Source organism: Ochotona curzoniae, unplaced genomic scaffold (assembly GCF_017591425.1).
Source record: "Ochotona curzoniae isolate NIBS_2020 unplaced genomic scaffold, NIBS_Ocur_1.0 contig_2210, whole genome shotgun sequence".
Lineage (NCBI taxonomy): Eukaryota > Metazoa > Chordata > Mammalia > Lagomorpha > Ochotonidae > Ochotona > Ochotona curzoniae.
In genome coordinates this window covers 24,461,181-24,605,359 of record NW_024465369.1, presented here as the reverse complement: position 1 = coordinate 24,605,359, position 144,179 = coordinate 24,461,181, and the positions used below count along the sequence as shown (strand labels likewise).

Here is a 144,179-nt window from a genome sequence, read left to right as displayed (position 1 = left end):
CAAGAGAAAAATGTCTGAAGCTACATATTTCACTGAAACTAGTGTGATGGAAACATGTTCACTTTTAAGCGAGCATTCAGCACCCTTGTTGACTCGTCAAAATTATCAGTTTCCTGTTAAATGCTTAACCAACTATGCTAAAAGTACAGTATCAGATGCCTGATCCTGATAAACAATCCTCCATTACTACCAAACTCAGGAGTGAGAAACCCAGTCAGTAAAATTCTTTCCTATAATGACAATTCATTACCTATAATGGCAGTAAGCACAAGGCTCACCTTGTTGGTAAGCCCAAAATGTGTATACTAGACATGAAAAATATTATCAAGTTGTTATCGGATTCAGCCAATCTCCAGACTCTGCAATCATGAATTAAATTTTCGATCACATCATTTCTGCCTTTTAAGATTCTTGTGATTATATTAGTCCCAAATGGACAAGCCTTGGATTTAAACTTTAAGATTCTTTTACCAATCAAGATAACATATTCACATGTTCCATAGATTAAGATGTGGACATTTTAAGGAGGCCACTATTCTGCCTGTCACAGGCTAATGACACAACCACAAAGAAAGTAGCATTTTACATTCCCTTACAATTCAACTGTATGCATGAAACATGTCATATAGATAAAAAATAATAAATCTTAAATTGTTTTCAGTGATTATATTTCAGTGCTATTGTTGGCATTATAATTTCGAGACTTTTGTGAGCATGTGATAAGAAAAACACAAAAAGTTCTACCACTGAGGTAAGGGAAAAGTAATTTTCATCATGAGAGAAAGGAATTCAGAGTTAAAGTTGACTATAGTTAGATAAAACTCAAGTCTTAAATTGGAACTCAAAGTATTAGCAAAAATCTAAGAGGCAAGCATATAGTTTTTATAATTTTGTAATGTTTATAACTCTATTGTATGTAGTGTGTGTTTGTATCTGTGTGTGTGTGTTGTGTGTCAATTTCCTGAACACAGTTCCCTAAAAGGACCACTCCAGTGGCAATGAGTAATTCTAGCACTCAAACTGCAATTTCTAATTTCTAATTTTACTACACTGAAATAAAGCTCACTGGAGAAAACATAAGGGGTGGGAGACAAAATCTGGATTAAAAATTAGGATCTAAGATGAGGCCAAAAGATCTTCTTAATAATAAAAACAGAATACTATCGAAGACCAGGGACTCATATAAAAAGAAGTCAACATTTACACTGACTAGCCCTTTACAGACCAAAAATGAAACACTTTGATAATAATAACTATAACATGGAAACAATGAACATATTTGAAATCCACAAGTTCACAATAACAAAAGAAAATTACTCATTGATTATGTTTGGAAAATATTGAGGATGCAACTCATAATTTTGACTATTAGCAAATAAAGCAAGAGGATTAATTTACCTTGTTATAAACAAACAAATATTTTAGATAATAAATGAAGAAACTACAGAATTTTGATATCTCATTTTTCAAAATCTAATGAATTAATGGTTCTTGACAATATTATTCTATCTGGTAAAGGGAGACCCAAGAAATGTCTCTTTTGGCCAACAAGGAAAAACAATCGGGCCCAGCATCAATGGCTCAGCAGCTAAATTCTTGCCTTGCACATGCTGGGATCCCATATAAGTGCCAGTTCATGTGCTGGCTATTCCATTTCCCACCCAGCTCCCTGTTTGTGGTGTGAGAAAACAGAGGAGGACTGCCCAAAGCCTTGGGACCCTACACCTGCACAGGAGACCCAGAGGAGGAAGCTCCTGGCTCCTGGCTTCAGATCAATTCAGCTCTGCTCTTTGCAGCCACTTGGGTAGTGAACCAGCAGAGAGATTTTCCTCTCTGTCTCTCCTTCTCTCTGTAAATCTTTCCAATAAAAAATAAGTAAGCCTTTTTTTTTAAAAAAAAAAAAAAAAAAGGAGAAACAACCATATATTGTAGAAGTACGCAGTATCATCTGTAAATTAATCTGCAAGGGCATGCATTTGGACCAACAGATAGGACATCTGCCTCCCATATCCAACTGCTTGGGTTCAAGTCCCTGCTGCGCTGCTAATTTCAGCTTGCAGTTAATGTCAACACTAAGAGGCAGCAGGAGATGACTCAAATAGTTGGGTCCCTGACACCCATGTTGGAGGTTGAAGACTTGAAACGAATAGAGGAAGGAAAGGGCAACATGTACCGAAGATATGAGTATATAATTATTTCCTTTTGCAGTTGTTTACAATTCTTTTTTATTATATGAGAATGATTGTCATACAATCTCCAAAATAAGCACTGCCACACAGAATTAAAATATCTTTACAAATGGAATGCAGAAACAACAACCCCGTGTGCCGGAAAATCACAAAGTTTCAAGCAGCACCTTTGTTGTTAGACTTTTTAAAAATGTTTACATCCTTGAAAGGCAGAGCCAAAGGGAGAGAAAAGGTGATTCCACCTGCTGATTCGCCCCTCCAATGCTGACAACAGCCAGGACTGGATCAGGCTAAAACCAGAAGCCAAAGGCACCAAAGGGTCTACCACATCAGTTAAAGAGAGTCAAGTGCCTGAACCATCATTTGTTGTCTGCCTGGGAGTAATCTGATTGGAAGCAGAGGCAGGATTTGATTGCAGACAGTTTGATATAGGATGCAGGGGTCCTAAACAGTGGTTTAATACACTGTGCCACAACACCCACCTTTGTTTTCAGTTTATCATACTAATCCTCAAACTACATTCGTCTTCAAGATCAGTAAAGAAACATGCATTTCAGAGGGTGGTCAAGGAACTGGAACCTTGAACAGTGAAAGAAGCTACAGTAAATACAGAATACTCAAAACTGTCTTTCTAATTTCTAACCTTGTACTAAAGTTACCTCAAGTAAATGTGAACTAGGGTATCTGCAGCTTTTCTGATACAATGTCTAGACAAAAGTCACCCTTGCATCCTTGGAGTTTCTGCAACACTGCTTTAATTTTATAAAAGGGATACGATGGTATAATTTTTAAAAAAAGCAATGAGATAATTCTTTTGTGTTTCTTACATGCATAAGAGGTAAGCAGCTAAGACTCAACACAAGGATATGAGTGGGAAGTTTGTGACCCATGAAGTTAATACTGCAGGAAGCTTGAATGAAAAGTTGAAAGGCTTTATGAGTAGGCTAGACTAGATAGATAGTGAGGCAATTAGAATCATTCATTGCTGCCAAGGCATCAGGCCAACATGAATTACAACCCAAACTGAATGAGGCAGAATAGAAAATAGAAAAGCCTTTAATGAAAATGTTGGAGAACTCACAAGGGATGGGGAAAGTGCCAAATAACTGGAAGATGGCTAAGTAAACTAAAAGGTCTATTCTCCCATCAATGCATAAGGGATTTACAAGTTTAACTCTCACTGCTGTTAATAGGAATTCTATGTGTGATCCAAGGGTTTATTCATGGAGAAAATGCATCTATTAGTGTCTCGATTGGCCTCTCTTGAGCCAACACTGACAAATGCTCCAAACTGTGTGGTAGTTCGGTGACAGGACTAGCAGGGGCTAGAATGAAAACCACCAGCTTAGTTTTATCTTGTAATTCTCAGATAGTAGAAGATTCATTACCAGCAAATAGTAAAACATATTCTGTGCAATCTTTCACGGAGCTTAATTTGAAAACATTTGGAAATTAACTTCCTGCAAGTTAAAGAAAAAGAAAAAAGGGTAGAGATCCACATTCAATTGGAAAGACTGTCTCTGGAAAACAAAAGTATGATTTTCTACCTGAAAATAATCATTTTTCTAGCTTATTTAGTAATAACAGTATTTCTCCTACTATATCCAGACGTTATATTTTGCAAAAGATTCAACTTAGTTATCATACTACTCTATGAGGTAAGCAGCATTCTCCCTATTTTACAGAGAAATTAAAACACTAAAAAATTTACCCACATTACTCAGTTTGGAAGGGCAAATTGCAATCTAAGTTTGTCTTGCTCAAAAGGCTGCATTTTCTGAACATCTCACTGCCACTTACTTCAAACTAGCAACCACAGTCCTCACAGGTCATTTTGGCAAAAATATAATTCATGTCCAAATACAGTGTGCATTTTCAAGATCAGTGGACCTCCTTATAAGTTTATATTTGCATGCTTTCAGATACAGAAAAATTGTGCTAATAGTAGCCTGTCCCAAAAGAAAAAAAAAATCCATAGTATTTTTCTTTATAAATGGCTGAACTGCTATGTCTAATCTAAGAACTTTCAATAAGCAAACAATTATTTGATTATATTATGTGCCAGAGTCTATTCCAGGCTCAGTATGAAGGAAAATACAGTCCTTGCTTTCAAGATCAGTTAAGTCCAGTAGGAGAGTTAGAAATAAGCAACTCATTAAATTACAGTCTGCTCCATGATATAGAAAAGGTATATACAAAGTGATGTGGGAGCACATTATTCCATTTGCAAATTATTGGCTTCTCAATAGTATTAAGAATATGTGTTGCTCTAATTCACTATTTTTGTAACACATTCTACTAGAAAAGTTTAACAAATCTCTACTGAAGACTCAACAGTATTTTTTCATCTGAGTGTTACATCTCCAAATCCCTTTAAAATATGTAAAAAGCAAGCATCGTGGTACCAAAATTGCTGATGGAGAAATCATGCCTTAATAAAATTAAATTAACTCAGAGGTTGCTTCCCTGTGCCAAAACTTTTTACTCAATATAAAATTCTTTTTCTACAAAAATTTACTTAATCTGTAGTAATGTAGGCTTTTTAACAAGCTCTCAAATTAGTTGAATTCCTTAACAACCAGTTTGAAGAAGTTCCATCAAATAGACTGAACAACTTTACTTCCACCAAACAGCAAAACAATTTCTGAAAATGAACGGTAGCTGCTGGATATTGCTTTCATTTGAGTTAATTAAAAGTATTTGATCCACTACAGTGCAACTCAGTGTAAGATCTTTAAAAGAAAAAGAATCGATTAATCCATGCAAGTTTCAGATAACACCTAATCTAAATGCCAGAACTTGTGGCCAGATTTAATCAAACACTGTCTATTATTTATTGATCTATTCTCCAAAAAAAAAAAAGTATTTTTTGCTTTTACTTCTTCTACAAAGGTACTTGAATATTGGAAAAGCTGTCAAAACCAGCATCAATTCCCGTTTTATAATGTACTGAAATTTTTTTAGACCATCAGGTAAAAATAGACTATGAGTAATTTGTGTTACTCGGAATGCCAAATAACAGACCTGACAATGCAGGTTCTTTGGGGAAGGGGACTGATCAATCTTTAATTCTTGTTTTGTTAAGACCAGATTGCTGGGTATGATAAATACGAATGAAGAGAATTCCACAGACTTTCATAGCTTTGTGCTTCTACACAGCCTCTTCTCACTGGATCACCAGCAATACGATGGCTAGCCTTCTGAATAAGCAGAGCAGAACATTATCTGTGTGACTTTGCAGATACCAGAAAGCCTGCAAGCTAGAACTCTGTTCTATCCACTTGTTGATTCTGAAGAAAGAATTTCACCCTTCTAACTCCATCATTTGCAATCATTACCATTATATGGGGACATTTCTTATAAACACTAATGCCCTAGCTTCAGACCCAAAGATTTTATTTTGACCTGGACATCCTTTGTTTTTGTTTGTTTGAGGCATAATAAGTGACACTAATAAACAACCATGTTTAACAATCTCAAAAGCTATTCAAGTAAATTTAAAGACACAGGAAAAAGCAAGAGGATGTGAAGTGGCTGAGGACAAGAGAAGCGATCTCTACAATAGAGTCAGAGAGGCTTGAGGAGTCAAGACCAAAAGTTAGAGTTTTGTCTTTGGCAGACAAAGTAAACTTACAACTTGTTCAGAGAAAGAGGATTGGATGCAGAGAGGGATTCCTACTAGAGGAAAAAAAACATAAAGATTTCATGTCCACTTTATTGTACAACACAAACACAGAAAAGAGCTGTAGATTTTGTCTCACAGGTGAGCTCAATGAGTTTTTCTATACTAAGATATGAAATAAGCTATTAAAATAATTACTAATAAAGAAATATTCATTCCCTTTTTAGCTGCCTTTGTTGAAAACAAAAACACAAAACAAGAACTTATTTATAAAACAGTTTAACAACTAGGATGGGAAAATTTTTCTCAATTTGTACTTCAATATATTTAATTGAAACTCAAACCACAAAGTAAAAAATTCTAAAATTCTAATATTAATTGTCTTTTTATACTGTCCTATCTGTTTCCCTCTGTATAGAAATTCCTTGTTTTTAAGAGAGGTAGCTTTCCATTTTGAGATTAATAGTACTATAAAGCCATAAAGTAGATTTCAGTTTTGGAACAAAAACAGTTTCACAGAAACTTTAAGCTCAATGATTTAGGCTTACCATGTATTCTATAGACACATCTTAGCTAGTCTTGTTTGAAAAAAAATAACTCAAAATTCTTCAATTTACCCATCTCTTTCAGAGGTTCAAACAATTATTATTAATAGTCAAACTTGGACCAGGTCAATTCTCATGAATATAACAGGTTTATCATTGAGTCTACAAACAGTGCCTCTCTAAAAATGTGCAATGTTATTAACAAAAATGCTTTTTGTGATTTAAAATAATTATTTTATCAAATACATGTTATTTCTTTTGTGCAAAGAAACTGTCTAACAAAAATATCCTTAAGGGGCAGGTATAGTGGCACAGTTTGTTAAGTGGCAACTTGCAATACCAGGATCTCATTCAGAGTTACAGTTCAAAAGTCGCAGCTACTCCACCTCTGGTCCAGCTTCTTGCTAACACACTTGGAAAAGTAGCAGAAGGTGGTTCAAGAACATAAGTCCCTGCTACCCATGTGGGAGACCAGAATGGAATCACTGGTTCATGATTTCAACTTCCCTTAAACTCAATTGTTGCCATCACTTGGGGAGTCAACTGGTAAACTTTATTTGTCTCTCAAATAAATCTTTTTTAAAGTAGCACTAAGTTACTGATGATTCTGAACAAAAGGTGAAACTATTTCACTGTTTATAAAACAAGGTTGCGTAGTCTAGTAGGAGAAGAAGAAAGGAGGAAAGGAAGGAAGGAAAATATTTTTCAAATAGCTAATGCCTTTGCTACTAAAAGTTATTAATCTGAAATTAAGTTGTCAAATACAAGTCCTGGCTCAACTACTATTTACTTCTTAGTATGTCCTTTAGCAAGCTAGTTAATTTCTCTATACTTCAGCTGAACTGTAAAAATAGAAATAACAATAATACAGATCTCATGAAAAAACTGAGGATTAAATTAATAAATATAAATTTTTAAAAGTTGGGACAGTCTCATAAATAACAGACAGTATTTTTAATGAGATTATCACAATATTTTATATATTTCCCCCCTAAAAATCAACTTTTTCCAGAGTTGCCATAGTATCTAAGATACTACTTTCACTTGTTTTATTATTAATTTGAATATTAGTTGATTTTTGTGTAGTGGGTTTGAATTTCAAAACTATTTCATGACAAAGTAAACCCAAGAGAAATGGTTAGAGGTAGAGGCTAGACGCAGAAACAGATTTTAGAAAAATCAAAGTGCTACAAGGAATACTAACAATTCATCTCCATTTCATCCCTCTATTCAACCTCCAATCCCACCATTTCATGTCTATATCACCATTTTATACTTACATCATCAACCCCAAATCTTTAAATATCTCAATAAAAGTAAATCTTATATCTTTCTAACAACAATCTGACGTAACAGTGTAGTGAAGAGAGCATGGTTAGACAGGCAACTCCAGAGTTACATGCTTGTTCTATCATTTATTAGTTGCATAACCATGGAAGGTTGACATAATTTAAATATTCCATGCTCCTACCTCATTGTCTGAAAGTAAATTTGATGTTCATCTTATGGAATTAGATAGAAGGTTATATTTGTTAAAGTGTTAGCAGCAGTGAAGCTCAACATAATAACCAAAGATAAAGGTATACATATGTAATTTTTTCAAAATTATAATATGCCAACAGTAAGATTTGCATCCTATGGGAACAAAATGACAAGGAAAGTCAATTGGAGAAGCATTATAAGTGCTTTTTTGAGTGATAAAGGAGATCGCTTCTTGGCCTTTTGGATAACATCAAGTGTTGAATGAATAAGGAGGATCTGGCCCTCCACTTCCAATCCAGTTTGAGCCTAAGGTCCAGGATAGCAGCAAAGAATGACCCCGATGACCCAAGGCTTTGGGCTCCTGCACTCACATGAGAGACTGAGAAGGAGTTCCGGGCTCCCAGCTTCAGATCAGCCCAAGTCTGGCTGTTATAGCCACTTTTGGGAGTGAACCAGCTGATGCAGGCTATTTCTCCTAGTCTCTCTTCTCTGTAACTCTGATTTTCCAATTAAAATAAATTTTAATCTTAAAAACCTTTTAAAATTGAAAAAGAAATTAATAACATGATTCACTTATAGAAACGTATTTCATAAACCATTGTACTTTGGTTTCTAAATCTAATAGACAAAAATGTGCTTTTTTACTTTTGAGTTCAATTTAAAGATTTTGCGATAATCCCTAAATATTCTAAAGCCAACATCTGCTATTTTCTAACTAAATTCCTTTATTATATTCATAGATGGGTAGATGCTAATTAATAGATAGTGGTGGTCCATAAAATCTTACAAAGCTTCTTAGATTATTATCAGCTAAGAGAGAGTGCACTAAAATGAAACTAAACAAAGAATTATTTGTTTGGTTCTCTTGTGTGCAAATTCCTGATATTTATTCCAGTGAGACCAATAAACGCAATGAAATAAAAAGGACAGAAGGCCAAAGTGTCATAAATGCTGTTAAAACATTCGATAAAAGCTATCCACCTGAGGTTCATTGCAGCATCTTAGAAAAATGATCTTACCGTATTTAGTCACAAGTTATAGTAAGTCAAATACTCTGGAAAAGATGTGATACTGTTAGGCAATAACAGAAGGAGCCACATTTCTTATTGCTACCTATGTGGCCCACAGTGTTAGCAGGAAACCAGGCTTGATGCACATGATAAAATATTTGGAAGCTGCTCTGATTATCCTATCCTAATTAGCAGGATGTCTGGTAAAAAAAAATCAGCAAACAACACAATCCCTCAGCTTGGTACTAAAAACTAAATCTTAAATCCCCATAATATTTTTAAAACAAACAAACTAGGACATGAATTTTTTTCCTGGATTCATCTTTTTCAAAATTCCCAAGATCCTTTCAGTCAATACATAAGATAGGGCACATATTGTCAAGGATAAGTTGTTAAAGTGAATATGAAATGTGCTTCTCAAAATATCGTTTACACATTTACCAGATGGTAAAATAAACATGTAAATTGTTATCAAGTATACACCAAGCTTGTATTAAAATTTTACACACTGCAGAAAGGGTGTAAAAATTATCACATATTGTATTACTTGCTCACTTAATAGTTTATTAGCATTTCATAAATATTTTCTTTAAGAAAATATTATTTAAATAGTCAGAGGATTCATATGCTGCTGATTAGAACTAAATAACTGATAAACATTAGAAAATACAAAATAACCAATTATATTACCCGCTCATTAATTGAAGATAAGGAACATTTAAAATCATATTTAAAAACATGAGTTTAAAACATTGCAGGGTAGAAAGCGAACATAGTTAACATTAACAACTAACACAATCATTTAAAGTCCTAAATATTAAGAAGAAATAGAAAAATGAAATTTTTATTAACCTATCTTTTCAATACTGTATCAGTTTTATGCTTCATAGACAATGGTATTGAACATCAAGATAAGACATTGTGGCTCTTCCAATCTTTATATTGGTTCAGTCACAAGATATTTTTGAAGCTGATTTATGTTTATTTTAAAGACAGAGTGAAAAAGAAGAGATATTCCAGTTGCTGCGATATCATCAAAGTAGCCACAACATCTGGCCCTCGATGAGGCTAAAGCCAGGAGCCCCAAACGCCCATCCAGATCTTCCATCAGGTGATAAGGATCAAGTAATCAGCAATAATCTGCTGGCATCCCAGGGTGCACATTAGCCAGAAGCTGACCTGGGAGTTGGAATCTGATCCCAAACACTTCCAAATGGGATGCAGGCTCACAAGTGGAGGCTTAGCCCTAAGGTGCCACAATTCCTGTTCCCCTACTCAACCTTTTTAATGCACAGAGCTTACATAGTAGTTTCATTTATCACTTTAATCATCACTCCCCAGCTGTCTGGCCAGATCTATCTGTAGTATGATCATAAAAGAACGGTATCACAATAACAGAATAATTAAGGCAGACTATCTTAAGGAATTCTACTGCACTTAGAAGCAATGAGCCTATAACCAAGACTAATCAGAAACACATGGTTATTTCAAAACAACAACAGAATGTTATCACAAAATTTAATGAATCCTTTTTTAACTTTTCCACCTGAATGATTATTTTGGTTTAGAGATCCAGGACTCAGGAACAGCATCCAGTGCAACAATAAAATTTCTTGAATTTTCATATATTAAAAGACATTCATAGAGATTCAATGAATCATAAGAAGAGGGTTCTTTAAAGTTCTTAATTTATTACTATTCTTGCCAGTTCAGGAAAAATCAATAAAGAATACTTTTAAAGTACAGTTAAGATCTGTGTGCCTCAACTAAGAAACTTGGAATGTAAAACATTGGGCCTTGTAAAACATTGGGCCTTTAAAATTTCACATACCAAATTCAGGATTCCCCAGACAGAGTATGGATTAATCCAGTGAGTAACACTGTAGTTTTCTTCTAGCACTTTCTTAAAAGCAAGGACACCAAACACATCTTGAACAGTGTTTGTCCTGCACTATGTCCCCAATAAGAAAAAATTGTTAATGGCATCTCATGCATTGGTGGAACTGAGGGAGAGGCCCAAAAAATAAAAGTACAGGGCCTCACCCACTCTGAATAGAAAGTTCCTCATTTCCATGTTTGATATGTCTATGTAACAGACACTGAATTTTGAAAGAATTCTATTGCTAAATCTTTTTAAAGTCTGAAGATCATTATCTTCCTTGGAAACAGTCATCAGAAAATTCAGGACCTTCTGTTGGTGAGTCTTTCTTTTGAACATCTCTTAAATATGAACTAGCCTCTGTTCCCTTAAGTCCATGCACCATTAAAACAATATGTAAAATATGTGAAGACAGGGAAGAGCATGGTGGCTTGCCAAGCTAATGCTCCACCTGCAGCTCTACAATCCCATATGGGCACCCGTCATGTTCCTGCTGCTCCAGTTCTGACCCAACTTTCTGCTTATTGCCTTGGAAAGCAGCAGAGGATGGGCCAAGGCCTTCGGTCCCTGCACCCACAGGGAGACCTGGAGGAGGCTCCTGGCTCCCGGCTTCAGAGTGACTCAGCTATGGCCATTGCAACCATTTAGGGAGTGAACCAGTGGGTGGAAAATATCTCTATCTCTTCTCTTCTTTCCCTATAACTCTGTCTTTCCAATAAAAAGAACTAAATCTTTTTTTTTAAATAAATGAAGACAAAAAGAATTGATACCTACAAGTTTAAAAATTGATCATTTTTATTAAAAGCCAAAGGTATAAGTTACAATCAAGTTTAGGTAATAGTTTGCTTACAATCTGAAAAGTAAAAGAGAAATAAGTATAAACAAAATTCTACTCTATGATACCACTTGATTTTGGTAGTTAAAAGCTCTATCAAAGTCTTTGAATAAATAATGTATCATTCCTTTTGCTTGTAAATTTATAGTTTGGTTTTATAGTGAAGAGCAATCTTATGTCTTGTAATAGCTTTTTGGCTAGAACAGTAATAGAAACTGTGTAGCATTCCCCCAATATCCAATGCTGTCATACAAATTATTTAATACAGAGAATAAGTGTTCATTTTTACTAATAAAAATGAAATAATGTAAAGTCCACATTAGATATTCAAAATTTTCAACTTGCTTTAAAATGAAAATATAATTCTCCCAATCCTTAAGTAAAATTAACAATCTAGAAAGGCATGTCACATATTTCCTACAAGTTTTCCTTTATAACATCCCATCCCATCGCAGTATTACACATCCCCCAGTTACATGTTCTCTAGATTCTAGATACCTTCCTATTTTAGATGCCAATTTCTAATTTTATCAGAGTGATCAAATTTTTAATTATGTCAAGACTGACATAGTTGGAACTAGTAAGAGGGTAAGGAAACAAATTTTCATATACTTATGGAGTAACTATAAATTGATACAGCCCATAGCCCAGAAATTCCACTTTTAGGAATTCATCCTATAGATATCTATCACAAGTATACAGAGATAAATGTACAATGTAGCACTTATACAATAACAAAAATCTCAGCAAAACTACAAATAAAGAATGGGTTGAATTACGTATGGTTTATCCATATAATTTAATGCTGAAAATGTTAGAAAGAATGAGATCAATGTGTACTGAGTTAAAAATACAGCCTAAACATAGTAAGTGAGTAATACAAGTTGCATCACAGTACACACAGCTCCTTCTAACAGAATTCACAGCAGGTCAATAAATCTCATCAAAAGTGATTACTTCCAGTTGATCAGAGGCAAATCTGTGTTCATCTAACATCCAAGGTATTCCATTGTATGATGGCACATAGATATTATAATCTTGCCACATTCTATTTCCAAAGCATCAAAATTAACTGTTTCTCAAACAGGTCTTTATTTCCCTACCTCCTAGAGTTTGCTTATGACTTTTTTTCTTTCCAGAATGCCTTTCTATCCTGGATTTCTTCAAGTCCGAATTCAATAGTATCACATCCATAAATCCTTCCATGATTCCCATAACCATGCATAATCATACCCAGCCTATACTCCCAAAGAACTCTCCCTGTGCTTACCTTCTAGAATTCACCACTCAACACTTTTGCTTTCCTAATGTCTCTTCACAAACCACAAAGATTTCATATTGAATTCATTCTACAACCTCCGAAGGATGTTATATAATGCCTCAGCCAGTCTGCAATCAACAAAATCACCTTCTTAAACCTAAATAATCAAATCCATGTAGACAGTTCTTACTATATCAGTTTATCTTAGGTTAAAGAATCCACAATCTATTCTTTTTCCATGATGAGAAACTACTTTTCATTTCTTCAGTTTGTAAGGAAATCCATCTAAGCTACAACAGCCCTGAACAGAGACAGGAAAATGCAATGTCCCACTGTTATGACTCTTCCCCTGAACTGGCAATCCACAGGAAAGAAGAGTGGTTAGACAATCAAAGCTATATGGGAGGCTTTATAACTAATGGCACAGAAATCAACTTGCTAGGGACATATTTCCTAGGGTTTCTATAATATGAATTATTGCAATTGTGCTTTCAGCTGGTTAAAAAAAAAAGCAAACCAAAACTAAAACCTTTAATTTAAAGTTAATTATAGTTTAACATTCCAAAAAGAGCAAGGCTAAATAAACCCATTATTTCAAAGATTTCATTTTAGAAATATTTGTATCCGAGCCCAATATGGTAGCCTAGCAGCTAAAGTCTTCACCTTGCACATGCCGGGATCCCATTTGGGCACCATGTCTAATCCTGGCAGCCCCGCTTCCCATCCAGCTCCCTGCTTGTGGCCTAAGAAAGAAGTCAAGGATGGCCCAAAGTCTTGGAACCCTGCACCACATGGGAGACTCAGAAGAAGTTCCTGGCTCCTGTTTTCAGATAGGCTCAGCTCCAACCATTGCAGTGACTTGGAGAGTGAATTATTGGACAGAAGATTTTTTTCTCTGATTCTCCCTCTCTATGTCTGCCTTTCCAATAAAAATAAATCTTTCAGGACAAAAAGAAATATCTGTATCTTCCTTCTTGCAAAATTTGCTTTTGCTTATGAACAAATTTTATTTTTATCACAGGCTTTGTTTTTTTGTTAGTCAGCAAAAAAATAAGAAGTATAGTTAATCAAAGGATTGACAAATGAAAGCAAATGAATCTAAATTCTAAATACATATAATTTAGAAATAGGAAATGTCTGGATAATAACAAATTGAATGATTTTTAGAAATATCCTAATTTAAAAAATAATTATACAAATACAAATTGAGATTCTCAAAAATTCTAACACAATATTCCTTCTCTTAAACAATTTAATACAGTATGACTCCAGTAATGAAACCTACTTTCAGCAAATATATAAAACCCAAAACAGGGAATAAGCCAAAAAACTGCGTATTTGTTCTGTGATCCTTTTACCATTTTTCAATCTGGGAACACTTCTAAATTTAGGAGTAAGCTATAATAAGCCATGGTCATATGACTGCCTAGTTTCTTGAACATTAATAAATACTTAATTCCAGCACAGATGAAATACTGCATTTGGAGAGGTGGTAGTAGGAAGTGTAAGAAATAACTTTAACTTTTAACTTGTCTTTTTGCTAGTTCTTTTTTATTTTTAAATCCCAGAACCTGCAGACTTCTAAAGATCACACAAGCTGAATTACTTGTGCATAACAAAAACTACAATTTTTTACTTAGCAAATCCCAAAATATATTTAATCAAATTTTCTCCTTATAATCCCTTGTTTAGAATCTTACAGCTGTTGAATTCCCATATACTAAGTTACATTTCTTAGCAAATAAACAGATTTCATCCTACCGTCTACTTATGGCATAACGTTTCCATACAGAAATATTATGTAAACAGAAGGACAATCGATTAACTTATTGCTCCTAGCAATAACAATAGCAAATAATCATTTCCCATGCTTCCAGTGTATCCTAAATCTATATAAAACAAAAACACAATGTTTCTATCATATTTCTATTACAATATACTGAATACAACAATTTCTAAAATATGTAAATTAATTTATGACTCAGTTTGCTGGGTGATGTTCATATCATGACTTAAGTGGGTGCAACCACATAAAAATGAATGACTTGGGAGGGTGCCATAGACTATGAAGCTATTTGAGTAAGTAAAGCTGCTTGCATCTGGCCTATACTGAGGGGAAAAAAATTTTCCATCTGACATATTCAGAGGTAATCCCATCTAAATGAATTAAAATATGGCACATGGTTGGCATTACTTATACTGACGTCCACCCCTTACGCTATGTATTTGTTCCATGGATTAGGACTATTCCAGATACTTTGGAAACATTTCTCTGGAGAATGACATCAGATGACAAATGTGCAATACTTCCAGATGACCTTCCAAGTTTAATCTATTCCCAAATCAAAGCTACCTTGCAGATGACTGTAGAGTTTCCAGAAACAGTACTAATAATGTTTTATCATGATACAGAAGTACAGAGAGTAAGACAATAGTGTACTTCAGGTCATTTTTCTCTTACAGCCAAGTAAGTTAGTTATCTGTTCTAAAGAGTGACCATATTGTCACACAGTTTAAAAATACAAAAATGGGCAAGCGTTGTAGTACAGTGAAGAAAGCCGCCACCCTTGGTATTGGCATCCCAGGTCCTGGCCTGGCAGCCTCACTTTCAATCCAGCTACCAGTTAATGTGCTTGGGAAAGCCTCAGAGGATGCCTCAAGTATTTGAGCCCCTGCCACTCACAAGGGAGACTTTGATGAAAACCTGGCTTAATACTGATCATTGCTGCCATATGGGGAGTGTACCTATAGATGAAAGATATGTCTCATCCATCTTTCTTTCTCATTCTCTGTAGCTCTGACTTCCAAAGTCAAGAAATCTTTTAAAAATGAGGGGATGGGCACAATGTGGTGGTTAAGTCCCTTGGAACACCTACATCCCTTATTTGAGTCCCAGGTCCTCTGTTTCTGATCCAGCTTCCTGCTGATGAGCATCCTAGGATGCAGCAGGTGCTATCTCAGACATGCGGTTACCAAAAACCCATCTCAGAAGCTGGATAGATTTCAGGTTCCACTTCTTGCCATAGCTTTCAATTCTGGCTTTTGCGGGCCTTTGAGGAATGAACCAGCAAATGGAAGATCTCTCCATCTGTCTCTATAATTCAAAACCAAACGAGTTTTTAAAATTTATAATTAATTGGGCCCGGCACGGTGGCGCAAGTGGTTAAGGTCCTCGCCTTGCACGCCCAGGATCCCATATGGGCGCTGGTTCTATCCCGGCAGCCCCAATTCCCATCCAGCTCCCTGCCTGTGGCCTGGGAAAGCAGTTGAGGACGGCCCAAAGCTTTGGGACCCTGCACCCGCGTGGGAGACCCAGAAGAGGCTCCTGGCTTCAGATCGGCATAGTATCGGCCGTTGCGGCTCACTTGGGGAGTGAATCATCGGACGGAAGATCTTCCTCTCTGTCTCTCCTCTCTGTATATCCGCCTTTCCAATAAAAAAAATAATAAAAATAAATCTTTTTAAAAATTTATAACTAATTTTAAAATAATTATCTTAAAATAATTTTGCTTATCTTTAGGTATTGTAATGATCATAGTCCCTAGGCATAAAGTTGTAATGCCCAAATATAACTTGCCATCCTTAGTAGCTGATAAACTTGAAAAAACACACACATAAAAGCTTTTTTCTTCTATAACAAAAACAAAAACAAAAATTTAAATAAGCAAATTTTTAAAATAGAGTTGTTCTGAGACTGGTGTGATGGCTCAATTGGGTAATCCTCCACCTGTAGAATATCCCATATAGGCATTGGGTTTTGTTCTGACTGCTCCACTTCCCATCCAGCAACTTGCTTATGGTTTGGGAAAGCAGAGGAGGATGGTCCAAAGCTTTGGGATTGGATAAAGCTCTTGGCCCCCAGCTTCAGATTGGCTCAACTCAAGCCATTGTGGTCATTTGGGGAATAAACCAACAACTGAGGGATATTTGTCTCTTCTCTCTATAAATCTGCTTTTTGGATAAAATAAATCTTTTGTAAAAACAGAGTTGTTCTCAGCTTACAGAACATTGTATCACCTAGGAATCATTACAAAGTGCTGATACATAGATCCCACCACACAATATTCATATATTGATTGTTTTGGTATGACATGTGAATCTAAGCATCCAAATTTTTAGAAGTCCACTAATAATCTAATGTGAGGCCACTAACTTTGAAGATATGAAAAGCTGCTGCCATGCTCATCTTTCCATCTTGTTTAGTCTTACTGTCAGGAAAGAGAAGGAGGCAGCTCAAACTAAGAAATGAACTTGCAATATGGATCTTTTTTCCCCAAGATTGGAAATTATCATCATCTTTAGTAAATCAACATACTTGAAGTAAGTTGTACCTTTATGAGATAGAGGATATATGAGATAGAGAAAGAGAAAAATCAGGTATACCTTAATGATTTAAAAAAAAAGCACAGATGTGCATATCAAAATGGAGAGAATATTATAAAGGATGGCCTTCCCTTCTTTACAGCCAATAACACTTTATGGCCTACACTCAAGTTGAATTATTAGATAAGAAGCAATTCAGACTATTTTGTTTACACATACATTCTACCATTCTAGAAAAGCTATACTAAAGCAAATTTTTAAATATAAAGAGAAAGCCAGGATATCCTGGGATAATCAAACCATGACAACATTTTTCAAGCTTCAAATCATTGTCTACTAGTCAATAATGAAATCAAATTTAGCCAGCATCGTGGCATAGTACGTAAAGCTGCCTCCTGAGGCAGTGGCATCCCAAACAAGTGTCAGTTCAAGTCCCAACTGCTCTATTTACAATCCAGCTACCTGTTAATAGCCTGAGAAAGCAGTAGAGTAAAAGATAACCCAAGTGTCTGGACCCCCATGTGAGAGCCACAGAAAAAGTTCCCACCTCCTGTCTTTGACTTGGCTCAGCCCTAGCCAGTAAGGCTATTCGGGGAGTGAATCAGCAGACAGAAGACCAATCTCTCTTTTTCTTCTCTCTTAAATTTACGAAGTAGTAACTGCTTAAATGTAAAATTCTTTTTTTATTATTATTATTATTATTTCATTGGAAAGGCGGATATACAGAGAGGAGAGACAGAGAGGAAGATCTTCCGTCCGATGATTCACTCCCCAAGTGAGCCGCAACGGCTGATACTATGCCCATCCAAAGCCAGGAGCCTCTTCTGGGTCTCCCACGTGGGTGCAGGGTCCCAAAGCTTTGGGCCGTCCTCGACTGCTTTCCCAGGCAGGGAGCTGGAAGGGAAGTGGGGCTGCCGGGATTAGAACCGGCGCCCATATGGGATCCTGGGCGTGCAAGGCGAGGACCTTAACCACTTGCGCCACAAGGCCGGGCCCAAAATGTAAAATTCTTAAATTTAAATTTACTAGATCTTCCTTTTCAGTGAAACAAAATAACTATGAGTATATCAGATTGCTAAAGGTAAATATTATGTGTGTATTTATTACTGTGTTTAAAGAAAATTTGAAAGCCATTGCTTTAGAGCTCATTCTACCTAACTCAAAACATTTTAATCCAAACTGCATAGAAGTGAGAAGCCCACAGAAAACAGTTATTTAAAGTTGAATAATATGTAAAGGATTTAGATAATCTCACTTTACAAATGAATATAGGAAAATCATGGAACAAAGCATGTTATATCCACTGTATTTTCTACTACATGATAGCAGTGAAGACTCCTTTGAGACTTACACATTCAAAACAAATTTAATATAGGTATCTCCCCTGATCTAAATTTCCATCGTACCAACTACAAATCTTCAGTCATATTATGTGAACACTTTTTGATATGGCGGCACTGTTATCAACTTCTTATTCAAATGGAAATTACATAGTGTGAAAATTAAATAAATGTAAATTTAAAGACCAAAGATCCTCACACTACAGAAAATTAACTTCACAGGTAAGAGATTGTGAGGGCCCAGCTGCGTGGCCTAGTGGCTAAAGTCCTCGCCTTGAACACCCTGGGATCCCATATGGGTGACGGTTCTAATCCCGGCAGCTCCACTTCCCATCCAGCTCCCTGCTTCTGGCCTGGGAAAGCAGTTGAGGACGGCCCAAGGCCTTGGGACCCTGCGCCCATGTGGGATACCTGGAAGAAGCTCCTGGATCCTGGCTTCAGATCAGCATAGCATCAGCCGTTGCGCTCACTTGGGGAGTGAATCATCAGACAGAAGATCTTCCTCTCTGTCTCTCCTCCTCTCTGTATATCTGACTTTCCAATAAATAAATAAATAAGTCCAATTGTATAAGATCCTACTCACGACAGAATCTAGGACAGCCAAATGAAAGGAATATCAAAAGCCCTATCACTTTGCTTTATGTTCTTGCTCTCTGGAGTCATCATGCTGTTACACATGCTTATATTTTGAAAGATGACTCTACAGCAAAAAGAATTGAAAATTAACATTTTAAATGTGTACAAGATTTAAATTTTAAACTCAGAAACAGAGTTTCCTAAAGTAGTAATGCAAGTAAAATTGTTTCTCCTGATCTACAAATACTGAACCTCCTAAGTTTTGTTTTGTTCTTTATTGTTTGTGTGACAATGTAAAGAAATAGTAGTGTGTTCAGTTAATAAGATACAATCTGTACATGTACAGCCATGAAAGCCCTTCCTTCCTAGTGTGTTGATATGTAGGCTTATATGGCAATGTTCCTAATAGGTTCAATGAATATCAACCAAGAAAAAAACTTTTTAGAACCACATTTTAATTTTCCAATGTGTTACATTCAGTTAAAGGGTAATGAGCTGATATCAGAAGGCTTTAAAAAAGGACTTATAGGACCCCGTAGCCTAGTGGCTTAAATCCTCGTCTTGCATCCACTGGGATTCCATATGGACACTGGTTCATATCCCAGTTGCTCCACTTCCCATCTAGCTCCCTGCTTGCTATCTGGGAAGTTGATAGAAGAAGGCCTAAGGCCTTGAGATCCTGCTCCTGCATGGGAGACCTCGAAGAAACTCCTGGCTCTTGGCTTGGGATTGGCTCAGCTTTGGCCATTGCAACCACTTGGGAAGTGAACCAACAAATGGAAGATCTCTCTCTCCTTCTTTTTGTATATCTGCCTTTCCAATCAAAATAAAGCTTTAAGAAAAAAAGAAAGGACAAATAAAAAAATATAAAATGTCAATTGAAATCTTAATTTACAACAAAAAAGATATCATCATAGGTAAAATGTGTTGAGTAATGAGTTAAAAAGAAGACCAAATCTTGATTTTCTTTCTCCCACCCTACTCTTGTGCAACATGTCTCACAAGGTTTCTTAGGAAAGATATATGAGGGACCAATTCTGTGAAAAGTAAACCCTAAAGGAACCTACTTTAAAAAAAAGAAGAAGAAGAAGAAGAAGAAGAAAGAAAGAATGAACAACCAAGCAGAGAACGCCATGAAAAAATGACTGGGAGAAGGAAGGGAAAAGTGAAGACATTGCAGAATGTGTTTTTGAATCACCCAAACAGCTAATTATTATTTGAAATAGTGAAAAGAATAAAGATTAGTCTGTTAGGCCATTATATTTGGCTCAAAGTACACTAGTGGACCTGGTAAGAAAGGCTGTAATATCCCTGGCAAATGAGGAAACTGAACTGAAAAGGATCAAAGAAGGCATTTGAAAGATGGGTCCTAAGTACAAGAGGGAGCAAGTAAAACTGCAATGCCTTGTACACCTAAGAATGTTACATGTGTAGAAGAACACAGAAATACCCCAAAGATGCAAAAATATTATCCTTTTACAAATATAAAAGAATCAATAGAAAAGTGAAGATCAAGAGATAAAGGGAGTATAAAAGTGTACAGGTGGGAGAAAGCACAAGATTAAAACACAAGGTAGGGAAATTCACATTTTTTTTAAATGCATGTTTACCACCCCCCAGACTTTACAATAGCTTTTGGAAAAAATATGAATGTACTGATTTGATATAAACAAATGAAGTAATTAGGCATAGATTTCAAAAAGAATCAGGTTCAGAGTGGTAATATAAGCAAAAAAAGAAAAAAGTAGATTGAAAGAATTATTGGCAAGAGAGTCAACAAGGGCAACATCAGTGTCAGAAACAGAGCAGAGTTGGAGGAGGAAAGAACAAATTTGTTGAGGGGGAAGTCCGTATGCTTCTTTGACTTTCTACAAAGCAGAATGTGAGCATAAATTAAGAGAGTAATTCCCAAAGGTGAATGAGCTCCAAGAATTAGTGAGAACAGTCATTCTTTTAAAAATAGAAAATTAAGACAAAAGTAGAAAATAAGATTTTATTTGAATGAAATATATAGCTTTCAATAGTAAGTAAACTGTGAAAAGACAGTTCCTCATTGCAGCTTGTTTTGTCAAAAGTAGGTACTGAATGGTAAATATTGCTGTTATTTGGTAAAATGATAACTACGTTGTGATTTTTTTTCAATCGAAGAACACATGAGCTTATAAAAATATTTGTCACCTTTAAAACACTTTTAGTCAGAAACAATGCTTTGGCTTTCAGCAGTTTCCCAACAGAGCAGCCATCAGAACAGAAATTTGTACGGTAACTGAAAGGTTCTCACAAAATGTACAGTTGCAGGTGACCTAAACTGCATCTGTAGAATGTGGAGATATGTTTCATTCATTGAACTTCAAAGACAATAAAGGAAATGTACGATGGTATAATTTTGCAACTACAAATATTAACCTAATTATAATTCTACAAAATTACCTACAGACAATGCTGCATAGGAGTGATTTTTTTATTTCATATTTTATTTATAAAGAAAATGCTATCTCCTAAGGTACAGGTAGACAACAATAAACTAGAGCTCTAAAAAGAATAACCTTTTGTTGATAGAAGATGGCAAATGTTTGAATGTTCATTGGTGTATACACCACTATTTGAAGAGGATATTTAAAACACACACAAATAAAACACACATATGTGAAATAGAGGTGCCTTCTATCAGCTTTCAAAGACAGACTTACATGTGCCTACAAATGGCAGCCCAGCAGGCAGTGACATCAGACCTAGAAATGATGTGGCCTGTATAGTGTGTGGTAAAGTGCAGTGCTCTACTTGTTTGCAATGGTTTTATTTTTCGACTAGTTTTTTATCACACTTGGCATGAACAAGGGAACATGTGCTTTGCTAAATTTGAACTTTTAAGATGAAACTGAATTAACTGAGAACCAAAAAATTGCTTCTGAATTTTCCCAAGATTGAAAAATGCCTTCTCTTCTGTACTAGGAATGGTAAAATAAATGACAAATACATCCTGAAAGTTTCAATGTAAGCTAGAAAGGCCCTGTGTTTTGAAAACAACATTGTTGACTTTTTTTTAGGCACCTGAAAAAAGATTGTGATGAGAAAGCTTTTCCCATACAGTACTCTTTTGCTCATACAATAGTTTTGTTAACATGAAGAAATGTACTAAATATGTATATAAATTAATTCTAAACATCAAATATAATAGAAACAATATTTTTCAACCAGAAAGTTTAATTGATTTGCCATTTCTTAAAACTTAGTATGCTACCAAAACATGCAGCCAACTCTTGTCCCAAAATTTAATCATCCCTTTTTTAGTTTTTCTCAAAGGTTGGAACTAAATAACTATACTGGCTAAAATGAAGAGAGCAAGTCAGTAGAGATTCTCCCCCCTCCCTTTTTCCTCATTAAAGGTGTGCCAGGACACCTGATTATGAATGCTTTGTACATAAAATGAGTATCCTGACACGTATTTTTAAAGAGTTGAAGCCCACTATAATTTTGATACATAATTCAAGATGTAAATTGTAGGATATGTTTATAAGGACTCTAGTGATAAGCAATAGGTCAAACAACCTGAAAGAATCAGCTTGTGGTACAAGCTTCATTGCATTAATAATGTCACAGTTAGTATGTTTATTAAATTAAATATTATCAGCAAGGGTCTTCTAAATGCCATGTCCCTAATACTAGATTACATATTTATTTCAGAGTTGGCATGGTTAGAGGGGGAGCCATCACTAGACAGTCTATTAATCCATGTGAGGTTTTCTCATTGCTTTAATGGAACTATTCAAATCAAGATTTTCACGCCATGCCTTGAACACCGCTGCAAACCATACTGTGGGTGTAAAATACATGCAAGGCGAACATAATCAGCTCAGATGAGACCAGTGACTTGTACACCATCAAGTTTACTTTATTGTAAAAGCAGTGGGGTTTTCTTTCAAGTGAATATACTCCTAAATGTGTGGCAACCTAACACACAAGCTGAAGACAGAAATCTGGAAGACACAAATCTCAAAGCAATTGAGTTAAACCCAGTATAATGTGATGTCTAATGTGTCTATCTCCTATGAGAGGCTCATTCTTTGTTTTTGCAAAACAAATCTTTAGTCCGAAATTAAGTATTGCATTCACATAGTAAAGTCAATAAGCCACAGGAATTAAAATTGCTTAAGGGGGAAAAAAAACTTATTACCCAGTTATTAAACTAAAATATTCCTATTTCAAATATCAAAACTCTCGCAACCGCCAACATACCAGAGTAAATGTTATGCCTATTTATACCTGTCAATCTAAAAATAACTGCTGCTATTTTTTTTTTTCAGGAGACTCTAGACAGGCTTTTTTAAATGCAGGATTGTGGGTTCTACTCTTTCCTAACTCACCGCCAGGTGCCTACCTGATAAAGTAACTCACATACCCAAATCAAGTACTGGATCTGAGGACAGGCTAAAGCTTTCTGAAATCATTCATGAACACTTCCACATTGTCCAAATATCCCTATAGAGTCTTAAATTCCTCTGAACTATAAATGGCCTCTAGTCAAATAAAGATTAATTCATAACATGTATCCTCAACAGAAAGAACATCCTTTAAGGCCTCAATACTTAAAAAGGTAAAAAACAATATGACCAGAAACAGAAGTGAACACTTTCAGCGGTGAGATTTATCACAAAACATAATTGCCAGAGGTAAGGAGACTCAGAAAGTTCTCTTCCTAACCTAAGTACCTCATGTTAAAAGCTCAGTCTATGTTAAAAAAAAGACAGAAACAACCTGGTTTGGGGGGTGGGGAGGGAGAAGCTGTTCGGTCCAGCTCTTTGCTTGTCCTAAATGGGAATCAGCTGCCTGCCGGGAGGGCCCTTGGGGAGAGCCGCCCCCGAGCCGCGGCCCCGGCTCAGGTCTAGGCCGCCGGGCCTCTTCCGAGGGAGCGGCTGTGGAGGTGAGGTGTCACTCTAGACACGCCAGCCCGAGTCGGGGTCCTCTGGGCAAGAACGCCAGACCTAGGCCGAGGCCGGGACAGCTGCGGCGTGGCAGTTCTCAAGGCCGGCGGCGGAGAGCCTCGCGCGGCCCAGGCTCTACCGCACCCCCGGCGCAGGGCCACCTGCGGCATGCAGCCCTGGAACCCAGCAGCACCCGGCCTGCCCCCCGCCTCGGTCCGCACCGAGGCCCACAGGAAGGTTAGGGATCGAGCGGGCACAGTGGCACCTGCAGACTGCGGAACCAAATCCCCTAAAACTGTGTTAAAATGGCGCAGGCTGCAGATGGCGGCGAGGCTTGAACCATAATAAAGTGCTAGCCGCTAGGCTCGCCTTCGTTTTTCTTCCCTTCTCCTCCTTGAAAACTCTGAAAAGCTGAGCTTCCAGGGAAGATTCGTCGTCCTTCCCAGTCCCTCGTCCTGGTCCCCACCCTTACGAAGAGAAAAGACGGCTGGAAGTCTAACCCAGAACCAGAGCCTTCACTCCCAGAGGGCCTCCCCAGCCCAAGCCCTAATTCCCTCTGAGCCGCAGCAGCTTCGCAAACAGTGTCACTTCTCCCCAGACACCCAAGACTTCTTGGAAACCAGGAGGAACGGATCAGGCTTTAACGGGACGAGAAAATACACTGGCTCCGAGAGGAGCGCGTGGCTGCAAATTTACCTCACGCTGACTCAGTCCACACAGCAGATGGTGGCAGAACTGCAAGGGAATCGACCTCCCGATTTTTTTTTTTTAAGTACTTCCTAATATCAGCTCAAGCGCGTCTTTCAGTACAAGTCACTACGTTCCTGTGAAATCTATCCTCGGCGCCTAGGCGCTTCGTTGACGCACGTGACACCGACTTCCTAGCCCACAGAGACTTGCGCCCGGGAGGCAGCGGGCCGGCCGGGCGCGTCGGGCTCGGGTTGCCGAGCCCCGGGTGGGAGAGCCGAGCGCCCCCGAGCGCCCCCGAGCGCCCCCCGCCCGGCCCCCGCGGCCTCGGGCCTGGCCCTCGGGGTCGCGCGCTCCCGCGCCCTCGCCCCAGCGGCCCCACGTGCGCCTGCCCCGCCTGGGCATGGGCTCCGGGCTGGCAGAGCACGGGCCCGCACGAATCGGGTGGGAGGTTTCAGGAACGCGCCCTTCCACCTGGCTGGCTACGCCAGATCCATGTTTTGTACTTTTTCCCACCTCTTGTTTAGTTCTTAGGTGTGGGGAGGTAGAAAGAAACACAAAGGAAGATCAGTCATGGCTTTCCTGTGTGGCAGACAAAACTCCACGGAACGCCGTCTAGTGGCGGAATTGCGAGGCAAGTCAGTTTTATGCTCCCTGGAATCTTCGTTCTGAATTGGGATTTAGAAGCCTCCACATCCGTCCAACTGCAGAGGGGATACCGGACGATCTCTCAGTAAAGGTAAATTTAGATTCCATAACCTGAGAGTGGCCTAGTTAAGCCAGAAGGTTGAGCCATCTTCCGCCTCTTATCCCGGATCACCTCTTTGAAAACAAAAGTATAGAAACAGCTTTTCAAGGAGATGAGGGCAGAGCTCTGCAGACGCCTGCACGGAGGCATGACGACCTTAGTCTGTACTCCAAGGGACTGGGATCCGGCCTGGGAAGGACTGGCCCGGATGCCCCACTCAGGAGATCTCCCTAAAGCAAGTTTTAAGCTCAACGGCTTAAAACACTATTTCCGTGAGCTTGTACCTACAGCTTCTTTTCTACCTCACCTGTACCGGATCGCCTGAAATCATCCACTCAAGAAATGTAGTCCGTTCTGTGTTTGAATTTACAGATTCACCACTCTCCTCCAATGCCTGCTATGTATGACCAGAATTTACACCATCTGCGGTCAACAACCTGTTTTAACATGCATTTTAATTACCCCCTCTTCTCCTCCCATGCCCCCCACATTACTTTGTGAAATTTCAAGAAATTCTTAACTCCTTACTTAGAGCCCCCCTCCTTTTCCCCATGAGCATCATTTCCAACTTCAAAGAGCAACAGATCAATACACGGAAAGTGTCTTTTTTTTTTCTGAAAAAGAAAAAATGAGCATAAAAAGTGAAACTTCACCCCCAGGGAACTAATAAGGAGAAAACATGATGCTATTAAGTAAATTTAACAGGGAAGCAAGAGATGGCTCCCATTAAACAGACCACCCCAAGTCAGGGTACGAGGGAGGAGGTTTCCTTAACCCTCAAAAATAACCATCTATAATAATTAAATTTTCAAACTGTAAACTGCTTTCAAACACCATAGTTAGCGTTTTACCAGGTTTATTTTACTTGTTATACACAGACAATACAAACGAGCAAAAAACAAAACGTCTCTCAATGGAGTGTGTACTTGTATAAATTATTCAGTTCACAGACAAAAACGAAACAAATATAAAAATCACAACATTAGATTTACAGAAGAGCCAAAATATACACACGTTTAGACCCTGAATTCCTATTAGGAAAAAAATCCCCCCATGGATTGGAATCTAGATTGAATATTGTGTATGATGCATATTTCACATTAATTTTAAAATACAAAAAAGTATAGGTTTGCTACACAACATTAGAAATCCTACTAATCTATTTCCAGGGGGATTAATGCTCCTTATTAAATATAACAAGACTTAGAGGGGAGGAATCAGTCTTACTTGCATCAATGCCAGTGTTACCCCAAGGAAGTCAAATTTCAGCTGTTTCTAGGTGGTGGGGGAAAAATCATTTTCAAAACTAAAATGCAGTAAAATATACAACTCACACAATTTATCTTCACTAGACTACACTATAGTTACCAACAATTCAGTCATCTATATCATTAATAGAGTATTCATTACAAAGATTTACAGCATATAAAGGTGGAAGGGGGACTGAAAAGATATTCAGAAACAGTTTGTCAGCATATTTGGCACCTGCACAGACCAGTAATGGATTTGGCACTTTGGGGAAAAACAAATAAGGCAAAATAATATTGCTGATGTCTAGCTATTCTATTGAGAGGGTTGGGGAGGGAGGCATACAACTCCAGTTAACTTCGCTTTGCAGGCATCATGCCACTTAATCGACTTGCCTAAGAACAGACACCTATCCTGTACAGGTGTTTGTATGGATTCTCCTTGGCTATTTGTGCACATTAGAGCACATAGTAATTTATTTCATGCAACAAATTGAGGAGAATTGAGAACCGCATCACTATCAAGTATTTTGTGTTTCCAGACCTTCTTAAAATATTGTTAATTTATCTCACCAGAAAAGAGAGAGAGAGGAGAGAGAAAGAATGAGGAGAGAAAAGGAAAAGTGAAGAGAGGGAAAAAAGAAAAGGTTAAGCATGAACTGGTTTTGTGCCTTGACGATGAGAAAAACTAGCCATTCGTTACAATAAATTAACACTATGTACAATCATATCACAGGCTTTGTTCCACTGAAATTATTAACATCCCTACCATCCATCCATCCATCCATCCACTCGGGGATAAGAAAGGACGCGCTGGGTGGGTCCAGGTTCTAGAGTCAACGTCCTCTGGTTATAGGGGAGGCCGAGGCTTGGCGGGTCCTTATCGCTGCTGCCTGCCAGGACTGCCCAGGTCTCCTAAAGGTGAAGAGTTTCAAGACAAGAAAGAGACGAAAGTGGGGAGGGAGAGGTGGGCTGTGAGGGGCATAAATTCACAGAAGGACAGGCAGATAGGAAACCCGACGGTGTTTACTGTAAAGTTGGAGGTCGGTGCGCTAATTGAAGAGACTGCTGTGCAAAGGAAGGGGTTAAAATCACACTGGGAGACCAGCGCTTATTTGCTGCAGACGGTCGTCAAAGGTCAAAGAAAACTCTGGGGGAGCGCAAGGTGGGACCTGGGTGGGGAGGAGGAGGCTGGGGAAGAGCCGAGTGCAAGGGGCTGGCTGGACATGGGGAAAGAGGGTTGGGGTGTCCAGGCCACGGCGGGGCGAGTGGCCCGGGTGAGCTGGAGCGGCCTAGCTGTGCGAATAGAAGCCGTAGTAGCCACCTATGTCCTTGGCGCAGTTCTTCTCGCAGTCCCGCTGGGCCAGCACCTCGCTCTTGAGCGGGGATGAGCTCTCGGACACCGGCGTGTCGGCGGGCGAGATTCGCCTCCTCTTGGCCTGCTCGTAAATCCCCGAGTCGCTCGAGTCGATGGACTTGATGGAGGAGGGCGTCTCGATCCAGCTAGAGTCGGACAGGTCCTTGGGTTTGGCGTCCTCGGCCGCGCCGGGCGGCAGCGGCGAGCGCTCGGCGGCCAGGCCCTCGGCCTCCTCGCCCAGGTAGGGGTTGGCGCCGGCCATGCGGGCGGCGGCCGCGGCGCTGTTTGGCCAGCAGGGCAGCACCGAGCCCGACTTGGCACCGCAGTACTGCGGGGGGCTGCGCGCGCCCCAGCCCGACGGGTCGGCGTAGTAGCCTAGCGGGCGGCCGGTGCAGCCCGCGGCCTGTAGCGGCAGCGCCTTCACGCCCGCCGCGGCGTACGAGAGCAGTGTGGCCGCGTTGCCTGCGAAGTCCGTGGCCGTGTCGTAGGCCGAGGCCGCGAAGTCCAGCCGGTTGTTGGCCGGCGTCACAAACCAGCGCTGTGGCGACGGCGCGCCCGGGTCCTCGGCCTGCTGAGGCGACAGCAGCCCGTTGGTGTGCGGCACGCTGCGGTCCGTGCCCGGCCCGGGGCCCGCGCCTGCACCCGGGTGGAAGCGGGCCTTGGCGTAGTTGCTCACAAACTGGTCTTGGAGGAAAGAGCCGGCCATGGCGTAGCGAGCACCGGGCACGATCTGTGAGCGAGGCGAGTCGTTGGGCGAAGGGGTCAGGCGGTCCATGTCACAGCCTGTGTAGATCCTGCGGGAGTCAGGGGAAGAGAGAGAGAGAGAACCGGAGGTGGCGGGAGGTCCCTTCGGGCTGCAGAAGGGAAGGCTGCCTGCACTCTTTGCCCGCCCCGCACCCTCCATTTACAAGTGCTGGTGACCAACACAGAGAAGCTCAAAAGGTCATGGACTCTTGTCTTTCCTTAACAGAAGTCCAGAAACTACAAAGAGACTTCTCCGTGCAGGCCCTGAGCAGCCTACAGGCACCGAGAGGAAGGCTCCCCTCTTCCCGAGCACCTGCAGCTCTGCTGGGCACCTAGCAAGGGGCACAGTAGGGGACTCATTCCCCCTCTCCAGCAAGAGTGCACTCCAAGGACCCACCGGGCCTGTCCTCCCTGGTGACTTTCTGAGTGGAATTTCTAAACAAGCTACCCGCTCCACCCTTTTTTTCCCCCAGATCTCCTGAGTCCATTTGATTATTCAGGTGATTTCTCTCCTCCTTTTTCTAAAGTGTTTAATAATGCCCTAGAGAAAAACCGCGTGTGGTGGTGGGGAAGCCAGGCAGGCATCCAGGTAATAATCATCATAGGGAGGCCTTCATCAGTCTTCTGAGATCCCCCAGGATGGCTGCTGGAGGCCTCAGGGTCTCAGGGTCTGCTGAGTGTCTCCCCTCCTCCCGAGTGACCTTTTAACTACTCACCTCCCCCCAACACGCACAATTTAAGCAAACAAGAAGACACACAGTTATCCATAAGATTCTAGCATAGTACAAAAAGGTTCTTTACTTAACCTTTGTTGCCCAACCTTTGACCCATTACTGAGAAAAAGAAAAGCAACTTTGGGGCAAACTCTTATAGTACAGAAATAGAGGAAGCAAGCTCCCCCAGGCAAGGCAGCAATAATAACACTTGCCAGTACTGAGCTTTGTATGTGCCAGGCCCTGCTGGCTCTAGGACTGCACAAAGAGTAACTTCCTGAACTCACAACAATCCTTTGAGCTAACCACTATTAGTATCCCACTTCATGGATGAGAAAGCCAAGGCAAAAGATGATAGGTCACTGACAGGGACTGCGTTGCTGGGAATTATCTTGCCTAACATAATCATATTAACACTAGGCCCTGGGCCTGGAAAATCCCTCTAGAAATGAGAGGGAACCAGGGATTGGATGAAGACTGGTAGAAGTGGTTTTCTCATACACATGCACACATGCCTCCGTTTTTATTTAGCTCACACATAAATGTTTTAAATTTTTACTGAAACAGGCAGTTTTGAGGAAGAAACTCAGTCTTATCAGATCTTAATCCCTTGGCAGGGGAGGAACCCGTAGTAAGTGGCCTAGCAGCATTGAGGAACCCCCCTGAACTCTTAAGCCTTCCCCCTAGTTCTCCAAAATTAAGCTATGCCCAAATAACTAACAGAAAAAGGGAAAGGAGAGAGTGACTTCAACCACTCTGCTCTTCCATATCATAAAAATGGAAGTTGTCTTCCTGTACAGGTAAAGAAGCTTCCCATGAAAACTGGTGAGGAGTCAAAGGGAAATGGCTTTTCCAAGGGAAGGCAGCCAGAAAGGAAGGGACATGTCAGAGCTGTGGCTCCACGGGCCCATTCTGCTTGCTTCCCTCCTGCAATTTAATTCCAGTTTCAGACAAACGGAAAGAGGCAGGAAGGGAACATAGCTAGCAAGGTACAAATACCTCTTCTGTTTACCACCACATTATCTCAAAAAGAAAAAAAAAAAGCAATCTACAAAAGATACAGTTTAGATGCCCATCCAGGTCCAAATCCTCTGGGGATTGTTGAATTGATTTGTGTAAAATAAATACCTTTGAACAGATGTTCACAACAGAATTAAAAGCCCAAAATCTATAGGACTCTTCTCCAACATCCCTGGTCTCTTGGGCTACACACTTTCCACTGTGTGGGGTCCATCATTGCAGACTGTGAAAATTAGAGTAGCCAAGTTTTTACTCTGGAGAATCACATTGGTGAACTCCGCCTTCTTTGTACTACTTTTGATGGGCACCTAGGATGGTCAGAGGCGATATCAATGACTGTCTCTTCAGTTTGTCATAGACTATCAAGAGGGAAGGTTATTATTTGACTGGAGGTTGAATAGGGGCAGCTAGTGTGTTTCTCCACCTGTTTGGTCCAATCTTACTTAAAGGCAGTTTTAACTTCCTAGCTCTATCCCAGGCACTCACTGGACACCATGAAATTCAGGAGGTATGTACCCTCCCCTTTTATGGGCAAAAAAAGTGAGGCAACCCCCACAGTGCAGATCTAAATTTTGCTGTAAAGCATCATCTCAAATCATAGGCACTAGGACTGACCCCTGAAAGAGGAAACCAGAAGCAGCCCAGAAAGCATTCAGTTCACACCTACTGTTACCCTGGAGGAACAGCCTTTCGCTAGAAAAGAAGACCAAGGCAGGGAGATCTGAAGAGGGAACCATCACATTAAATGAAAACACATATAGAAACCAAAGACAAAGGGGTATGTTTTTCTTCTCAAGCATATAAATAACACAGCAAAGGCATCTTTCCCAAAGCCTGACATGTCTGCAACAGCGGTTCTGCTGATGAACTCGCCTGCAGTGGGGGCACACTTCTATTCAATCTGTAGTAAACTTGCAGAGGAAATGCTATTACACAAAACTTGGAAATGGGTAAATAAAAGTCACATATGCCAAGATGACTGTAACAACTGCCAGAACCGCATGCACTTTCAGGCAGAATTGCCCGTTTCAGACACAGACAATCTGAGCTGAGCATCTGCAGCGCCACATACAACACCCGCACCAGGAACTAGGGCAACCTCCCTAACCAGCCAGCCAGCCAGCCAACCAGCCAGCCAGCCAGCCCCAGAGGCTCAGCCAACAACTCTGTAAGTCACAGGAAATCTAAAAATAGGTGGAGGAAACCTTTGACCAAAACCACACAAGTACCAAGCCACAAGGTCATCTGAGGGGGTGAGGGTGGGATAGACAAAATAAAGGGAAGACCTCTGAAACAGCTCTGTCTTCACATATTTCAGTTTCCAAAAGCCTTGTACATACATGACAATCCACCTTTGACCTAAAGCCCAGTGTGACAACTGTTGGAGAAGAAACATGCAAAGTTACTTACGTGTCATAGTTATCCCGAAATCCTTTTGCAAAGGGATTGTGATCTATTTTCAATTGTGTAATCTGGAAAAGAGAAAAAAGGGATGATTGTGATTCCCCACTTAAAATGGGAAGATAGGGTGTATGAGAATACATTATCTGTCACTTTTCTACAGGGTCTTAAGTCCTACAATTTCATTAAATAGTCAAGTTACTCTTGTTGGAAATTTTGAGAGAATGGATTGAAAGAGAAAAAGTAAAAAATAAAAAGAAACACGTTTTAAAACTAATAGTACTTTAAAAGATTTATTCTAATTAATTAGCTACCCAAGTGCTTTAAATTGTTCAACTATTTCTAAAATTCTTGTTATTACACACAAGGCATTTAGACAAACCTCTTTAGAGGGAACTTGAATCCATCACATTTTTAAAAAAATATTTTAAGTGCTTCAGCACATTTTTAAAAACGTGGATGTTTCTGATTCACAACCCGAGGAATTAATTGCACAATTGCATACTAAAACTAAGTTTGATTTAAAATAAAAATAGTGCTTTAGCCCTTGATATTCATTTAAATAAGAATATAAGCACAGAAAGTGCTATCACACCTAGAAGGCAAATGAGCCACTGAAACGAGGTTTTCAGTAAACATGCAAGTACTGCAGAGGTGCAAGTGTGAGAAAACTCATCCCTAGCTTCCGGTCGTTTGATTTACTGCAGTTTCATATATATGAACACGGTTTTTTTTTCTTTTGAGTCCCCAAGAACAATGACATTTGTTTATTTCAATGATCAAAAATGAAGAGGCTTTTTTCCTTTTGCAAAAATTGAGATGCCAAAACTTGTCAACAATACAACACAGAGATCTACTTGTTTTCTAAAGGAAAGAGGGACTTGAGAGAGACGGAGAGAAATCAGACCTATCTCTCTCTCGTTTCTAGGTTGAGAAATTAAAACTCCCGAAAGACGCCCCAGAAATCCCAGCCACCTCAAAGGTTGCCCGAATGACCTGCGACAGAGACAAATACGTATTTTCCCACCAGTGGGGTGTTCTGGGAAGGTGCTTCGCAGTCGCTTTGCCCACTGACGAAAACGCACAGCAGAGCCAGCTGTTGCTGACCACAGTGCTGCCAGCGCCAGGACCTTGAATTTCGGGGCGGCGAGTGCGGGAGAGCTGTGGGTACGGCCCCTCCGCGCGCCCAGCCCTAAGGCCTGCTTACATCGGTGTTCTGGTAGGCGGTGACGGCGATGAACTGAGTCTCCGGGAAAGTGAAGGTCTGAACGCGTCCGGGCTGGCTGGAGTCTTCCGTGCCGTCCTCGTTGACTTCCACCACATGTAGGCGGGGCTGGTACTTGTGCAAGGACTGTAAAACCACCATCTGTCCCGCAGAGAAAAAGGGGAGCGCCGGGCGAGGTGTTAATGCGGGTGCAGTGCTCCAGGCGCGGGAGCTTCGCGCCGCGGGCCGCCCAGCTAGGCGGCTGCCCGTCGCTCCAGCTACCTGCCCGCCGCGCTCGGCCCTCCAGCGGCTGCCCGACTGGAGCAGACTGACCCTCGCACTGACCCTCGAGAAAAGCGGAACCTGACCGCCAGTAGGCAGGGCTCTTCTCCCAGTGCCCGGTTTAGGAGAAATATAATCCCCCCTCAACCTTTGCAGCTCCTGCAGGTTTCTTTATCAAAATCAGTCAGTACTTAGAGTTGGACAGATTGCGAACTCCGAAATCTGGACGGAGTAGAGGGCCAGGAGAACAATTTTATACACGGAATGTAACTTCGGAAGGTGGGAATGCAGGTTTGGGGAGAGGACGTCTTTTTTGCTTGAAGCAAACATGAATCCAATTTTGCACGCTGCTTTTAACTAGCGAACTGGATGCCAGAGAGACCGGGCAGGGGGCGGGAAGAGAGAGAAACCCGAACCACTGACCTGCCCATTGTTGTTTGAAGCTCCTTTGTTATTCGTTAGTTTTAATTTTCCAAAAGAGATCTCTTGGCGCATCCAGTGAGCCCCAGTGTTGGGGGAATCCGGGTGCATATAAACCCGATTTCCTAGAGCAAGAAATAGGTGTTTTACATATGCCCCAGGGCACTGCCCAGTCCCAACCGCTAACTGTGTAGGTCACACACACACACACACACACACACACACACACACACACACACACACACACCTCTTGCTCCACTGTGAAGCCATTAACTGGGCTGTTTAGGCCATACGTTCTTCTATTAACTAGGGATGATTAAAATAGCTTTTGCATAGCCCTCCCCCTTCTAGCCTCTCAGTCTGTCCCCCTCATTTCCTTTTAGAAGTCACTGGCCTATCTCTCCTCCCTTTTCTTTCTTTCTTTCTTTCTTTCTTTTTTTTTTAAAGCCGCTCGAGCCAGTCCACAAAGGCTTTAATTAATCATTCTCACCTAAATAAGTGTCAAAAAAACGTGTTAATTGGAAGGACTTGCCTTGCACATTGGTGTCCGCTTTGCCGCAAGGAACCCATTTGCCTCCTTGAAACCTCCAGTGATTGGGATCCGCCAAAATCACATCCACAAAAATATTGTAATGAGCCGTGGGATCCAGACCAGAAATGTTAAAACTTAAAAAAGGAAACATGCGCCTATTTAAATCAAGGGAGGGAAGAAAGAAAACAAGGGGTGGGGGAAAAGAAACGTAAATGTTAAAAGATTAAATGCGAGAAAGCGGGGCGCCAGATAGCAAAGCAAAACTTGTTCTCACGCGTAGACCAGCGAAGGCTCGTCGGGTTGGAAGAGGGGTGGTGGGAGAGGAAAAGAGGTAGGGCCGGACGCGGAAAGCGCAACGAGTGAGCTGGAGAGGGGAATCGGCAGGTATCACTGCTCAGGTGGAGAGCGGGGCAGGCTAGCCGCGTCTCCACCTGTCCGCTCTGGCGGGCGTTGAAGCGTCCCTCCCTTCGCCCGGCCGCTGGCCCGGGGCTCTGCCTCTCTCTCTCTCCCTCTTGCTCTCTCTCGCGCGCCTTCCTCCGGCCACTGACCGGCACTCCGTGTTCCTTGAGCGGGGGTCCCCACCACCACCAATATCACTGCGATAGCTATCCATTCCACGTCCCCCTCTTCCAAAACCAGCCAACTCTAGGGCGCACCACAGTATCTTCCACTCCTTTCCCAACCCCGGAAAAATCATTCAGAACCTGGGCGCGCTTTCTCCCCGGCAGCGCCTGGAACGGCGGCATCCAAGAATGTAGCATTACCTTCCCTGTTTGGTGATGATCATCTCCGTTTGGTGCCGGTGAAATTTCAGCCAGAGGGGCCTGTTGCACAGGTACACCTGCGCTTTGCCCGGCACCAGCCCCGGCTGCGTGGAGGAGAATTGGTAGAACGGGGCTCCTTGGTAGGAGTGGCCGTACTGCTGTGGGTAGGGGTAGCCAGCCGTGGGGTAGCCCTGCGGTGAGGAGTTGGACAGGAGGCTGTTGTAGGCTCCGTTGGTGATGACCGGGTGATGGGCCATGTAGCGGCTGGGGCTGCCGATGGAGAAGGCGGGGTGCGCCGGTCCGTGCTGGCCGGGGTACGGGAACATGGCACTGGGAGCAGTGGCCGCAGACTGTGGCTGGCTGGACTGAGAGAGGAGGTAGCGATCTGCAGCAGAGCCATCGAAACTGTGACGAAGCTCAGAGACCCCGTCCAAGACAGGAGAGAGTTTACTTCTCTGGACGTCCCCTGGTGAGTCCTTGGAGTCAGGAAAATTGTCTGTATCTGACTGATTCGTCATCCCCCTGGTAATTTTTTTCAAAGGTGAACTTCTCTCCAGGTTGTCAGTGGTCGAGATAATGGGATGATCGTGCAAGACAAGCTCGGATCCGCCTGAATGTGGGTAGCTGCTGCTCACATTGAGAAATTTCTTGGAGAGCATGATAGAGGGAGAAAGGCAGTGCTCCAGCTGCATTGCTCTAGAACCTGAACACTCGCCCTCCCGTCCCTGGGTTTTAAAGTCCTATTTATCATAAACTAGAAATCCACAGACCCCCTCACTAGAGAGAAAGCACTTCAACCAGCAAATGCTTCTCAAAGGTTTGATTTACTTTTTTTTTTCTTCCCTGGGAGAAGAGATTGGCCAATTGACACTATGCAGCAATCAGAAAAGGCTCACTTTTGATCTCGCTGCTTGTGCAGCCGATGAAACGGCTCCTGCCATTGGTTAACTGCTGACAGTAATTTAATTAGATAGACATTAATTAGGATAATCACCTGGCTCCTGGTCGCGACGATCATGGCAAATTGAAGGGGATGATTTTATTGTTGACTGGGGGTTGGGGGGTGAGGTGGGGTAGGGAATGTGTGTTGGTTGACGTGAGCACTGTTATGTCACCTTTAAGCTTGATGACCACTGCTTTTAGGAAAACTCAAAGATGTGCAGTTTACTAAACATTTCCTACCTTCTCCCCCCACCGCAACTCCCCCCCACTTTGCGCTCCGTCGCCGCCCCCTCCCAGACCCTTTGGAGCGGAGGGGCGGAGGAGGGAATTCGACGGTGCGAGGAGACTTTTCGGATCAGAATGAGCCAAATATTCAGTTGAATGTAGCGATTTCAAGTGCAAAGTATACAAAGCGCGAGCCGGTGGCCTCTTCTCGCCCTGTAAAAGTTCCAAAGTCTGTCTTTTCCAGTTAATACGGAAGCACACAACACCTGAGCAGGGCTTGGCGCGCGGGTCCTGTGTGTGCTCAGCGCCCCACCCCCACCCTCAACCCCGCACCTTTGGAACTACATGCATAAATAAAGCACCGCCAGCGAGAGCCAGCCGCGGCGGGGAGCCTGAGCCCTGGGGTGGGGACAAGCAACCCACCCCAACCCAGCACCCACCTCGGGAAGGTACGGTTTCTTGGTTGAGCATGGGAGCAGTGACAATCTATGATCCCCTTTTTAAGTTTTGAAATAATCATAAGCTCTCTGATAGAAATGCCTTAATGTTTTTGCCGTGGCGTTTATCGGTTCTTTACTAAATATTTTATCAGCTAACTTGGTTGCAGATTATCTGAAGGGCATCTAAGGGGGAACGTGGGGGGACGGGGTCCCCCAGGCGCCATACACCTTTTGCTGTGTCCCACTGCACTTCCTTCTCTCTAAGAGGTACTGGCTTTGAGACAGGTTCTGGTCCGGGAAGGAGAAGGCTCCGTCCCTGAGCACAGGGGTTCGCCCGCAGTGCTGGCTGAGCTGGGCAGAGTGGAACGTGGTGGGTGTCAGGGCTGCGATCTGAGTGAAGGCTCCTGTGTGTGTGTGTGTGTGTGTGTGTGTGTGTGTGCGCGCGCGCGCGTGCGTGTGTGTGGTGTTTATATAATCTGGAGAGGAGAAAATGAATCCGTGCCAGTAATTTTTTAAGAAGGAAAAAATCTAAGGAGGAATAGAGAAAAAAACCAATTTTAAGAGGATGTTGGCACAAATAAATAGCACGAGGCCCAAAGCGACTCCAAGGAGTAGGCAGAAGAGATGTCCCCAGTACCGTCAACACGAGAGCCCAGCCATTGGCCTTGGACCAGAAAGCCAGGAGCAGCAGCAGCAGCGGCGTATCTGCCCAGAGTTGCTTCCTGCGGCTGGACTCATTACTCCAACCTCACTCGCGGTTGAAGGATCAGGCGAAGGGGTTAAGGGAAGGGGACGCAGCGCCAAGTCTCTACGCCCCCTTAGCCCCCACCCGAGAGCTGCGCTGACCCCAGGGCACATCTTGCAACGTGGGCTGTAGCTCCAGTGTAGTATCTACCTCTTTCTGGTCTGGGGCAGCTCCGCACCACCACCCTCGAACCCCAAGAGTGACACCGGTGCCGGGCTTGGGCGGAGAGGGGTTAACTGACAGAGTGGTGGCTGTGGAGCATCGCGCAGTGGGCCCTGCGCAGTCAGAGTTGTGCCCAGACTGCGCCACCGCCCCCGTCCCCAAGGCAGGCTGGGTGCCTTGGCTGTAGAGGGCACCAGCTGTGGCCTCCAGCAGGGCTTGCAAGCAAGACGCGTCGCGGCGCGGGCGGCCCTGGGCTGGACAAGTTGATGACCAGATGTCCTACACACAAGTCGAAATCATTTTGTAAGAGGAATTAAGCCAGACCCATTTCCCCCCCTTTCAAAAGCAAACCTCAGCTCCTAGCCAAGAGGCTTCATGAACAAATGTCTTAGCTATTGAGGCTTAGGGTGAGGGAAAAGGGAGTAGCTATGACACCAATTGATACTAGGTTTTCTGGCCTTCACTTGGCTTGTGCCCTATTTTGCATTTTTTTTGTTGTTGTTTTCTTCTTTCTTATCGTTAACTTCAGTCCTTCGGATTCTCTAGAAGGGAGTAGCTTCCTTTAGTTCCGTCAGTGGCCAGCCTTAATACTACCTGGGCTTTTGGAAGGCTTGTCACTTCTGACACCTCAGCCTCGCTTCTTAAAACAAATGAAAAATGCTAAAATGAAGCATTAAGGTGTTAACAGATGGAAGAGACACAACATACCTTCCTGTGTTTTAAAGCTACTGAATTAGGGGATAAATGTGCCCTCTAATCTACTTTGGATAATTACTAAATTCAGCGATGCCTGCACGTAGGTCATGTCTTGGATTTGGACAAAAGGATTTCCTTGAGCTCACACTGACAGTATACCACACTTCCGTAGAACAGGATTTTTCAGACTTTACATTCTGAACCACACCAGGATCTTTACGAGTCAGTTGGTCTTTGTTGGAGTTTGGACGTTGTTCTGTTGGTCCAGGCAGATCACACTTGAATAGTGAGTGTTCATTGCCCCATACCAGTCTGCTTTCATAGTAGGGACCAGCTGGAATTCTGGTTCCAGAGGTGTTTTAGGTATGTATGGTGGATGGGTAAAGATATTCACAAAAGAGTATCTGTGCATGCACACACGAGTACTAAGGAGCTTACTGAAGTGTGATAAACCAAGTTACTTCAAGGTTTAACTGGGCTTTGACCACCATGCTGTTGCTAAAATAGTTGTACCCCAAGACAAAAGTGTTCACTGAATTACTTTTAAGGCATCCTGATTTTGATCAACTCTTAACAAGATGTAGGCTTTGGTAGGATACATTTTGACAATGTTCTAACACTGGAAACATCTCAAACATGAGCAAAATGGGAAGAAGTGGCTAAGATATCCATAAACAAGTGATTTAGTAAAAGCAAAAGGCACTGTTTAACCCCTTACAGTCATTGTCCTTACTCAAGACTGATTTTTCAGGGCACTGAGTGAAAGAAAAAGACTTATCTGAATAGTGCAAATAGTTCTTCTTTTGAGGATACTATCTATCTATCCTCCTAAGTAATTCCAATCAACAATATCTGCAAGATTGTAAACTTTTACCATTATAGGCCAAAAGCCTGATTTAGGCAATCTTACATTTTAATTTTAAATGGTTAGATATAATCCCAATGACTTAAATTGGTACATATTACATGTCCTACATAATACAGTATTACGATATCTAAAAAGGGAAAGAAGTAAAAAATGCTCAAAATACCTTTTATTCTCAAAAAAAAAAAAAAAAACCACTGAAACATACTGAGAATTTAAGTCATTTCCACTTTGTTTCTGGATATTTCATTAGGCAATCAGTTGAGGCCAGACTCATTCAAGTAGGACAGTAAGTTAGCCTACTAAAGCACTCATGATAATTCTAACAGATCAAGTCTAAATTATATGCCCCCAAGTAAAACCATCCTTTAATTAAGTTTTAGTTTTCTCAGGTTTTTTAAGGGCATTTTTAGAGAGAAGTATATGCAGATTAGAATTACACCTTTGCCATATTCCTAGGTATATCTAGGATTGTGCTGTAGCATGGGTATTAACAATGGCATAGTTACCTTTGGATATAAGGTTAGAAGTAGGCTGTAGGTTGGGGGGGAAAAAGTCATCTTTAAAAATTGCCATTACTCAATTTGTTTTTGTTTTTTTACCTAACAGATGACTGGGTAATTTCTAAACTCATTTTGAAAAGATGAGAGCAAATAGTTAACATAGGTGTTCACTCATAAGCTCATACTAAACACACACTATGGTTATTCTCCTCATTTTGCCTTGAAGGCATTTTGTAACTTTTGTGACTTAGAGGTAACTCAGGTGAAATTTGTAACAGCCAATATTGGATAGTCTCAAAAAGCTGATAGAATATACTCTTAAACAAGATAAAGTCTCAACTAAAAACCACAACCATTTTCTTGTCCATTGTACTCCTTAGAAATCCTGAAAGTACAGTATTTTTAACAAGATAGTGAATATTCAATAGTAGCTTCTGAGATGATTTAATGTCAGCCTTTTTTCTGGATTAGTCACTAAAGAGGTAGTTATTTACAAATGCTAACCATTGTATATTTGTGAAGTTTTGTTATCACATTCATGTTTTATCTGTGATTTTTTTTAAACATAAACATATCTGTGTGAGATTTCCCACACACTGTCAAATGATAGTCTGTCCATTCTCCCCAGTGCCAGAAAGACCTCAGGAGACATAGATTGTAAATGCATTTTATTTTGTAAGCAACAATCAAAATATATTTGTGCTACTGATTTCTTCAAATATTAAATGGGATCTTAACAAAATGTGTCCACTTTGATGTCTTCTTATACAACTTTGGAATTTGCAAAGACCCTGACTAAAGAAACAGAAGTAATTGCACAACCAAGACGGAAGGTGTTATGCCATTGCAAATGATGCCAGATGTCATACAGTTAACCAAATACACCTTCAGAGGTCCCTTGATTTTGAGCATTAGGAACAACAGAGGAATATACACTGAAACTATCACTAGTAGCTTTTGGTGTTGCTTTATTTGAATACGACAGTATCCAACATAGCTGCCAAACACTGGACAATATTTGAAGTCATAAGTACATCCACATGTTCTTCCAAATGACGTTTGGGGTCCTAAAAGAAAAAACAGAGAAAGAACGTTATTGGTAAATTAAAAAAATATTTATATATATTTATATATATATTAAGGTTGAATGAATTCAGCTAAATTTGAAAACTTTAAAAGATGCATTACATATATAATAAAAAGCTTTGAAAAATTATTTTCTTCAGTATTGCCAAACTACCCAAGACTCCTAACTTTAAACCAGAGTTTATCACTGAAATTATTTCTAGCTGAGCTTTTCTAACCTATCATTTCAATATGCTGATTTCTTTCAAGAATTCAGAAATACATCATACTACAAATAATTTCAAGGGATTTTGGATACAATATTATTTTATTTTGTAAAGCAAGCCTTAGAGCATTTTAGGTAAAAGAAACAGAAATTACAACAGAGAAGACAGTAGTTTGATTTTACTACTGACAGCTTTGCTTTTGTCACAAAATAGGCCAAATCAATGGAGCGCTCATTATTACATTTACAAAAAGAATTCTGATGACTACTAAACTTTGCCAGTTATACATTTTTCAGTTTCACTTTTAATTCTAGTCCCGTTATCTGCTGGTAAAATCTACATCAAGAAACTACAGGCCTCGAAAAAGCATTTATTCAAGAAATAGTTACTGAACTCTCTATAGGGTAAGGTTCCAAAGAGGTGACAAAATATTATATATTGTATTTAAATAAGTAGTGGAAAAGGACATGAAGGATGATATCATAAGATGAGAAAATAAGACGAACTATATTTCATTTTGTGTTCTGAAGGAAATATTTGATTTTAAATTATAATATTCAAAATGTAGCAAGAATTAATAGCCTCATTTATGATATGTAATAAATCCAGACCTTTGCCCCTACCATTCCAATGCTTTTCTAGTGAAATGGTAACTCGTTTATCAGTTCTCTACATTACTTCTTGTGGCAGCTGGGTGATTCTTAAGAGATTTCCCATCCAAGAATGGTCCTGGCCCAAACCTACATAGCTTGTGAGATGTGATGGGATCAGAGCATATGGTAGGATGGCTGAAAGCAAAGACAGCTTAGTGTCTTGCATCTGAAATATCAAGATTCTGCCAACATCAGCAATATGATAACCATGTTCCATGAAATGAAAAAAATGTAATCAACATTCTTTAAAAAACAGTCTAATTAATCTGTAGATTCCTTTAATTGGTTGATGTGTTATACCCCCTAGATAATAGATTAAAATATATTTTTCATCTCAGAATAGTACAGTAGCAAATGCTACCCTTTCTCTTCACTTAGTATAGCCAAATAGACCTCTAGGCATTCTCAGGTACATTTTCTACAAATATATAAAGTGCATAATTTTTAAAAACTGCTGCATATGAAATACATTTACCATTTTGTTATCTGATCTATACTAAAAACAGTATTTGAAAAATTAACTCACGATTCTGCAAGTGGCCTAATTTATTTCTAGTAAACTATTTTCACTAAAGATCAGATCTCATAGGTATAATTAAATTTGTGATATACTTCTTTATAGAAGGCAAACAGAATTTGACCTTTAAAATTAATATCACATTTACATGACAGAAGAAAAATATAGTGAATATACAGGAAAAGAAATCATATGGCCCTAAAATAATTTTAATTCTACAAGAGCATACAATTATGCAGCTGCATAACCTATCACAGTATACCTCACCTGCTTGCCAACATTCTTTATTGCCAGCTGTTCAGGTGTCATCTTATCTTCTTCTTCTACAGCCTGTGAATGAAACACACAAAGGACAAAGTTTCAAATTCTGAATTTACTTTCTGCACTGCAGAATAAACATTAAAAAAAATGGTGATCATAATTTTCATTCAGAGAACCTTTTATATTCACAGAACTGATCAAACAAGTAGTTTTACCTATCTTCAGAATAACATTCACAGTTATAAAAGCTGATGACATCATTCTGAGAGAACAGAGGTATGTAAAAAATGTTGAAAATATTGAACCAGATCAATGGATGATAGTGTTAACCAACTGAGAACAGATGTGATAAAAGCACCCCAGAGTAACACGCTAATTGTACTGTAGTATTAACTAGTTTATTCTGACTTGAACTACCCCAATTTCTCATTTCTTTGTGTCCAATTTTTTCCCTCTGCCAATACCACCAGTGTTATTCAGTACTCATTTAACTATCAGCAATTCCAAGGATGAAGAGCTGCTAACTTATGGATCCACTAAGCTAATTACAAGTTGATCTTGTTTCTCTAAATCTCTAAAAGTAATGCATGTAGCCAGGGGGAAAAATCTCACTACTTTAAATGGCACATCTTTAAAAGCCAAGAGGAAACAAGAGTAATTTTAAATGTTCAATGTCAAAATAATTAAAAACCAAATTAAACCAAGGTTATATCAAATAAAACAATGCGTACAAATCACTTCTACTACTTTAAAAATTAGCTTCAAATTCTTCAGGTACATGATCCTAAACTTTCTGGTGTAGTAATTCTGAAATAATTTCAACATTTAGACTACCTACAACCACTAACCTTTTCTCCAAAACTGGCACTGACACAAAATCTCTTTATTGAGAATTACGTTTTAGGATCCTTTCTTTAGCAATTTGTTTATGACCTGAAGCCAGGGCTCTATTTGATGAATGTCTAATCTATGATTCACTCATAACATTTAATAAAGGAAAAACAGTAACGTAAAGATCATCAGTCTCAGGAAATGTCACCACAGAATTTACCACAGAGGTAGTTAAAACAAGGGGGTGGGGAGGAGATAAAAGGCAAGAAATCAAAATCCCAGGGAGGGTTTGATTTGGATACTCAAAACTTAATAATTTCACAGCTGCCAAATTTCTCCATGTGTGAACAATGAACATGTAGGAAATGCAATCATCAGACATTTCCCATAAACTGGGAAGTTTGGCTGCATTTCACACCTTCTTAATAGTTTTGTAAACAGAGAACTTGAAAATGAGCAAAGATGGCAAGTGTCTAATTTTATAAATGGACAAACTATCTGGAGAATTTTCTCCAGTAAAACCTGCCTAAAGTGAAAAAATGGTAAGTATTGTATCTACTGATTATTAGAAAATATTGATTTGTAACACATCATTAGAAAATAATTTGTGACAAATAAACCTAGAAGAAGGAAAAACACAAATCAGTAATTCTCCAAATCTAGAATTCCCTAGACAGAGAATATGTTCATTTTCAGAGTCAGATGTCACTCTTCTATTCTTGGTTAGTTATAAAAGTATTTTCTAACTGGGAAATTGTTTCTCTTTCTATTAGATGTTTTACATAAATGGAAACAAGACAACACACTAAGAGCCCGTCTTTCTGAACTACTGTTACAAACTGATAACTATATCAACTTAACAGCATATTAAATGAATGAAACAATTCACATAAGTTTTTACTCCCTATTAACAGTATTAATAGAACGATACTAATTGTTCTATGCACTTGCCAACAACACTACTTACTAGAGTATTGGAAGGAGGCAAGAGTTTGGAATTTGGCTCAAAATACCAATTCATATTCAAAATTGTTATTACGGAGTTATTTTGGATTACTGCAAATATCAAAGATGACAGATCTAAAGATGAAGGTCAAGAAGCATTTAAAGCACTAATCTTATTTGAAAGGCTAAATAAATAGGATGTAGAAAGCTCTAGTTCAAAATTTAAGAAATCTTTTATATCATTTAACCACTTTACCAATTAGTTTTTCCATTCCCAATAATTAAAAAAGAGAGAGTTCACAAACTCTTTGAGAAGTGCAGATGGTAAAAAGTACTCCCAGCCATAGATACCATCTGGGAAATGAGGAGCAGCTGTAGATTTAGGCATATACTAAGGTTGCAAACCCCCACGACAACAGAGTAAGCACATCTCTTCCATCCTAGGATAGACCAGAACCCTAAACATTTTCTGCATTTACCTTAGTTACCTATATCTGCTCTACCATCTGCACAAGACCAGTTTGTCTTCATTCACAGTTCTAACCTGGCTAGTCACCAAAAAAAATAAGAAATGGTAGTAGCAGAAACAAATGAAATTCAGGCACAGGCAGTGTCCTCACTAGGGAACTTCTGTGTTTATGGCAACTTCTGTGATTTGGCTTCAAATTTTGCTTTTGCTTTTGTGCTCTTCGGTTTACTCAACCAACAAAAAAAGCACTGAAAATGTTTGTGGCTATTCACACTAGAAACGTTTTTAACAGTTTATCAACAAAGTCCCCCAGATGGCTATCCCATCATGCACGGTCTGCACAGTTCTAAGAAATTCTTGGAATTTGGTCTATAATATGATCATAATCCCCTCAGACATACCCCTTGTTTAAAGAAGCTTTCAGTAAATCCATGAACCTCACTCGCTCTGTCTTTTTTATTTTCATTAGTCGCCAAGTATCTCAAATGGAAAATCTCTAACTCCAAGTCCAGTATTTCATTTATCCTTTAACAAACATGGATTAGAATCTTGGCACTTTAGTAACACTTTTTAAATGTTCTTGATTAGGTCAATTCCAATGGTCCCTGCTTTCCTGAAATTCCTGAACACATTCAGAACTACCCAATACTGTTTTCTTTTATTCTTTAACCTTTGCTTATGATATATCTTCTATTTTACTTGTTTCTTTTTTCACACTGACATGTGAACTTTGTTCAGTCTACATCATGCCACGATCCCATTTAAGCATATGCTTTCTAACACCATCAACACAGCATTTTTAAAAATATGAAATAAAGCACAAACTGCTAAAATGGTACATGCTAAAGCTTCACTTATAAGTTTCTATAAAACTAGTGGATTTCAAAACAACGCATTTGATTTTTAGATTTATTTTTTATATTAATTAAATGTAACTGAAAAAGTCATAGGCTATGTGGATAGAGGATTCACTTAAATAATGATTTTTATAAAACATACTTGAGACAATGACATTAGTAAACATAACACAACTAGAAAACAATATGAACAGGAATAAGACACTTGACTATAGAGAATCTGAAGTGACTTCTCTAATATCACTAAAACAAAATCATAAGCATTAACAGAAATGTATTACAAATATCTATTAACAGAATATTTACAACATCTCAATAAAATTAGGTACTATTTCTTTTAGATACCAAGATTATTCCAGCAATACTTCTATCATAAAAATAATTTTTCAAATTCTTCTTATTCTCAAAGATTTACACCTCGGCTTTATTTGCTTGTAAATCTCAAGGAAAAAAAAAATAACATGCACAAATAAAGTGACACAAATGTACCTAGACTATTGTGGATTGCCAAGGAAAACAGAAACAGTATAGGTAGAATTCACTGTTGAAGAACATAACATGTGATGCTTACTCAGTGTGGGAGAAGGGATGAATCCAAAGTTTCCAGCCAACACGATACCTAGGAAAATGTGTATGCCACTGACAATCGAACTGGCAGAGGGACCATTCTGAAGAAGTGGCAAGAAGGGCAGACATAACACAGCTGCCCATGACAGCACCATTTGAAGAGATAGGAAAATAGGAATAAATTTCAGTTGAGAGAAAGCAGAGATCTCAAAGTTGTTAGCATGGATAAACCATGAAAAACAGATCTTTTTCTAAAAGAGGCAAAATCTGTATCTTCAGACTGCAGTGGAGTGGTAGACACCAAAGAGCGAGAGCCAGAGGAATCACAGAAATAAAGGGAAGTGAGTTTTTGTTGTGGCACACCAAGTTAAGTAGCCGCTTGTGATACCAGCATGCAATAAGAGAGTGCCAGTTCAAGTCCCAATGTCTGTTCTGATCTAGCTCCTGGTTAATTGCTCCTAGGAAAGCAACAAAAGATTACACAAATGCCTTGGTTCCTGCCACCCACTTGGGAAATCCAGATAAAGTGTTTGGCACCCAGCTTTGGCCTGGTCTGGTGCTGGTCACTGTGGCCTTCTAGGGAGTCAACCAGTAGATGGAAGATCTCCCTTTCTCTTGTTCTCCCAGTCTCTGTAACTTTGACTTCCAAAATAAATATATCTTTATTATATATACATGCATAATTCAAAGCATTTCAGCACTCCAAATAGGTGCTAGTATTCATTAAGTTCTTACACCTCTATCCCCCTCTTGCTCAAATCCTTGGTAGCCACTGATCTGCTTTCTTCCTTTATATTTACTTAGCCTGGATAGTTTATATAAATTTCATCAAGCACTAGGACCTTTTATATCTGGCCTTTAAAAAAAAAGATTTATTTATTTTTATTGGAAAGGAAGGTCCCCCCCAAAAAAAAGATTTTATTAATTTTTATTGCAAAGTCAGATATACAGAGGAGAGACAGAGGAAGATCTTTGGTTTGTTGATTCATTCACTCCCCAAGCAGCCACAACTGCTGGAGCTGAGCCAATCTGAAGTCAGGAGTCAGAACCTCCTCTGGGTCTCCCATGCAGATTGTAGGGCCCCAAGGTTTTGGGCCATCCTTGACTGCTTTCACAGACCACAAGTAGGGAGTTAGAAGGGAAGTAGAGCAGCCAGGATTAGAACCGGTACCCTTATGGGATCCTGGGCATTCAAGGCCCACTAAGTTACAGCGCCAGGCCCTGGGAAGGCAGATTTTACAGAGAAGGAGACAGAGAAAAAGATCTTTTGTCCATTGTTTCACTCCCCAGGTGGTAGTAACAGCCAGAGATGAGCCAATCCGATGCCAGGAGCCAGGAGCTTCTTCTGGGTCTCGTATCTGGATGAAGGACCCCATGATTTCAACTATCCTCTACTGCTTTTCCAGGCCACAAGTGGGGAGTTGGATGGGAAGTACAGCAGCTGGGATAAAAATTGGCATTCATATAGAATCCCTATGCATGTAAGGTGTGGACTCCAGCCACTAAGCCATTGCATTGGGTCCATGTCTGGCCTTTAAAAAAAATTATCATAATGTTCCAGATCCACTCAAGTTGTAGCATGTTATCATTCCTTTTTATCGCTGAGTAATATTCCATTATGCACATGTCATGATTTGTTGATTCTTTCATTACCAATAAGACAACTGTCAAGAGTACTGTTATGAGCATTCATGTACAAAATTGTTCATAAATAATTGTTTACTTCTTTGGGAAATATATCTTGAAATGGAATTGCTAGTTAATATGGCAATTCAATGATTAACTTTTGGAGAAGCTACCAAACTCTTCAATGGTGGCTGCAGCATTTTTAATTCCATCAGCAATGTAGACAAGCTTCAATTTCCTCATGCCCTGAGCAACATTTGTTACTTTCAAGTATTATGATTACAGTCACCTTAGTAGGCATAAAATAGTATCTCACTGCAGGTGTGACTAGCATTTTCCTAATTAATGACAAATTATCTTCACTGAATTTTTTTTTTATGTGTTTGCAGGTGATCTGCTTTGACCTGCAAATATTTTCTCCTTTTTGGTAGTCTATCTTTCCTCTTTCTGTATTAATAGCTTCCTCGAAGGTATGTCCAATTTGTATTTGAGAAAGACCATTGTATGGTATAGAAAACAGATCGGAGAGGGAAAAGATCAGCAATGTTAGAAGATCAACTAACAGGAAAGATACTGGCTGAGGTTATGCAAAGAAGCCCATGAACTTAAGAATTTATTAGGATGGCTTACTGACTAGATGTGGAAGAAAGAGGAAGGTGTTGAGGATTATACTGATGACAACAAAAGTGGTTACAACATGTTATTCAATACCTAATTATGTATCACCTACTTCACAGGTACTATACACAATGCTTTATTTCAGTGATAAAACAATCAGATTCAGAGAAGATGACTTGACTCTATCCTTATGGGCAATAAATAATGAAATGTTGACTTAAAACCAGTCCTTCCTAGACCTCAAAATAATATTGGTGGCAGTCAGTAAGATCATCATTTTTGAATGGTACATCTTAAACAATAAATCTAAATTCATGATTAATTAAACGGCTTTAATCAAACACAGAACCTTAACAAAAACATCTCATTCTAAAAATAACAATTAAATCAAACAGGGGTATAAGTGAAGGTCCTAAGTATGTGTAATAGGCAATGTGTGGCATAGTATCTTCCCATACTTTTGTAGCATAATCTCCTGTTAGTGTGGTCCCTGAGCGGGATCAGTAAAGACTCAAGTAACCCATGCAGGAGACACAGTTTGGGCGGTCCTTCCCTTGGTCACTGTGGGAAGTAGACAAGAATTCTCACATTTGCATTTTCTCTCAGAGAATAAGTCGGTTTAAAGAATTATATGGATTTAACAACTACATCAAAACTACAACCTATTTATTGTTAATATGGCCCTGTATCCCAAATGCATCATTTGTAATGTAACTTGGCAACCTCTCCTTCAAGAAGTGGAAGTTGGGTTGCTATTGCGTAGCCAGCATCCCATATGTGCACTGGCTTGTATCCCAGCCACTCTATTTCCAATACAGCTCCTTACTAATCACTGAAAGATGGCCAAGTGTTTGAGCCTTTGCCACCCATGTGGGAGACCTGGGAAGTTCCTGCCTCCTGGCTTCCAACTGCTTCAGCCTGACCATGCAACAACCATTTGAAGAGTGAACCAGCAGACAGAAGATATTACTCTGTTTTTTCCTTCTCCCTTTCAAATAAAGACATTTAAAAAAAAAAAAGGCAAGAAAGCAGCAGGATATATTTTTGCTGTCCTTACATCTGAACTGGTCTTGTGACTGGTTTCAGAGGTGAGCCCTGTGTCATACAGGGCTCAGGAGGTCTAGTACTGTCACTATCAAATAGACCAGGGCTAACAGGCAAATATATGTGAGGGACTTCAACAAGCCTCAGATGAACACTTGGATATGGGAAAGAATCAGCCAAGATCAGAAGTCACCAACTTCAGCTTTACTAAGATCAGCAGAAGAGCCCATTAAACCTGCAAGCCTTTAAGAAAAAAAAATTAGCTTATTTTATGCCAAAAAAAAAAAAGAAATAAATAAAATAGGACTATGACCTCCAAAACTGCTGTATATCATTGTACTTTCCATTGGCAGTGCATTTTTCTAAAACATTTTTTCATTTAAAAACAAATTTTTACTTGTAATTTGAAATTCTGACTACTTAGGATTGAAATTTTTTCATTTTTATGTAATTTCTGTAATTTTATGTAATTTCTGTTCTTCTTCAGCGAATTTTCTTTTGCCCAAATTATATAATTTTTATCACCTACATAATTCTTGATTATGATAGTTCTAATAGTTTTGTAGTTTATTCTCTTGGATTTATCTTGACTGCAGACATTTTTTTTAAGAGATACATTTTTTGTTGTGAACAAATCAATAAATCTGGGCTAACAGAGCTGAAGATGCTGTTTTCCAGCAAAAAAATCAAGACTAATAATCAAGCAAAAGTTCGATGTAAACTTCAGATTTGAAAATGAATACCTAGGATTTTAATTATTTCCATCCTTCTTTCACTTTAGAACCTAACTGGCATCTAACATCAACCAATTAAAAAGAATACTATAAAGAACTAGTAGCATGGATCTTTTATATTTTAAGTGTTACTAAAAAAAAATCTACCATTTTCTTTCAATCACATAGGGAATTACATTCCCAAATTTGGACTCTCTCATATCACAGCTTACACATTGTTTTCATTTTATAACCAAATCTCACAAGTTTTTGGGTACTACAGAGATTTTTTAAAACTGTAAAATAAGAAAAAATTCTGTAGATGGGCAGCAGCAACCATAAATAAGTTATTTCCTGGCAGTGGTACCAATAGAAATTTACTTAAATGTGTAATGCTACACAGAAATGAAAACCATTCTTATGGTCTGTGGAACAATAAGTCATAGCTTTCCTACTTATAAAAGGTTAACTTGTAAATATGATAAGCCATTTCTTTCTCTATTTAATTTTCACAGCACAGAAACATATAATAGGAAGATAAAATTATTTTCCCTACAACCCAATACTGATAAAGATTTCTAGTTGAGAAACACTATATATATATATATATATATATATATTCTCACATAACCACCAGTACCAATTTTAATTATAACGTTAAAATTTGAGCTCTAGATCTTCCTATTAACTTAGTCCACGTTTCTAAATGCTTGTTTAAAAATGAACTTTCAGGGTATGTATTGAACATAGTGGTTAAGAAGCCCCTTGGAGACCAACATCCTTTAGCAAAGGGCCTGGGTCCAAGTCATATTCCAATTTTTAAAAATTATCTATTTTTTTTTAAAGATTTATTTATTTATTGGGGTGAGTCTCAGGACAGGGCATCTCATGCCTGGATCCTGGACAGCCGCCATGTGCACATGGTGAGCTGTTCCCTGGGCCTACTGGGTTCCGTGGGCTGCTTCCTTCGGGGTGAGTAGACCAAGGGGGGGGGTCTCCGGGACTGGGCAGGTCCAGGACCCACCCGCCGCCTTCATTGGGCAGTGAATGGGATTTGGGAGGGGCGCGACCTTGGGCCTGGGAATTTAAACCTCCAGCAGCCTCCCGGCAGCTGGTGGGTCTCAGGACGGGGCATCTCATGCCTGGATCCCAGACCACAGCTGCCATGCGCACGTGGTGAGCTGTTCCTGGCACCATTTGGTGCCAGGCTCCGCCTGCTGGCCGCCCGGCTGGGGAGCTCTGGAGATTTGGTTCTTTCAGTCGCTGCTTAATTAGCTCCAGGTTGAACCCATTGTGCTTCTTGGACTTGAAACAGGCAGTAACTCTTCCTTTGCAAAACTTGAAATCACTAATAATGCTGAGTACCAAATACCATGCAGAAGCTGTGGCTTGGGGCTTGTCCTGCAAAAGTAGCTCCAACAGGGCCCGGCACGGTGGCGCAAGTGGTTAAAGGTCCTCACCTTGCACGCCCGGGATCCCATATGGGCACCGGTTCTAATCCCGGCAGCCCCGCTTCCCTTCCAGCTCCCTGCCTGTGGCCTGGGAAAGCAGCCGAGGACGGCCCAAAGCTTTGGGAACCTGCACCCGCGTGGGAGACCCAGAAGAGGCTCCTGGCTTCGGATCGGCATAGTATCAGCCCGTTGCGCTCACTTGGGGAGTGAACCATCGGACGGAAGATCTTCCTCTCTGTCTCTCCTCTCTGTATATCTGCCTTTCCAATGAAAAAATAATAAAAATAAATCTTAAAAAAAAAAAAAAAAGTAGCTCCAACAGCTGGCTAATGTGTCAACTGGTAATGGAACAGAGTACATCAGGCACGACTGAGCAAACCTTAGCCCACAAGTAAAACCAGAAACCAGGAGGGAACAGAGGTCATGCCGAGCTAGGCTCTTGTACCTACTGGTCTGCGGGAGCCAGGGACGCGAAGCCACAGTGTCTAAGGCAGAGGTTGGGACAGGTGAGGAGCTGTGCCAAGCTGAGTCAGATCATCCACTGGCAGACAAAAGATCTATGGCTGGAAACAGACCCGGTTGGGGAGCTAAGCAGACAACCCCAGCTGGGTTGAGGTTCCCACCAAGAGGCGCGTGGCCTGGAAGGGGGGCTCCGCTCTGATCTGGAAACAGTTGTAGTCTCCCTTGGCACAAGTGTGGACTGGGATTGAATGCACCGAACCGGGCCGGACCCCAACACCACCTGGTGTCCTGGAGGACCAGGGCAGATGTGGGATGGACTAGGCAAGGTCTCAAAACCCTACTGAGCCATGTGTGAGCATACGTGGGTATGGACAAACCATGGCTGGGCTGGAACACCCAACAGCAAGAACCAGATTGGGTGGAAGGCCAGTCAAGAAAAGCCACAGTTCCTGCTATGACAGGAGGTGGACTGAGTAGGGTTGGCTCATGGACCCACTGGTAAGCGTGAAACCTGGCATTGGGAGAGGTTCTGATAGAGGAGCCTGGCCAACTCCTCTGGCAGGACATAGACCCGGTAGGTAAGCGCAAGAAACATGATAGGAAACAGCCCAGAAAAGGTCATGGAAAGCTACACACTGGCACACAATTGGCAGGCGTGAGGGCAAGACCAGGCTGAATCTGTCCATGTCATCCACTGGCAAATCCAGGCACCAGTGTGGGTCGACCCAGGTTCGGTCACAACAAAGACTAGTGCACAATATGGAATGCCGAGGTGAGGTTGCCTGTACCGGAAGGGACCGCAGCATCCAACCAGCCTGAGAACAAGAAAGGAAGTGGGCAGAGCCGGCAGGGGAGTAAGAGAGGGTTCCATTGCTGGACGGACAGCTACTTCCATAGCAGAGCATAGGCTGGGATGGGGACAGGCCAGACTAGGCAGAGCTACCACACCTGTGCGCCTCATGTGGACTAGATCAGGGAAAACCCAGGCTGGGCGGATTATTCCTACTGGTGCAAACAAAATTAAAGTGGGCGAGGGTTGTTTGGGCTTAGACACAGCATCAGCTGGAATCTGGGAGTGGGAGAGGCCTGGGAGGGAAATAGTGGGCTCATCCCTCTTGGGTTACCACTTCCACAGGAGGACATAAAACTAAGATAGCGGCTTGGGTGGAATGGGGTGTGGGACAGACTGGATTACTGCTACACTTACTGGCAAACCAGGGTAGGGGGTTGGCCTGGTGGGGGTTATTGTGGGTTGCTCCAACTAGGCTGCAGCTCCCACTGGTTTATGTGAGGGCCAAGTATGTGCTGGGCAGAACCAGGCTGGACTGCAACACCCATTGGTTCCAGTGGAAGTCGGGAGTGAAAATAGAACCAACCCAGCATCGCCCCTGATTGGGGCAATGGACGGTGCCAGTCCCTGTACTTGTTAGCACATACAAGAAGTTTCTTTGGAGATCTTCCTAATCTAAATGCTGGACTCAGAACCCTAACAAAGAAAAGAGAGAAGACAGAACGGGTCAACCAACCAGCTCAGCTATGATGGACTATGTCAATCAGTGGATTTTTCAAAGACCTCATAGTGCTTGGAGTGGCAAGATGGACAGAAATTCATAACGGTTGCAATATCAAAACCACTTGAGCAAGAACCTCAGAGCATGCCCTACATCCGGGACCTGGGGAGGGTGGGAAATTGGGTGGGCCTTCTCCCTTAATACCCCCCTTTAAACATGAAGGTAACAATATGGGAAACATACTAGTATTATCCACTTTCCTGTAGCCCTTGAACCTTCTTACCCTAATTAACTATGTAAAGAATGTCAAAATAAAAATTTATAATAAAAAAAAACTACAAAAAAAAAAAGAAGAAGAAGAAAAAAGATTTATTTATTTACTGGGAAGTCAGATATACAGAGAGGAGGAGAGACAGTAAGAAAGATCTTCCATCCGATGATTCATTCCCCAAGCGAGCGCAATGGGCAATGCTATGCTGATCCGAAGCCGGGAACCAGGAACTGCTTTCAGGTCTCCCACACGGGTGCAGGGTCCCAAAGCCTTGGGCCGTCCTCAACTGCCTTCCCAGGCCACAAGCAGGGAGCTGGATGGGAAGTGGAGCTGCTGGGACTAGAACCGGCACCCATATGGGATCCCGGGCATTCAAGGCGAGGACTCTAGCTGCTAGGCCATGCCGCTGGGCCCTAAAATATCTATTTTTAATTGAAATGCAGATCAGATTTATGGAAAGCAGGAAAGCCAGAAAGATCTTCCATCCACTGGTTCACTCCCCAAATGGCTGTAACAGCTAGATCTGAGACAATTCAAAGCCAGGAGCCAGGAGCTTTTTGCAGGTGTCCTATGTGAGAGCAGGGTCCCAAGGTATTGAGCCATCCTCTCCTGCTTTCCAAGGCCACAAGTGGGGAGCTGAATGGGAAGTGAGGCAAGGCAGGGACACAAACCAGGGTCCATATGGGATCCTCGCTTGTGCAAGGTGAGGATTTAGTCACTGAGCCATCACGTTGGGCCCACTGTTTACTTCTGATTCTACCTTTCTGCTAATTAACTCCCCAGGAGACAGCAAGTGATGCTCAGGTACTTTGGCTTTTGCCATCCGTGTGGGAAATCCAGGACCAAGCCCTTAGCTTCAGCCTGGCCCAGCTCATTCTTGTAGATATCTGGAAAGTGAACTGGTACATGACAGCGTTCTGTCTCTCATCCTTTCAAATAAATTAAATTTTTAAAATGCAATTAAAATGTTTTGATACGTTATAGATAAAAATTAGTTATCTCTTTTCTCAATCTTTGTACTTCAAAAATTTATTTTATTTTTATTGGAAAGGCAGATTTACAGAGAGAAGGACAGAAAGAATGATCTTCTGTCTGCTGCTTCACTCCCTAAGTGGCAGCAACGACCAGAGCTGAGCAAAACCCAAGCCTGGAGCCAGAAAATTCTTTCAGGTCTGCCATGTGAGTACAGCATCCTAAGGCTTTGGGTAACCCTCTACTGTTTTCCCAGGGCACAGGCATGGAGTTGGATGGAAAGTGGAGCAGCTGGGAAACAAACTGACAGCCATATGGGATCCCGGCACATACAAGGCAAGAATTCAGCCACTAGGCCACTGCGCCAGCCCTTGTACTTCTTTCCAAATTGAAAATATTAATGGTACCAAAATACTGCCTGATTACCTTGGATTCACCTTTTTAAAAAAAGCTTATTTATCCTTATTTATTTAAAGGTAGAGTTTGGGGCAGAAGGAGTAAGGAGGGAAGAAGAGAAGGAGGTGAGAGAGGGAGAGAGAGAGAGATCGATCCCCCATTGCTGGTTCATTTACCCAAATCCCCATAACAGTGAGGGCTGGTGCAGGCCAAAGCCAGGAATGGGAGCTTCACCTAAGCCTCCACCTGGGTGGCAGGGTACTCAATATCATCTCTTCTGCACATTAGCAGGAAGCTGGGTCACAAATACTAAGACTAAAAACAAGTACTCTGAGAGGCAATATGAGTCACAATACCCACCTCCTGAATTAATCCTTTATTCTATTTCTGTTTCATCTACCCACTGATGCCTCCAAGCGTAGTGTCACTACAATAATCCAGACACTGAATATGTTTTATATGGATAACAGCAAGCTCCTTTTAAATAGAACCAATACTTCAAATCTCCTCTTATATTATTCCCTCTTGAAATTTTCTTTCTAAAGTCAGATTCTGGGCATATCATATCTCTAATGTGTGATTTGTCCAAAAAGTTGGAAAACACATACATGGGTTCAATTGTGTTGTCAAAAAAATATGCTGAAATCCCAGTACCAGGAGTTGTGCTGTTATAAACCAAAGAATTGTTGCTATTATCAAGTTTGGAAAAAGAGGAAAGAATTTCTCCATCAAGGTTCAGAGGGAAGACAGCTCTGCCAACCTCTGTCCTAAATTTTTAAAAATTATTATTATTTTTTTTAATTTGAGAGAGAAACAAAAAGAGAGAGAAAAAAAAGATCTACTATCTACTGGCTTATTCCTCAAACATCTGCATAGAGAATAGACCACACTGTCTTCTACATAGGTGGCCAGGGCCAAGTTCTTAGGCCATTACCTGCTGCCTACTGGGATGTTCATTAGCAGGAAGCTGGTTTGCAAGTGGAGGAATGAGGACCTAAACCCAGGCATGCTAAAATGGGATGCTGTATCCCAATCACTGTGCCAAAAACCTGCCCTGTTTGACTGTGGGTATTCCTACTGTAAGCCATCTAGTCTATGTTAGTCTATAATGGTAACTTGTTGGCTAATATAACATGGAAGGTAACAGTTATATCTCAAATAGTTCCTTAACTTAAAATTATAAAAGAATATCAATCTATGAACAAAAGCATTACCATGACTACATATTTTAGCACTGCATAAACATTTTCAGGAGATACAACTTTTTTTTTTAAAGATTTATTTATTTTTATTGGAAATTCAAACATAAAACAAGAAGGATCTTGCATCCGTGACTTACTCCCCAAGCGGCCACCATCACTGGGGCTGAGCAGATCTGAAGCCAGGAGCCAGGAGCTTTCTCCAGGTCTCCCACATCGGTGCAGTTCTCTCCACAAAGCCTTGAGCCATCCCACTGCATGCAAGCCAAGGACTTTCGCCAAAGGGCTACTGCTCCAGGTTCCCCTCTTTAGTTTTTTCATACCACAGCTACAATATTTTACATTGTGTTTACCTGGTCACCTTCTGTTTTCTTTGACAGAAAGTAAGTTCTCACCACCAAAGATGTTGTGCTTTCCATTTTTCTTCTTAAATCATTTTTCCAGTGCATAGTACAGAGGTTTTCCATAAATACTTATTACATAGAAAGCAGAGAAGTTCATAAAATAAATTATATGCAGCAGTTTTTACATACTGCTGTTATATTTATTTGGGTTTCCTTCCCTCCGGAAAAAGCCACCTGAATAGCGAAGAGACTTTACATGCAACTGTGTTATGTTGCCTACAACAGAGCACTTGATAGCCCACAGACAGAAATTGGCCAATTTTTGGTTTTAATAGAACCACAACTATATTTGCTCACTTACTGCTGTGTAGAGCTTCTTTGGCACATCAGCAGAGGTGAACAGTTCTACCAGACCCGTTGGCTATAAAGCAAATATTTACTAACTGATCCATGAAACTGGCCTCTGTATCTTATAATTATTTGTATTTATGGTGCTGAACATTTAACCATACACGTTGCAAAGATCATTAAAAACTAATGCTGGAAGTAATTTTTACCTTATTGTAATTCTTGGCTAATTCCAACATCTCTTTTACCACTGATTCATTGTGTTTACAATGTTCACTGTAGTCCTGTAGTGTCAGACCTTCCATCCAACTCTTCTTATGCAAATTGAGTAGCATCTAAAAAATACGGGGAAAAAGTGATTATTATGCTGCTCTGAGGAATTCCATTCACTTGTCATTAATCCCCTCCAACCCCCCACCACACACACAAAACCCACCCAACCACCCACACTACACAAATGACTTGTGGAATTAATCTGCTTAATCTCAATTTGATTAATTCAAAGAAACTCCAACTTCAATCTCTTAAATTTGTAACCTAACTAAAGAAGTGCTTTAATCCTATGACCTCTGCATTTGCTGCCCTTTACATGAATACTTTATTTGCTTATTGCATTTATTTTTCATTAATCAGAAATTAACACCAGGGCTCTATTTTCTTATTTTTAAGATCACAGACACCTAGATGTAGGATAATATCTAATGATAGTAGATAATGAATATTTGTTGAGTGAATGAAGTTTTTTGTTACACACAAGATTTCTAATTTTTTTTATAGATTTGTTTTCAAATTCCAACACCCTCTTACTGAGTGACTTTCTGTCCATCATCTTTCTATACCTGTTTCTATGGAGGGCTTGTGTTAGATACTCTCAAAACTCCTTCAAATTCTGATAGTTAATCAGTAATTTAAAAACTTTCAAGTTTGTTTATTGTCCCATGAAAAGCCATGAAGCTGGAAAGTAAATCAGATTCATCCAAGTCACAGTTACTTCAGTCAATCAAGATCTGACCCTATAGTTTTTTAAAAGATATTTTATTAATTTGAACAGTCGAGTTAGAGAAAGAAAAAAACAACTGTTCATCTACTGGTTTATTCCCTTTTTAAATGGTCTCAAGAGCCAGAGCTGGGTAAGCTGAAGCTAGGAGTTTCATAGAGGTCTTCCATGTGGGTGGTGGGGTTCTAAGTGAAACAACCAGGACTTCGGCAAGTGATTGTATGACAATTATCATATGACGGGCACTGCAAGTGGTAACTTAACTCACTGTTCTACAGCACCACATCCAAGTAAGCGATCTTAAAGCTAAATACCTCAGTCCATCATTTCTTCACCTGAACTCTGCATTCTTAGAAGTCTCTAAATTTTCAGGTTTGTAATCTTGAAGCTAAGCAGGAGCCAGAACCAGGAGCTGAAGCCAGGCACTATGATATGGGATAGGAGTGTCTTTTTAACAACTAGGTCACTATCCTGCTCCTAGAATCAGTATACTTTAAGTAAGATTCTTGCGCTCCAAGAACCTGAAATAAACTTGTTTAGATTTAGTTTGGAAAAAAAAATCATTACATTGCTTAGAATTTTGCAACTATTTGTGATATTAGATTAATCTGATGCTAGAAAGTAGTAAGGTATATAAATCATTAATGAAGATTTTTAAGAACAAATGATTCCCTGTTATGGCCTCAGGAGCAAAAATAGAGCATAAACATTAGAAATATCAGGTGACTCTAATTTATTTGACTGTTACCCATCCAAGACAAAACTCAAAAACTTACCTTCTGTTCCAGTTCATTTTTCCGATAGTTAATAGTAATGGAGTAATAATGTCTGTTTAGTCCATGGATTAATGCCTATATAAATGTTTTTAGAAAGAAAAAAATTAACATTTTCACCTAATAAAATACAAGGATTTGAAACTTTAATATCTTGTATACAAATACTTTTGCCATCCTTTTTTTTTTAAAGGCAATTTATTTTAGGTAAGATGAAATTAAAACATCTTTCTCAACTACAGGGTTAGAGGAATAGGTTGCACATTCTTCTAAACAAGCCATAGAGCAGTATAAAATGTAATGGTCTGAATAGACTCATCAAATACGTTATGATCTCATCATGCTATAAATCAACTATTATGTGTATACATATACACATAACATATATATAACATATATATATATATAACATATATAACATATATATATATGTTACACACATATAAGGGGCGTTTTGGTATTTAAAAAGAAAAGCCTAAAGGCTATAAAAATATACTTCTTTCTTCACCCACCAAAGGTCTTCCTTTTTCTTAATTTAGTGTCTTCAAATAAAATTGTGGAATTTGTTCTTCCACCCCAGATTTGGTGGAATCAATTAATAATTGCCCAACTTTCTAACTTTAACAACAGGGGCTCAAATGAGGTTCATGATGGTAATCTGCAGAACCCAAAGGACTCAATTCACCTAATAAAACATGCATGTATAGAATATACCTCAGCAACACTTTAAACAGGTATAAAAACGGAAAGGTCTTTGGTGTTAACCCTCAGGAATCTAAAGATGAAAGTAACCAAAATAACCACTATTCTCTTAACTGAAATGTTGAGGGAAAAAGGTTAGGTTTACTCCAACAAATATTACAGCAAAGTCTACTTATGCTCAAACAGGGTCTAAAGTTTAACCTGAGAATAGGGGGAATCAATGTGCAAATCCACCATAATAGTAGAGACAGTTCCTATAGCTGGAACATAGTGCAAGTGTGTGACTACATAGTAGGTGTCATGAAGTACAATATCTAATGATGAATTAGCTAGAACAATGCCTGTTAGTCCTCCAACTGTAAAGAGAAAATAAAGCCTAAGGCTCAAGAGTACAGTGGGGGATCATTTAATATTACCTCCATGTAGAGAAGCTAAATCAGCTAAACACTTTTACGCCAGTAGGGATAGCAATGACTACTGTGGCTGCTTTAAAGTGTCTACGCCCATCCCTACTGTAAACATATGGTGAGCCCACTTGTACAATGTAGTGAAATGCTGAGGTAGAAGAAGAAAAGAGTGGGAAAGTGACATTTACTGAGCACCCAGCTTCAGCTTTACACCTCACTTCTAATCTTCACAAGAATCCAATACGGCACTGTATTTTGACAGGTGAGGAAAATTTCACAAATCTTAATCTGTTCCAATTTGTAGATAGTTAAAAGGCTGAGCCAGGGATATGACCAAGATCATTCTGACTCAATAACCCAAGTGTCTTTCTAATACACTGTGCAGTACTGCATGTTACAAAACTCTTAGTGCAAGTGTATTTTAATCCTTAGTTTAGGGAACAAGATGAAAATATAGCATAATTGTATTTTAAAGCTCTGCCAGCAAAAATCACTCTAATACTAAACATTTCAGATACATGATATAACCTATTCTTAAATTCCTAATGTCTGCCATAACATTGAGCTATGAAATCTCCTAGGGACCAGTCACTTATCTTAAATAAGGTACTTGGCCATCTATTAAATGCTTATATATTTCAATGATCATCAGGAATATGAATCAGGAACAATGAATTAAATTTCACCTCAGAAAAATGCTGTATCATGCAGACCAAAAAAATGGAACCAGTCACAATCTCCCTTATACCCATCTGTATATGTACTAGGAGGTGCATTCTCTGTGTGGAGAATTAGATAAAAGTGTCCTGTCTCCAGGCAGATACAGGCTAGAGAGTGGAGCCTTGGCTGAATGCTCCCTCATCCACCCACATTCAGACTATGTACTAACTGTACAGTTCCACATGGTGGTCAGAAAGCTGTAGTACACAGATACAGAAGCCACCCAATGAGCCCTTAGACATGCTACATTTCAGTGATGAACTGTAATGCTGAAATAACGACTTAGTAATTCGCAGGTATTAACCTCTTCATTTTCAATTACATTTAGATAAAATAAGAAAATTAAAACAGCAGGAAAGCTTGGCAAGTACAATGATAACAAATCTAAGTTTAAATCAAACGATATCCTCAAGAGGTCTTTTAAATTCCATTATTCACCTGCTGTTTAACTCCAATATGTTTATCTCAAATTCTAAGTAAACTGGCCATGTGCTTTTGGTTTTGTGTGGTAAGAAGCCTGAATATGGGCAGATTATTTATATTTGTCCTTCAGTATAGAAAAGCAGACATATCACTAAACACAACTTTAAGAATTCTATATAGGCTATTCCTACAATAGTGGTTTCAAGTTTCATGCTGTTAAAAAAGATTCTTCCATCCAAAGACACAAATTTGCTTGCACTGAATTATTTTACATTGATAAACTGAAAATATTACACTGAAAGATCTCCATTAAATCCTCTAAATGAACCTTTCTTTCTCTTGTTTTAACATTTTATTTTATATTTGAAAGGTAGGTTTACAGAGACAGGGGAGATGGAGAGATAGATATTATATCTGCTGGTTCACTCCTCAAATAGCTGCAATATCTAGATGTGAGATGGTATGAAGGTAGGAGCCGGGAGAGTCTTCAAGTTCTCTAATGTGGGTACAGGGGTCCAAAACCTTGGGATAGCCTCTGCTACTTTCTTAGGCACATAGGCATGGAGTTGGATCACAAGTAGAGCAACTAGGGCTTGGGTTGGTGCCTATATGGGATACCAACACTGCAAATGGAAGCTTAACTTAAAATACCACAATGCTGGCATCTAAAAATGAACCTTTTTATATATATAAATAGAAGTCTGAAGGAAATAAAAGGTGCTCTGTATTTCTTTATATGGATAGTTGCAGTATAGATAGTAAAGACATCCTTCTGTACTTTTTGAATTTTGAACTGTGTTATCTAAGCCTAAATTAGATAAGTAAATTAAATAAAAAAGAATGAGGTGACCTGCTCATGAATACCAGTTTTTAGGTTAACTCACTGGATAATACAAACAACTTAACTTCATAGTGTTGGTTTCCTAACCTATAAAATGATCATAGCGTTTCCTTCCTATGAAATAATTTTTAATTGTTATGCTTAATAATTATCAAAAGATTTTATAAGTAGCCTGATGGTTACACAATGCAACTGTACTCAGGACTTAGCGACTTACACTTTTAACAGATACATAGATGCACTAAATTTCCATAATGCTGATAACTAGTCTTCAAATTTACTGTGACACTGAAAGATTTGAAATCATTTCTAAATTAATAAATTTTAGGTACTGGGGCTTGTACTGTGGCCCTTCAGGTTAATTCTTCAACCTGTGGTGTGAGCACACCCATTTGGGTGATTGTTTGTGTCCGGGCCGCTCCACGTCTAATCCAGCTCTCTGTTTGCGGCATTGGAAAGCAGCTTGAAATGGCCCAAATCCTTAGGATTCTGTAGCCATGTGGGAGATGAAGAAGAGGTTTCTGGATCCCAGATTCAGATCAGCTCAGCTCTGGCCATTGTGGCCTTTGGGTAGTGAGCCAGCAGATGGAAGACCTAGCACCCATATGGTATCCCAGTACATTCAAGGCGAGGACTTTAGCTGCCAGGCTTCTGCATCGGGCCCCCTCTGTGACTTTCATACTAAATAAATCAGTATTAGAAAGTCACAAATGACCACTAACAATGGCTTCTGGCAGTTTTCTATATTTACTACTTGGAAGCTGGTTTAGGAGCATGGCCCCTTAATATCAACTATCTTACTCTTCAAAATAAAAGTCATGGGATCTCTGAAAGACTTCTGAACCCCAAGTTAACAATTCTCTTACTATAGCACAAAATTCAATTTTAAATATCACCAGTTACTTCAGCCTGCTCTTGGTTGCTTTTTTTTTTCTGGCTTGTCTTAAAAAACAAATGTGTTTTAATGAGGCTTTGTTATGTCGCTTTTTGGATCGATACCATTTATGAGATTTAGTATTGAAATTCCACAAAGCACCTAGACAGATGTCATTCTGATGGGCACTATACAAACTCTGAAACCGATATATTTACAGATTCTAACTGGAAGGCCAAATAAACTAAAGTGAAAGGAAAAATAATGATACTGTAGTTGTTATATTTACAGGTTATTTAACTTAGGTTTGGAAATTGCCTCATTCATAAGATACCTAAAATTATAAATGACAAAGTATGTTCAAAAAATAAAAACTAGATTGGTGCAGAAAGAGATCTTAATACAAATGAAACTCAACGTGAAAGGTTAAAAAGCAGTGCTTTAATTATAAAAAAATCTGCAACAGGTGGCTGTTGACTTGCAATTAGTAAAAACTTCTGGCAGAAACATACTATGTAGTAATCACAATGATCTTGGATAGTAAGATGCTACTTAACCTTTTGCAAAAAATAATGAAGCAGTATGATGCTATGGGGGTTTATAAGAAAGGTCATTATCACAGGCTAAACAGATCCAATAATATAGTCTCCTGGAACACACAAGTATGGGCTTGTCTATGCCCAATCAAAATCACTGGCAGCTTATTTCATACTCATTATACTTTTCAGTTTCCCTTCACCTTGTATAAAAATTTTTTTTCAGAAGCAACACACACGTCAATCCTTTGAAACAAAAATGTTTCATTCTGAAGAACATTTCAGATAAGTGACTGCTTCGGAATCAAACATTTGAAAGTGTGAAGTTACCGAAATGTAACCAAGGCTTGACCATGTTTAAAGCTTAAACTGTCAAAGCCAGAATCCCCAGAAGACTACCCCATAACGGAACAAGGTGACACAAAGGGAGGAGCAACATTGTCGTACGTGTTCTATTTACCCACACACGATATTTTTTCTTTTTAATTAATCTTCAGAGAAGTAATTAACTAGGTAGACGTTGGCTGTGCTTATTTAAAAACACATTTGCACTAATTTTTGTAGACAATAGATTTGTTTTAAAAACAGTGAGGCATGTGAATGATACAAAGAAAACATTGATCACTCAAGAGGATACCAAGAGTGTAAAAACCAGTAAAGCCAAAAATGTCACTTAATATCAGAAGAAACAAAATATAATCTCTCATCTAAAAAATGTATAGATGCACTTTAGAAACTTTACCTTAAAGATGGAGATTGCACAAAAATGATAGAAAATTTTAAGTACTATTAGGGAATTGTTTCTGTGAAAATTTCTTATAACATATAACAGGTTTCCCATTATTTTCTATTCTGAGAACTGTCTCTTATCCAATCAATGATGACAGCTAATGCCCTCTATCTGAAACAAATTGGCTGTTTCATATTATATTAACCATGCAAAATCAAGTATTCTCAAGAGAAATGCTCTACTATGCTCCACCAAGGAGTGTCCTTAAAACAGGTTAGGAAAATACAAAGAGCCCACCAAAACCAATTTTATTTGAGCAGATTAGCTTTTGCATTATTTCCAAGATTCTTTTAAAACACAAGAAAATTAACTGCAAGCCAGTTAAAATACTGTGAGTTAAAACTTCAGTGACTACATTTACCAAGTTTTTAAAATGTAAACAGACTTATCAGCTACTGGCATTACCTGAATAGATGGCTTGTTTAAATGACCCAGATTTGAAGTTGTTTGTCTTGGTTCATGTCCTAATACCATCATATTAGCATTGATCAATCTGAAGGCATCAATAACAACCTATAAAAACAAGGAGTCAAATCAATTCATTTATAAAAGCAAATGATGATACCAAGTAATAGTAGACAAGGCACGGTCAAACTTGCATCTGTTTCTGGCCTATTTCCAGAAAAACATTTAATTATAATATTAATAATAAAAAAGAGAACCTCCTGCTGATTATGCCATCAGCATACCACCCTCTATCTTATAATGTAAGGTGACATCAATTATTGTAATTTTCATGAAACAATAAAAATATTAACTCCGCATGTTTAAATATGCCAATTCTAAACTTTATATTAAACCACCTCCATTGGCATGCATATGCTTGTCACCTAAATTTTACCAAATCAAAATGAATGACGGAGAAACTAAAGCTGAAAGTGAGCACAAGCTAAGGGACTACATCGAAAGCCCGGTCCTGTCACATCAATTATACCACCACAGTACTTGAAATGACAACAAAATTACAGCCAGCGAGGCACTTGCCCACATCTTCTCTTCTAGTCAAATACCTTTTACTTCTTGTGCCTATGAAAGACTTTAGTACCTTCTCTGATGACCTTAAATGTCCAAGTCACTGTCAAGCATAGGTCATTAATGCTTTAAGTCAAGAAAGTGGTATACAATGACAAGGCCCTAGGCTCACAGTAAAGGAATAATAGTGGACATCCTTTTCGTCTGAAAAGAAAGTCTTCATTCAACATTTTTACATGATAAAATATCATGTTAGCTCTTATTATTAAGAGACTAACAAGAACCATATATTATCCTATTGCTATCTTGCTTCTGTTCTTTATGAAAACGAAAGAACTTGTTAAAGCTTTAAAAATTGTAGTCTTACATAACATTATGTGTCTTTAAGACAGATTGTCTTTTTAAGGGGAATTTAACTTACTACATATGTCACATAAAGGTATCTTAAAAACAAAACAATGTAGTACTTGTAGATTTGACCTTTAAATTGTTGAACAAATGTGATTCATCAATATCTTAAAGGCTATTGTCAGCTGGATTTCTTTATTCATAATTACAATTGAAATGTAATCAGGTCTGAAAATGTTGCAGTATAATTATGGGCTGTATGCTAAAGAACAAGAATGAAAAACCACCCTTGTTAAAAAGCTGTCATGAAAGGTCCATAGATTACAACACAGGATGCAAACTTAAATGAAAACATGATGATAAGAGAATCAATCTGTGATTTTGGTCCACAACTAGTAAGCTAAAATGAATAAATGAAAATACACATACATTAATAAATACATAAACTCTTTGAATTTTACTTTTATTTCTAACTTTAAATTCTTGTAAAGATTTTATTTACTCAAATAAAACTGTGCATTCCCAGAGCATGAAAGATTCAATAGTTTGTAAAGATTCTTTTTCCTTCTCCTGTTTTTGCAATAATTTTAATGCAGCTTAACTTTCACATTTATAATTGAGTATAGTTCAGCATGTTCATTTAAATTTTACTCCAGTCAACTTATTTTTTCAAAGCAAAGACAGGTTATAACAGTTATACTTCGATCAAATATTACTATAATTTTAAGCAACTGTATAAAAAACACTTGGAAGTAAAATTCCCTCACACTTTGTACCATCAAGGACAAGGGAAGATCAAGCTAAAATCTCAACAAAGAGGGCTCAGTGTGATGGCTCAGTAGCTAAATCCTTGCCTTGCGCAGGATCCCATACTGGTACTGATGGTCATCCTGGCTGCTTCACTTCCCTTCCAGCCTCCTGCTTGTGGTCTAGCAAAGCAGGAGAGGGTGATCCCAAAGCCTTGAAACCTTGCACCCAGGTGGGAGACCTGGAAGAACTCCTGGCTTTGGATCAGCTCAGCTCTGGTCACGGTGGCCACATGGAGAGTGAAGATCTTTCTTTGTGTCTCTCTTTCTCTCCGTAAATCTGCCTTTCCAGTGAAAATAAATTAATATCACTTTCACAGATAGGCATAAAACCTAAATGCAGTATAAAGAAGTGCCACTCTAAGTATTAGTGATAATATGTAAGAGCAATACATTAATTGGTTATATGACTCCATTTTGAGATTTAAGTAAAATATTGTGTAGAAGAAATAAAATACTTTCAAAAAACTATGAAAATACATATATACTTTTTTATGCAAAATTCTTTCAAACTAAAACAGTTGGCAGTTATTTTAGGCAAAAGAGTTTTTGTCCTTTTTCTCTCAAATATGGAAAGTATGAAGCTTCATAAAAAGGAAATAAAATACTATTTAAGTAGATAGACATATCATCAGTTGAGAACAAGATTTTTAAATGTTTAATTTTATTAATAAATTAAGGCAAAAATTCAAGGATTTACTTGTTTGTCCAATTAATAAATGATGGCCTACGTGAAGTGGTATGTTTAGACTGACAGTTCCTGAGTAACAATATAATAGCCAACAGAAAATGACAACTGCGATTAAAGGTATTTGCTGCCATCTCTATAGCAACTGCCTTAAGAAAACTAACATGTTCAACAACCTGCATATCAAAATTAGATTTAGTATGCAATAAAAATACAAATATGGCAATACAGTCTAATTTTAATTTCTGTACTGTTTTATAATTGCTTTTTTCCGCTGTGAGTGTAACTGGACTTCTCCTTTAGAACAACCTACCAAAATAGACTCATTAATGTCCAGTGCACTAATGAGCAATGGGTGAAGAAGGTGTTAATTATGCCACAGTAAGATTCCAGAAAAAGCCCTAGTGAGCACTTGAAGGTGTGGATAAGCTGAAGGCGATTCTCTGAGCATTTACAGCATGACGCAACAGAATGACAACAAAATGGTCACTTCATGGTTAAGGACACAAATCTTAGATATAACACAATGAATCAAAAAGTCCTAAAATTAATTAAGGTAATTAATTAAGGTGGAATAACAAAGAAGCAATTCATTTGTTGGAGCTGATTTTTCAAAATAGTTCATTTTTAACAACATAAATGTTAAGCCAGTTCAGTTAATCTTATACACTCAGATAATAATTTAATCAAAAATTTTGCACCAAAATTATATTACCAAAGTCCCAAGCTAAAATATGAAAACATTTTTCATGTATATGATGCCAGATTTTTTAAATTCCCTTCCAGGCTGAAGTTCCACACACTACATGAATCTCTATTCATCAGCCTGACCATTTAATTCTTTGTGGTACAAGTGCCTTGAGACTTTTCAGAGGTCACTGCAACAGTAGACAGCTTATAACAAAACCATTAGCAGTTTGGCTAGCTTAAGGAAACCTCTTACTTTCCTTTTTTGTTTATTATCACTGCATGAATCTGCAGCATATGATAGTTTATAATTTCTCAGGCTTGTTAAATTCATGTTAAAGGTCTGTTTTCTTGTTGAATAAATTTTGTTCATATAATGCTGCCTATTTCATACACTCAGTCTTTAATAGCACCTTTGGTCTATGCGCAACTCACAGATCAAAACAGAGGACTAAAATAGGGGTTGATGATGCTATTTACATGTGTGATTCCTGCTGTCTTCTTGTTAGTAGCTTTAATATAATAGAAGACCTTGTCTGTTTTGTAATTAACACATCTTTACTGGAGAGATATTTGGAAGTGATTGCTGTGAATATACTGGTTAGTAAAATAAACACAATCACACACCACTTTCTGTTATCAGACAAATTTGTGAATTGTACACATTATACTCCAGATCAACAAACTGTGATATAACAGCCAAGTAGAAGACACATATTTATATAACCCTTTATTTTTCTGAAAATATGTATTCACTCTGACCTTGCAAATATAATTAGCTTGTGGGATGTGCAGATTTCAGTACCATGGTTGCTTTACTAATTGCAACTCTTGGAAATAGACACTAAATATTTGGAAGCTGCCAATACAAAATAAAAACTGCATCTTTTTTGTACATCTGTCTTAGCTTATAAAAGCAGAATAGTTTTAAAAACAATACTGAGTTCCAAATTTATTCCAAGCATGTTCAAGGGTCAAGGACCTGTTATTTCATTTTAATGACAAATCTGAGAAGTTAAAATTTCATTTTCAAATTCAGTTTAATACACAATTTTTGGCTTCTTTTATAAGTATGGAACAGTTCATCCAACATGCTGTTTTATTTTAAATTCATATTTTCACATGAACTGCTAGATCACTGAAGAAAACAAAGACTAAATCAATCTAGAATTTTTCATTTTTACATTCGAGGAAATTATTTTTAAAGTAAAGCTGTTTTATTAATTAATAACAAGTGATTTAAAGGAAAACAAATCATTTTGATTGTAGTTACTATGATTTAGTCCCAGCCTACTCCCTCCCCACCTTTATATGGTACTTAGTTGCTTCTGACATTTCCAGTTGAATATATAGCGAAGTCAACGACTTCTTTCAGAATTCATAATGCATTTGCTTGAGTTTAAAAATACCCAAACCAATGTGAATCTTCTATAACCTAACAGGTCAGTTCACTCTAATATACCCAAAACAGCAATAACCTTTGCTTACATGAAATAACTTAAAAACACAAAGTGGTGTTCTACAAAGGTGGAATAACAAACACTAATGAAAAATAAAGTGAGAATCCACGTATAAGCCCTCCACCACATAAAGTAAATCTCTAAATGACTATAAATCAGAAGCATGCAAAGAAAAGCAAAATCCCATACCAAACACTATTTATCACTTAGAAATGACCTGTTATCAACTGCTTAGGCTACTCCCTGATTCTTTAAAAATTAAGAGTGCATGTGACCTGGAAGCACTGCTGGGATTTGTGACCATTTCGTTACTTCTGCTGCCATGCACTGTCACACATTTACAAAGAAAAAACATCTTATGTCTCTTGTAAACCCACAGCATAAAAAATTCAGGGAAATCTTATTTTTTATGCCATTTCCAATGAAAGGCACTAAGAACTAAAACTGACTCATGCCAAATGCATATCACTGAATTGCTGTGATTTCTTGGTCTCAAGTTTGCAACACGGAAATTATTTATAAAATGTCAATTTTAGCTCTGGAAAAGAAATTCCTATGTGTATGTACAATTTCTTTCTTCATCCACAGAGACTTGCTTACTGTGGCTAGAGATCTGTAGTACAACTTCAATATACTGGGAGAAATGGGGGATGGTATATAACCAGCATAATGTACTTTCTGACAAGTGAAGACATGCATCAAAATTCAGAGTTTTATCCACAAGTTCTGAACATAAACTTTAATGAAAACAAATCGATCTTTAGAAACTAGCACTGCAAAAGGTAATTAGACATTCAGGAAACATTGTAAAAAGAATTTATTTAGTCTAGAACATAAAGCCTAGCAGATTTATTTTCAACAGTGCATGCATATAGGCAGGGGTACTCTGCAGTCAGCATCTAGCCTAAGTTAGAATTCTGGATCTATCATGGGATAGGGAAACAATGTAGGACAAGTTATTTAACCTCAATTTCTTTGGCTGCTCATGAATGATTCTTGGAGTTGGTGAGTAGATTAAATAAATTAATACACGTGCACCTGCTATAGTTGTTTCTGCTATTAATTGTCATGCTCTTAGAGTTGTTAGCTTAGAGCTCCTTTCTATAGAACCCACTCAGGAGAGCAGAGCTGACTCCAGTTGCTACACCTTTGAATCTACACACTTGATCATGTTTCTCCATAGGTTTTTCCTAGTCAATAACTTAACAAAGGAATGACAGTAGAATATAGCTTACCAGGAAAATAACAGATTTCCCCTCAACAGTAACCTTGGCCTAAGAACTACCATCAGCTGGGCTGAAAGTTAGTCATAACTGCATTGCAGTCCAAGGCTCCTCCTACCCAATCCTATCTTTTCCTTTTTTCTTTCATGGGGCCTGATTTGCACAACTGCCCTGATGCCCACCCTTCTGTCACTTTATCATAGGTATTACTCTCAATAAATCTTTTATTTTGGTGTCTGATGCTTGACGTATCCAAGCTGACAAAGTTAACAAAGCAAAATAATGCTATCAAACACAGTATTAGAGATTTTTTAAAAAAAGGTTATCCGCAAGTCAAATAACAATTATAAATTTGGCATCCACAGTCAGGGAGAGACAATTTTTTTTTTTTTAATTGGAAAGGCAGATATACAAAGAGCAGGAGATACAAAAAGATCTTCCATCCACTGGTGCAACCTCGAAGTGGCCACAACTGCCAGAGTTGAGCCGATCCGAAGCCAGTCGCTTCTCTTGAGTCTCCCATATGGGCACAGAGTTCCAAGACTTGCAGGCTTCCTCTAATGCCTTCCTATGCCACAGGCACGGAGCTGGATGGGAAGTGGAACAGCAGGGACACAAAGCAGCGCCCATATGGGATCCTGATGCACACAAGGTGAGGGTTTAGCCACTAGGCCATTGCGCTGGACACAGGGAAGATACATTTTAAGACCTGCATTTCCTTAGGAAAATTCTTAATTAAAGAGAAAAGTATGTAGTACAGCTAAATGTTATTAGTAAGTCTTTTTAAAAATTAATGAATAGCTCTTCTTTAGCCGGCACTCAACCAATAGAAGCCATGTTCAAACAAATGCCAGATTGCACAGCCCAATGGCAAGAAGCCAGATAAATTCAAGTTGGGCATCTTCCAGGCACTCCAGGAGCTGTGGATGAACTCAGACCTCAAGGCATAGCTAAGGGAGCTTAACATGGCATCCAAAGAAATTGTAGTTTGGTGGTGGCCAGAAGGCTATCATAGTCTTTATTCTGATTCTTCAACACAAGCCTTTCCAGAAAATCCAAATCTGGCTAGTACATGAATCGGAGAAAAAGTTTAGAGGAGAGCATACTATCTTCACTACTCAGGAAATTCTGTGTAAGCCAACTTAAAAAAAAATACTAAAAAAAGAGTGAGAATGCTCATGGAACAGCACTCTGACAAGCATGAATCACATGATCCACAGGACTTGATCTTCCCAAGTGAAACTATAGGAAAGAGATTCCACGTTGAGCTGGATAGCTGCTGGCTCATAAAGGTTCTTTTGGACAAGGAACAACAAAAACAATATCGAACATAAGGTTACACATTTTCTGGTTTCTATAAGTAATACATAGGCAAGGATGTTAAACTGAGTTCCCAGAATCTCCATGATAAATAAAAATGAGTAAATAATATATAGTTCACAGAATAAATTGATTTAGTATGACTAAGATCTTGATACTCTAGTGTGATAGTTGTTTCCAGACTCATGTGTGACTAAAGTAAACTCCTAATGTTAATAAGCTAAAGAGACCACGTCTATGGCATCTCTTATCTGATACCAACTTGGAGGGCCAATTCTGTTTGGAGGCTATTCTGTCAGCTCATATAAAATGAACAAATGATTTCTGATACAAGCTAAAGCAATACAACTGCTATGACTGTTGACAGTTCCATCTCAAGGAGTAAAAGCCCAGAGAAACTAAAAATGGGCTCACTCATTATATGATGGCGATGGACCACATGAATAGGGACTTAACATTTCTTGTCAACTAGTTTGCTGTGTATTATTTTTTAAGTATTTCTACTTTACTTATTACTGCATAGAAATTATCCTGCTTATTCTTTCAACAACTAACTAGAATTAATTTTTGGATGAAGTATAGAGGACCTAAGCAAATTAAATGAGATGACAAACTCTATCACTATGCTTTATACAACATGTTGACAGTATTCTTCATTACCAAGCTATTTGGTTTAACAGCTATCCCAACAAAAAAAGAAAAACAGAAACAAAAATCCAACTTAGTACTGCATTCACTTACAGCAAAGTTTGTGCCTCATTCATTGAATATCCATTCTGTAAGAGTTTTTTGAAAACAAAATATGTTGTAAAACAACTGAAACAAAAAACCCCAATAAGCATTTCTGCTTAGTGTTTTATAAAAAGTTTTAACATCCACATTTATTTACTCTGAAAAACAAAAGAAAAACAGATAGCCAATATCTGCTAAAAACAGTAACTAGGGTCCAGCATTCAACACAGGTGCTGGTTTGAGTCCTGGCTATTCCACTTCCAGCAATCTCCCTGCTAATACACCTAGGAAGGCAGAAGAACCTATGTTTTTGGGTCCGTCCCTACCCCCATGTAGGGGACCTGGATGAAGCTCCTGACCCTTGGCTTCAGCCTGGCACAGTCCCAGCCATTGTATCCATTTGGGGAGTGAACCAGCAGATGGAAAATCTGTATAAATTTTTTGAAAATCTAAGCACCAGTTCTAACAATATGTCTTCTCAATTTCTGATCATTACTAAGTTTCAAATTAGTAAAACACTTTTACATAGCATGCTACAAAAAACAGCATTAAGCACTAATCTGTTTCATTTGGAATAAATTGTAAACAATAATTCTATTTAGAATGTAAAAATGGTAGCCAACATAAACTACTTAGTTTATTAGTAGCTAAAAAGTAACGAATGAAAAATTAACTATGAGTATGTACAAAATTTACTACTTTAATCAATTCTACCCTTTTTAGGAAATCATAATGACAGCAACACATTAAAACTGTAAAAACTAAATCCGAGGTTCAGGAAAATCATCACAATTAAACAATGACTAATGTTAAAACACTTAGAATATAATTTTCTAAATAAATATATACGGACTCTGAAAAGGCTCTTAATCAAAGCTTCAGTATCTGTTTGTTGACTGAAACTGGTCTGAAGGAGCAGAGGCAGATTTACATTCCTTTTTTTATATCTCTGGTGTACAGCTGGAACATGGCAGTGATCAACAATTGTCTGAATGAATAACCAGGGATAATCAGACAACTAGGGAAAGAAAAGCATTTAAAATGCAAAAGACTGCATAAATAATATTCTTTAGATAGTGGCCCATTGTTTCAAACACTTTACCATATTTCCACTTTTAATAGTGAAGTTAAACTAGTCTGAAGCAAATTTACATGTCAACTTGTAAAGCAAATAATGAACTAAAATAAACTAGCCCACAGACTATATTAATACCAAACCTGTAGATTAAATGAACTCCAGTAAAACTGGAAACATAAAAATTGCTTTTAGATTCTAAGTTGACAATGTCTGATTGCAACAGCTAAATATGCTATAAACTATTAAATTTTTCTAGCAGTGAAGTATAGGCACAATAGCACCTCTTCCTAGGTGTCCTCACAGGATGTGACAGTATAAAACTTTAGGCTGATAACAAGAATTAAAAGCAGAAATCAAATTTTAAAAACTGCATAACTAAATTTGTTCTAGGAGTTAGAAGGGTATACTTACAAAACTGTAACAGGAATTTAAACAAAATTTTTATGTGTTTTCTACCTATTTTTTTCTTTCAGGCTGGCAAACTAGACAACAAAAAGGAGTATGCACTTTACAATTTGGGATTGGGTCTATCTAGCCTCAACTTATTAAAAGGGGAATCTTATAAAATAATCAGCTATGCTATGGAGGACTAATCCCAGATTCCTAACACTGTTCTCTTTTTAATTCTATGGCCTGTCCTTACACATTTTTATAAATCATAAGTTAAAACAGAAGTATTATTTGCATATTTCAAAACTTCCAACAGTCTGGCATTGTGGCATGGCAGAAAAAGCCACTGCCAATGATGCGTGAATGCCATGTGTGCACAGGCTGGAGTACTGGCTGCTCTGGGAGACCTGGATGAAGCTCCTGGTTTTCGCTTGGCTCAGCCTTGACTACTGCGGTAATCTGGGGGGTGAATCAGCAGATAGAAGCCCAGTCTCTCTCTTTCCGTCTCACCCACTCTCACAATAACTTTAGCTTTCAAATAAATATAAAAAACAAACAAAGCAAAAATTTTCTACCATCTTAAAACTTTCTAATAGAAGTTTCTTAAAATTATGCTCCCCATATCCTGAGAAAGATGTAACTTCTGAATACCTAAAAATAAAAGGTAAGCTCTTCAAAGCACTCATTTCCTAACTTTCTTCCTGTATTTGTATTTATCTGCAGAGCCCCATTTTTTGTAAAACACTAAGTAAAAAACAAAAACAAACATATAACCATAGATTTTATTCTATTCTTCATGAAAGAAGAATAAATAGAAGTAATTATCTGAAGTGATACTGTTTCCACATTTTCCCACATGGTACAAGTCACTCTTTCCCAGTGATGCCCTCCTACCCACATACCAAAGCAGCCAAATCTTGGTTGTTAATACAGCCTATACAATAGTTACTGCTGGAATTATTTAAGTCTCTGAGCAACCTATTCAATAGTTACAGAAGCAGTATCTCATAATTCCACTATTATCAGTATGCAATATATCAGTACATAGCAGTCAGAATGTTATCTTATGTGTATGCAAATTATCTTCTCAAAGAGACTTATTTATATTGTATCTTAGAATCATTAGCATACAAGCACTTCAGATATAATTAAGAATTACCTACTGATGAGCTAATCTGCAAATAGACACATATCACACTTTAAGTCTGTTGAGTATTTCTGATCAGTTAAACAAAATAATGTTTCAAGAAAACCCAGACAGTGTGAAGGTAGTATCTGGAATACATAGACAATTTTAATTGTTTAATGTTTTTTAAAAAAGGAGGAAACAGAAACAATGATTGTATGAATTGGCAGGTAAAATCTAAACAAGGAAAATGAGTTCTCTGAAGCAGTAATATATTTTAATACATTTTAATAGATATGATACTTGCTATCTTGTGAAATATTTTTAAATAAATAAATCTATTAAAATCAAATATAGACTAAAATATCATGTATGTTATATTTTAATCTTATGATTTTATCCAAAGTAACTGTTGCTTTGGACACAAAAAGAAATACAACTACAAGCAGAATCTGAAGCAGAATCTTGTGAACAATTTCCCCGATTATAGCAAAACTCACTAGTACTTTTTAAGAGGTTACTTTCCATTTAAATTATGAATGCAATTACTCCTGGTTTTCAGTTAGATCATTTAAATACAAAATAATGTGAATTCTTTATCACACAGAACATCTTATTATTTATGTCAGTCTTCTAACATTTGGCCCTGAGGATGCTACAAAAACTAACAGCAATAAGTCTAAGCTGTTTTTCAAAATTAATAGAATATCAGATGGGAATATCAAACAATACATAGGACCTACTGTAAGTAGTATATCCAAAGATGATGAACCGCATCTTCCCCTGCTTTGCACTGAAGGGAGAGATACCTATTTATTAATTTAAGAAAAAGCCCTGCAATGACTTGTGGTATTTACTTTTTGTTTCTCAGTTATTTTGTATCACTAAAAACAATACAACAATCCAATATTAAATAGTAAAAAAGCTTGAGTTCTAAATTCCTACATTCCCCTTATGCTGCTATTTATGGTCTGATTTTGCCAAAGTCCTTTGATTATAATTTAAAAATTTTCATTAGTAAAATGCAATAATAGTAGTAGTCTATCTTTACTGAAAAGAATAAATCGGTTACTACCTGGCACACAGTAATTATTCAGTAAAAATATATAGGGAACTCATCATAAAAGAAAATTAAGTTATTGTGAATGAACTGAAATTATAAATAATCAATGGCCAAAATGAAAAAAACAGTAGAAATTTTAAAATGGAAATGAAAAAATACATAGGACAAAGAATGTTTTTTAAAAAATGAACAGAGAACCAACTTAAATCACTTATGCATAAACTGTCATTTTAGTTCTTGATCTAATCATAGCCATGCTAAATATTTTGACAGCTTTGATAAGTCACGTGCAAGGGAGAGTCCTATGCTATTCGTCATTAAAAGTTTCCATTCTGAACACTTAATGATTTAACTAGAACATCCTGGCCATTACATTTAACGACTTAACTAGAACACTCTAACATTTAATTTGATTCATAGGACTTAGAGGTCCTGACATTGAAAGAGCCATAAATTAAACCCAACTGAGATATATCATACATGAAGCTACATCACTAACAAAGAACTACATATTTATATAAAGTGGTGAAATTTTATGAATCTATACACTGTACACAATGAGTGATGTGGAAAACCAATAATTTTATATTCAAAAATTTTAAATATTTATTTATGATATAAATTAGTGATACAGATGATTTCAAATTCTAGATTTTTTAAAAAACATAATTTTAGAAGAATATAAAATTGTGTTTTACATTAAGTTTCAATTATTACATATAAATAACTTTGTAGCATGCCTTGTCAAGTTAATTATATTTCTACATTAATAATTATTAATTACTAAGAAGTATATTAAATATTAAAGAACTACACCTAGGAGAGTTTATACTGTAGTTTCAGTCACTAACAAATATCAATAATTTCAACCCACTGCATGTGTATCGCTAAGTAGCTGATATAGTTGAAATATAGGCATACAGCAAGCATCACAAGTCGTACATTCTAAATTGTCTGGTATACCAATTTCAGTTACTGTTATTTCTGTGAATAGCTTCTGCCTCTAAAAAAAGCAAAATCACAACTAAGAGGATCATGAGTTAGAAAAAAAATCTCAATTTTTATACATCATAATAATATAACAGAATATGTTCACATTCATAACAGATAAAAAACTCTGATTTATGAGCCTTATTTAGTTCGTTTGAGCTGGTGAGCAGATATAAATGTAATCTACATTACTATCAAACTCCAGGTCTGATAGATGTCAAGTTAATGTTTATTCTTAAAAGTGCTTTAAAAATTATTTATAATACCTGCATAAAAAGGATTCCATAAATGTATTGTGATTTTATTTTAACAATTATTCTACACTACAATGGAAGTACATGCTCAAACAAGACACCTCAGCAGTATTTTAAAGCAGTAACCACCTAGCCAATTTCTGTATGTTCTGTGGTTTTTCTAATCCACTCTCCCTGTGGTTGAGCAAAATCGAATTGCCTCTCACATTTGCAGACAGCTCTGTGAAGGTGATAATAGAGCTGCTCCCTGCTGTCAGGAGGCAGGAAATAGGAAAATGGCATATGGGGCTGGAAAGAAAGAAAGGGAAAAAAAAAAAAGAAAGAAAGAATGAAAGAACGAAAAAAAAAAAAAAGAACAAAAGATTTCAACAAAACACAAGTATAATCCAATGTGCTTCACAAGTTAATCTCTTTTCAAAATCATTTAACATATTTAATTACTAATATGCATCCTCATTCCAAAAACATGAACGGTTGACACTAAGTCGTTGGGGCAAGTTTTCGTTGTCTAAAATATTTGGAAATTACAACTCCAGGATATGTCCTGCAAATGTCTGCAATGCACAGCTCTTTAAGCAGATTTTTTAATATCATGCCTATTCTAAACTCAGTATTAGAAACTAAAAAAAGGTAATGTTCATTACAATAGTAATAAAATATATACAAAAAGGCTTTTAGCATGATACAAAATTCCTCATTTCATGAAATTTAAAGTCATAATTAGATAATGTGACTAAGATAGAAACAAATCTCTCTAAACAAATTGCTAATAATACCAAGAAAAATACACTGATTTGTATTTTTTTTTTCTTCAGTAAGAAATGTTTTTGTATAATTAACAATCCTGCTTAAAATAAAGTAGATCTTTACTATATGTATCGGTAAACAAAACGTGGCAGTAGATGGCAATAAAGAGAGAATCGACTCTACCTTTCCTTTTACACTCTGAATAGGATCCACAACCACTGCCACAGCTCTCTCTGACAAGGCTTCAAAGCTCTGCTGAGTGTTGATATCCACACCAGAAAGCCAACAACCAAAGCCAGGGTGACTGTGATACCAACCAACAACCATCTCAGGCCTGAAACAAAGAGGGCATTCAGAAGCTTGGAACAGAACAAATATTACATTTATGATATGAAAAGAAACAACACACTAACAGGGTATAAATTAACAAGAAATGAAAAACATACAGGTGTGAAAAAGCACCATTAGAAACACTGAAATCATACACCATATTATCTAGAAAACATGGAAATGAATAAGTGTGACAAAGGAGTGCTATCATTAAGAGACGCACATTAGCAGTGGTAGATAAGGCTTTCAGTTTTTCACCTTGTTACCACACTTTCTCAGAGCCAGTTTTTACCCTTTCAGCATTCAAGTAAATATCTACTCTTTAACTCCTCAGCTCTGGTAGTGGGATTTTTTCAGGCATACAGTACATTTTTAACAATGGACACCAGGATCCACTGTTGTGAAAGGATTAAATATCAATTAAACCAGCAGTAGAACTAGGAACTCAGTCAAAAACCAATTTGCACTGTTCTGCTCAGCTGCTGAGCCTTTTGCTAACATTAATTTTGAAGGTTTTTTTTCCCACAGTGGAAGAATTTGAGCAAGAGAATGACAACTACTGAGAGACTTGGGGTCTGAAGAAAAAAACTTGAGAATATTTGGATTCTACTTTCTCTGTCTTTATAAACATAATTAAATATGCAGAATCTCATTCATTTGCAACTTTCAAATACATGGAAAATACAAGCTCTTTCAGTTATAGTGACTACACAGTAAGTGCATAAGCTAAAAAGAGGACAACTATACTCATTTACTATGTGACAGTTGAGAATTTTAGTATCAGCCAGCTCTGATTGGTAAGTTCCTGTGATTCTAAGGAAGAGATAACTGGATAGGAGGTAAGTGCATAAAACTGAAGTGGACAGGTATCATGTATCAGTAACATGACTTTTTCTCCCTAAAAATCATAACCATAAACATGCACAACTTTGAGGCATGTTTCTAAATGTCGCTCTGCCGTTCAAATATTAAATTTTCTTTAGCATGTCCCCATATTTTACAAGAGACAAGAGACAGAATGAGGTCTCATTTCACTGATGTACTCTATAAATGCCAGCAATGGCCTAGGCTGGACTGATAAGTATGCTAGAACTAGAGCCAAAGTTAGAAACTCCATCCAGCCTGGTGGTGACCCAATCACTTTAGCCTTCATCACCACTGTCTCCCAGGAAGAATGAATTAGGAGCTAGTCAGGAATTAGGCCAAAGCACTATGACAGTGAGATATATCCTACCTAGTAATGTAACTGCTGGGTTAAGCACCCACACTCTCATTACTTCATTAAAGGATAATTTAAAATACTTACCTTCCAGTCTGTTTCAACATATCCAACATTTTGGCTTGGAACACTGGATCAACTGCTTCTACACTGACACCCTGGTTAAGAAACAAAGAAAAATGACTAGGTTTTTGATAACTTTGAAAATAAATTTATATAAATGCAAATTAAGAGAGGGCAACATCCTAAAAAATCTATGTATATTACTGGTATACCAAAAGCATTGTAGGTTTTGGTAACCATATCTGATACCCACTCAAGCCATTCATTTGTAGGTTTTATACCAATAATTCCACTAAAATTGCCAAGTATTGCTAGTAAATTGCCAAGTGTTAGTAAATTAAGACGACTTTTAGAATTCCTTTAGACTGCAGACTGGGTATTGCTCAACATAGCCATATGCTGACTATGTGCATATATTTGACAGAAATATCAAACTGAGCTAATTATTGTTTAGAACTTTCTAGGCAAGCTAGCTTCCTACTGCCATCCTCTGTAAGTTCTAAGGACCAGATTCTTCATTTTCATCCAAACCACATTTGTCCAGCAACTGCATTGAAACTGCTTCAAATCTTCCCCACTTTACCAATCAAGCACTTTAGAGACAATAATTTATTGCCTCAAATATACAAGCAATCTTTAAAAGTCCCTACTCAAGATATTCTAAAATCAAGGTTCTTAAATGCTGCATTATTTAGCTAGTTCAATTAAAATAATATTTTTGGGCATGGAAAATGAAAGGGGTTCACATCATCACTATGGTGATAAATCACTGCTATCATATCTCTTAGAGGCTTTCTTCCAACATCAGGAATTGAAACTTAATATACTTAATCCATTTACGAAGACCACTTCTTCCCACTAAAACAATATATGGAATTCTAATAGAGAACTCTTTGTACAGAAAAAGGATATGTAATCTAAGGCCAATTCACATTTCAAAAAGGAGAATAACAAGAAAGAATAGAAAAGAAGAGGAAAGGGAGACTGCGAGATGCAACAGACATTTGTATTTAGAGAAAAAGTCTGCTGATTTTCAGGGTATCCAAATCTTCCATTTATGTCATCACAAAAGCATAAACCTAAATAACCCGTATTTATAAGTAAACCTATTGTTGTATTTATATTTTAAAAACTAAAACCTAAAAACCTTTATTTATTAAAATGGGTGTCTACATGAAGTAACAGAAATTAACTTTTTGTGCTTTATATATTTTGATATGAAAAGATGCAAGATTTAATTTTAAATTGTCGGTTAATACATGGATTTTTAAAAATCTCTATGTTCAAATGTAAAAATAAGTATAATGGGTATCCAGGTGAACAAAAATCCACCTAGATCCAATTTATTTTACCTCTATAAACTTGCCTATTTAGAGAATATTTTGCATGAGTTAAAATACATTGCATTTTGAAACAACTATTTTAAATGCTAATAAACACGCAGAGACACACTTATATATATACTGAGAATTATTCAAAACTACTGTTTTCTAATATCTACCTTAACAAGGTAAATGTATGATAAGGTGCACCAAACAGAACAAACAGCTTTATGACAAAATTTCTTTAAGCCAAATATTTTATTTGGAGTGTTCAGTAAGAGAAGTAGTGCATCAGAAAAAACAAGTGAGAATATTATGTATTTCTTTGGAAATAGGCAAGAAGACATGTAGAATGGTTACTGCCATTTTCTCTAAACACACATCTAATGCATTAAACAAAAATGCAAAACTGTCAGCTTCTATAAACACCAACACATTTTAAGCAAGTAGATAATCTTATAAATCTATGTAGTTCATTAAACAAATTATCACGTCCAAAGAAAAAGAGCTAAGGTTCAAAATAGGAAAAGGTTAAAAATCATTTACCCATATGTAAAATATTTTTCAAAACAACGTATTTCAAAATCATGAAACAACACGTAAGAGAGTCTTTGAAATCCTTCGAACCAAATGTTCAAGCTAATTCCTTGTCCACTTATATCCAGCACATCGTGCCTGTTAAAGCTGAAATGTATGGATTTATGGTTAAAATCACTCAGTTCACAGACCCCTAAAAATGTCTCATGTATTTAACGATTAAATCAAATACAGAAATTGTAAGCATTAGCCTGATGGTTTTGTTGTTTCTCTACTAAAAAGAGAAAATAGAATGATAAGCTATTCTGCATAGAAAAAGAAAAAAGAAAATTCACTTGCAGCAGGCAACCAAAAAGTACTCACTGTTCCTGACTGTGGCATAGCAAACACATCAATCACTCTGACGGTGTAATCATCAACAAATTCTCCAAGCATCAGACCCATAACTTCCATGGGAACTCCAGCACGGCCATGTTTTAACATCTGTAAAGAGGAAAATATATGAGCTTTGAGTTCATTTCCTTGAAAACTTTGCCATCCCACTCTTACTTTAAAAAAACCTAGTTTTGTTTCAGTGAAGATAAAGCATTCTATTTTATAAATGCATCTTAAAATAACAGCTTAATTCTGAGAAGCAGGTGATGCATATTCTATTCCAAGTAAAGGACACATTGAAAGCAACAGAGCTCTCTAAAGCAAGTAAATCCATGCATTGCTTACTTTTAACAGTGCCAATGAAGAGATATAGACTTGTTCTGCCGTGTCCACTGCAGGAGCATCTGTAGGTGGCCCCTAGAAATAAGCACATAGATTAAATACATAATTAATAAATTTGAAATTAAAACTATGTATCATATAAACTTGGCTTATAATACTTGAAAAACATCAAGATATCAGTTACAACTAATAATTTTTAACAAATTTGCAAACCAATTCTACAGGAAACAAAAAGTTTAGTACTTACGTAAGTTTCCAATGGACAAAAGGATCAAGTCTTTCAGTAATGTTAACTACCTGTTACAAAACTTTGGGATGTAGCAATTAACCACACTTCTTATGGCAATGTGAACACAAAATGCTATCTGACTGTGATAACTTGAAGATTTAATACAAGCAGCAAATTCTCTGAGCTTCCTGATTTTCAGCTGAAGACAGCATGTAGACGAAGGCTTTGATATCACACTATAGATACATAGGTATAACGGGGGGAAGTAAGAAGACTTCTAATCCCAAAATAAAGAAGACTTCTAATCCCAAGGTAAAGGAGCTGTGAAAAACATACTCTGCACTTCACCTAATGAAGTCATTCCCCACTTCTCACATACGAACAAAACACAAATGCTCCAGGTGAGAACAAGCTGGTTGAGACAGATGCACTAACATGAAAATACTTCTAAAAGCTGACCATTATCTTTAAACAACTATCACTATTAATTCTATTTCAGTAAGACAATAGGTTTCTCCCTGACAAGTCTATCTTCTTCATAAAAACAAACCTCTTTTGACTATAACATGGACCTGCTCTAAGCAACTACATGTATAGTCTATGATCTTCACTCTCAAATTGCCTACAATTCTGTAGACTTGTCAATGTGATTCCCCAATTAATGAATACAAAAAATGTCTTGATATAAAATAATGTGCAGTCCTGGGAAATACAATGAGATATGAGTTATAATCCTAGGCCATTTGGCTTAAAGTTACTTTTCTCTACAGTAACTATTAAAAATTACATACACATTTTGGTGATTCAATTTGTAAGTCAATGTTCTTTCTTAGTTTAATGCTTTTACTTACTAAGCAATTGCTTTATTCCTTATACTCCACACATAGAGAACTTCAAGTGCTTCCTCTCTACTTATAAGTTCTGTGTGTGTGTGTTACTTACACACACACACACACACACACACAGACTTACTGATCAGTCTTCTATAGCTGATTCACTCCCCAAATGGTCAAAGAGACCCAGGCTAAGCCTGACTGAAGCCAGGAGCTGCTTAAGTGTCTCCCATGCATATGGCAGAAGGCAAATACTTGGGCTTTATCAGGCAAGTTAGCAGGAAGCTGGGAAAAGTGAAGCTGTGGGGACCAAAACCATTAACCCGTTGACACAGGCTGCAGCATACTCTACTATGCACAATGACACTTGGTTAGCCAACTTTCGATTCAGGGAGCATCTTGCTAATTTGCACTCTAAGCGGTAGCAAATGATGGTTCAACTACTCAAGTATCTGACTTTCACGTTAGATTAATCTGGACTCCCAGCTTTGGCCTGGCCCAACCGTGGTTGTTGTAGGCAGTTGACGAATGAAACCATACATTGATCTCTTCCCACCCTCCCTTGCCCTATCATTTCCTCCTTATCATTCTCTTTCAAAAATGAAGACATTAAAAAAAACCAAATGGATAAATTAAGCTGCTGCCACCTAAAGGAACAGAAATAAAAAGTATGCACCCAGTTACCATATTAAAAAAAAATGGTTGCCAGTCACAATTAACTAGGAGAAAAGATCTTACTCTCTCACAATCTAGCTTTCTTTTGGTTCAAAACCAAACAGAATGCTATGTACTAAGAGAAAAACCACGCAGTACTTTCTTTTTGTATGAGAATGCTCTTGAGAAATGTATTTCTCTGAATGGCAAAGTATGAGAGAGAGAGAGAGAGAGAGAGAGACACCCCTGCAGCGAGTTTTGGACAAAGTATAAACCAGAAAACTGGTCGAACCCAGGTCTTTCACATGAGTGGTGGGAGCCTAACCCTAGTACTGTCTGCGGCCTCCCCAGGTACATTAGGAGGAAATTGGATTGGACTGAAGTAAGGAGCTAGAAATAGAACCAGCACTTAGCTTAGAGCAAGTGAACACCAAGGTATGCATGGAAGGCATTCAATAACTAGTGATATTTCCTATTGCCTCTATTCACTCCTATTACTATTTTGGTTCTTGACTGAGTCAGTGATGCAACTGACAAGCAGAAAAAGGTTGGAAGTGATGAACTGGGGAGAAAGGGAGACAGACAGGAGACAATCTGTTCCATAGGCAGACAGATATTAGAAACTCAACCAGTGGTGAATATCTGAGGCTCAGTCTGCCTACAACAGCACAAAATCCAGAAACATCAAAATTCAATTTAAAAGTCTTAGATGCTGAGCTCAGATATATATGTAAGAATGTGTAGCATGACAAATAAAAGATGATCCAATTAACTTAAGTGTAAGCTATGGACAACATATCCATTGTCTTTTGGTAAATCTTCCTGTTAAACAGTATTTTTAGGATTGAAAGAGAAGAAAGTCATCTAAAACTTGGATTCAGGAGCAAAATTTTAGGAACCACTTGCTGTCACTAGAATAGACAAAGTGTCTTAAAAACAGAAAGATGACAACATTCTCTTACTGATGTTATGTCAGGGCTTTTAAAACTGATCGGGATGATACTCTGCCAACTCTACCTTCAGACCAGAGATGGTCTCCCCAAGAAACTGTTGAACTTATCTGGACAATAAGATGCTGGACTTCAAGCTTGGTAAATGCTTGCAATGAAAGAATCTCAACTGAATTTGAATTGTGGTAATGCAACAAGGTAGAGGAATCCACCGTGGAGGGAGAGTTTGGGGAGGGGTAGGGAGAATCCCAGTGCCAATAAAACTGTGTCACATAATGCAATGTAATCAATAAAAAAAAAAAAAGATGGAAAATGAGAATTAAAGTTTCACTGACAGAAATAAGATTAAGAATGTATTAAAACTTTAATTCTGTAATAGAGAATACAAAGTTAAGCAGATGTGTCAGAACGCAGTCCCAGCTGTTCCACTTCCAGTCAAGTTCTCTGTTAATAGCCTGAGAAAGCAGTGGAGGATGGCTTAAGGTGTTGGACCCCTACACCCACTTGGGAGACCTGGAAGACATTTTTGGCTCCCAGCTTCAGAATGGCCCAACTCTGGCATTTGAGGCCATTTCAGGAGTGATCCAACAATGATGATCTCTCTCTCTAAAACTCTGATTCTCAAGTAAAATAAATAAATATTTTTTAAAAAAAAAAAAGGAAATTCATGCCTATGCTATATAAAAATAACCGTACAAACAGAAACAAAGATTCTGACTCGTAAGATTTGTCAGTCACTGAGACACAAATTTAGTACGCTGGGGACCACAAGTATTTCACATTTTGGAGGTTTTCAGATTTTGAAATGTTTGCACAAATTCTGAACAGCCTAACCCAAAAAAAATCCAAAATTCAAAGTATTGCAAAATCTGAAACTTTTAAAAGTTTAGAACATTTTGGATTTCAGATTTTCACACCAGGGATGATCAATACCTATATGTCTTGCATAAAAGAAACAACTATGATTCATTCACCTTGCCTTTCTTTAGTGATGTAATACATTTGTATTTACCAGGAATAAATCACTTTTTTATACTTCTGGGATAAATTGTTTAAATTCAATTGAGTTTTATTTTTAACTTTTTGTTTTCTATTCATAAGTGAGATTGGTATGGCATTTTCTTTTTTTGTTAAGTTTCTCAGGGTTTAATGTCATTATGCTAGAAAATTTTACAAGTATTCCAATTGTAAAGTTTCTCATGTCCTATATATATATATATATATATATTTTTTTTTTTAAGATCTATTTATTTTTATTGGAACGGCAGATCTACAGAGAAGAGGACAGATAGAGAGGAAGATTCTTCCATCCACTGGTCCACTCCCCAAGTGGCCGCAATGGCTGGAGCTGAGACAATCAAAGGCCAAGGAGTCAGGAACCTCTTCTGGGTCTCCTTTGCAGGCGAAGGGTCGCAAGGATTTGGGCTGCCCTTGACTGCTTTCTCAGGCCACAAGCAGGGAGCTGGATGGGAAGTGGTGCTGCCAGGAATAGAACCAGTGCCCATATGGGATCCTGGCATGTGCAAGGTGAGGACTTTCAGCAGCTAGGCTATGGAGCTGGTGTCAATATTCTAATAAAGTGCATATACATTAAAAAGTATCCATATTTAAACAATTTGGAATAACACATTATCAAAATGTTTGGCTCTAAAGCAATTTTGGAACTAATAGTAGGAGAGGGAAAAAGAGTTTCATTTATGAAAAAACCAATACACACATAAACTTAAAAAATATTAAAGCCTTAATGGAAGCATAAGCAAAGAATATAGAGGTTGAGGCCACCATTGTAGCATAAATGTTTAAACTACCACCTGCTTCATAGGCATCCCACATGGGTGCCAGTTCACAACCCAGATGGACTGCTTCTGATTCAGCTTCCTAACACTCCTGGGAAAGCAGAGGAATATGCTCCAAGTATTTGGGCATCCGCACCCATGTGAGAGACCCAGATAAAACTCCTGGCTTCCAGCCCCAGCCTTTGTTGCCATTTGAGGGGTAAACCAGAAGACTGGAAGACCAATCCCTCTCTCTCCTCTCTTTCTCTAACTCTACCTTTCAAATAAGTAACATAAATCTTTAAAATATAATATACTAATTATAAGAAATTATTATAACATAAATATGAAAAATATTCTTCCTCCATAGGTGACATCTTTTTTATTTAAAGAAATGTTAATGAGCACATTCAGACATTAACACATTAAGACAAATGTGTGTTTTTGCCCACCAAAAAAGCTTCCCTGTGTCCAATTTTATAGAGGAAATAATAAAAGGGACACTTGGCACCGTTGGTAAGAATTTGGATTGACACAATCTAACAGAAAAGCAACCGAACAATGTACATCAAGAGCCAGGGAAGGCAGTTGTACTGCACAAACTTTTAACCTGTTTTTTTCACCCTCAGAAATGATTTGTGCGGATACGTACAGAACATTATATGATAGCTATTTTAATAATTCAAATAAATCCAGGAACTTGACCTAGAATTAAAGAATATATATAAAATTTCTGACATTTCTAGCCATCTTAAACAGCAGGACCCCCTGCAGTTAGAAGCAAGGACCCTAATCTGGCAGTACATTGAATATTTTAGCTTACACTGAAGAAGTCCTAATTTAAGAAGAAATAGAGGCAGTAGAGAAAAAGGAACCCTGTTTTTCTACACTGGAAAACAGAAGTTGCCCATAAAAATGAAAAGAAATACAACTATCACCTGAATCATCAGCAACCAAAAGAAGTGAAAAGTCACCAGGCAAAGTATCAGCATTCCTATGCTCACTGCAGCATTATTCACAACAAAACTCAAGTGTCTACCGATACATGAATGGATGAAGAAAGCATAGTATTGGGATATTGATTTGCAGCTAAAAAAAAAAAAACAAAGGAAAACCCGCTTTCACAATCATCACATCTTGGCAACACATTGCTTAGGGAATCAAGTTAGAAAAAGATACTATCTTACTTATATGTGAAATCTTAAAAAACTAACCAGAATGGTGATCATTCCAGATAGGTGGTAGGGGAAAAGGGGAGATTGTCAGTAAAAGGAAATAAACTTTCAGTTATAAGTAAGTTCAAGAGACTTACGACATAACATTGGGTAACGTGTAAAAAACAACTTGTGATATAACCAACATAGTTTGTCAATTATACTTCAGATCTGTTTTCCCTCTTGTAGCCTCTAATAAAAAGATGAAACAGATTAGGGAGACACTCCAGAAGATAACCAGGTGGACATAAATACTAACCAGAAAATAGCATTTTAGAGCACTCAAGAACGCAGCTGGGGCACAGGGCAGGCTTAGCTGGCTAATGCTTTGCCTGCAGTGCTGGCATCTCTTATAGGCGCTGGTTTTAATCCTGGCTGCTTTACTTGCGATTTAGCTCCCTGCCTGGGAAAGCAGAGAATAGCTCAAGTGCCTGGGCCTCATCCCCTTGTGGGAGATCCAGGAAAAGCTCCTGGCTTCTGATCAACTCAGCTCTGGTCACTGGAACCAGTGGATGGAAGACTGATTGCTCTGTTTCTCCTCCTCTCTGCAAATCTGCTTCTCAAATAAAAATCCATCTTAAAAAATAAAATAAAATAAAATAAAATAAAATAAAATAAAATAAAATAAACAAAAAGAATGCAGCTACTTCTAGTCAGCCCCTGACTCTAAGTAAAAGATTCTGCTTCAGTTTTTCACTGGTAAAACCCAAACCTCCTCTCAGGATTGGAATACAAGTTAAAATAGTGATTTATAGGAAACGTCTAAAATGATGAAGTTTGGAAAAGACTCAGAGCATGAAATTCTTTTTAAGTGTCAGAAAATTAATCAGAAGACAAAGTTTATACTAATAGTTCTCAAAGTGGACTACCTGAATTATTCCTATTTGCATATCTTGTTCGTACTGCATACTCTTATTGAGTCAGAAATTCTGGAAGCAGAGTCCAGAAATCCGGGTTTTAAAAAAGCCCTCCAGGGGCCCGGCGCGGTGGCGCAAGTGGTTAAAGGTTAAAGGTCCTCGCCATGTGGGCGCCGGTTCTAATCCCGGCAGCCCTGCTTCCCTTCCAGCTCCCTGCCTGTGGCCTGGGAAAGCAGTCAAGGACGGCTCAAAGCTTTGGGAACCTGCACCCGCGTGGGAGACCCAAAAGAGGCTCCTGGCTTCGGATCGGCATAGTATCAGCCCGTTGCGCTCACTTGGGGAGTGAATCATCGGACGGAAGATCTTCCTCTCTGTCTCTCCTCTCTGTATATCCGTCTTTCCAATAAAAAAATAATAAAAATAAATCTTAAAAAAAAAAAAAAGCCCTCCAGGTGATTCTAATGCTTGTTTAGGTTTGGTAATCACTAACCTGAACTATATCATGTATACAACTACACATCAATGGGAAGAAGCTATAATGGCAAGGAATTTCAACTCAACATAAGAAACATTTTGTATTATTCTAAATTTTCTACAGAGGAATTGAAGGGCTGGTATTGTGACACAGAAGTTGTAAGGTTATCACCTTCAATGCAATCATCCCATTCTGCAGCACTGGTTCAAGCCCTGGAGACTCCACTTCTGATCCAGTTTCTTGTTAATGTGCCTGGAAAGGCAGAAGATGGCCAAAGTGCTTGGGCTCCTGTACTTACATGGGAGATCAAGGCAAAGTTCCTGGCTCCCTGCTTTGGATTGGCACAGCTCAGTTGAAATTAATGAGTTCTCTATAGGAATTAATCAAGCATAGCTATCTGAACTGGCAGAAATGTCACAGGGGTAGATGGACTTTGGTGCATCACTTGGGACACACAGATTCCATACTGGACTGCTCAGGTACATGTCCCCATTCCTCTTGGGGTCCAGCTTCCTATGAATGCATATCATAAGAGGGAGGAGACAGTGAGTCAAATAGCTGGGTCCCTGCTATATGCATGGGAGATTAAGAATGATTTCTAGGCTCCTGAACATTTGGGGAATGAAATGCCGGATGAGAAATCTGTTTCTTTTTATTTTTCAAATAAAAGTAAATAAATAATCATCGTCCTCATAAAAAATTATCAATAGGGTTTAAAATCTGATTATATAAACTACTTTTAGGGTCTACTCTAAGTTACTACTTACTAGTCATCACACTGTCTACCCCAAAGAAAGAAATTTCCAATTCAGTATCTTCAAAAATCAAATCCAAACTCACCATATTTCTCTACAAACTAACTTGCCCAATTTATCATTCTAATTAATATCTAGAGTCTCAAGCTAGAAAAATAGGTAAACTGTTTTGCTGACATTCTCCTTTAGTCCTTATATGTCAAGTTTCTTCAGTTCTTTTTTACACTACAGTGTGGAAGACTGTTAAAACTACTTAGTTTTAAGAAAGGTTTTCCAAGCAAATACACTCTAAAGAATTTTTACTAGTAAAACAAGTTTGAAATAAACTTTGTATTGATCTACACCAAGCATATGCCATTTACTAGAATATCAAAAGTTGTAAGAAAAATTCAAGAGAGAAGACAAAAAAAAATCTATTGAGCTTATTTTAACCTAATGGTTTTCATGTCATTCCATGGCAACACAGACTTATCAGAGGAAAAAAAAGTTCATTTTCCAGCTCTAAAGATATATTTTCAAATGTATGGTGATCTAATAGGCTATGAAAAAAAATACAAAAAAAAAAAAACCTTTATCTGTATGGTTACACGAAGGGTTCAAAAGCTTACTAGGCTGTCAACAATCAGAATTCAAACAAAATTTCTGACTTATAATAAGGTACTGTTTATGTGACAGCATAACTTTAAGATGCTTAAATCTACTTTTATTCTAGGACCTTACCTGCTCCTTAAATTTTATAATTTGAGAATCCTGTCACCTGGTACGCTTTCTTATTGAGGAAATTGAGAAGAACACTGAGATGTTTTTTCCTTGTTTAAATGCAGTCAGTATGCCCATCAATATCAAAAACACCTCACTGTTCTCTGCAGAGCAAAACACTACTGGATTTATCTGTGACACAACACAAATACTAATACGAAAAAAAAAAATGCTATTTACTTAAAAATCGTTAGAAAGAGAATGTAACCATAGCATGTACATGATATACACATGCCAGTTCAGTGTCTTGGCTTCTATAACTTCCATCCACTTCCCTGCTTGTGGCCTGGGAAAGCAGAGGATGGCCCAAAGCCTTGGGACGCTGCACCCACATGGGAGACCTGCAGGAAGCTCGTTGCTTCAGATTGGCTCAGCTCCAGCTGCCGCAGCCACTTGGGGATTGAACTCTGTATTTCCTTCTTTCTGTAAATCGGCCTTTCTAATAAAAATAAATACAGCTTAAAAAAAAAAAAAAGAACTGAGTAAATGTAAACAACAATAACAAAAATGAGATTCTAATTTGTTAGAGAAGCACAGGCCTTTAAAAAATGAAGAAATTTCAAGATAATTCATGTATTAAATGGCTGTAACCTATGCGAGATATTGAAATAAAGCTCTATTTTAAATAGATAATTTTAGTGGGATAAGCACTTATGGGTCTCAGGAGATTGAGTAAAGGACAAAATACACAGAAAATGAATGGCCAGGATAATAAGGAGGTAAAACCATAGGAACAGAATCCCTGGATTGATTTGAGAGATGCTCCCAAAAGAACAGATACAAGTGTTAGACTTTTTGTTTTTTTAACATTTGTTTATTTATTTATTTATTTTTATTATTTATTGGAAAGTCAGATATACAGAGAGGAGGAGAGACAGAGAGGAAGATCTTCCATCCGATGATTCACTCCCCAAGTGAGTGCAACAAACAATGCTATGTCAATCCAAAGCCAGGAGCCAGGAACTTTTGGGTATCCCACACAGGTGCAGGGTCCCAAAGCTTTGGGCCGTCCTCGACTGTTTTCCCAGGCCAGAAGCAGGGAGCTGGATGGGAAGTGGAGCTGCTGGGATTCGAACCAGCGCACATATGGGATCCCGGTGCGTTCAAGGCGAGGACTTCAGCCACTAGGCCACGCCGCCGGGCCCTTTTTAACATTTATTTATGTAACAGTCACAGCTTCAGAAAGAAGAGGAAAGACAGAGATAGAGGCCTTCCATCTGCTGCTTCATTTCTCAGATGGCTGTAATAGACCTAAAACCCAGGAGCCAGGATCTTCTTACAGATCTCCCATGTGAGTCCAAATACTTGGACCTTCTTGTACTGCTTTCCAGGTGTACCAGCAGGGAGGTGGATGGGAAGTGAAGTATCCTTGATCCAGCACCCATATGGAATACACATGTTGCGGGCAATGGTTTCATCCGCTACAAAATGACAGCTCTAGGCATTGATTTTTTATTATTATTCTTTAGGTACAGAAAGTTTTCAAGTCCTTTAATTATTTCTGACCCCATGTGTCCTTTTTCAATTTTATGACTTTAACAAGAAACATACATTGTTTTCTCAAGTTAAACAACTGTACTTAAGCTTTGTTTATATTCAACTAAAATATATATGTGATCACATGTAAGTACAAATTATACATGTCCTATTTAAAAGACTTTTAATTAATTTAAAATACAGAGATGGGTCTGGCGTAATAGCCTGGTGGCTAAACTTCACCTTGCATCCACTGGGATCCCATATGGGCACAGGTTCATAAACCACTGCATCACTTCCCACCCAGCTCCCTGTTTGTGGCCTGGAAAAGCAGTAGAGGATAGCCCGAACCTTTGGGACACTGTATCCACATGGGAGACCCGAAAGAAGTTCCTGGGTGGGGTTCCTTTGGATGGGGTCAGCTCTGGCCATTGTGACCACATGTGGAGTGAACAAGAGGACAGAAGGTCTCTTTATCTCTCCTCTTCCTGTAAATCTGCCTTTCCAATAAAATAAAATACAGTAAGTCTTGGGAAAAAGAAAAACGCAAAGAGAAAAACAATAGAGATCTGCCATCTCCTTTCTCATTCACCCAGCACCTGTAAGAGCAGGGGTTGGACTGAGCCAAAACGAGGAGGTGTAAACTCAGGGTCTCCTTCTTAAACCACCTAGTTGAGCCAGCACTGTCTTCCACATGTGCACATTAACAGGAATGCTGGGATAAGGAGCAGAGCAGGGCCCTCAAGCAAGGCACTCTCACACAAGATGGGGCGTCTCAAGGCATCTCAATCACTGTGTCAAACCCCTGCCTCCCATTTGCAGGACATAAAAATCCTAATGCCTGTGTAGAATGTGAATTACTTCAATCGGGTTTCATTTATTAAAACTTTATCATGTTTAAGGAACTGAACTAAAGGCTGAATAAAGTGATATTTACAGAAATTGTACAATTATATAAATCAAACAAAAAAATGAATGGGAAGACACTTATATTTCTCCCTGGACAAGTCACATGAGTTTTGCATACCTCAGTTTCTTTATTTTTTAAAACGGAGACGACTGTAATATGTACACAGATGCAGATGTGGGTAATATGGTACCTAACCAACGGTAAAAAACAATTTTTTTAATTGACTTAGGCTGTTACTAATATAAAAAGCAGCAATGGAAAAAATGGATTTCTTTTTTATGCTTAATTTAGCTTATTAAGTACATTAACTTTTTCAGTCATCTTGGCTGACTTTGTAACAGTATTCTACTACTATAATAAAGAAAACACGAAGTCATTTTTTGAGACTGATTATAAGTTCGACTTAAAGATTTTTAGAGTAATTGAGGGCACTTAAGTAATAATTAGGCAAAAAAAAAAAAACCCTACACTTTGCACCCTGCCACTATAAAACAGACATGCACCATTGATATTAGACATATCTGAAGGCTCGCCAATTGTTAAACTTAAATGGATATTACTATGTAAAAATGAAAATAGGGTTTTGTAATTTATTTCTGTAAAAACAAAAAGATGAAACTAGTAAGTACCATAACCCCTACAAACAAAAGAAACCAAGATGATTACTTTTGCTATGTAAATCCTTAATGTTTAATTCCTGCACTGAGATAAATACTTCATAAAATTGCTTTGCTTTAAAAATGGAGAAAAAAATTTGTATTTATAAACTGAATGAAAACTATCAGCTATTCAACAGAATTGTGTAGGGCAAACAGCTGAGTCATAAGCAGACAGTGTGACCAGCCTTTATTCATACATGAACAATCAAACCAGTAAGTGATATAAAACCTCTTAGCAACTCCACAAAGACATCAAACTTACCTATGCACAATGAATTTTGATCTGTCACATTTAGTAAAGCATAAATTATCATTTAGACCTATAAAATTTACATGTGGTTAAATTAAATGAGACACAGGATGTTTCTGCTTTTTTTGTCCCTCTTCCCATTTAGAAGGTTAAAATCTGATCCAGCATAAAAAGCTGTGACTTTTACTAGGGTAGCCCTTGTTGACTAAGTGCTAAAAAAAAGGCATTTGCCATTATAACAGCATAGAAACTAACGCCTCAAAGTGTTACCTTCTCAGGCCTTTTAACAAATTTGTTAACACTATTAGTTATATTACTCCACCTTTCTCTTAGTGTGAACTGATATCAATTATTTAGCCAATTTTATTATGTTATTAAAATATCTGCTGATTAAACATGAACCAAAGTGTCACTTAAAAGAAATGTAAAATAAATAGCATCAATGAACTGCAACACTCAAAACCTGGTTCTACTGAGACAGGACATTAAACATTTTAAAATTTATAAAAAAAAAAAAAGTTGCAGTATTAACATTTATTTTTGCATTAGCTTTTAAAAAGTGGATATTTGATCTTACATTTTAGAATTATACTTAAAAGTCTATCAAGATACTTTTTGGACAAAAAGAAAATGAATTTTGTTAATGAGTAAATGTGATGATAAATATATAATGTATTGGAAGAGTAGTCAGAAAATAATTCTTTGCATTTTTATGGTATCAAATAACCCTTAACAAATTTAATCATAAAATTAAAAATTGGATGAAACCACCACCTTCAGCTTCCTCAATTAAGAATCCCTTAAAAACATACATACAAAGTAAGTGAATTCAAACATACACAAATAACTACCACTGAATTGTTTATCTCTTGCCCAGCAAGGTAAGAAACAACCTTTTAATACTTTAATTTTGTGAGTATTAAACAACTAGTGTGAAAAACAAGCTGCATGTAAACTATTTCTACTGCCTGAGCTTCAATGACTAGCTGAGGCAACCTGTTATAGGAGGTGTTAATTGGCAATAGGAGTACAAGTCAGAAGCATGTTCCCCATCGTCCTAACCCAGCAAGGCTAGGTCATTAAAGTGGAAATGAATTCTTTCATGTCGACTTAACCCTTTCAATGCACGTTTTCAGCTGTTTTCTCTCAATTAATTTAAAAAACTTGTTACTTTTTTAAGAGTTAAAAAAAATGTTCCAAAAAAAAAGGTCCTTTGGCTGACAGTTTCAATGACTATGTTATTCAGAAGAGAACAGAACAAGCTAATTGCAATGTAATACTGCAACTCTCCCCTCTGAAAAACATAAATTAATTATATTTGCTTATTTTAATAAGAAGATTCAGCATACAGCATTTGAAATAGTTTAAAACTATTAAGTCATAAGGTTTTGATTTACATTTAAGTTTGAGGATCCGATAACTGTCCCACTAGTTATCTTAACATGATAGAACAGTAATTTAAAAAAAACCTCACAATAGTCATGTAAGAATTTCCAATACAGAAGCATTTTGAGACATATGTGTTAATACACCTAATTATATTTATTTATTCTGATAAGGTGCACATTCACAGCATATTCTGGTGACTGATTGCCAAAAGAAAAAAAAATCCTAAATTCCTTTTATGGCATGATCTCAGGTTTCCAGATGGCACATTAATTCTTAAAAAAAAAAAAAAAGACAAAAAGAAGCAAAGAAAATAAGAATGGAAATGTCAAAACAATGATGCATTACTTTTCAAATGACACTTGCTAATATTCCCATATATTGTAAGTACAATAGGAATTGTAATAACTCAGATACATAATATTAACACAACAATATTATAGTTCTGAGAAATCTTGAAAGTATTGACTTTCATAAGAACCTGTATTAGAGTAAGAACACAACATTATACTATGGTAAGAAAACCTATTATATCTAACACTATACATCTGTGACAAATCAATAATCACCACCATGATCATGGAGGCACCAGTTTCCCTATTCTTGAAAAACTGCTGGTTTCTTGAGTAACTACATCCACAATATCCTTACTCATTAGAAATCTGACTACTAAAGGTCGAAATCATAATGGAAATGTAAGGTTCAAGCATGTCAAAAATGGTAATTTTCCTACACAATATTCTATTATCCTTTTTGCCACTTTACCCACTTTCTCTCTCCCTCATTATTTGACAAACTCATTTGCTGCCTTTCTGAATACTTTTTCTCTACTGGACCCCTCCAACACAGCAAACTTAAGTGGCTGCTCCTGAGCCATTTTTTTTTTTTTAATTTTGACAATCTTTACATATTTAATTGGGGTAAAAAAAAAAGGTTCAAGGCCTAAAGGGGCATATAGAGGAAGAAACCCCACCCAGTTTCCCACCCACCCTAAGTCCCGGATGTGGGGCATGCTCTGAGATACTCAATCGAGTGGTTCCAATAGTTCACCATTCATGGGTCGCTGCCAGTCTCGCCACTCCAAGCACGATGTGGTCGTTGAAGAGTCCATTGATTGACACAGTCCCTTCTAGAGTCTCCATTTGCCCAGTTTTTTGCTGCCAACAGATAGCTGAGGTTGTGGCTTGACTTGTTCTGTCTTTTCTTGGTTAGGACTCTGAGTCCAGTGTCTCGACTAGGGAGATCCTCAAAGAAATTTTGAGGTATTCCACGTCCAGATTCCTGCGTGTTCTAGTAAGCATAGGGCCCGCCACAGTCCATTGCCCCAATCAGCTGGTGGTTGCAGTTGCTGGGTCGGTTCTGTCTCCACCCATGTTCTCCTGTAGTCCGGCCTGGTTCCGCCCTGGACATACTTGGCCCTCACATGTACCAGTAGGAGCTGCAGCCCAGTCAGGGCGGCCAACAGTAACCCCAACCAGGCCCACCCCCTACCCTGGCTTGCCAATATGTATGGCATACTAGTCCAGTCTGTCCCAAATACCCTTCTGTTCATATACTTGCCAACGGGTGTTGCAACCTACTTCCATCCAACCATCTCATCCAACTGGCCCTAACGGATGTTGTTGGGTGTCTGTCTAGCCACCCCAGCCCCTGACCCAGTTCCCATGCCCCCCCGTGGAAGGTGATGACCCAAGAGGGAGGAGCCCACTATTTCCCTCCCAGGTCACTCCCATTCCAGTTGTACCCTCTCCAGTTGGCCCTGTGATTCAACTCGACATGTCTAACCCTTTGTATCAGCTTCCGCCAGCTGATGCTACGACCAAGCCCCAACAACCCTCACCTACTCTGATTGTAGCTTCCAACAATGGGAATAGTCAGCCCAGCCTGGCTTTCACCCAATCTGGTCCACATGAGGTGCGCAGGTGCTGTGTCCCTGCCTGGTCTGGTCTACCCCCTACCCAGCTCACGCTCCTCAGTGTAAGTTGCTGTTCAACTAGGGAACCACCCCTTATTCCCCTGTCAGCTCTGCCTCCTCCCTTCCTGGTTCTCACGTGTGCTGGTTGGGTGCTGCGGCTGCATCCGGCTCAGGCTACCTCACCTTGGCATTCCAAATTGTGTGTTGCTCTTGTCACGACCAGACCTGGTTCGACCCACACTCTGTTCTGGCGTTCGGATTTACCAGTGGATGACATGAGCAGATTCAGCCTGGTCCGCCCCCGACCCATGCCAAATGCATGCCAGTGGGACACTTTCCATGACCTCTTGGCTGTTACCTTCCGTGTTTCTTGAGCTGACCTGCGGGGTCTGTGTCCTACCAGAGGAGTTGCCCGGGCTCCTCCATCAGAACCCCTCCATGTGCCAGGTTTCGTGCATACCAGTGGGTTCATGTGCCAGTTTGCCTCCTGTCCTAGCAGGAACAGTGGCCTTTCCTAACTGGCCATCATCCCATTCTGGTTCTTGCTGTAGGGTGTTTCAGCCCAGCCATGGTCGTCCACATCCCCACATAGCTCATATATGGCTCAGTTGGAGTTGGGACCTAGCCTAGTCTGTCCCACATCTACCCTGGTACTCCAAAGCGCCAGAAGGTGTTGCGGTCTGGCCCGGCCCGGTACGTCTTTTTCCAGTCCACACTTGTGCCAAGGGAGACAACGACTGTATTCAGACCCGACCGCCACCCCATCCACCTGTCACAACCCCTGCCTTAGACACCGTGGCTCAACTCTGTGCTTAATGTGGACCAGTGGAGCCAAAACCAAGCTGGGCATGTCCTGAGCTGCACCCTGTGTTCCAATAATGTTTGTGGACTAAAGTTTGCTTACTCCAAACATTCAGGTCTCAGTCCCACACCTGCATTAAGGTTTCATGTCCCGAGTCCTGGGAATCATCAGAAATTAGTGTCTCACCTATGCTAACGCTGGTCTTACTTATGGGTGTCCCTAAGCAGCTATTTCATATCATCAAAACCCCAGAGCTCGCCGCTGGGCGGCCAGCAGGCAGAGCTTGGCACCACTTGGTGCACTGCTGAGCCATTATTTTTGAGAGTATAAAAATTTCTGTGAAGAACAGGCAGTGGAGAGAAGCAATACAACAGAAGGGAAGAGGAGATGACACCATTACTTAATACAAAGAGATTCAATCAATGTTAAGAGGAGCTTAACCAAAGAACTTGTGGTCCGGTGCATAATGCACACTGCAACACTTCTTCCCCTTTAGGATCACCTTTGATACTAATTTTGAAACAATTTTCACCTACTTAAAAATATTTCTCTCTTTTCCTCTTCTTCTGTGTGTGTGTGAGAGACAGAGACAAAAAGAGAGAGACTGATGCCATGAGCACCAGTCACACTAGGCATCTATAAGATCGGTCTCACCAGAACAGAGCGATTGCCCCCTATCCTGGATTACTATTATTTCACTCCATTACAATGAGAAAGGAACAAACACAACACTTGACTATCTTTATCATAAGTAAGCATTACTTACTGATCAGTTCAAAATAATAAACATGGAAAAGTGGCAATAACATTTTTTCCTAACTTATAACAGACACAAAGAATAAAGCAGAACCTTGATGTCCCAAAACAGGACATTAAGGTATCATAATTGTTCCATAATGGATGTTACAACTGGATTGAAAATCCTTATAGTTATTAGTGGCCCCATCTGTGCTAACACCATTCAACTAAAATTCTATTTGTTACCCACAAATGTTTATTTTGGGAAGCAAAAATAATTCAAAATTCATTAACTAACACATCTTCCAAATTACACTATGCAAAACCATGTATGGAATGTTACATACCTATATATACATACATGGACAAATGAATATTTTTTATTTATTAATTCAATAGTCACAGACTTGAGAACTCATATGCTATGAACTGACTACAACAGAGGTAGACAGTTTCTGGACCCGAAAAGCTTTTCACAGCAGCAGAGTTTCAGCTCAACAGTTACGCATGCATTCTATAATGAAGTGTCTGTGGTTAGAGCTGTAGCCCAATTTTCCATTCCAGCTTCCTGGTAAGACTTACCAGAGGAAATAGCAGGTGATGGCTGAAGTATTCATGACCCTATACCCACTGAGTTCCTGCTCCTGGCTTCAGCTTCCCAGCTGTTGCTGGGTATCTATGGAGTAAACCAATGGACAGGAGATTCTCTCTCTCTCTCTCATTCCCCCACTCTCTATTTATTTATTACTGAACAAAAATCGAGTTATACAGTGAAAGAAAAACCATAATTCCAAAGAGATTAATTACAAAAAAATAGAAGTGTGCACAGGAAATACAGAAGTCACAACAATCTATTTGATATAATCTTCCCTTAAGCTAAGAATAAAGCAATATGTAGGTATTTCCAAACCAAAGAACAAAACAAAATAATGACATATATACACACACACAAAACAAGCAAGCAAAAAACCAAAAATGCTGAAAAAAGCAAAGGGAAAAAGCATTCTAAACAAATGCTTGATACACCAAAACAGACAGCAGACATGAGGCAACAACCATCCTGCACATAATCATTCAAAGCTTTTTAAAGAAAATGGGATGAAATCTAAAGCACACTCTTATGAAGTCAACCATAAATTAATGCTACTTCAGTTTTAATAGGTGCTTTTATTAGGATGTGAGTTTTTTAAAAGGTGACCATCGTTACAAATATAAGTATTTTTTGTTATCCACATTTCTGCCTTTATCAAAAATATTCAGCTCTTATGAATATAAATAAATGTTTGGTTTTCTCTCAAAAGAAAAATGTACTTAAAATATTTGAAAGTTAAGATGATAGATTTTTAAATACAGATGCTAACTGTTGTGGTACCAAGTACAGGTTTACAAAATTTGCACCAATGTTATTGCTGGATCACTATAATTGTATAAAAAGCTGATTATCTGACATCCAAGCAATGGACACCATTGGATGACCCAGAGTTCCAGTATGAGACTAGCTGGACCACTGATTAGCTGACTTGCCCTGGAGGTGATCACATACAATACTAATAACCGTGCCTAAGTGTATGGCACTGTTTTATATTTTTCAAATACATTATATTTGTATTTTGTCTTAATTTTCAAAATTTATCTCATCTAATGAAAGGAAAAAGGGCCCGGCCGGCATGATGGCTCAATGGCTAAATCTTCATCTTGCAAGTGTCAGAATCCCGTATGTGTGCCAATTTGTGTCCCAGCTGTTCCCCATCCAATCCAACTCCCTGCTTATGACCTGGGAAAGCAGAGGAGGATGACTAACGCCTTGGGACCCTGCACCCATGTGGGAGACCTGAAAGAAGCTCCTGGTTCCAGGGAGGCTCAACTCCAGCAGTTCAGGCTAAGGAGTGAACCAGAAGCTGCAAGATCTTTCCTTCTCTCCATAAATTTGATCTGCCTTTGCAATAAACATAAGTCAGTCTTAAAAAAAAAAAATAGAAAAACAAAAGAACCAATACAAGAAAACAGAAATCATTCTACAGAGGAGATGGAATACAAAGAAACAGGTAAATATGAGCAGGGATAGTAGAGAAATAAAAGTGAAAAAAGAATAGGGAAACTGGGCCTGGCAGCATGGCCTAGTGGCTAAGGTTCTCACCTTGAACACCCCAGGATCCCATATGGACGCCGGTTCTAATCCTGGCAGCTCCACTTCCCATCCAGCTCCCTGCTTATGGCCTGGGAAGGCAGTTGAGGATGGCCCAAGGCCTTGGGACCCTGCACCTGTGTGGGATGCCCGGAAGAAGTTCCTGGATCCTAGCTTCAGATTGGCATAGCATTGGCCATTGCGCGCTCACTTGGGGAGTGAATCATTGGACAGAGGATCTTCCTCTCTGTCTCTCCTCCTCTCTGTATGTCTGACTTTCCAATAAATAAATAAATAAATCTTAAAAAAAAGAGTAGGGAAACTTTCTGTGTGACAGACACAGTGACAAGTACTAGGTATATTATGAACTAATTAGATGCATTGATGGTTCTTAAAGTGCAGAGTAAGAAAGCTAGGAGCAGTAGCCTAGTAGCTATAGTCTAGTCCTTGCCTTAAATGCACTGGGATCCCAAATGGGCACGGATTCATTTCCCGGCTGCTCCACTTCCCATCTAGCTCCCTGCTTGTGGCCTGGGAAAGTAGTAGAGGATGGCCCATGACCTTAGGACACTGCATCTGCACCAGTGGGAGACCCAGAAGCAGCTCCTGGTTACTGGCTTTGGGTTGACTTAGCTCTGACCATTGTGGCCATTGGGGAGTAGATCACTGGACAGAAGATCTTTCTGTCTCTTGTTCTTTGTAAATCTACCTCTCCAACAAATAAATAAATAAATATTTTTTAAAAGAGTGTAGAGCAGAAGACAAACACAATATACAAGTGAATATAAAAATGAATAAATAAGTACAAGCAGGGTTTGGTGCCAAAAAATCACAGGAAAGCAAGTAAGCTATGGAATATAACAAAAAACAATGCTGAATATTCAAAGAGGTTCACTAGAAAGCAAATAAATAATGATCTTGTAAGCCAGCATTTGTATATTGTTTATATAATTTCTTATAAGTGTTTATTAAATATTGTACAGAGCTTAAAAAATTCTGAGGGCTGAGCCCATTCTAAGATTGTGACTGAACTACTCTGGGCTGAGGTTCAGGTATTTCCTTTTTACTTTCACTTCTCCAAATTATTATGAAGGTGAGTTTGAGGACCACTGATGCAAACTGACACAGGAAGGATTTTTCTAACGCAAGGTTAATGAATGACTGGCATGAGTTTGCCCAGTTAGCTGGGTAGGAATTTCACAGGTATAAAGCCAACCTCCGAACTCATCAAACTCAAATTCTATATTAATACAGGATTTTATCATAATTTTAATATAAATAACAATGAGGCATAAGTGTCTTCAAAAAATTCATGAAAATGCACATTATGAAAAAAAACTATATGGATTTCACATTTTTCACACCCAAATACACTTACCTTTTAATTCTCTTTTCCATGAATTTTTTGAAGTACCCTCACAGAATTTTACAGAATGTTACAAAAGTATAAAACAGGGAGAGATTATTCAGGTTTGGAGACATCATATCTAATAATTCTTACTGTCCACAAAATATTTTTGATCCTTCTCTAAGGCAAATAATAGGACTGCCCTTTGCTGACTTCCTAAAGTTAGGTGTGAACATGTGATTTGCTTGTGACCTGTGTCACTTCCAGTCAAATCCTTTTTTAAAAGCCATTGTTTAGTGACTGTCAGTTCAGCCTTGTCAGTTTGAATACCAAATAATGATACCACAGAATCAAGTACCCAGATCACCAATGATAGGCATGTAACTTGAGTAAATTAAAAACAAAGAAGCCAGTTGGTGAGTGTGTGGTGTTTGTCACTGTCAGAAAATTGTTCAAGCAATCACTATGTCAACCAATACAGATGTTTCTCTTTCTTCATCTGATGAAGATCAGGGATCCAAGCTTATCCAAAAAGCTAAAGAGGCACCATTTGTCCCCTTTGGGATGGCAAGTTTTGTAGCCATTGTTGCATATGGGCTCTACAGACTGAAAAGCAGGGGAAATACAAAAATGTCCCTTCACCAGATCCATGTGCGCATGGCTGCTCAAGGTTTTGTGGTAGGAGCAATGATTGTTGGTATGGGCTATTCCTTGTACAGGGAATTTTGGACGAAACCTAAGCCTTAGAAGATGAAATGTCAGCTTGGCTTTGTTGGAGACGCTTCCTTTAGTTACACATCTCATACTGATGTTACATTTTCTATTGGAAATAAATAATTTGAGGAATTTGGACAATAACATGGTGTTTTCAATAATGACCTCCTTTCTTATAGGTGTAATTTGCCTAGTGACCAAATTATTTATTAGTTCACTCATGGGTCATTCAGAGGAGCCAAGTTAACACAATGTTACATTTTAGTTTCCCCCTTCTTAAACTTTTGTAGTCCTGAATAACACAACAGGCCAAACTTGAAGCCACTTCTAGTCTTCTGCGGAATATCACATGTTTTGCATGTTAGGAGTCTAATCACCCCAGTTAATTCATTTTTTTCCTGACTGCCTTATTGACTGGCTGACTATTTCAATTTTGTTGGGGCTAGTTATCTCTTCAAGAACTTTTTAAAAAGTTCCTGGAATAGAACTTGCAAACCCTTTCTAACGGAATGCGTGTGTATGTTTAAACAAAACCTTTTAAGATAGCTGTGTGGGGGCCCAGCGCGGTGGCGCAAGTGGTTAAGGTCCTCGCCTTGCACGCACCGGGATCCCATATGGGCGCCGGTTCTAATCCCAGCAGCCCCGCTTCCCATCCAGCTCCCTGCCTGTGGCCCGGGAAAGCAGTCAAGGACGGCCCAGAGCTTTGGGACCCTGCACCCGCGTGGGAGACCCGGAAGAGGCTCCTGGCTTCGGATCGGCATAGCATCGACCGTTGCGCTCACTTGGGGAGTGAATCATCGGACGGAAGATCTTCCTCTCTGTCTCTCCTCTCTGTATATCCGCCTTTCCAATAAAAAAAATAATAAAAGTAAATCTTTAAAAAAAAAAAGATAGCTGTGTGGCAGTATATTTCAGAATCATACCTGTAAAATGAGATCAATTTAATTATGGATTCCAATTTAGTTCTTTCATAACTGAAGAATTATATTTTGCTGCTGTTATACTAGAATAATTTCTAAATGTCATCTTGAAATTGAAACTTGCATTTTAACTGCTTAAGGCAAAGGTAAATTACCATTTTTAAATGTGTACAGTATTTTTTTCTTCTGTGTAAGACTTATAAATATTAAACTACCTACAGTGGAAGTGATTAATAGTTTGTGAGCAAGCTGGTTGATCAAACATTATATACAAACTTTGATATATACAGAATATATTATTACAAAAATTCTCTTAACTAACCTGAACTTAAATTCCATGGTGATATTCTGATCTATATATTTTTATTAAAGTAAAGGAACATAGACAAACAAGCAAGTAAATAAACAACAACAAAAAGAAAAACCATTGTGCCTGTAAGCCACTGGAATGTAGGCATTGCTCCTGTAGCAAAATCTAGCTTTGCTGACTGACATACCATAAACAATTTCCTGGAGAAGGTGAAAAGAAAGGCATCTTTAAATGGTCTAAAAGCCAAGTTAGCAATAAATTCACTAAACTAAGGAAGCAAAGGACATTCACTTAGAGTATCTTACACAAAGTCATGTAACAGATGAGCAGAATGGAAGGACACTAGAGGATTAGCAATACTATAATATACTAAGGAACTTCCACAGATGCACGGAAAAAATAAAATTAAAAATGTGTAACAGGGCCTGCTTTGTGGCACAGTACGGGAAGCCATATTGAAAGTGCTCTTTATCACCAGCTGTAGGCAACTGCCTAGGTTGCCCTGTACCTAGGCAAGCGTTACACTGCTGAGAGAAAAAGAATCAGTAGCTGGCAGGCATTTTGGACCTGGTTAATGCCATAGTTGTGTTAACCACACCAGTATGATAGCACAGGAACTTATTCTTCTGTTACCGTTAAAGAGAAGTAGGGAATACAGGGAATCCTGGGCTGGGACACACCACCTCAGCCTCGGGCCAGCGGAGGGGAGGAAATAGGGAAGGAGGAGTGTTAAGGAGGGGAGGGGTAGGATGCTGTAGATTCTCTGGGGAGGGGTGTGGGGACATACTGGAATAGGAATGACTGAGAGCTTGTTTGACAGGGAAGAAATGACTTCCGGGGTCTTCCACCGACAGGGCCACTGCACTTGCGGGTAGGCAAGGGAGTTGAGATGGAGCGATTTAGAGGGGAAGAACCAGAAAGCATGTCTGGGTCAGGCTAAGGCACCCACACATAGGGGATACTTGTGCTGGGCTAGGACACAATACCTGCCTGCAAATATCAGTGCAGGGGGGCAGATTCTGTAGGGCAATTATGGGCTCGCCACTGAGAAACTAGCACCTATCACTTTACATGGAGAGTTGGGAGCAGTGAGGCCAAGTCAAGCTAGACCACAGAACTCACCTGACAGGAACCCACCTGACACTTTGGGAGCTGGCTCTAAGGTAGGTAGTGGGGTCAGGCTGCAGCACCCACTAACATAACATGATATCTGGGGTTGGAAACAGGTCTGGTGGGGAACTTGGGGAACTCTACTACTATGTCATAGCTCTCATTGCGGAGCACAAGAGCCAGGTATGGGGAAAGGCCAGGCCAGTTCAGGCTGGGCAAAGTCTCAGCACCCACTGGCTCTCAAGAGCCAGGTCAGGATATGGACTACCTGGCTAGGCTAGGCTGCAACACCCACCAGCAAGAGCTGAGATTGTGGGTGGACCATGCCAAGCTGGGTCTCAAAGTACCTACAGGTACATGCAAGACCCAGGGCTGTGAGTGGACCCTGTTAGAGAAACTTCGGGGATTGCTTTGCTGGGCTACTGCTTCCACTTGTGGCCATGAGAACTGGGAATTGGAGTGGGCTAGTCTAAGTGTAGACAGGCCTGGGCTTGGCTGGGCTAGACTGCTGCACCAGCTAGTATTTCTGAGAGGAAGAATGGGTGTAGGCCTACTGGGCTGGGACACAGCACAAGTTGGAAAGTGCTGAGACTGGGTGCAAGTCATGTACGGCTGGATTGTAGTACCCCCTGGCAGGCACAAAATCCAGGACTAGAAATATACCTGGCAGGAGTACTGTGGAAACTACCTTGTGAGATTGTACCTATTGTTGGTGAGTGCAACAACCAGTATTGCCAGATTGGACAAGACAGTGGCACTTACCGGCACACCTGAAGGCCAAGTCTGAGGGCAAGGTGGGCTGAGCTAAGCTGCAGCACCTACAGGTGTGCACAATAGCCAGATGGGATCTGAGCTGAGGCAGATTAGGCTACAGCAGACAAGCATATGCAAAAACTGGGGCTGGGAGTATGCCTGGTGGGAGTTAATGGGGGTCACCCTGACTAGGCCACAGCACCCACTGGTATGAATGAGGACTTGGTCTGTGGCAGGCTGGCTGGGTTGGGTAGCAGCACTCATTAGTTCACATCATATATGGGTCTGAGCAGAAACTGACCAGGGAGCTACATCCACAAACATGTGCATTTGTTGGTGATTACTGATGACAGATCGAGCCTGAACCTGCACTGCATGGTACACACAAAAGTCAAGTCTGGGATCACCTAAGCAAGGTTTCTTGGGACCTCCACAACTAGACTAGACTGTTGGACTCAGACCCTGGCAACATGGAAAATCACAGGATGCGCAGTCTGACTTTTAAGCGCATATACTGGGACTGGACCTCTTCAGTTGCTGATGCCTATGCAGTAGTATACAGCATGCCCAGATGCTTAGAGGGGACATTATGGCCAGCTCATCTAGGTCAGCAGAAGACGTCAACTGCCTGGTCAGAGGATGGAAAGCAGAACAGGTTGGACCACTCTCCTGGCCAAACATTGCAGCATATTCCTGAATCTGTGGATGTACTAAGGTGGACTTGGTCAGCTAACAGACCTTGGAAAGATTTTCTCAAACCTGGAACAATGAAATCAGCAACATTATAAACCTGTCAAAACCACTCAAGTAATACCTCGCAATACTCCTCCCCACACTGGGGTCACTAAAGTGTCGTCAAATGACTGTCCCCTATCCCTGGGTGCTTATGTAGTTTGACAGCAAGGTATGGCCTCCTTCCCTTTCTCCCCTGTGGACACAGGAGCAAAAAGAAAAAATAACTGAAATATTTGTACCACCCACCCTCCTGGGTACTGGCCCTCTCCACCTTCATCAAGATCACCTGAGCATGCACCCCTCTCAACCATGTAAACAGTAATTACAAAGAAAATTAAATATTCTTTTAGAAGGAAGGTGGTGGAAGATGGCTCCAAGTACTGGGACCCTGTCACCCATGTGGGAAATGTAGATGGAGCTGCTTGCTCCTGGCTTAGGCCTTGCAAAAACATGGCTGTTGTGACTTTTATTTGGCAAGATAATCTGCAGATGGAAGAGATCTCTTGGTCAAAGAAATACATACATCTTAAAAAAAAAGTTTCCAACCTCAAGAAATTGGGTCATACACCGTACTCTACTATTATTATCTGATGGACGGATTATCTTACTTAAAAACAGCCAAACTAAGAAGCTATTGATTGAAAAAATTCTACACTAGAGAAAGACTATCAAACATACAAATAACTTTTCAATTTCTTTATAAACTCAGTTTTTTGTTTTTACTGTTGACACCCACAAACATGCCAGGCAGGCATTCTGATACTTCTGAGAGCCAACCATACATAAAAATACCAAAAGCAACTCTTTGCTTGTGGGGTATCCAATAAGAACTTTGGATCCCTTACCTCAGAAGAATAAATACATTAAACAAAATGGATGAGAGGCTTTAGCATTTTCTCTAGAAAATTCAACTATAATAGCTGCCTATATATAATAGGACTTGAAGCATACCTAAAAAAGGAACAAGAGGCAGAGATGATAAAATCAATCAGACAGCAGACTAGGCATGGAGGTCATTTATTTGAGCTGATCTGCTGCCTCTCTGGTGCTGGGAGACCAATAATGAAGGCAGTGAGCGGTAGGAAAAGCCGAGTCATCACCTGCAGTGCTGGTGTTAATGTGGGTGCTGGTTCAGGTCTCGACTTCCTGGGAAAGCAGCGCAGCATGGCCCAAGGACTTGAGACTATCACATACATGGGAGACCCAGATGGAGCTCCTGGTTTAGGCCTGGCCCAGCCCTGGCTATTGTACACATTTGAGAAGGGAACTACTGGTTGGAAGATTGCCTGACCTCTTTCTCTGCAATTCTACCTTTCAAATAAATAAGTAAATGTTAAAAAACACAAAAAGGAGGAGGTAGTTCTGGGCTCCTGGTTTTGGCCTAGCCCAGGCCCAGCTCAGTGGGCATTAAGTAAAGCAGATGGAAGATCTCAATCTCTCTCTCCTTCTCTCCCTGCCTTGTAAACAATGAGTAAACTTAAAAAAGAATTACTAAATTTAGATATAAAATGTTTTTATGTTAACTGAATGTCATATACAAACATGCTTTTCAGGTTCTCAGACTTTAAAAAATGCAGAGTGCATTTCCCTCTTACACAGACACGCTGCATGCTTGAAGCTGATTTCTTAATCTGTATATTTATGAAAGATGATGTCAAGAAAAACTTAAAGTAAGCTTACTAATAGTTGCCAGTGTGTTCAGAGTATAAAAATCACGTGTAATCAAGGACTTATTTTACAAAGTTTACTTCCTCAATATAATTTTAAGGGATTTGTTTTATAGAAGCAATATAATTAAAAATACTAAAGAAAAAACTACGTCCAAACTCATAATATAATTCCATAACCCACACAATTTTGGGACCTACAGCTGCTTTTAAATAGTACCAGCATTTTTAAGTTCCTGTTTTCTACCAATATGACATAAAATTTTCAAATACAGGCAATGTTGTATTAAGAGTGATTCTGCTTAAATTTAACTATTGGCTGACAGGCAAAGCACCATATAGAGCTTAAAATGTAGTTTTGCCAGTTGATACACAAATTCTAAATTAACATACGAAAAGTAATTTACAGATGGCTACATACAATTCAGAGATGGTGGATGAATACAAGGTAGGAACTGTCTGAACTTACAAAACCTATAAAGAGCCATGCAAAGCTATTCTGGAGGTGCTCCACAATTCAACATTAAACAAAGGCTACTCAGCTTCTTATGGTCTCATTATTAATAAAACAAGCAATGATAAAGTTATCATTAACTAACACTCTTAATTTTGTCTCCTAACACCACTGCAGGGATCTGTCATATATATTACATATATTACTTCTAGTAACATAATCCTGTATAGGGGATATTATTGTACTTACTTTATAGGAGAGAATGTTGAAATGTGACCAAGTTAAGTGGGGAAGCCTAAATTCAGGGCCAAAACTTATATTCTTTCAACCAATCTGCCTAAACTGACATTGATTAAACACAATAATCCTACTTTATACAAAGTAATCTGTTGGAATATATTTGTGAAATATTTTCAAGTAAATATTTATAACACTTGTATGTAAATCAAAAGACAGGGAACAACTGAAATATACATGAAAAGGATTGGCCAAAAAATTATTTCCACTTGGGCCCGGCGGCATGGCCTAGCAGCTAAAGTCCTCACCTTGAAGGCACAGGGATCCCATATGGGCACCAGTTCTAATCCCAGCAGCTCCACTTCCCATCCAGCTCCCTGCTTGTGGCCGGGGAAAGCCGTCGAGGATGGCCCAAAGCCTTGGGACCCTGCACCTATGTGGGAGACCCGGAAGAAGTTCCTGGCTCCTGCCTTTGGATCAGCATAGCATTGGCCATTGCATACTCACTTGGGGAGTAAATTATTGGACGGAGGATCTTCCTCTCTGTATATCTGACTTTCCAATAAATAAATAAATCTTTGAAAAAAAATTATTTCCATTTATCTCTCTCCTTTCCCCACATTCTGGAAGGAAAAAAAGAGAACGTGGACATAATGCTCTCACTCACCTTCCTGTATCTCTTGACCCTTTGTACCCTAATCAACTATGTAAAAATCATATAAAATAAAAATTATTATCTTAAGAAAATTGTTCACCCACAGAATGGAAAATCAAGCCATCATCTAAGAAAAATAAGGCAGCTTTATATTTACAGATATGGGAAAGTACAGTATCTGACATACAGTATTGAGTGTATTAAGTATACTGTATTAAGTGTATTACAGTATTAAGTATGTGTATTCTACTATTCAGTGAAGTAGCCATTAGCCACATGCATTTATTTAAACTTTAATTACTTGTAATAAAGCAAAATTTAAATATTTACATTTGGACATACTAGCCACATTCCAAGGGCTCAGTCGCCACATAAGGCTAATTTTTGCCATGCTGGACAGCTACATACATCTCTATTCCCACAGGAAGTTCCACTAATACCACCGATATCAAATCTTTTTATTTTTCTTTTAGTTCTCTCTTTTTTCCCCAGTTCTCCCTTTCTTTCTTTTTTTTTTTTTTGCCATGATGCAGTTTTATATATACAAAGGTTCTTCCCTCCTGTGTATCCTGCCTGCTATTTTTCTCCACAATTGTCAAAGTAGCATTATCCCTTAGTAACAGTTACAAGTTTAACTTTCTGCTATTTAAGTATATTGTGGCATGGTAGGCATAAGTATAGGTAGAATCTAGTATAATATTGTAAATGTATATTTAAACCATTGGAAAAAAAAAAAAGTAAAAAAAAAAAAAATAAATAAACCATTGGGAGTCCTATTTTCATTCTGGAGTAGAGACACATGCTACAACACATCTTCACTTCCTGATATGTTAGTCTCTCATTATTTAGTTAATCTGTGACAATATATGCATATACTTGGTTTTCTACGTCTATTTACTTTGTATCTTACACAATGGCTGTCCTATGAGAGAAAACATTTGATATTTGTCCTTTTGGGGACCGGTTTACTTCACTAAGCAGAAAAATAAAAATAAACAGGTATGAAAGGTTATTTCCAGAGAAAGGAATAGTGACAACAGGGACACTTAATATGCAACATACACTTCCTGTTTTTAAATAATTTATTTGGTAAAATACACCTTTTTTCTTTAAAAACTCATTCACGCTAAGAAGTTGTAAGGCACAGAAGAAGTTACGGGACAGGAATCATCTTTTAGAGATTTCCTAGAAACATTGCTGATCACTGCCCTACCCTGATTAAGCAATCACCTCTTCACGGTGCTATTTGGGCTCCCATGAAAAAGATAACTGAGTTCTTGCTGCTGAGGATTTAAGGGAAAAGGGACAGTAAACACATCAGAGCAAAAATGTCTGGAACCCATGAAAGAGTAGCACTGATTCAAGGCCCGGGGAAAGTTCCATTCCTCTGGGAAGGAAAGCACAGGTTATACTTTCATATCTATTTCTCTCCTCTCCTCCTCTTGCACTTCCACTTCATGCTCTACAGGAGATCTTTAAAGCAAGTCTTTCAATTCTACTCTAAAGCTACATTTTTTTTTTGACATGTCATATTTTTCAAATGTCATAACATAGCGAACAAGTGACTGACTTAATTGCTATCTGACTCAGTATTCTCACGTATAAGGAGAAACCTACAGATTAATCAATATTATCTATCAACCACTGGATATCTGGGCCAAGAGAAGGAACACCATCTAACACACATATCTTTGAGAACAAAAAAGACACAGTTAACAGACATTCTGAAATAAACTACATTTGAAGTCATATTTTCCTCTCAATTAATTTCCTACTTGGGGATACAGTCTAGGAATGATGCTAATATATGAAAATCTATCCTGGAAAAACATGAGCAAGATCCAAATTATCTGCTTTCATGCATATTTGCATTTTGTTTTCATTCTCTTATCCTCTTCTGTGGATCTCAGCCACTGTTTAGGTCTACCCTAGCTCTAAGCCCTGGCTTTTTAACATTGACTGATACATTCTTCCTTTCACAGTGAGTCTGGCAGGTCAGAGATCTATGCCAGGGCAAGCAGAAGGCCAAGCTGCTGTCCACAAAGTTTGTTCCCACATAGATGGGTGACCAGGATGCCTGTTCAAATTTCAGGACTCTGAGCCTATGACAAAAGAAAAGCATGGTACTGTCCTCCATAGAGAAACATCACTTACAGTCTCTAATATCTAATTAATTGCAAAAGCATTTGAAGAAGTCGCCTTCCTAAAAAAAAAACCTTTCTACACAAAGTAAAGGTAAGTATAAGGTATAAGATAGTGGGAAAAGATAACATATTATTAAATTTCAAAATGCAATAACTATCCATAAATCATTTAAATCCAGGGTCAGTACTATGGTGCAGCCAGGCAAGTTGCTGCCTAGAGTGCCAGAATTCTAAACCAGGGCACCAGTTTGAATCTCAGCTTTTCTACTTCCAGCCTGGCTCCATGATAATGTGCCTGGGACCTTGTAACCCACCTGGGAGATCTTGATGGAGCTCCTGCTCTGGCCTGGACCACATCCAGCTGTCAAAATGATTAGGGAGTAAACCAGCAGATGGAATCAGTCTCTCTCTCCTTTTCATACAAACAAATCTGTTTTTAAAAATCACTAACTTAAATCCTTATAAAAAATAAAGGCAGATGCCAAAGTTATTTTACACAAGTGCTACATGTAGAGCTCAACACTTACATTACCTTACATTACTATATATTCATTTAAAAGTTCACAATTAAGGGAAAGAGCAAAGAAACTTGCCAAGGTACATCAACTCCACGACCCCAAAGCAATACGTATTTCCCCAACTGCACCTGCCACATCACCAACCAACAGTACTATGAAAACCATGAGAGAAGCTGGTTTAATCCTGTCACAAAACAGAACTGATTAAGCAGTACTTCCCACGGCAGGTCTCCCAAGTTCTCTTGATGCCACAGAATTCATAAATGGGATCAGCATGTTCTAAAAAAACATGGTACTGCAAAAAGGAAAAAAGGTTCCACAGTATCAAGCAGTGTAATACTTGAAACCTCTTCATCAAAGTGACAGTTTTAAAGTGCCATTTATGATGCCCTAGTCTGGAAACATCCCAGCTAACCCATCTGATCAACAATTTCACAGATGGAGGCACTTGATGGCTAATTGGCAAGTCTATTATTCAAATAAAATGCCTCTCTCGACCTCTTTTCTTTTTTCACTACCATAATTCAAGGTAAAAGAAGACTGGTCACTGAAATTAAGAGAACCTCTTTCCCCAAATGCTTTTTAATGAAACAAAAATTTTATCATTAGAGTACTAATCAGTTGATAAAGAAAGAAATCAGAAATATACATCTTCTTAAAAGTTATCCTAATTGTAAATTCTACTTCTTTCAATGTTTCAAGACAGATATTGTCTAGGGAATAAAAGCTAAATATTCCTTCATTTCTTAATTACTCAAAACATGGACCAAGTTTCACATCTCCAAACAAAGAGAAATCCTCCTAGACATTTTAAGTATCAAAAAATTTAAAAAGCAAATACCTTATTCTTCATCTACATGTTAAACAAAGTTATGACTAAGTTTAACTAATTTATGAAGCAAGTAGCCAGTGGCAACAGTAGATTTTATCTACCTGCAGAACTGCTGAAGTAGATTAGGCTTTGGCATCAGAAAAACTTGTGTTCCAACTCTAGCTCCACCTGTGACTTGATCCTTTAACAAGGAAATAATCATCCCCTGTTGTAATGTTTAAATTACAAAAGCAATACACAAATACTTCATATCAAAGCACAGAAGGTACTTAGCATTTGTCTATTTGATTCTCCTCTGCTCCTACTTCTATAGATTCTATAGGAGAGTCTTGAATTTTCAAAGTATGTAGGTTCTCTTAACCACCAAAATATAAAAGTGGAAACAATAGCCAAATACTGTATAACAAGGTATAAATTAAAGTAAAACCAAAAATCATCCCCATGTACACATAGTTATATAAATGGGAATAGAAAAATATCCTTTTAGGGCCTATGTTGCCATACAATTGGAGCTGCCACTTGGGAGCAGCACTCTGTCACCTCAAGTCCTGGCTACTCTGTTTCTTCCTACGCAGCTGTAAGGTGCCTGGGAAGCAGAAGGCAGCTCAGGTATTTCAGTCCTCATCACTCACAAAAGAAAAATTAATGCAGTTCCTGGTTCCTGGCTTTGATCTCATCCAATCCTGGCTGTTGTAAACCTTTTGGGAGTGAACCAGAAGATGGAAGGTGTCTCTCTCTCTCTCTCTCTTTTTCACTGTTATTCTGGCTTTCAAATGAATAAATAATAATAAATGTTTTTTTTTAACTTTATACACTTTAAATTAGCAAAATAACTGAAAAAATGAAAAGAAACATTCTACTGAATAATGAAATTAGTTTCTCTTTGAGTAAAAAGATTCCTGGTTTTTAATTTTTTATCAGTTTCTTTTTTTTATTTATTTTTATTGGAAAGACGGATATACAGAGAGGAGGAGAGACAGAGAGGAAGATCTTCCACCCTGTGATTCACTCCCCAAGTGAGCGCAACAGCTGGAGCTGAGCCAATTTGAAGCCTGGAGCCAGGAGCTCTCCCAGGTCTCCCAAGCGCGTGCAGGGTCGCAAAGCTTTGGGTCATCCTCAACTACTTTCCCAGGACACAAGCAAGGAGCTGGATAGGAAGCAAGGCTGCCGGGACTAGAACTGGCGCCCATATGGGATCCTGGCGTGTACAAGGCAAGGACTTTAACCACTATGCTATCACGCTGGGCCCAGTTTCTAGTTTCTTATAAAACAGAATGGAGTACTTTGAAAAACTGGATTTCAATCTTTCTGGTATATACTCTTAACAAGCATTCTGCTTTTAACTACTCAAGTTCTAGTATCTGTAACACTAAGGAATAAAGGACTATATAACAAAGAAGGGACATTATTTATAATGAGTAAGAGAAAAGTTGAACTATCATAATCATGCCCTCCCTTCATAGACATTCAGTTTTCTAAGGGAAACTGAAAAATTCCCAGAACAGTCTGGAAATCAGTTAGGAGGCCCCTCCACAGAGAGTACTGCCCTGGTCTGGCTTTTTCACAGCATTCAATCCAAACAACTCACAAAGATGCAAAGAACCACCTTGAATGTGCTCTGTAGTAAAGAGCACAGCCCTACCTGCCCAGACTTTAAATTAATATGAAACCTGGAGAACTATCAAAATGTTAATATGAGTTACAAATTTACAATTTATGTTACAAGACTGGAAACTAAAAGTGCAAAATCAGCAATGTAACCAAGCGATGAAACATGTTAAAAAAAAATGCTGAGACTATAGGAAGAACTGACACAGGCTGGCTTTTGTGATATAATAGAAAATTAGGAATATTGAGATTATGCTCAATGTCGTAGTTTTCCATTTAGACAGAGGTATCTTCTTGTCTCTCATCCCATATATTCTTTCTCTCTTTTTTTTTAAAAGATTTATTTATTTTTTTTATTGGAAAGGCAGATATACAGAGAGGAGAGACAGAGAGGAAGATCTTCCGTCCGATGATTCACTCCCCAAGTGAGCAAAACGGCCGATGCTATGCCGATCCGAAGCCAGGAGCCTCTTCCGGGTCTCCCACGTGGGTGCAGGATCCCAAAGCTCTGGGCTGTCCTGGACTGCTTTCCCAGGCCACAGGCAGGGAGCTGGATGGGAAGAGGGGCCGCCGGGATTAGAACTGGCGCCCATATGGGATCCCGGGCATGCAAGGCCAGGACCTTAACCACTGCGCCACCACGCCGGGCCCTATTCTTTCTTTTAAACATGGTATTAACCTAAGATTCATCCTGTCTTTGACTTTTGGATTTATGCCTTAAAGAGTTCGTTTTTTTTTTTTCATAATTTTGATTTTCCCTTAATCTAAGAGAAACTTACTAACTCCTCAGAACCATTTTATTATAACTGAAAAATACATCACCACTCCTTTTATGTTCTAAAGAATTTAACAAAACTTATTATCAGAATTCTACATCAAAATAGAAAGTCAGTGGGGCAGCAGGCAGTGGGAGATGGCTCAATTGGCTAGTCCTTTGCCTGCCAGTGACGGCATATTAGGGGCACCAGTTCTTGTCCCTGCTGGTCCACTTTCCATTCAGTTCTCTGTTTATGCCTGGTAAAGCAGCAGAAGATGGCCAAAAACCTTGGGACCCTGAATCCATGTGGAAGACCAGAAACAACTCCAAGCTCCTGGCTTGGGATCAACTCGGCTGTAACACTGCAGCCATTGGGGAATGAACCAGCTGATGGAAGAGCACTTTCTCCCTGTCTCACCTTCACTCTGTAAATCTTTCTATTAAAAATAAATGGATCTTAAAAAAGAAAAGAAAATCAGGGATTGGCACTGTGGTAGAGTGGGTTAATCTACAACTTGCAACACATACATCCCAACTGAGGGTTGGTTCATGTCCTGCCTGCTTCACCTCCGATCCACGGCACAGTTAAGGTGGCTTAGAAAGCAACACAAAACGTCCCAACTGCTTGGATCATAGCAACCACTTCGGACTCCTCAAGGAGTTCTAGCTTTTGGGCTTTGCTCTGGCCCAGGCCCAGGTGTTACGGTCATTTGCAGAGTAAAATAGTGAATGAAAGATCTCTTTCTGTCTTTCAAATAAATAAGTCTTACAAGAATTGGAGAGAGGGGCCAGCACTGCACTATAGCAGTTAACGCTGTCGCCTGGGGGAACAAGCATTCCATAGGAGCACTGGTTAAAGTCCTGGCTGTGCCACTTCCTATCCAGCTCCCTGCTAATGTGCCTGGCAAAACAGCAGAGGATAGAAATAGGCTTGGACCCCTAACTTTGGCCTGGCCCAGTTCCGGCCACTGTAACCACTTGGGGGAATGAATTAACAGATGAAGATATCTCTGGTCTCTTCCTTTCTGTGTAACTCTGCCTTTCAAATAAATAAATAATTTTTTAAAGAAAAAATGGAAATTCAGCATCATAAGTTTCCCCCAAAAGACCTGTCACAATTCGAATTTGCCAAAAAATGACAAGAATTTACTTGAATGTATCCACCAGGAATTTGTTCCTTGTTTTTTTTTTCCCTTACTTGAGAATCCTCACAAGCTGATCTGAGACCTCTCAGGAGCACCCGTTTCATGGGACTTCCTGTCTGCTTACAAGAATTACACTTCAGTGACAGCTACAAACACTGTGCTCTAATTAGCTTGCTATTGACCTGACCTTTTCCTTAATTTTCTACACTATAAACATCAGAATGAGTTCATCCATGGAATGATCAGGACGCATACTTTTAAAAATAGAAAAATTATAACCTGACAAGAGCAACAAATGGAAAAACATCTTGTATCTTTGCTTTGTTTCTAAAGCAAAATCACTATTGACTCATTTGTAATTAAGCAAAGAAAGAAAACAATTAAAATGTCTTGACCTGGGGCCTATGCAATGCCATCACTGACTAATTCTCCACCTACAAGGATCAGTTTTCCGTATGGGCAGGCACTGGTTCATGCCCCAGCTGCTCCACTTCCCATCATGCTGCCTGCTTGTGGCCTGGGAATACACAGGAGGATAGTCCAAACCCTGGGGACCCTGCAATTGCTTGGGAGACCAGGAAGAAGCTCCTGGCTCCCAGTTTTGGATTGGCTCAGCTCCAATTGTTGCAGTCATTCAGTGAGTAAATGAGTGTACGAAAGATCTGTCTCTCCTTTGCTCTGTGGATTTACCTTTCTAGTAAAAATAAATAAATCTTTAAAAAAAGAAGAAAAAAGTATTGACCTTTCCCAACTTAATAATAATGCAAATGGCAGATTTATCAATGCGTAGAAAGGCTTCTTACAATGTACAAAGGAAGATTACCAGATACTCAAGGAATACAAGGAGGGAAAGCTTTAAAAAAAAAAAAGTACCCAGAAGCACCTATCATTATATGAATACTACTGATAAAGCCAGGTTAAAGAACTCAAGGAACATAAAAACTCATAAAAAGTCTTCGGTAAAAATTTGCTCATTTTCATGCTACACCATAGTGCAAAATAACACCTTTAATTTCAAAGGTGATAGGTATAAACAAAGACTAATTGTACACATTAATCAGATGGCTTATGCCACAGCATTTCTACAGCAGAAAAATATAGAATAATCACAAAACATAATAATTTGTAACTTAATTTAAAACATTGCTGTAGCAGCTAGCTACTTTTTCTCTCCTCCAGTGTTGGTTTTCTACATGTCATCTCCAGAGCAGCCAGATGCTTTAAAAATCCAAGTGTGGTAGGCCTAACTCCATTGCTCAACAATCTCCAATGGTTTTGCAACTGACTGCAATGACAATCTTTTAGAAGGTCCTGCAAGATACAGTATGGCAAACTACCCAGTGTTATTAACTCCTTCAAATGCAAGACTTGGAATGATATAGAACATCTGTAAGGCATGAAGCATTGAATAAGAAATTAAAATGAATTACATTGTTTTAGTTGGTGGCTTCCTTTAATAAAAGTACAAAAGAAAGACACCATTTAATGTTATTCAGTGCTACTGAATTCTCTTGCTTTCATTTTTCCTCCCTCCTTTCCCATGAATTTAGTGAGGGCTGGGGCCAGGGGCAGGTTAAGCTGCTGCTTGCAAAGCTAGCATCCCACATGGGTAGCTGGAGCCAAATCTTCCAAGGTGGGTTGTAGGGACCAAGGTCTTGGGCCAACTTGTTGTTTTCCCAGACCATTAGCAAGCAGCTGGAATGGAAGTAGTGAAGCAGACAAGACTCAAATGATGTCATATGGGACGTTAGCATTGCAGGCAGCAGCTTAACCTATGTCACTATACCCACTACATGAGTAAAAGAAAAATTCTAGGCACATGGGGTGGTCACTGTGGAGGCACAATGGGTGAACTGCCTCTTGGTTTACCACTATCGCATATTTACTTGACTGCCTCAAATCAAGTATCACTTCAACTTCCTGCTTGTGTAAATCCTAGGAATCAGAAAATAGTGGCTCAAGTAGCTGGGATTCATGCCATCCAAATGAGGAACCCAACAGAGTTCCTGGCTCTGGCCTGGCCCAGCCCCAGCAATTGCTTTCATTTAAGTGATGAGCCAGTCATTCTGCCTTTCAAACAAATTAAAACAAATTGGAAAAATAAATAAATAAATAAATAAACAAACAAACACAGTACCTATAATTGCTCTCTAAAACGCAGGCTGTATCTTACCATATTCAGATAACCTTCTGGGATCTCTCACTAACAGTATTTTCCCTTTTTCTTCTCAAAATTACAATGGTATGTATGAGAAAAATATAAACTGACACCTTACTAAAATTAGCACTGTACTGTTTTGTTTGCCCCACAATGTGTGCCTTAAAATGGGAGACAAAACAGGGTACTTCACACAAAAATCACAGGATTTCAGACTTTGTTTCAAAACTTGCAGAGTATGTTACTCTCACTTAGGGATCTAGCCAAGGGACTCTTTCCTATGCTTTCTATTGCAAACAAAGCACACACTGGTTCTTATCATTTCCAACTAAAAGTGACTTGAAAACTTCTCAATACATCTTAGTCAAAACAAAATCATGGTAAGACTAACTTTAATGAAGATAGCAAAGTATAATACTATTATATGCCTAGAAGGTAGAAAAGATACAAATATTTCATACAATTTTGATGGGTTAAGTTTTCCAATTATCTCTTCCCTAATTATTCTCCAAAGTACACTAGAATTACTTTTCAAAACCAGATTAAATCACCTCAAAAGCCTACTAGAAAAAGAAGTTTCTTGAAATTTCATGTAACATTTATGGAGCAGTTAACACCTTTCCTAACTTACTCAAATTTCTTCACCAGCTTCTTTCATATGTCCTCTTGCATAATCCAAACTCTAGTTTTTTCACATTGGCCTTGCTATTTGAAAACATAACTCAAATATTACCTTGTCAATTAGCTCTCATTTTCCCCTTTTTGCAGGAAAAACCCAAATTATAGCTAAGTTAGACTTATAAATACCATTGTTGGGACCAGTGCAATCACTCAATTAGCTAATTCTCTCCCTTTAAGCACTGGTTTGTGTCCTAGCTGCTCCACTTCCCATCTCGCTCCCTGATTATGGCCTAGGAAAACAGTGAGGGATGACCCAAGTCCTGGGGTCATGGCACCCACATGGCAGAACTGGAGGAAGCTGGAAAGCTTCATATCAGCTCAGCTCTGGACACTGGCCATTTGGAAAATAAATCAACATATAGGAGATCTCTCTCTGTCTCTCCTCCTCTATATTTAAAATTTGTGTTTCAAATTAAAAATAAATAAAAATATATCATACAAAGCAAGTTACTTTTGTGTATACGAAAACAAGAATACTGAACTATAAAAAAGCATGACAAATGACAATGGAAGAGGAAGCTTAAGGCAGTTGGTGTGCAGTATTGAAATTCAATGAAAAAAGAAATCAAACAAGTCCAATACCTTTGGCAAACTCAGCAATGCCAAAATAGTAACGGAATAAGAGGGCAGAGTATATTTTCATGACAGTGAATAGATAAAGTAGAAAATGTGTAGTTATTTCAGGAATTCTAAAAACAAATAGGAGAAATCATTTAAAAGCAAGATGGAGTTTCATTTCTTAAATATTGAAGATTTAAACACCTTTGTGGGCAGTCAGCTGACATAGCAGAAGGTAAGAGGGCCTGGTGAGGTAGCCTGTGGCTAAAGTCCTCGTCATGTACGCTCCGGGATCCATATGGATGCCGCTTCATGTCCTGGCTGCTCCACTTCACATCCAGCTCCCTCCTTGTGGCCTTGGAAAGCAGTTGAGGATGACCCAATATGTGGACACCCTGAGGAGGATCCTGGCTCCTGGCTTGAGATTAGCTCAGCTCTGACTGCCATGTTCACTTGGGGAATGAATCAGTGAATGGAAGATCTTTTTCTCTGCATTTCTTTCCCTCTGTAAATCTGACTATCCAATAAAGAAAGAATAAATCTTAAAAAAGAGAGAGAGAGAGTGAAAAGGCGCGCGGAGGGGGAGGGAGGAAGAAGGAGGGTGGAACTCCTACGTTTCTAAATCTGTGTTATAAAAAATGTGAAATCCACTCGTTCTATATAAATCAAAAATGAGAATAGAAATAGTCTAAGAAAATAAATGAACATTAAAGGGAAAATATGAATTAGATTTGGAAAAACAACCATTTCCTATTTGGAGACAGGAGATTAGACAGGATGAAGATTAGATACCTCCAAAACACTTCCAAAACAACCAAGGTTACAAGACCTAAAATACAAGAAATGTGGGACCAGTGCCATGGCTTTGTGGGATAAAGCTGGCTCCTAGCTAAGGACCAGTCTTGCTCTGGCAAGAGTAGCCAAGCTCTGGCCATTGTAGCCATTTAGGAAGTGAGCCAGCAGACGAAAAGATCTCTCATCTTTGTATGTTTTTTTGCTTTTTAGGATTTACTTATTTTCATTGGAAAGGTGGATATACAGAGAGGAGGAGAAACAGAAAGGGCTTCCATCCTCTGATGAACTCCCCAAGTGGCCACAACTGCTAGAGCTGAGCTGATCTGAAGCCAGGAGCCAGGAGATTCTTCTGGGTCTCCCACATGGGAACAAGGGTCAAAGGACTTGGGTGATCCTTAACTGTTTTCCCAGGCCACAAGCAAGGAGCTGGATGAGAAGTTCAACAGCCAGGAAAAGAACTGGCACCCGTATGGAATCCTAGTACGTGCAAGGTGAGGATTTAGTCACTAAGCCATTCTGCTGGGCCTGAAGGTATTTTCTTTTTAAGATCTGTTTATTTTTATTGCAAAGTCAAATATGTACAGAGAGGAGAGACAGAAATATCTTTCGTCCAAATGGTTCGCTCCCCAAGTGACCACAATGGCTGGAGCTGAGCCAGTTAGAAGCCAGGAGTCCAGATCCTCTTCGGGGTCTCCCACATGGTTGCAGGATCCCAAAGCTTCAGGTCAACCTCAACTGCTTTCCCAGGCCATAAGCAGGGAGCTGGATGGGAAGCAGGGCTGCCGGGATCTGAACCTGTGCCCATATGGGATCCCAGCACATTCAAGGCAAGGACTTTAGCCACTAGGCCACCATGCTGGGCCTGGCCTGAAGGTATCTTTTTGTCTTTTCTCTGTATATATTCGTCAGATATACAGAGAAGAGAGGCAAAGATCTTCAGTCTGCAACAGTCAGAGCTGAGCCAATCCAAAGCCAGGAGCAAGGAGCTTTGTCCAGGTCTCCCACATGGTGCAGGGTTCCAAGGCCTTGGGCCATCCTCTACTGCTTTCCCAAGTCACAAGCAGGGAACAGGATAGGAAGCAGGGCTGCTATGATATGAACCAGCAACCATGTGGGATCCCAATGCATGCAAGGTGAGGGTGAGGACTTTAGCCATGAACCTACGGAGCTGGGCCCTTAACTTAGTTTTTACAATGACTTGTTTGGATGCCCACATCCCAAATCCCTAGGATTCACATTTCCGTTCCACTCACAATTCCAGTTTTTCACTAATGCGCATCCTGAATAGCAGCAGTGGGTGACTCAAATAGTTGAGTCACTCACTGACAACAAGAGACAGACAAGGGCTGGCTTCTGACCTCAATCTGACCCAGCCCAGGCCACTGCAGGTATCTCATGAGTAAACCAGCAGATTGGAGCTTCCTACCTCTCAAATAACAAATAACACAAAAAGAAAAATTCAAATATAATATTGTATTATTTTAACACAAACGATAAAGATAAGGCTAGAAAATAATGTTTTTGTTGTACAATAATTTGGTGTTTATACGAAGTATCTATTGCCTCAAAACCCTTTGAGTTTAGTTAATCATAGGAGTACTGCTGTTATGCTAATAATTCATGGTGGGTTCCTTTTAGGATGGAGCCATGTCACCCACCATAAACACCAACAAGTTATGTGGATTAGAAGGTTGAGAGTTATAGTTAGACTCATTGCAAAGCAAAGAAGGAAGGCTGGAGGCTGAGTCCAAATATATGACTAATTATTTAAGTCAATGGTGTCCATCTAATTCAGTCCAAACAAAAATGTGGCGCTTAAGCAGGCAGAGTTTCCTAGCTGTGGACACAGAGCAGGTGACTCCCTGACTCCTCTATGAGGACAGGGACAAATCTCCATCTCCTCCCAGGCTTCCTAGGTCTCTATTTCATGAGTCCTTCTGATCTGTATCCCTGATAATAAAACTGCAATTATAATTACAGCACTTCCTTTGAGTTTTGTGAGTTCTAGCAAGTTACCAAACCCGAGGGAATTGTGGAAACCTCCAAATTTATAAACTATGGGTGGACCAGAAATGCCTGAAGGGCAGCTGGCAGGATAGGTAAGAACAATTTTATGGAGAAATGAACTTTTACCAATGATTCTGAGATTAAGTTTGGAACACCGTCAGAATTATATACCCAATATGGAGCAAAACAAAACATCTTTAAGCCAAAAGAGCAGCAAGTGTTGAATATTGCTATGAAAAAATACTTAGACCCGGGCCCAGCACAGTAGCCTAGTGGCTAAAGGTTGTCACCTTGCAATCACCGGGATCCCATATGGGCACCAGTTCATATTCCAACTGCCCCACTTTCCCTCCACTCCCTGCTTGTGGCCTGGGAAAGCAGTCAAGGACAGCACAAAACCTTGGGATCCTTCTCTTTGTAAATTTGACGTTCCAATAAAATAATAAATATCTTAAGAGACATACTTAGACATTTTACCAATTAAAGCCAGACTATGATTTAAGAAATTCTCTGACAAAATATTCAGTTTTCATTTTTCAAATAAGGAAATAAACTCTTGAAAAAGGAAAAAAAAAAAAATGGGCCGGTGCTGTGACTCAATAAACTAATCCTTTGCCTACAAGTGCCAGCATCACACAGGGACGCCTAGTTCATGTCCTAGCCACTCCACTTCCCATTCATTCCCTGCTTAGTCTGGGAAAGAAGCAGATAGCCCATGTGCTTGGGACTCTGCACCCAGAGTGAGAGGTCTTCCATCAGCTGGTTTATTCTACAAATCGCTGCAATGCCTGGGGTGGGGCCAGGCCAAAGCCAGGAGCTAGGGAACTTCTTCCAAGTCTCCCACATATGTAAAGGGTCCCAAGGACATGAGCCATCTTCACTTGCATTCTTAGTCACATTAGTAGGGAGCCTGCTGGGCAGTGAGGCAGCTGAGACTCAAACCAGCTCACACATAGGATGTCAACACTACAGGCAGCACTTTTACCCACTATACCACAGCACCTGCCCTAAGCTGGTAACTTTACCCTTAGCCTACAGGTAAATTTACATATCACCTCAGTTAATTTCTGACTTTTTTATGATTTAATGTTATTATTGCTAAGATCAGAGTAAATTAGAAAACTGTTATAAGCTAAACTAGAATGGAAGAAGCTTTCAAACGTCAAGATCCTAGAGACCTAAGCACTGAGAATGGATTACACAGATGTTACAAAAACGAAGAATCAAAAATAAATTGTGACAGTACAGAATCATAAGAAATACTCAGAAAACAAAAGTAGACAAAAATACATAAAGTCAATTCAAATATGCAATATGCAAAAATCACAGATAAGGTATCAGTTTTCTAAAAAGGAACTGGGTCTTAAACAGTATCAAACCTAACCAGAGCTCTCCTAATAAAAGTGTTTCTAAAACTAAAACAAAAACATGTTGCATACAGTAAGTCACTGACAACTAACACAGAAATGAGGATAAGCTGATAACTAAAAATGTTCCAATGGTGACCATTGGGCATACTGCATTACATAAAGTCTTGCGAAGAGACTCTCTTCTTAATTAACTAGGAAGTTAACCACACAGAAATGCAAAAAAGCAGAAATTCTTCTTTGCTCAAAGTACACACATAATCTAATAGAGAAATCAGTCTAAGTGTCATTTGCCCAACAGCATGGATCGAAATGATATTAAAATAACTGAAAGCTCGCTGAATTTAAATAAGAATGTATTTGTATACTCTATTTACAGAAATGGAGATATTGTACTGAAAAAGCCACCTATCATAATTACAAAGACGAGTTTATCAATGTTAGGACCACACAAACAAATATTCTAGGAGGCAGTGTTCTGTAAAGTGTATGCTGCGTTTTGGTTTTTTTATGTTATTTATTGTAAATGTAAAATAAGGTATTTTGATTTTTTTTCTGATAGACAAGTTTAGTAGTATCACATATCCCAAAATTTGAAACAAAGGAAGCAGAGAAAATTATTATTCCTGGAAGAAAAATGAATTAATAAAATAGAAAATGTTATCTCATCTCTGTGTTATTTAGCATTGTACTACATTACCCAACAAAAAGCAAAGGTTCTTACCATAGGTTAACAGTTAGGTAATTTTCTTGGGGGTGATTTTTTTCTCTTTTCAATAACTACAAGTAAGGCTTATAGTTTGCATACAAAGAAATATTCATGGTCTAAGTACTAACCTGACCCAGTCCAGGCATACCTCCTCCAAGTCTAAGAAGTCTGTCCATATTTCTAGAAAACAGAAACAAAGGAAAACGTTCCTAAGCACAAAAGTGTTTACTCAATTGCTATCTATAAAATTCACCTTCAGTCACTCAGTATGTCAAAAATATTGGTGGTAATTACAACACAACATCAGACTTCCTGTTAATTAACACCACATATTAATTCAAGAAGCTGTCTTCCATGCTAATTAACAGACCTTATTTTACTGCTTTGGTTTTGGGTTATCCCCAGTTTTAAAGACAAGCAATCTTAGCGTACTTTCAAAACTTTGCTATCATTAAGTTAATTATATTTTCTTTTTGTTACCTAGTAAAGTACCTGAATGAGGAAAAAGTGCCTGAAATGCTTATCATATGTATGATTGAATTTCCTTCAATTTGTCCAGAGTGTACAAATAAAAATCTTCACTTTTAAATTAAATTTTAACATCCTCATTAGTAAGTTCTGTGCTAATTAACTTACAGCTTGTCAGTTATCATCAAAACTCCATGTGAAAGACACTGTGAGTAGATTATGGATCTCTGAATTAGCATCAAAGGCTTTTCATAAAATGAACTCATTATACCGAAAGAAATACAATAGAGTAAACATTAAATGCACTAAGGAAGTATTCTAGAACCTACAAAGATATTTTGTGTTACTTTGGATGTTGTAAAACTACATGCCTTTCTCACAAAGGAAACACAAATTTTGACCTCAAACTATAATTTCCAAATTCATCAATAAAGCTGATTAATTTTAAAATATCAATCTGATTTAAAAATTCTTAATGTTTGGAATAACTGCAGAATATACTGTTGGAAGTGTTGAAAAAGTCATAGATGAAGGAAATAAATGTCAAGGGCGTTTAAATGGCCTCAAACACATAAAAAGTCTAAATGCAAAAATTAGTAACACTATAAATACTTTAAAACTTAAAACATTTTGTTTTCTATCTGAAAATTACCACTATGTCTTGAAAGTCACGTTTTCCCTAAACTTTGCTTTAGAAAATGGTATTGCTACAATTCCATGAGAGGTTTTTCAAGAAGTTCATGGAAAATGCATGCCATGAAAAACCACGTATGGATTTCAAAATATTCAGAACCAAAATAAACTTTTAATTTAGCTTCTCCATGAACTACTTGAAATATCACATTTAATTCAACTTCACTGATTTTTTAAAATAATTTATAATGCTGTTTTACTAGTCAGAACATTACTGGCACATTGGAAATGCTTCTCACGCCCCCTTCCAGTCTGTACCACCCAAAAACATGGAATGCTAACACTCCCATTACAGATTATCTCTACTGTTTTTGAACTCCGTATAAAAGGAATCCAATACTTCTTGTTTCTGGCTTGTTTCATTCAACATGATGTTTTTGAAATTTATAACAGATACATTCACTTTTAAAAATGCAAAGACATTTAAGAAAAACTTGACAGATCAATTACCTGTTTAAAACTTTTACTCATCCTCCTAAGAGCAATATTTACAAATAAAAGCTCCATCAAATTGCTACAAAATTCCTTGACTAATATGGGACACAATGTGCAAAACTTTTTTAAGTCAGAAAAAAAATTAAGAACAGCAGCAGCAACAACAAATTCTGTTTATTTAATATTGAGTACATTTGTCTACAACATATTACCAAAAGAAGAAAAAATTATTTTGGACCACTTCAAGCTAACTTCAACATCAGCATATGCACGTACTCTTTTATGCACACACATACTTCTAGCTAACAAACTTCAACATCAGCATATGCATGCACTAGCTTACACACACACACACATGCGCGCACGCGTGCAAGTTCTAGGCCAAAGTCAATTCCCAGCTGTGTTCAGTTTATCTGTTCCCCCTATGTTGTTTTTGATGACTTTATATAGACTCCAGATGCTGTGAACATTCAAGAGCGATGTGGGGAGCAGAGGGAAAAAAAACTGGCAGGTCAAATTTGTGTTTTTAACAAAATTAGATGTGTCAGCAAATAGGAAAACAATATTTAATAAATCAAAACATTTAAGATAACCAGGTTTTATAAAAATACTAACATTTGGAAGTAAAATATATTGATAATTATTCTAAATCACACTAGTTTTTAAAAATCTGGCTATCTATCACACATATCCATAATCTGGTATCTGTTAAAAGTAATACATTTTCATATCTTGAAAGAGTCATTCAAAGTAAAACACATTCTTAAGCCTCACCTGATCAATGGCTACAACCCTTACAGGTGTTACTCTTCAATTTGTTGAAATTGACAAAATTCTTCTTAATTCAAGCTCCTGCCAATTTCGGCAGGCAAAATTTTTCCAGGTGTTTTTTTTTCTCCCCTAAAAAAAATTATTTTGAAAATTAAAAACTTTAAACCAAAATCTTCTAAAAGCAAGACTCCTAAAGATATTATTACAATCCAAATTAAGTTTTCATCATTTTCTGAGAGTATGGAGTGATCTACCAATACACATGGATTATTTACCTTAGATCCAAATATTGCTGGCACTTTGTACATTAATTTTGAGGGTGAATATTTTATGACTTCTAATTCTTCTAGAATTCTTTTTTCAAAAAACAAAAACTCACTGATTTTTTAAAAAGAAAATTATATCATATAATTATTTTATTGTTTAATTACACTTCATTACAAATCTATGACTTATTACAGAATCTTACTGATATTACTATCTTGGATCTTAAAAGTTTGTTATTCATCAACCTAAAAAAATCACTTCATTTTTTAAAAATCAATTATTCCCAACTATGTTAAAAAAAAACTAACATAACAAGAAAGTAGACTATTAAGAATTGTTAGTGTAGTAATAAATTACAGCTATTACACCATTCTTCAGTTCTTGTGTTGCCAAACCAGATTCCTTTTTTTTAAGATTTGTTTTAAAGATTACTTGGTAGTATTATATTGTCAAGGTATATTTAAAAAGATTTATTTGGGCCAAGGGCAATAGCACAGTGGCTGAATCCTTGCCTTGCATCTCCAGGATCCCATATGGGCACCAGTTCGCCTCCCAGCTGTCCCACTTTCCCTAAAGCTTCTTGCCTATGGCCTGGAAAAGCAGGGCAGGACAACGCAAAGCCTTGGCACCCTGCACCCACATGGGAGACCCGGAAGAAGCTCCTGGCTCCTGGCTTTGAATCAGCAAAGCTCTCTCTGGCCATGACAGCCACTTTGGGAGTGATCCAGCAGACTGAAGATGTGTTTATCTCTCTCTCTCTTTCTCTTTATATTTGCCTTTCAAAAAAAAAAGAGTTATTTGTTTTTATTGGAAAGGCAGAGTTACAGAAAAGGATTTTCCATCCTCTGGTTCATGCCCAAACCACTACAACAGCTAGAGTTGAGCTGATCCGAAGCCAGGAGCCACGAGCTTTTTCCAGGTCACTGAGGAACTGACACCTATATGGGATGCTAATGCTTGGAGATGAAGGATTCATGATAACAAAAAAAAAACTGATATCATCACTGTAAGCTGTTTTTTAGCTTTCATTGAAAGTTGAGAATTCAGCATTTTTTAGTTTATGAAAAGGGAAAAATTGACAGAGAAAAAAATTTCAGTAAATGCAAAGTAAATGCAAAAACACTCCCACAGAAAACAGTATTCTAGTGTCTAGTAGTGACACTAAAATTATTGGTATAAGCAAGGGTTTACCAACTGTCCTACTACTGACAATCGAAACCAAATTTGTTTTGTTGGGGTTGGGGCCAGACTGTTCAACACAGAGTGTTTAGTGGCATCCCTGAGGCCACTATGCCACAGATGCCAGGAGCACATACCCCATCATGCTCATAAAAAACATATGACTGCCTGTTCTGGCTCTGCTCCCTATTCCAGCTGCCTACTAACACAGCCTGGGAGGCAGCACGTGACGGCTCAAGTACCCCGTCCTTGTCAGTGTGATTTGGCTCCTGGCTTAGCTTAGCCCTGGCTGTTGTGTACATTTGTGGAGTGGAACAGCAGTCTCTGTCTCCAGCCTTTCTGTCTTTCAAATTAAATAAAAATTTTTTAAAAATTTAAATACAGAATTATTATGATCAAACATTACCAGAGCTAGGTATACAACCCCAAAGAATTGAAAGTTAAGTACTCCAAACACATGTATATGCATCTTAATAACATGGCCATTCACAACAAAAGGTAGAAACAGTCTGTCTACATGACCATGGAATGAAAACAGATAAACAAACTTTACTATGGAATGAAGATGGAATGAAGAATAGATAAACAAACTTTACTATACCCATACAACATGTTTTAAATATAATTCTGTTATAAAGAAATGAAGTATTGATACATGTTACAACTTAGTTTAACTTCAAAACACTATGCTAGGTAAAAGAAGTCAAGCACAGAGGCCGTATATATTGCCATTTCATTTATATGAAACATCCAATTCATCCACAGAGAACACAGATTAACGACTGTTGATTGTTGTGGGTTGAAGGGAAGGAATGACATGGAGAAGAAACTCCTTAAATGTCATTTTCATCTTGGAATGCTGGCTGTACTACACAACTAGATTGAGATAATGACTGAACAAGATTATGAATAAATTGTATGGCATTACATTGATCACTTAAAAATGGTTAATTTTTATATTTTGTGACTTCCCCTTTCAATGAATCATTTTAAGGGGTCAACCAGCAGTATATCTCAAGATTTTAATAAGTTATAGCACTCTTATCCAATTAGTCATTCACAATATAAAGAACTTCATAACATACTATTTTATAACAAATGTTTGTTTTGTTAAAGAAATATATTATTTAATCTTTTACAACGCAGATACAATTCATCTATAGACAAATGCTAAAGTTTATACAAAGGCGAGCAAAGGTATAAAACAAACAAAAATTCATGGGACTAATTCTAGTTGATTTTCATAAAAATAAAATGTTCTGCAATTATGGACCAAAGAAAATGGCCCTCCACTCTTCAGCAAAACTTTGAGCTGCCAATATTTTCAGAAATACTGTAACTGGGAAGATAAAAACTTCTACAGATGATGATGGTTATACCACAATGTGAATATATTCAATACTACATAACTGTACACTAAAAATGGTGAAGTTAAATTTTAAGTGACCCATATTTATTTATTTAGAAAGATTTATTTACTTTTATTGGAAAGGCAAAGATACAGAGAGGAGCAGAGACAGAGAAGATCTTCCACCCGATGATGCACTCTCTAAGTGAGTGCAATGGCCAGTGCTGTGCCGATCAGAAGTCAGGATCCCAGGTTCTATTCTGGGTATCCCACACGGGTGCAGGGTCCCAAGGCTTTGGGCCGTCCTCGACCGCTTTCCCAGGCCACAAGGAGCCGGGAGCTGCATGGGAAGCGCGGCTGCCGGGATTAGAAATGGTGCCCATATGGGATCCCAGCATGTGCAAGGCAAGGACTTTAGCTGCTAGGCCACAGCACCGGGCCCTTGACACATAGTTAAACACACACAAAGCGTTGCAAGTACAAGAACAAGAAGCAACAAACCAGGGTCTAGTGGTTTCACATCTGAAATATCAAACTGATCTTTACAAGAAGATATGGTTTAAGAGCCTGCATAACACTTGATGAACAATCAAATACAAAAAGTATTGCATACTTCAGGTACATACACCCTTGATTTCAGGAAAATACAGAATAAAAACATATTTGTTATATTTAATCTTTAGTAATATTTCTAATATAACTGCATTTCTATTCCATTATTTTTATTTCTATATATTATTCATAAAATAACCTAAAAATTGGGGCCAGCACTGTGGGATAGTTGTTAAAGCCACCACCTATACTGTGAGCATTCCATATGGTTACTGGTTTTTGTCCTGGCTGTTCTGCTTCCAATCCAGCTCCCCACTAATTGACTTCCAAAAAGCAGTAAAAGATGGCCCAAATGCCTGCGCCCGTGCCACCCATGTGGGAGGCAGGAAAGAAGCCCCTGCTTCCTGGCTGTGCATTGCCTATTGTGGACATCTGGGGAGTAAACCAGCACTATCATACATTTATACTCTCTCTCTTTAACTCCATAACTGATATTCTCCCTGTCTCTGTAAGTCCGATTTTCAAATAAGTAAATAAATCTTTCTGTAAAATAACAAAAAGATACAAAGCAAAAATGAGAGTCCACAGAGCCTAGGCACATGGAAAATGTGACTACTTTTTTCTGGTGCCATTATTTATAAGATAGAGCGCCTGGATTCAAACACCGGCTCTTAACAGCCCCTAGGGTCTGTGTCTTTGAGTCAAACACTACTCTCAGTCTGTTTGCGCATCTGCAAAATGACACAAACTGTATCATCTGTCCATAGAGATTAAAGACAACAAAATATTTTAATGTGCTTGGTATATGGTAAATACATCATGAGCAGCTAGAAGCTGTCATTAGCACCACTATCTTATGAACATAGATTGTTCTTGCTTAATAGCTAGCTACTCACTGGTTTCAAAACATCAGTCTCCTATTTCAGAGTACTAAATTAATCACACTGGAGAAAAGGAACTGAATCACTCAGAATTTAGTAAAGTTCATAAAGTATTATGCCATACCATTAAAGGAAATGCTTTAAATTCTTAAATATAAAAGCAACACAGAAGGTATATAGAAATACAGCAAATTGTTACAGCTGTCAAAAAGCAGGGGCCTTGGCCCAGTGTGTCAGCCTAGCAGCTAAAGTCCTTGCCTTGCACATGCTGGGATCCCATATGGGCTCTGGTTCTAATCACCGCAGCTCCATTTCCCATCCAGCTCCCTGCTTGTGGCCTGGGAAAGCAGTCAAGGATGGCCCAAAGCTTTGGGACCCTGCACCCACATGGCAGACCTGAAGAAGCTCCTGGCTCCTGGCTTTTGACTGGCACAGCACTGGCCATTGTGTTCACTTGGGGAGTGAACCATCAGATGGAAGGAAGATCTTTCTCTCTGTCTCTGCTCCTCTCTGTATGTATCTGCGTTTCCAATAAAAGAAATGAAAAAAGAAAAAAAAGAGCAGGGTCCTCAAAAGGTCATTTAGAATATGACTAATTTTACTTCACATATTACAGGTAATATGAATTAAGTATTTATATTTAACACAATGTCACGTACTCAATAATGTTTAGGATCCTTATTCATAAAATAAACAAATAAATAAATAAATAGAACTTCCAAAGGCTGTTGATTTTAAACTTTTTATTCCTCTAGTTACTACCTGACCATAACTAAATACTGTTCAACTTTATTCCTAATGAATTTAAATCAATTCTCACATACTTACAGGAAATGCATGGAATCAAGACTAACTCTAAAATGTCAACCCATAAAAATTGTGTTATCTGGAATTAATAACTTTTCAAGCATTTCACCAGTGACACATTATTTTCAATTAATAAAATTCAAACAAAATAATGAAGCCCTTAGTTGTCTAGGCTAACTGTTCTGTTTCTTGCTTTTCTATTTATTTTTTACTCCCCCATCCATTCTGCATTTAAATGCTATTACTTCTCAAACTGATGACAAATCCTTAAGTTGTGCCACTGTAATTTGTGATCACACTGTATTTCTAATTCTTCTGTACTTTGTTTTGGAGAAATTAAGAACTTCTTTCACTCTTAAGGACTTTTTCCAGAGTTAACATTAAACTTAATTATACAAACAAGATTTGAAAAGTCTTCCCTGGTTTAGAAAAGGAAAATTATAAAAAGCTACTATGGATCTGCTAACCACAGCCGTTTCATGGACTCAAGAAACAGCAGTTTGCACTGAAACTGCATACAATGTGAAAGCAGGGGGAGTAAGACACAAACTTGTAAAAATTATGTACTGTAAAAGGCCAGCTATATCAAAGAAAGGCTTCCAGTCAACCTAGATTTGAATCCTGGCTTTATCACTTACCTACTACTCATTGTATGATCTGGACAAGATACCTTCTTCTAAACTTGATTTTGTCTCTAAAAAGGGGGTAATATTTTTTGCAAGTCTGTCATGAGATTAAATTCAAACATCCTAGCTATTCAATAAATGCTATTATTGTTATTATTATCTTAGAACTGGAAGATATTAATTCTAATTTTCTCATTTCATAAATGGGGACACCAAAATATCACAAAGTATAGCAATAAATATCAAGTGAGAACAATAGGGTGGGATAAATTTATAAAGAATCACAAAAATATGCAAGCAAAACTTTCACAGGTGAACATAAAACTGTGAGATTGTTATTGAAAACAAAAAAAAGTATAACTATTTCAAGTAACTGATTTTCAAATAAGTGGTATTGAACTATTTAAATAAGCAGCATAAAGTTTACATGGCAATTACAAAACTAGATGAATCCATATCAGACATATTACAATGGCAGTATTATTAACCAATCACCATGAGAGGAAAGAAATCTTCCAAATTGGCAAGATTTAACTTTGGTACACCAAAGACACCAACTGCAAGGCTGGAAGAGAGACAATGGGGAGGGGAGGGAGCAGTGGGGAGAGGGTGGGCAGACCCCAATGCCTATTAAATGGTGTCATAAAATAAAGAATAATAATTTAAAAAGATTTAATTTTGTTCTGGGGCAACTTCAGCTTTTCAGCTATTGCTTCACTCAACACGCTTTACCTGTCAATAATTCTGAGCCACAATATCGCTTAACCCATGCCATTTGTTTAAAATACATATAATTTAAACTTTAAATGGGCCACTGGAAACCCTTGGTCATGCTACTCATCTGCACTGAAGCTGGGTTCAGCTTTATTTCAGCATCATTAGTACTTGTCCTTGACTTTACGCACACACAGGAAACCAGCAGCACAAAAAACACACTTCCCTGAGCAGCAACAAATACTATTTTTCACACTAGCACTATATTTCTTTTTTTAAAGGTTTTTTTTTTTTTATTGGAAAGTCAGAGGATCCACTAGAACTCGTTTTCTAAGCTAACTTTTCAAGCCTCTTCCGATCTTCCCATGAAAATGTTTGAACAACTTTTGGTTACCGTTTTAATTTCTGGAAACTCTCACTCAGGAACTAGAATTAGCTTGAGATTCTCTCCAAAAAGTTCAGATTTTTATTCTTTTGAAAAAGTCCTCAGGAAAAAGCAAGTTCCAAGAAGTAACACACAGCAAAAGATTTCCACTTTGCTGCAAGCGGGAAATGTAATCAATTTCTCAGCTACTCAATAAGGAGACTGAACATGAATGCACAGGCGTAACCTTAATATTCAAGGTTAGCAACCCATGCATCTCCAAGAAGTTTCGGTTATTTTCTAGACCGAGTCGAAAACCTAACACTAAGAGGAAAACGAATTAAAACTACAGGAGGGATCGATCTTACAGCACGGATGCAACTAACGGGAAAGTTAATTTTATTCCCTCTCCCATGCTTCCTGTCTAAAGTTTTTTCGCACAGCATCAACGATGCAGAGCACAAACAGGCCATAAACAAGAGCTCCCCACGGGTGAGACAGACGGGTTCCCAAAACGTGGGAAACTAGTAGAGGGAGAGCACATCCAGTCCCGACCACGGCACAGACTCCCAGGAACCGGCTAGGAGGACGCCCGAGCCTGGGCTCCTCTCGAACGTCCCCGGCCCCCGGCGGCTCTCCGGCTGGGCAACATGACTCAGGAAAGCCCGTGGATGGCAGCGGCCTAGCGTGGCTGCCTCCCTGAACCTCCCGGGCCCGCCTTCTCAGCCTTACCAGAAACAAGGCAGGGGCAGGAGTTCGCAGTCTGGACCCTCGTCCTGCCGCGGCAGTCACGCGACGGCGGAGGCAGCGGCAGCGGCGGCGGCGGCGGCTCGGACCCGGCCCGATTCTGGCTCCGGCTTCGCGAACCGGGGATGAATCAGCCCGATTCCATTCAAAAGAGTCGCCGAGGCCTCCGCCGAGAAGCACTTCCGGGTTCGCCGCTCGGCGGCGGCTTCCGTTCCCCCGACGGCCAATTGGAGGCGACGCGGGAGGAGAGTCCCGGGAGCGACGCGCGGCGCCGGGGCTGACGGGGAGGAGGAGGCGCGAGTTCGCGTCCCGGCCGCTCTCGCAGCGCCAAGGTCGTGTTGGCTTGTGGCCGGCGGCGACGGAGCTGTGGGGACGCCGGCAGGTCCCCCCAGGGAACTGGTTGGTTTGGTGTAACCCAGAGCCCGTTCTTTGTGTTCTCCACCGCGAAGGCGGCCCTGCACAGAAACTCTGAGGTAAATGTGAACTAGACTTAAGTTGGTCACCTGAGAGACAAAAAAGAAAAAAGGCTAGTAATATTGGAGAGGAATGCGCAGACTCTGTTCTCCGTCGTCCATTTGACCCCACCTCTATTATTGCTTTGGAAACCTTGAGTTTCAAGAAAAATGGATGTTCCCAAGTGTTTTAATTTCATTTTAGTTTAACTTAGAGAGTCTGAGGAGTCATTATTCTGAAGTGTTTCACCATATGGTTATCAACAGCACGTTTCACGCATTAATCTGCTGTGTTCTAGGTTTTCTAAAAACAGGAATAACTATTAACATGGGCATGTCACACTCGGGATCTAGTTAGGCCTCTGTTTAGGGCAACGTGTTTATCAAGTCCCTCTTTCTCAGATTCATTCCTAATACTTGTCAAGCATTCATAAGAGTGATTGTTAAGCTACTGGATGGAGGGTGAGTAAAGGTTTAAAGCTGTGATTTGAATACCACAGTGTGCTCACATCTCTATCGAAAAACATGTAATATTGTTATTCATGGGAAACAATAGATTTTATATTTTCCCCCAAACCTGTGCGGCTTCTTTTTCCGTGTGTGTGTGCGTGCGCGTGAGAGTACATGCATAATCCCCCCCAGAAGTAATTTCTCTAGTCAGAACCCAGCAGTACACAGTACTTGCTCACCCCTCCCCACTGGCTTCCAGGTTATTACTCTGGACAATATGAAGTGCCTAATCTCTGTGATACCTTTCCCAATCCAACCCTTTCTTCTTTCTTCCAGTTTAGTTTAACCCAAACCTTCCTCATTTTTTTTTAATGCTGTTAGGATTATCTCCTTCATTCCCTGCCTCCAGTCTCTCCCTTCAACCCAGTTTCTCATTGTCAACAATTTGTTGTGTTACATAAATCCCGTCATGAGGCCCGGCAAGGTAACCTAGTGGCTAAAGTCCTCGCCTTGCACATGCTGGGATCCCATATGGGTGCTGTTTCTAATCTCAACAGCCCTGCCTCCCATCCAGCTCCCTATTTGTGGCCTGGGAAAGCAGTCAAGGATGGCCAAAAATGTTGGAATCCTGCACTCACATGGGAGACCCAGAAGAGGCTCCAGGCTCCTGGCTTCGAATCACACAGCACTGGCCTTTGCGGCCACTTGGGGAGTGAATCAGCGGACAGAGGATCTTTTCTCTCTGTCTCTTCTCCTCTCTGTATACCTGACTTTCCAATAAAAATGAAATAAATCTTAAAAAAAGAAAAAGATTCCACTTGTGGATCTCACGACTCCCTCCTTCACTATAAGTGACAAAAAAGAAACAAATAAGTAAAAACAAACAAACAGAAAAACCCACAGCTTTGTTTAGAGCAGTGTTTGCACCAACCATACTTAATTATTTTGCTGGAGAATGAGATGTTTATGGAGGCCTTAAGATCTCTGACATACTACTGGGAACTCAGAATGCAGTCTGAGTGCTTCGGGTCTACACATGTCTACTGCTGTTTGAATACTGTAAACATGCCAAGAAGGCCAGTCACACTCGCCTCTGGCCTTGAGACTCTGTTGTGGCAAGAATACATAAATGCTAAGGCAAACATGTAAATTGCCCCGGATAACTGTTAAAGGCATTCCCCAGCACACCACGTATTAAGCCTTCCAGCACAAGATATGGGACTTCTTGATTACAGATATTTAAGGAAACTTCTGTTCAATCATTAGTTGATTGTCAAGTAAACAGATTGTCAAGTAAACTTGAATAGTCACACACAATAAATTCTTTAAAGAATGAACTCAGGAAAGTCAAAAACCAACAATTATTACAACAATAGAAAACAAGTCAGAACATATCAAAAGTTGTCGTATATTATTTTCAAATGTCCAGTTTCAAAATAAAAAGTATCTTTGTGGAATCAAGCTAGAATGAATGATCCAATCCACAGAACTATTCACAGAAACTATCCTTAAGGAAACCTATACACTTGAATTAAAAGATCTGTGTTCACAAAGCTAAAAGAAACCACATGTAAAGAACTAGAAAAACAATTATATACTGATAGTGGTATAAATTAGTGTTTATAACCCAAATAAATCTTGAGTTGAAAAATGTAGCTGTCAATTTTGTGTTGCCATAATAAAACAGCTGAGATGGGATACTTCATTGAAAGAAAAGAGAAAGGTGTATTTAGCTCTCCACTGAAGAAGTTCAACAGTATTGCACCAGCACTGAACCATATGGTCTTGGTGAGGGCTTCAATAGATGGTATCACAGTGATGAGAGGAAATGTGGAAGAGGGAGTCAGAACACCAGCCTCGCCTCTTTCAACACATTCTCATGGGAACTAATGTATGAGATCTGACCCCCTCCTTTAATGCATTCGCAAGGATGGAGCCCGTGACCTAATTATTTTCCACTAGGCTCTTACTGTCCAAGGTTCTACCACCTCCAAAGTAACACACTGGGGACCAAACTTACTTGAAACTTTGGGAGGCAAATCATACCCGAATCATAGCAACAGCTAACATGAAAATTTAAATAGAGGGGGCCTGGCACAATGGCGTAGTGGTTAAGGTCCTTGCCTTGCACGCCCAGGATCCCATATGGGCGCTGGTTCTTATTAATCCCGGCAGCCCCACTTCCCATCCAGCTCCCTGCCTGTGGCCCGGGAAAGCAGTCAAGGATGGCCCAAAGCTTTGGGACCCTGCACCCGTGTGGGATACCCGGAGGAAGTTCCTGGATCCTGGCTTCGGATCAGCATAGCATCGGCCGTTGCTCTCACTTGGGGAGTGAGTCATTGGATGGAAGATCTTCCTCTCTGTATATCCGCCTTTCCAAGAAAAAAAATTTTTTTAATCTTAAAAAAAAAGAAACTTTAAATAGAGGGCCTCCTATGGCAGATCTGATCAAGTGCAATGATGAATCAACAACCTTGAATATGCTTCAGTTGGGATTGCCCTGTTCTCAAGGCAAGAATTAAGAAATACAGAACAGCCTCACAGAACAGTGGGACATAGCAGAAGCATATGAGACTCAGAATGAGAGAAAAAAGGAAGAAGTAAATATAATATTTGAAGAAAAAATATGGTAAAACCATTGATCTACACATTCAAGAAGCTGTACAAATACCAAGTAGGATAAATTAAGAGATTTACCGCTAGACCCCTAGACAATGAAGAGATTTACCCCTAAACTACAATTGACCTATTGAAATCCAAAGACAGAGAGAGAATCTTGGCAACAAAAGAGACACTCAACACAAAATCCTTAGAGTTTTCAGCTAAAAACAAGAAAACCAGAGGTGTTTGAGGTACAGAAAGAAGAATAACATCAAACAAGAGTTCTCCCTCCAGTGAAACCCCCTTCAGAACTGAAGAAAGTAGGCAAGCATTTGTTTGGATGCCCACTTGCCTTACCAAGGTGCTGGAGATCAGGTGCTAGCTCAAGTTCTGACTCCAGTATCTTGCTAATGTGTACCCTAAGAAGCAACAGGTAATGGCTCATATACTTGTGTCCCTACCACCATTTTGGAATAGCTACATTGAGTTCTGGGCTTCTGGCTTTAACCTAGCCTAACCCTGGCTGTTGCAGGTTTTTGGAGAGTGAGCCAGCAAATGAAAAGTCTCTCTCTTTGGGTAGGCTTCCCAGCTCTGGCTTCAGCCTGGCCTAGCCCTAGCAAGGGAGCTTCTTATATAGCAAGCACTCTGTTAGATGGTGGAAATTCTAAGAAAAATGGATTTTATGGGACAGAGAGGTACTGAGGCTCAGTTCAGCAAACTCAAATACAGCTTCAGTTGTGCTCTGATAGCAGAACGATGGCTCTAGCCCAGATGTGAGTTGGGGGAGGGTTCAGGAACACTTCAATCTGTGCTTCTCTGTCTTTCAAATAAATAAATTTTTTTGAAAAATTAATAATAGAGGCCAGTAAGTAAATGTTCACCTGTGACACTGGCATCCTATATGACCACTTTTTGAGTCCTGGATATTCAATCAAGCTCCCTATTGATATCCTTGGGAAGGAATAGAGAATGGCCAGGCTGCTTGGGTCCCTGTCACCCACATGAGAGACCCGGCTGGGTTCTGAATTCCTGACTCTGAACTGGACCATTAATGGCTGTTATGGCTATCTGGGGAGTGAACCAGTGAATGGGAGATCTCTGTCTTCTCTCCCTGAAACTCTTTCAAATTAAGTAATAAATTCATATAAAATCTAAATAAATTACATATTGTTGAAATATTCATATATTTCCAAAATGTATGCATTAAAAGAGTCTGTCACGAGAAAATCTGTACCAAAGCTAAAGGGACTCATTCAGGCTGTAATAAAAAAAACAGCAGTTTGCATGAAGGAATAAGTAATTACAAAAGGTGACCACATAAGAAACTATAAAAATATAAATATATTCTTTAAATACAACTGCATAAAGCAATAATCAAGTTGTCTGTATTAACAGGCATATTTGTGCAAAAATAGCTTAATCACAAAAACAAAAGAAGGAGAAAAGCTGTAAATTCATACAATTTAAACTTCTAAATCTAAATTAGATTGTTGTAATTTGTTAATTATAGTCCCTAGAGCAATGACTAAAACAATATTGAAAAAATATGAAAAACAGTTGGTGGAGGGGATTGGCAGTGTTGTGGCTCAACAAGCTAATCTTCCATCTTCAAGCCCCAATATCCCATACAGGTGCTAGTGCATGTCATGTCTGCTCCACTTCAAATCCAGCTGCCTGTTTGTGGCTTGGGAAACCAGGGGAGGATGGCCTATGTCCTTGGGTCTCTGTACCCATGTGGGAGAACCAGAAGAAGCTTGTGGCTCCTGCTTTGGATCTGTTCGGCTCTGGTCGCTGCAGTCCTTAGAAGCAGTAGTTGGTGGCTCAAGTATTTGGGTACCTATGGCCCGTATGACAGACTCGGATGAAGTACCTGCTTCATGACTTGTGCCTGATCAAGCCCTTGCTATTGTTGGGATTGAACCAGCAAATGGAATGCTCTCTCTGCCTAACAAATAGATAACTTTTTATGAAAAGGACAGTACTGGGCCAGGAACAGTGGCCTAGTGGTTTAAAAGTCCTCACCTTCAACACGCCGGGATCCCATATGGGCACAGATCTCCCTGCTTGTGGCTTGGGAAAGCAGTCGAGGATGGCCCAAAGCCTTGGGACCCTGTACCCATGTGGGAGACCTGGAAGAGGCTCCTGCTTCAGATCGGCTCAGGTCAAGCCGGTGTGGTCACTTGGGGAGTGAATCATCGGATGGAAGATCTTCCTCTATGTCTCTCCTCCTCTCGGTATATCTGATTTTGCAATAAAAATAAATAAAAGTCTTTAAAAAAAAAGGGAAATACCAGAATTAAATGATGTCCTACACAATACAAAGTTAATGTTATGAAAAAAGAGCCGCAATGAAGAAATGGAAAAACAAAAAATTACAATATATAGAAATAGTAGGAGCCAAAGTAGTGGCATAGTGCAGTAAGTCTCTGCTTGTGATGCCAGCATTCTATATAGTCTACCTGTTCATGTCACAGTTGCTCCATATCTTATCCAGCTCCCTGCTTATGGCCTGGGAAAGCAGTAGAGAATGGTCCAAGCCTTGAGACCCTGCACCTACATAGGAAACCCAGAAGCAGCTCCTGGCTTCAAATCAGCCTCAGCTCTGGCAGTTGCAGCCATTTGGGGAGTGAATCGGCAGAGAGAAGATCTTTCTCACTCCTTCTCTGTAAAAATCTGCTTTTTCGGGCCTCGTGCAACAGCACAGCGGTTAAGGTCCTCGCCTTGCACGCCCGGGATCCCATATGGGCTCCGGTTCTAATCCTGGCAGCCCCGCTTCCCTTCCAGCTCCCTGCTTGTGGCCTGGGAAAGCAGTCGAAGATGACCCAAAGCTTGGGACCCTGCACCCGCGTGGGAGGCCCAGAAGAGGTCCCATATGGGTGCCGGTTCTAATCCCGGCAGCCCCGCTTCCCTTCCAGCTTCCTGCTTGTGGCCCAGAAAGCAGTCGAGGATGGCCCAAAGCTTTGGGACCCTGCGCCCGCGTGGGAGGCCCGGAAGAGGTTTCTGGCTTCTGACTGGCATAGCATCAACCGTTGCGCACACTTGAGGAGTGAATCATCGGATGGAAGATCTTCCTCTCTGTCTCTCCTCTCTGTATATCCACCTTTCCAATAAAAATAAAAATAAATCTTAAACAAAAATCTGCTTTTTCCAATAAAAAAATGAATCTTTAAACACACACACACGCAGCTTAAGGCAATTCTATCTCATATCTGAATGTCTGGGTTCAATATCTAACTCACAACTTCCTGCCAATACAGACCCTGGAAGTCAACAGTGATGACTTGCCTTGACCATTGTGACCTTTTAGGAAGTGAGCAAGCCAGTGGATGGGGGTGATTGAAACCTTGCTCTCAGAAAAAAAAGTAAATAAAATAAAGTTTATATATATAAATATATCATTTCCTGTATATGGTAGTTCATATCAACCTTATTAATAATAGTCCTCAGTGCCTGGTGATGTACTACAGCAGGTTAAGCTGTGGCCTGGGATGCCTACATTCCTTATCAGAGTGTAAGTTTGAGTCATGGCCTCCCTACTTCTAGTCCAGTTTCCTGGCAGCAGGTGATGGCTCAAGTGCTTGGACCTATGCCATCCATGTTGGAATACCTGGGTGGGGTCTCCCCTTGTCTTCCATATAGCTTCATTTTGTTGGACAGCATAGGAGTCAGCATGTGATAGTTAAAGTCTTTGGATTCCTGCCATTCATATGGCATTTCTGGATGGAATTCTGGGTTTTAACTTAAGTTCTTGGCTATAACGGGTGTTTGGAGAATGAGCCAGCAGCTAGAAGATGGAAGAAGTCTCTCTTTCACTCTCTTTCCACCTCACTCCCACACTTTGCCTTTTAGATAAATAGTTGTAAAATTAGGCCCATTAGGAACAACCCAAATGTTTGCCAGCTGTTGAATGGATAAAGTGTGGAATGTATTTTGAAATACTCAAAAATTAAGCTGTTGATATATGTCACGGATGAATTTCAAAAATATGCTGAGAAAGGTATTTGGCCTGGTACCTAAGACACCACTTGGGACTCCTGTATTCCATATCAAAGTGCCTTGCTTTACTTCAGATTCCAACTCCTAGCTTAATGAGAGGTAGCAGATATTGGCTCAAGTGCTTGGGTTCCTCATAGCCATGTGAGTGACCTAGATTGAGTTTCTGGCTGACCTTGGCCTAATCCAGTGAGTCCTGAAGACTTTCAGAGGAATAAAGCAGCAGATGCAAGAATTCTTTCCTTATATGTGTTTTTCTAATTTTCTTTTTCTTTCAAGTAAAAAAATGAGAAAAAAAAGTACAAAGGATTTCAAGAATTTTAACATTTATTACTATTTTTTTTTTAAATTTTGAGGGTGCTGTTGTGTCCCAGCTGTTCTGCTTCCAATTTAGCTTCTAGCCTGGGAAAAGGAGCTTAAGATGACCCAAATGTCTCCCTGCCATTTATGTGGAAGACCCAGTAAAGCTCCTGGTTCCTGGCTTGTGCCTGGCTTGGCCTTGGCTTTTGTAGCCATCTACAGAGTGAAGCAACAAATCTAAGAGCCTGCTTTCTTTGTATCTCCCTCTCTCTTTGCAACTCTGACCTTAAAAATAAAAAATTTTCTGGACTCAGAGCAGTAGCCCAGTTGCTAAAGTCCTCGCTTCATGCCTGAGATTCCATATGAGTGCTAGTTCTGATACTGGCAGCCTTGCTTCCCATCCAGCTCCCTGCTTGTGGTCTGGGAAAGCAGTCAAAGCCTTGGAACCCTGTATGCACATAGGAGACCTGGAAGAGATTCCTGGCTCCTGGCTTTGGCTTGGCTCAGCTCCAGCCTTTGTTGCCACTTGGGGAGTGAACCAGCAGATGGAAGATCTTCCTCTCTGTCTTTCCTCTTCTGTCTATATTTGACTTTCCAATACAAACAAATAAATCTGAAATTAATAAATAAATACATCAAAAAACATTTTGACTTGAAAGAAAGATGAAAAAATGTCCTTCCTCACATCTCCTATCTTTGTACTCCATTTTAGAGTTGGGAAGTTGTCAGTCAGTAACCACTTATGTAATCCTAGCATAATCCTACTTTGTGATTCTTGATTTACTTGTGTGTCTTCCCATCTAAACTTTACATGGTAAACAGCTTGAGGTGTATAGCAAAGCCTAGCAATAATAAAAGCTACAAATTAATGTGGAATATTAAAGATATTCATCCAAATACTTTGCTTGCTAAGAATACTTAAAAAGAGCATGACACTTTAACTCCAGATACAGCTCCTCTTGAACTGATTTGTGAAAAATAACCAACCAACATAATTTATAGGCTATAGGCCTGATATGAATGATGCATGCTAATACTTAAAGGATCCATGGTTTGGTTTATTCCCAAACTACCTTTGGATATACTCAAGTGTACAAAATTGTAGAATGTTTAACATGTTTCTTAAATATAAATTGCCCAAAGTTCATACTATTCAATGTATGGTATACATTGTGTTGGAAACAAGTTTCCTATTCATTTGCTCTCTTCTGGATCTGGCAGTTTTAATTTTTTAAAAAAGATTTATTTATATTTATTAGAAAGGGAGATACACAGAGAGAAGAAAAGACAAAGATTTTCCATCTGCTGGTTCACTCCCCAGATGGCTGCAATGGCGAGAACTGAGCTGATCTGAAGCCAGGAGCTAGGAGTCAGAAGCTTCCTTCAAGTCTCCTATGTGGATGCAGGATCATAAGATTTTGGGC

At 38.9% G+C, this 144,179-nt stretch overlaps 3 protein-coding genes across 4 annotated transcripts; 1 reads left to right on the top strand and 2 right to left on the bottom strand.

The window, feature by feature from the left end:
- Positions 1-26,264: 26,264 nt before the first annotated feature.
- TBR1 (T-box brain transcription factor 1) lies at positions 26,265-36,043 on the bottom strand. Its single transcript, XM_040972039.1, has 6 exons — positions 35,104-36,043; positions 34,340-34,494; positions 33,811-33,932; positions 33,109-33,267; positions 31,911-31,972; positions 26,265-28,817 (listed from the first exon to the last, which is right to left on the bottom strand). Exons 1-6 carry the CDS (start codon positions 35,793-35,795, stop codon positions 27,959-27,961), a joined length of 2,049 nt encoding a protein of 682 aa, XP_040827973.1. The 5' UTR covers positions 35,796-36,043; the 3' UTR covers positions 26,265-27,958.
- A 4,291-nt stretch (positions 36,044-40,334) lies between these two features.
- Positions 40,335-135,127, bottom strand: PSMD14 (proteasome 26S subunit, non-ATPase 14). 2 transcript variants are annotated; one of them, XM_040971638.1, is made up of 12 exons: positions 134,945-135,127; positions 127,478-127,603; positions 125,236-125,287; positions 82,167-82,238; positions 81,810-81,929; positions 79,612-79,682; positions 78,159-78,309; positions 64,497-64,604; positions 58,802-58,876; positions 57,238-57,363; positions 42,411-42,473; positions 40,335-40,748 (listed from the first exon to the last, which is right to left on the bottom strand). In XM_040971638.1, exons 3-12 carry the CDS (start codon positions 125,281-125,283, stop codon positions 40,650-40,652), a joined length of 933 nt encoding a protein of 310 aa, XP_040827572.1. In that variant the 5' UTR covers positions 125,284-125,287; positions 127,478-127,603; positions 134,945-135,127; the 3' UTR covers positions 40,335-40,649. The 2 variants fall into 2 exon arrangements, with proteins under 2 accessions (XP_040827572.1, XP_040827573.1); XM_040971639.1 differs by lacking the exon at positions 127,478-127,603.
- LOC121150623 (HIG1 domain family member 1A, mitochondrial-like) lies at positions 102,724-103,020 on the top strand. Its single transcript, XM_040971640.1, has one exon. The coding sequence runs from the start codon at positions 102,739-102,741 to the stop codon at positions 103,018-103,020; it is 282 nt and encodes a 93-aa protein (XP_040827574.1). The 5' UTR covers positions 102,724-102,738.
- Positions 135,128-144,179: the final 9,052 nt, after the last annotated feature.

Excerpts from the sequence above, each read along its gene's own strand:
- PSMD14 (XM_040971638.1), bottom strand. The coding sequence starts at position 125,283 with ATGGACAGACTTCTTAGACTTGGAGGAGGTATGCCTGGACTGGGTCAG. Across the intron at positions 79,683-81,809 it reads CTATGCCACAGTCAGGAACA|GGTGTCAGTGTAGAAGCAGT; the intron begins GTGAGTACTTTT and ends TTTCTTAACCAG. Across the intron at positions 42,474-57,237 it reads TAGCCAAGAATTACAATAAG|GCTGTAGAAGAAGAAGATAA; the intron begins GTAAAAATTACT and ends TTTCATTCACAG.
- TBR1 (XM_040972039.1), bottom strand. The coding sequence starts at position 35,795 with ATGCAGCTGGAGCACTGCCTTTCTCCCTCTATCATGCTCTCCAAGAAA. Across the intron at positions 33,933-34,339 it reads AGCGGACACCAATGTGCAAG|GAAATCGGGTTTATATGCAC; the intron begins GCAAGTCCTTCC and ends TTCTTGCTCTAG. Across the intron at positions 28,818-31,910 it reads TTTCGGGATAACTATGACAC|GATCTACACAGGCTGTGACA; the intron begins GTAAGTAACTTT and ends TGACTCCCGCAG.
- LOC121150623 (XM_040971640.1), top strand. The coding sequence starts at position 102,739 with ATGTCAACCAATACAGATGTTTCTCTTTCTTCATCTGATGAAGATCAG.